Here is a 144,179-nt window from a genome sequence, read left to right on the forward strand (position 1 = left end):
ATGAACAGCTTAAAAATACTTTACTTTGACTATAATTTTGAAAACTTAAAGTTGAGAGAAAGAAAAGAGAATAAAAGTACCACAGAACTTATCTACTAATGGCTGATAATCCAAAAAATTATTTGAAAACTACTCTTGGAGAGCCAAGACCTGCTCTCTCACTAAAGACACACACACACACACAAGCATGTGCACATGCATACACACAAACTGATATTTCCAACAGCAACCATGATTCAAAAAAAATACTTACCACATAAGGTAATGCAAATTCTTCACACATTCCTATCGCAATACTGTCAGTTTTTTGAATTCCAACAACACTATCCACTAACAAAAATGTTCTCATCAAACTATAAGAATGCAGAAACAAAAATTAATGACAATATCAAATATACTCATTCATTTCTCCCCCTGAACCTTACTATGCTGAGAAATTTTCTTTTGAATAATTTTCACTCCAAAATTTTAAAATTTTTTAGGCAAAAGGAATTCTCAGTTCACTAGAAGTTCATCCTACAATCCAATAAATCTCAATGCTATTACTTTCAATAACTAAATTTACTAAATGTTAATTTATTTCAATAGCAAATATTGGACCTAAGATCCTCTGCCTGGGGCTGGACACAAAGATGAGTGAACCCCTTCCTTTAAGAGCTTGAACTCTAGGGATGCCTGGGTGGCTCTGTCAGTTAAACATCTGCTTTTGGCTCAGGTCATGATCTGAGGGTCCTGGGATCAAGTTCCACATAGGGCTCCTTGCTTGGTGGGGAGCCTGCTTCTCCCTCTGCCTGCTCTGCCTACAGTTCCCCATGCTTGTGCTCTCTCTCTCTGACAAATATAAATAAAATCTTAAAAAAAAAAAAGCTTGAACTCGAGGTGGGAGAAAGAGACATGAACCCAATTAACTATAAGTTATCACAAAAATGTCTAAATTTTCAAATATTATTTTGAGAGCAGCAGATAAGAGAAACCAGACATTATGCTTTGTATTTTTTTTGTGTGTAAATATTTCATCTTAGTTTCTGTGTAAAGCTACAACAAACAAGATACTTGTAGATACTTTTTTATACTTCAAAAGTTTGTTTTCTATATGTTGTGCAATGCTTATAACATAGAACTGCCATTTGACTACCTATGGAGACAACAAAAATAACATTCACAGAGGATGTGATATGAGAAGTATTTTTAAAATGTACTGAGGTTTATTTAAAATTAGTAAATACCACATTAACTGATAATTTTTATTTTCAAAATTAGCCACCCACAATTTGACATAAGAAAATTAATGAACTCTGCTGAAATACATTTATAGTCTCAATTTAGAAAAACTCTTGAATTTATTATTAAGCTAACCTACAGGTAAAAAGTAAGCAAGGTGTACGTACCTTGGCCCTAAATATTGATTGTAGAATATTATGAGAAGAAAATGGACTTTCTAAAAGAAGTCACTTGATAATATGGAGTCATAATGTGGAGAATGTTCCATTAATGTAAACACGCTTTTGGATTAACTTTATAAGAAAATATTTTCCTTACTTCCTTCGTTCTTTCAGATAGGTCTCTACCATGTCAACAAAATCTTCAGGAGCTCTATAGCCATAACCTGGCATGTCCACCACTGTAAAATATTTTCCAACTTTGAAAAAATTCATTTTCTTTGTGTGCCCCTGATAAAATAAATGGAAAAATAAAAGCTTTCTTAAAATACATCCTTTATATATTTAATGACTCAAAATATTTTCTATTCAATCAGCAAATATTTATTAAAAGCCTAAATGTTCTGAATATAATCCTAGCTGTGCTGATGATGATACAGGAAAAGATTATAGAAAGGAAGTGGCTAGAGATAAGCTTAGATGATACTACTTCTTCCCTCCAATTCATTTTTAAGAGCATCTATATGACTTAAGAACTTTTGATTAGGAATATGTACCCAAAATACGTCAGAATCTTTTCATTAGCTCTTTCTAAGTGAAAAGTTACCCTATAATGGTGTCACTGCATTAGTCAATATTCTCTGATAAATAATATATCTCCACTTCAGAGAGAAATAATATATGGCACAGACTGATTAAACTAAAAATACTGTCAGTCATAAAGGTTTTCATAAAACCTAGATGCAAAACCTGACAGTCTATTACACCTAGACTACTGCTTCCCTAGAATCAAGTTTTGCATGTTTCATTAGATGGTTTTAGTGCTTTCATTAAACCATTTTTTAAAAGCACGTATAACACTATAAAATATGCGTTAAACTGAAATGATGTAAAGATGATAAAAAGTCATGGTTTTGTGTCCAATGACACTATTAATCAGAAAACAAAAGATTAAGATAAACAACTTAAAAAGTCAATTGTTTGGAACTTAGAACAAATATTTTCGGAGGGAAGATTTTATAAAACAGTGCTTAGGTTCCCAATCAGTTGATATGTCTATCCATAGGAAAATGACAGATCAGGAATGTTAAGAATACATCTCTTCCACTGTCCTCTCACAGCAGGAAGGGAACCCACCCTACCTAGAAATCGGAGTTTAGCTGTGTTGTTTGGTGAGACAAAGTAGGCCTAAAGATAGGAGATTTAATGAATTACAATCATCAGCATCAGCGATGGAGCCAGGGAATCAACTATATGAAGAAATGAGGAGCAACAGAAGACTAGTGAAGCTTCATGGAGGGGTTCCAATGCAAAGAAAGGAGGGCAGTGAGCCGTAGGTTGGTGGGAATGTTTTGCCAAGGATAGATAATAAGGTGAGGGGAACTGGGGGTGAGTTTTAAGGACACCATATCTTAGATATTGGTAGTTTGCATCATTGAGAAAGAGTAGAGGAAATTTAAAAAATGACAGAAAGCTACTGCAGTAGACTGGCTGGGATAATCACATAATGTGGCCCTGGGTAAACTGGGGTCTGCCTAATATATATACATATACGTATGTGTATATATCTATATCTATACATATATATAGAGAGAGAGAAGGGGTAGTAGCAGAAGGGAGGGAGAAAGGAGTTAGCAATGTATACAAGATTATAGGAGGGAAAAACCACTTCAAAGCAGTTTCTTCTAAAATCAGGGTAGGACTAGATGATCATTCTTAAAGAAGCAAATATAGAATGGCAATAGAACACTTTATTTGGCAACCCTTTGGAAAAGATTTGGACAAAAGATTTCCTCAAGAAACTGGCAAGACACCTAAAATAAATCCAGACATACTTCCTTCTTCTTCAGGGATATATACAGGCATCAGTAAAATGTCCTACTTTACTATTCGTTTGAAAGAAATCACTGTTCTAAGAACTTAGCAAGTATGATTTCTTACACCTCTCAACATTAATTAGTCACTTTAGTCAATTCAGAGATAGTTCAGACATATTTTACATTTCAGTATACTGTTTCTTTTATATCCCAACTCCCCAACTCTTTCCTTCAACATACCGGTTTCTTGGAGACTCTGACTTCAACCTCTGGGGCCAGTGAAAATAAGGCTTTTATTAGAGAGGACTTTCCAACATTGCTTCTGCCTATAAAACACACCTTATACAAGGAAAAAGAAGATAATTGAGTACCAGGTTTATATATACATTTTTTTTATACGTTGTATTAGCTGCAAAAATCCGTCAAACTATTGTCTTGCCTAACCATGTAAAAAGGTGGCTTGTGTTTAGTCAAACCTCAAATTCTAACATATATCTACTATCTACTGAATGATTCCCAGTGCCAGGTACTGTTCAAAGCACTTAACATAAATTTTCTTATCTACTTTTTGCAACATCCCTTTAAGGTAGGTAGTATTATTATCCCCATTTTACAAATGATAAAACAGAGAGAGGCTAAATAACTGGCCCCAAATTATAGCGCTAGAAAGGGAAGAAACTAGAATTTAAACTCAGGACATCTATATCCAGAACCTGTGCCTTTAATTACCTTATGCTACTCAAGAATATCTGGGACATTTATTAAGCATTCCATATTTACAAAGCTTTTTGAAGTTAAAAACTAGATGCATTTCAACAAAACGTATTCTAAAGTACAACTACATGTCTGAAACTGCATTTCCCCACAAACTCCCAGGGTAGACTGTAACACCATTGTATTTATGAGGTTATTCCTTCCCCTTGACTTCTGTTGTTCCAATTAAACTTTTCTCCTTTAGACCTCTATAGTGTAGAAAGGAACATAATGTTCCTGATACTAACCATTAATAGACATGACTGCTTTTTAACATGGTATTGAAGGGGGTACAATACCAAATTGGTGGTTCTAGGTGAAGGTGGTATCACCCTCTAGGGGATGTTCTGAAAATTTGTAAGGGCATTTCTACTTATGAATAGGGCTGGGTCGCACTTGGTGGGTGGGGCTAGGGATGCTATATATTTTCCAAGACTGGGATCAATCCTTCAACATGAATTGATCTGAGTCCTGCATAAATTTCAAATGCTCTGCCAGATTAAATCCAATGATAATATATAAATAAAACTAAATTTTAAGAAACAAATTACACAAAAAGTCCAGTAATTCAGAAGCTTCAGTCAAAACACGATGCTAACTCAAAAGTATCAAATGACTTACCTATCCCTTAAGTCTGACTAAACTATCATAGCAGTTCTAATTAGAAGGAAAGTTTCCACCGAAGTGGTGCAGTTGCAAATAATGAGATCTCTAAAACATGCATAAAATGCACACTCGTGGAATTTCACTAAAGTTGTTTTAAAAAACTACATTGTTGCCATGTATACATAATTATTATTTTTGCACGACAGGATATTTAGATTGGGTGAAAATTACGTACAGACAAGGACCACCACATGTGTGTAACTATTTTACTTTTCATATCCTTCACTTTGTCTCATTTGTCTCGGCATGTTTTCCCTACGTTAATTATAAATGAAAAAAATAATAAATGGCCATTTAATCTTTTGAACTGGTTTGGGTTTTACAATCTTTTAATCTTGTACATTCATTACTCAAATAACTAAAACTATATATGCTTATTTCGTTAAAATAATTGTATGCGTCCCCACAAAGCTAGAAAATCTCTCTCGATCGGTGACAAGAATAGGTGAGGGCAAAATGCCCGCCCCAGTCTTCACCACCCGAGGGCAGCGGCGGCTCTCACCTCAGGGTGGGGGAGGTCCGGGGCGTGGTCGAGACGCACAGCGGAGCTGAGGTACTCGATACGGTTGCGGCCGGTGGTCGTGAAGACGCTCTCCGCCTTGGAGATATCCTCCAGGCTCGGGTCGAAGGTCTTCACATGGAGGTGCAACCTCGAGTCTGGTGTGAGCTGCCGCTGGAGTTCCTGTAGTGGGAAGGCGAGCTTCATCATTTGTCTCGTGGGCAGCCTGAGAACTTCCGCGAAGGTTTGGAACGTGCGGCAAGCTCGGTTCAAGCGCCCCAGTGCCGCCGGCAGCTCCAGTAGCTTGCCGGTGGCTAGCCGTAACGCCCGTGCAGTCATTTTCGTCTCCCAGAATCCCGCTCGGGGCCTCGCGCCGAGGTCTGGTCTGCGCCTGGGCACCCCGCTCCCGCTACGCCTGCTGGGAATTGTAGTCTCATCTGGCTTCACACGCTTCCATCTCAGGGCTTCCAATCCGCAGAGCCCGAGGCAGCGGTTTCCTCGCTTTGGGGAGGTGGGGGTGGGGACTCGGGGGCTGATGGTTGACTCACGCTCAGCCCCAGACTGACGGCGGTGCCTTTGACTTTGTATATCACTGTGGGAAGATTGTTTGACAGTTTGCAGAGGTGAAAAGACATACCTGGGCTGTGTGGCCCTTGAGTGTCAAACGAAGGAACAAACGTGTGAAGCTCTGGTGGGTTCCAGGCCTGTTTACTCCTCAGGGTACCTGGTAGTCTCACGGATCATTGAAGTTTGTTGGCGTATACATCATTCGACAAAGCTAATTCCGTTGTATTGCTGCAATGGATATAGAGTGCAAGAGGAACTCTCAAAATCCAGGAAAATAAGACCAAATCAGTATTAAAGGGGATTCAGTCTGGTGGATGGGATGTTGCAACACCATTCTCTGAGTTCTTGTGATATTCTGACTGATGGTTGGCAGCATGTTGGTTCCAGGTGGTCTGGCTGGGTGAAGTAGCACCCTTTCCAAAGGATCTAGCCTCCTGGCTAGGCAGGGTCAGGGCTTAGATTCGGAATAGGATTTAAATCCTAGTGGGGAAAAGGAATGTGGATTAGGAAACCAAGCAGCTGCTTAGTCATGCGGATTGCGCATACATATCAAGGACGTGAGGTAAGGCTTGAATTGATCCAATAGGATCGCTCCTTCCAGAGAACTCTGGAAACTCCACCCTGGGTCTAGTTCCACAGCACTGAGGTTAGGATGTATTTTGCTAAACTGTAGAAGCCTGGGGAGGCCAATAAATGAGGATTGTATTCATGTACTGTACCATTATGTACTCCCCTGTATAATACTGTAGTGTACCTTATCTAACAGAGTGATAAGGCACCCCTGCTAAATTCCATCATTTGTTAATTCATCAAATATGTAATGAGCACCGATTATATGCCAGGCACTATACTAGGTGCTGGAGGTATATCAGTGAGTAAATGCAACAGATAAGAGTTTCTGTCCTCATGTTATTGCCTTGAGACGATAATTAAGTAAAACACGGAATATGTTACATAATAAATGCTTAGGAAAAAGCCAAAGCTGAGTCACTAGGCTGTGTGTGTGTGTGTGTGTGTGTGTATGTGTGTAGAGCTCTAGGGGTGTTGCATTTTAGTGTGATCTTCACTGAATAGATGATATTTGAGTGCAAACTTGAAGGAGGTGAGAGAAGCATTCCAGATATATGTGCAAAGGCTCAGAGGCAGGAGTGTGTATGGCTTTTTGAAAAACAGCAAGGAGGCCAACGTGACCAGAGTGGAGTAAACGAGGATGGATTCTGGCAGTGATTCTAACTATTCCTATCAAATTAGTTTGGATATAAACATTTGAACTGAATGTGTGTTGTTTTTTTGCTGTTTGGCATCCCTTGCATGGAGAGGAACCATCTGCTCCCACCTATGTGGTTCTGTTGAGGCTATTGCCAATAGAACTCTACTGATCACAGGAGGTAGGGTTTGGTCATACATTGTATGTATTATGAGAATAATGAGTAGGTGAATAATGTGCAGGTGACCTCAACCAAGCCAGTCATTATGTTGAAGCTGGATGGACAGCTGGCTCTGCCATTAAGTCACAATGCTAGAATGCGAGTCTAGCACTCAGGATGGCCATTCTTCCCATCTACGTGGAGGACACCTACAGTGCTTTAAGAGGCAATGACGCTAACAGACAAAAACAATATTGGGAGGTAGGGGTCCAGGCAGTGTGATTCCTGATGAACTATGTTGAATATCATGTTTTCTATCCCTCAGCTCTTCGATCACACAACCCATCTTGCTTTGACTGGACCTGATTTGACATGGATTTGACTGCAATCGAGAGTCCTGATTAAGCATTGTAAGATGTTGTGTGGTTCCTCATGTAAATCCAGAGCCATCAGACTAGTGGGAGAGTTGGAGTGTCCTATGTAAATTTCAAATTTATTATAGAATCATGGTAAAGCTTTACATATTAAAGTACCAGTGGCTGCAGCTTAGGCAGGCCACAATGTTATCCTCCCTTAATGTAATGGCTGGACTTCAGAGAATTCAAGTTTCCCTTCCACTCAGGATACTTCCTCATCCACTGGGTATTTATGATGTTTGGTAAAGGTCAGTAATCTAGTTAGATTGTGAAAATTAGCAGAGTTCAAGATGTGTTTATGGTTCATCCTCCTGAGAAAAAGTACCTTCTGTTTGACAGCTTAGGTGGTAGTTCACCACAAAGTTAACAAGATTTTACCATTTAGTATGACTTGGGGAGTTATTACCTACTTTGCATTCATTTCTTAGCATCAGCTTTTATTGCTACCATCTCTCTGGCCTAAAAGCTATAGTTTTACTCTGTTATGTTCATCTAACGAGAACGGGAGGAGCACAGGCAGAACAGTGGCAGGATCTTAGGACAGGGTTATCTCACTTGTTCCATCAGTGATGTCTGTCTCTATGATTGGCCATTAGTTTCAGGGTGATCTCAATTTATGTTCAAATTCTATAGGTGTCTAGTTTAGGGAATCCAATTAAGACATTGAGAAGGCAAACACTGTAGGCTAAATAGAGAGAGTCAGCAAGCATAGCATACATGTAGTTCAACTCTCATCTTAGGCCAAAAATGGTTTGTATGTTCTGGCAGAGGCAAAGGCAGAGATTCTAGGGAAACTCACTTCTAGATACAGAGAAAGGTAATGGACTAGGTCTCAGTGTCCAATTTACACACAGCATTTCTCTACTCTCCCCTTGTATTAGCAATAGTAATTAACATGTATTAACTAAGTGCCTGCTATGCCTCGAACTGATCTGGGTGCCAGGAATAAAAATACAAGAAAAATGTGGTACGACCTAATTGGAACCTCCAACTCTTGTTTTAGGAAGAAAATATTGGGGGAAAGGAAGAAGGAAGAGGCATTTTATGAATGAGAGCAACATTAAATTGCTTAAGTAGTACTAACTACTATTATGTTTTTCTCAAGTTTTCTTGAGAAACTTGTAACTTAAATTGCTTAAGTAGTACTAACTACTATTATGTTTTTCTCAAGTTTTCTGCACAACAGCTAATTTCATTTAAAAAATATACATTAGGGGAACCTGGGTGGCTGAGTTGGTTAAGCATCCAACTCTTGGTTTCCACTCAGGTGGTGATCTCAGGATTGTGAGATGGAGCCCCAAGTTGGACTCCGTGCTCATTGCGGAGTCTGCTAAAGTTTCTTTCTCCCTCTCCCTCTGCTCCGCTCCCCCCACACTCTCTCTCACACTCGCGCTGTCTTTCAAATTAATTAATTAATTAAATTTTAAAAATATACATTAACTATCCCCTAACATGTTGACACAAGTTTATGGCTCACACATCCAACATGATGATGACTTGTTTCTCTGATTTTCTAACTGGATTATAAATTATTCTTAAGATTTATTATTTTGCCATCGTTCAAGAAACAGCAGAGATGTATTTCCTATGATCCTCTTCTTTGGGAACTCATCAAATAATTTAGTTTCACTTTATATTTCATTAATGTACCTTTAGAGACTATCTCTGACTTCAGAGAGGGTTTTTCCTTCACAGAAGTCTTTTGAGCTTTCTTTTAAGGTTGTGCCTGCTGTACTAACAGATTTCTTTAAAGAGATCTGGAGATTAAATATCAGACGGTGCTCATGTGTAGGAGGTGAGTTCTTAGAATGATTTGGGTTTGGAGGAAGGGTAGTGTAGAGCTTCACTTCCTTCAAGGTTGTTTTTCTCAATAGAAAAAAATTGTTTTATGTAGTCAGTTTTTCTCATTTGTAATTGTGTGTTTGATTTCTCTGCCATATTAGTGCTATTAAAATATTTTAGCACACTCTTCAACTTGTGTTTTTATATTATTCAGGTTTGTTTGTTTGCCAGAAAAAGACATGGATTTTGCTGTTCTCACTGATAACCTCATGAACATTTTAATTCTTATTGTCTGGTAGACAAGGTTATTTTAATGGGTAAATTTACCTTGTAGTATATCTCTAATCTATATCTTCATTGCTTTATTTTAAATGAATGGTGTGTTCTCTGGCACCCTGAGTAGATGAGATGACATTCCAGAGGCAGAGATGTTGAGATATATTCAGATTATTTGATTCACTTGCAGATAGATTTTGTCAGGAGTCCCCAAGACTACTCCCCAGATTTGGTGGATCCTTAGGAGGACTCACAGGACTCAGCATATGACTGTACTTTTGGCTATGATTTATCACAGTGAAAGTATACAAAGCAAAACTGGTAAAGGGAAAGCATTCAAGGTAGAGTCTGGAGGTAAATCAGCCACAAGCTTCTATGAGTCTTTTCCCAATGGGGTTGCACAGGATGTACCTGATTCTGCCAGTAATGTGTGAAATGTCTCCCAGGAACACCTGCTTGAGCCTAGACTCCAGCATTTGTATCATGGGCTGGTCAGGTAGGCCCATAGTGCCTGTGTAACTGACTATAGTGACTGAAATTCCAGACTCCCAGAAGGAAAGCAGGTGCTTAGCATAAACCTCATTGTATTGTTCGTACAAACAGTAGAGGTACACTGAGCCACCGTTATCATTTAGGGAACGTTTTCTAATGAAGTTCCCAGATACCAGCCAAGGGCCAATCTATAAACAAGCCTTTCTGGAGACTATAGTCCCAGGCCTGCTATGTTAACTTTTTTCTGTACATAGATTAAAAGGTAAAAAATTTAAAGATTTTATTTATTTGAGAGAGAGAGTGAATGTGAGTAGAGGGAGGAGCAGAGAGGGAGGGAGAGGGTGGGGGAAAGAATCCCAAGCAAACTCCACGCTGAGCACACAGCCTGACCCAGGGCTCAATACCACAACCCTGAGATCACCACGCGAGCTGAAACCAAGAGTTGGAGGCCCAACAGACTGAGCTACCCAAATGCCCCGTAAGATAAAACATTTAAAATAAGAAGTTTCTCATCTGCACTTCTTATGAGATTGTTTAATTGTAGGGAAGTTATATTGCAAGTTCTACTCTAAATACAGATGACTTCTCTGGAGATTTTTGAGAAAAGTGGGATAAACCTGCTCTAGTCTTTTTAGTAGAACATGGCAAAACTAGAACTTTGTGGGAGGTAGCTACATCGGCTACCTGTAACGAAGTACGGGGCCTCTAGAAAGCAGTTTGCACTGAATGATAGTGGTTGAATTGGTATGAACGGCAGATCCTAGGTTGACTAGGTGTACCAGGGGGTATTTGGCTGCTGTTGAGTGCAGCTAGGTCCTTGACCACTCATTCCCTCCAACCTGCTTACTCACCGCTCTCATGGGCTGGATAATACATTACAGAAGAATTTTTTTACGACTACTTTTACAGAGGAGTGATGCCTAGGGTAGAGGTACCGGAAGTTATCCGATAGGCAAGATCTCATTGGTGAAAGGCACAGAAGTGGTTAAGTATAGAATGTAATGTTAGATTGTTTTCATGCTGATCCCAGAGTTCTGGGATCGAGCCCCACATCGGGCTCCTCTGCTGGGAGCCTGCTTCTTCCTCTCCCACTCCCCCTGCTTGTGTTCCCTCTCTTGCTGGCTGTCTCTCTGTCAAATAAATAAATAAATTCTTAAAAAAAAAAAAAAGATTGTTTTCATGCTGTGATGTACCCCTCTACTGCCTAAACCAGTACCAACCAGGGCCTAGACTTTCACTCTTTTCCCTGGATACTCATTATTTGCCAAGGTAGCTAAATGAGTCTACCATGATAAGATGAGCTCACAGACCCACATTATGAACCCAAAAGGGAAAAAAAAAATCATTCTAGAAGTAGTAGGGTGAACAGACCTGGTGCACAAAGAGTTTAAAATAAAAACAGTGAATATCCTCAGAGAGATATGGAAGAATCGAGGAAATATGAAACAGGAGAAGAACCAATCAGAGATGCTTTATATCAATATACTATTGTTGAAGTAAAGATCTCAATGGATGGGTTTCGTAATTGAATAGCAGAATGAATACAGCTAAAGAACAAAATAGTGGTGTGGATGATCAGGTTGGAGAATATCCTAAGAGAGGGGTAAAAGTCTAAGAATTAGGAGACGGTAATAAGATAGAAAATAGAAAAGTTGGGGCACCTAGATGGCTCCGTCAGTGAAGCATGTGACTCTTCGTCTTGTGGTTGTGAGTTCCAGTCCCATGTTGGGTGTAGAGGTTATTTAAAAATAAAATCTTTAAAAATAAATAAACAAAATAGAAAAATTAAAAAGTTAAGAGCTGTTGGGGGATAGGAGAGGAAATGTTAATATCAGTATGACTGGAGTCACTGTAAAATAGATGAAGGGATGTTAATATTTGAAAAATAATTATTGGGGCACCTGGGTGTCGCAGTCAGTTGAGCATCTGACTTTTAGTTTTGGCTCAGGTCATGATCTCCGGGTCATGGGATCAGCTCTGCATTGGGCTCTGTGCTCAGCAGGGAGTCTGCTGGAGATTCTTTGCCCCTCTCTCTCCCTCCCCCCTGCTCCTTCCCCCACTCTCTCTCTCTCTCTCACACAAATAAATAAAATCTTAAAAAAAAAAGGAAAGGAAAAGAAATCACTGAAAGTTTTTGAAATGAAAGATGTAAGACCTCTCAATTTGAAAGAGCTCATTTAACAGAATAGATGAGAAAACTCTATACCTAGATATATTAAATTCACATTTTAGAGCACTAAATTCAAAAAAGCAAGCGCTAAAAGTTTCCAGAGGAAAGATGCAGGTCGACTACAAAGCAATAAAAGTCAGATTGAATTTTCTGAGTAGCAGCACTGAATGCAAGAAAAGAGTAAAGTAGCATTTTTTTAAAGCATTGAAGAAAATAAAAAATCAAGCTTAGTAAATTTTACTGACTAAGCAGCGACACACGAAAACATATTCTAAAATCCAGAGCTAAAACTCTAGCCTAGATCAATGCTACTCAAAGGGCCAATCCAAAAACAGTTGTCCTTATCTCGATGAGATAAGGAACTTCTGTGGGAATATACATCAAATCAATACACTGCTTCATTTATTGAGAAAATCTTGCTTAAAAAAAGAAGTCAGCTGGACTAAACTGTGTGCTTAGTAATAGAGTGATTTACACCAACACAAGGCCTTTTTTTTTTTTTTTTTTTTAATTGCAAACTGATACCCATTTGTGGACAAGTGTTGGTTTGTAGACCATTTTTTCAGCAGCACTGCTCTGGAAGCTCTCAGCACGTGGTGCGTGTGGATGAAGGTGTGCAAGACCCTAGTGAGCTTAGACATTTGTCTTGGTTTTGCGGTGGAAAGAAGACGTAAGTATTGATAAACCTTAACACTTTATGGGGAAAAATAAGCATATATATGAATTTGTTAAGTTGGACTATCCACCATAAGACTAAAACCAGGACATAGATCTTTTAAAATAGAGCAAGGAAATTGCATTTTTTGAACGGAAGAATTAGAAAAAGATAAGTAAATAACCATAAAGAGAATGGTAAATAGATAATTAGAAATAAAATGGCTGAAATAAGACCTAATATCATGGCAACATAATAAATATAAATAATCTAAATCAATAAAATGGTAAGATTCTTATACTGGTAAAAAAAAAACAACAACAACAATAAATAAGACAACAAAATACAAGTTTCAAATCTGCCAAATAATTCTATATGTTGTCCTTGAGTCAAAGTTTAAAATAAAAATATGTAGCCTTTCATCTTCTTCTAAACTAGTTATTGGAAGCAGGAGGCAGCTGAGGGGATTAATATCTAGAATAAAAGGAACTTTAATATATTATACAAATATATATATATTTAAATATATATATATATATTTAACCCAAATAGAGAAAAAGCTGGGCAAAGCAGATGAGTGGTCAATTCATTAAGGGGGAAATTAAATTGTGTAGAAACAAGAAAAGGATTTTTGACACAATTACTCAATGGCTTATGACTCTTCCAAACATAGAGGGACCATTAAGAGAACACGCAGGCTTAATAATAGTAATTAAATTTGGCCATCTTTGATATCTTGCCAGCATTTGTTCTTCTACAAACCACAGGTTTCCATTAAAAAAATTTTGTTCCAAATGTATATTTGTTAAGGTAGGAGGATAGAAAATATTTTATTTAACAATTTGTTACCTTGATTTATAACTTTAAAAATATTTGGATTTACCATATGTGGGCCTGCTGCTGTCCTCTCACCTGGGTCCACAAATATTAAGCGTGGGCCTGATAAAGGAACCGGAATTATAAAAGGGAATCCTAGCAGGCCTTTATACATACTGTGGAAGGTTATACAAGAACTGCGGTGGTTAAATGATGTAGTAAGTACCTATTGCTGCCGTAACAAAGTAATTTAGTGACTTACACCAATACAAATTTATTGCCTTACAGTTCGGGAAGTCAGAAGTCTGAAATGGCTTTAACTGGGCTAAACTCAAGGTGTCAGCAAGGCTGTGTTCTTTCTGGAAGCTCTAGAGGGGAATCTGCTTCCTGGCCTTTGCCAGCTCCTGGAGGCAGCCTGAAATCCTTGGCTCATGGCTCCTTCCTGCATCTTCAATAGCATCTTCTCTCTCTCTCTCTCTCTCTCTCTCTCTCTCTCGTTGACTCTCACTCTCTGCCCTCCCTCTTTCTCTTAGGAGGACCTTTATGCTTATATTGGGCTCAACCAAATAAGACAAAATAATCTCTCCATTTCAAGTCCCTTAACTTAATCACATTTGCAAAATCCCTTTTGTTATGTATGGTTAACATATTCACATATTCTGGGGCATAGGACATGGATCTCTTTCGTGAAGACACCCCTCTCTCTAGCACAATTGGAACACGGTATTGGAAGGCAGGTGGAAATTGGAGACCTTGGAGGAATATTTTCACTTTTTACCTTATATCATTTGTACTACTGTTTAGATTTTTTCTGCCAAAAGATATTACTTTTATAATAATAACTATTAAAAGATTTTAATCCCTCAGTCATTTTTTTTTATAGAAAGTAAATTTTATATCGTGGATCTCTTTGCTTTGTAGAAACATTATTTCTATGGACTCTTAAAGTCATTGGGTTGAAATAATCCCATTAAAAAAAGATTTTATTTATTTATTTGAGAGAGGGAGAAAGTGCACACTTATGCACGCAAGTGGGGAGGAGCAGAGGGGGACAGAGGGGGAAGAGGAAGAGAGAATCTGAAGCAGACTCTGACTTTGAGCACAGAGCCCGAGGAAAATAATCAGAGATCCAAATTGGTGTATATAGAGCATAATCGAATTACCTAATATTTGTACTCTAAGGGGAAAAGAGTGGAATAAAAGACTGTAAGTAAGACATTTGAAAAAAAAAAAAAGATGTTTAGGAAGTATTTCAGCATGTCACTTCCCCCAAACTAGTTCCAATCTGTGTGTTGAATCTTATTCATTAATACTGATATCCCAGGGGACAAGGAGTTATTTGCTTCCCCATGGGCCCAAGAAAAATATTAAGTTAAATACTCAATGACATATTTCTAATGCCATCTTAGACAATTCTGCCCTGAGGACTGCTCTAGGACCTGAACCTTTCTTGGGTATAGGTCTCCCACCACCCACCCCCCATTCTTTCTTTTGTTCAGCCACACCTCTAAGTACACCCTCCAGGCATAACGTCTTTGATCTGCTGTGGAGATATGACCACGACTCACACCAGTTCTTAAACCTTTTCCTGGGTGGTCTCCCAGCAGATGCCCAGCCTCTAAGACAGCAGGTATCTAGGGAGCTCGGGTGGCTGAGCTGTTCTTGTCCTGTGGCACCAGAGACATGCGTCTGCTGTAAGCCCCCTTAATAAACCACTTTCTGTCAGGCGGAACTTGTCAGCCTTTTTCTTTAGACGTGTGGCTCCCTTGGCCCTTGGAGGTCGTTTTGCATACACCTCCCTTTCATGGAACACCGGGAAAACCTAACTCTTCTGCAGTCATAATTGTTTATCTCCCTCTTTTCCTGATCATGTCATATCGGCAAACCAGATTTAAGTGGTCATAAAGCGCATGATCTTACAACAGAAATTATTTAACACATGTACAATGGACAAAGATAAAAGCAGCCTACTCTTCACATCACTGCCTACATCCTTTCTCCCCAAAGTACCTCCCAAAAGTCAGAGGGTGCCGTCCCTCTGGAAGGAGGTGTCTCAAGATAGATATTGTGATAGCGATTGACTTTTGAAGATGGAGGGATGACTGCTGGTGTTTCTGGGGTTCTCATTTTGAAGAATTAGGGTTCATAGATCAACTCGTGGTGCAAGCTCATCCCTGGTTCATTCTCTCCAGGGCTCTTATAACCAGCAGGGGCTTAGTCCGAACCGGTTTGCTCACTTAGGACAAATCGGTTAGAAGCTTCTCATAGGTCTGATTGCTTTATCATGCTCAGCCCAGTAAAATATAGAAACACTAAATCAAAAAAAAAGATCTTATCTACCTTTTCTCAGCACAGAGCATTTAATATCTAAACATTTTCAAGTCTCATAACCTTTTTTCCCCCCAAAGGGGAGATAATCTTAACAGCATTCTTTAGAAAATTCCCCTAGACACACTTGCAAATCATATTAAACCACTCCAAAACTATTGGTAGCATATTAAATAAGAAGAATTTAATAAGAAGAAATGGAGCATTTAAGAAAGAAAGGTCACTGGCAGGAAAGCAGTCAATGGAAAAATAATTTAGATAGATGTTAATGCAGTATAAAGTACTCGAGGAAAAATATCTCAATGTAGGACTTCTGACTTAAAAATTTTTATGATTTGTTATACGGAATATCTGAGCTTTTACATTTCATTAACATAATGCAACAGGTGACTAAAATAGAGAAAGATTTGAATAGAACAGACTTAAGGAAGTTGTGTGAAATGGAGCAGCTGTCAACACAAGGGTTCTTCAGCCTCTGTTGTCTCTTTATGTTTCTGCTGCTGTCCAAAAGTTAAGTGACATAGTGATTTATTTTTAAAAACCATGCTTTTTAATTCATAATTTTATCCTTTTTTTTTTTTCTAACCCAATACAGTGGAGACTGGTAAAATGGCCAAGTTCAGGAAATATTTAAAGGAGGAGTCAGAAAGTCTTGCTGAGGGTTTGTGAGAGATGAGTTATAGTAAAGAATCAAAGGATGAGACTTCTATGTCCGGTAATGGCAGACAGAAATTTATACCAACCTTCCCAATGAAGGAAAGTAGAAAAGTTAGAAATAATAATAATTATTATAACAATTCTGCTGGAACTTACCAGGGAACTTGCAAGGTAACAAAGAAGTACCTGGCCAAGACTGAGAAAAAAATATATGGTTTGGTGAAGCTGGTATTTGGAACTACTTTTACTTTGGATATTTATTAATCTCGATGAGCTGACGAAAAGATTAAGGGTGTTTTGATAGCCTCTTGAGGGCAGGGAGAGGAGGGAAGAAGGGGGAGAAAATAAAAACAGTCCTCACACAGACTGCAATCTAGCTTTGAGGCATCTGGTGGTTTACAAAATCTGTCCTTAAAATTGAATTAAGATGATCCCAGATTGCTAAATTCACGGATTACCGGCAGAACTCAATGAACATTGTCTCTGGAGGAAGATAAAATCATTATAGTTCTACGATTCGAAAAGCAAAACATAATACCTGGCACAGGAGGAAACTAACTTCACAGAAAGAACCAAAAGAAACAATAGATAATATTTACCCACAGCCACTCTAAATATTGGAATTATCAGACAGAGACTTTAAAATAGCCTTTTAATGTTCAAAGAGACAAAAAAAGTAAAATTAAAAGTTTTGGTAGAGAATGAGAGATTATAAAAATAACAGCAGTTTTGAAAAAAGAATAAAATAAACATTCTAGAACAGAAAAAAACCTGATACAGTAACCAAAAACTAAGTAGCAAAACTGACATGTGAATTGGGGAAGTTCAACTTCAGGGACCATAGTCTTAACAGCTATTTCAAAACTAGGAAAAAAAATTCTAACATTTTTAAACCTCCAAATTTAACTCCTTGAAGTTCAATCAACTTAGACTATTTTCTAGTTATTCATTGAAAATGTAACATCTTATAAAAGATAGCATGGTCAAATATGTAATTTGGAAACAATTTTAAGTAGCTGATATATTAAAACCATGATAGTTCAAAAGAATATTTGTTATTCTCCTGGAAAAGGTCCATTGTAAATTAAATGAAATTGCAGACAGATATCAGCTTTTTATGTTTCATATTGTTTTACTAGAAAGTTACACAGAAATAATTTATTATTAATTTAATACTGTCTGAAACATTTAAGGTGATCCTATCTGGCTCATTTTGGAATATCTCTTTTTAAAATTTCCTGTCCCTTCTTCACTCTCTTTTTAGAATAGCTTTCCTAAATGTTAGGTTTTAGCCATGGTATACGACTTGGCTTTTCATCTTTTCAATTCATTTCAGTATTTTTTTGGACTTCCCCGTCCCAGTTGTCATTCATAGATGAAAATAACATAACTGCCTCTAAAGTCCACCCTCCATCCCCCCCTGTGAGAATTGTCCTCTAGTCCCAAAGTGGCCAAAAATCATCTCAGAAGATTCACCAAGGGGTGCCGGGGCGGGGTGGGGAGGAAGGGAACGAAGAGGATCAAACACTTGATTGAGGGGCTGATCAGGAGTTTGCAGAAAGGGGTAATGGGGGGGAACCCCTAGCTATCCCTCCCTTTTCTAATGCCATGGGAAAGGGTCCTCCTCTGGCGAGCACCCCTCGCCATTCCCTCTGTCCCCATCCCTCACGTCTAGTTTCTCATCAGGAAGATGGGATGTGGGGCTGTAGGAAGAAGGTGTAGTGTGAGTAGGCCCCAGGAGGGGGAGAGTCCCAGCATCAGGGTGGGGATTCCTTTCTCCTTTTTCTCTTACACCTTAATGCAGAGATCTCCCTAGGTTCCTTTCTTTTTTTTTCTTCTTCTTTTTTTTTTTTTTTAAGAGAGAGAAAGCTGTGAGGGCGGGTGGGTGTGGGCAGCAGCAGAGGAAGAAGGAGAGAGAATCTTAAGCAGGCTCCACGCTCATTGCCTGATACAGGGCTCCATCTCATGACCCTGAGATCATGACCCAAGCCAAAATCAAGAGTCCTGTACTTAACCCACTGAGACACCCAGGAGCCCCGGTTATATTTTCAAGATTTCTATTTAGTAATTTGGTTTCTTGAAGATGAAAGACAATTGGTTGACTGACATACCACTGTACTTGAGACCAGAATTAGATCAGATTATTTTCCAACACTTATCCACATGGCAGGCATTGTGAGGTAGCACCTGATTCCTTTGGTGAAGGATTTTTTGCTCCGATGTTGATAGTGTTGTCAGTTAAAGTCAGACCCTTCATGGTTTGCCGGACTCAACGTCATGCTCCTTCTTAGAGCTATACCTAATGACTGATAGATGCGGGAGTATAAAATACGGCCATTTTAGCATAACAGAGGACAACTCTAAAGGGCATTCAAACTCCAGAGCTCCTCATGGGGTTAGCTGAACTTGTGGGCCTAACTTAGCATTTTATTTCTGGCTCTGTCCACCCCAGTGTCTGTTCCTTCATTTTCAGAAATGATGAGTTCAAGTTTATTCCTTAATAAACATCTTTCACACTAAACTCCATTTTTTAGTATGCTTTCCAGGATACTCAACGTATGGCAATTTCATCTCAAATTTCCCTGGAATGAGGCATGGAATCTATTTTCCATCTATCCATCCATCCATCCAACCATCCACCAATCCATCCATCTCTTTACACTACTATTTTTATTGAGCCATCTGTGTCTCTGAAGATTATTATTCTTTACAATAGTATTTTTTTAGGTCATAATATCTATACTACCCATCAAGTAGTCATTTGTTATGTTTCACTAGCTTCCAAAAGATGTAAATAAATGTGCAATGTGAGGTAGAAACCAAAATCACATCAAAACATTACCAAAATCTCAAAGTGCTGCTATTACTGAATTTATGAAATAAGTTTATGAAAACATTAGCTTTAGTTTCACCAAATTATCTCCAGGGGGCAGCAGAGAGTAAAACTAAATTGGTAAATCGGAGATTAAGGACAGAGCAGTTTTTTTCCCTCTTTCTTTTCTTCCTTCCTTGCTCCTTTTTCTCGCTGTCTCTTCCCCACTCCCCACTCTTCTCTCTCTCTCTCCCGCTCTCCAAAACAGGAGACTATGAAACTGTAGAAGTGCCCAACTGCGCAAAAGAGCGAGTGATTAGATGAACAGATTTAGGAGAGGTGAGGAGAGTAGGAGATGTATTGGAGACAACGCAGAGAGTTAAAACATAGGTAGTAAGTTAATTAGTCACATAACTAAGGGATAGACATTGGGGTGAGATTTCCTGGGGTCGAATACTGTCTTCATCACTTGTTAGCTTTATGACTGGACAATTAATCTCTCTGGCTTCAGTTTCCTCAACTGTAAAATGGGGATAATAAAATGCATTTCACAGTGTTGTTAAGAGGATTAAATGAGGTCATATTTATGAAGTGTTTAGAATGAGGCCTGGATGTTAAGCTAAGGGTTTGACATATGCTATTTACTATGGACATGAGGCCTAGGTTTAACACTTAGAAAAATATAAAATGTGGTTACTAATTTCTCTGCTCTGGCTTTACTTGTTGCATATATTTTATTTTTCAAAACATTTGCAAATTTTTCTTTTGGTGTAATTTGAATTTTAGTGAAAAATAATGGTTAACTCTCACATGATAGATGTTGTGTCTAACTTTTTAAGAAGAATTCTAGGATGACATAGCATCAACTGGATATTGGAAGTGAAAATTTTCAAGGTAAATATCAGTGTAATAGTAGAATGTAGAAAATACAAATAACAATTTGTGAGGCTCTTTTAAGTTATTTATCAGTACATTTAATGCTTATGCATGGAAGAAGATCAAGGATTTCAGAAGAGCTTGATTCTTCAGAGCTTGAATCGATGAAGATTGCAGAGAGGTGAATTGGAGAATGGGTAATAGGGTTGGGCCAAGAGAGCAACATTTTATGAATTGTACATTGAATTATCATGCCTCAATTAAAGTAACTGATTAGCCTCAAATCTCTAACCATTGTGCCATGAGGGCAGGGTGAAAGTAAAATAAAGACTGGAATGTTGTGAAGTTTGAGGTCCTTGAAATTCTTCCCATTGCTAGGCATTCGTCTTTCATCTCTGAAATTGTTACATTAGTACCTCGTTAGCAGTAGGAGGCCAGGGTCGATTGAGGGATTTGGGACTAAGTGTTTAGTAGTGTGTTTGTGCGAGGGTATGTGTGTATGTGTGTGTGCAGGGTAAACAAGCCATGTGTCTAAGCCAGAGAGTTCACAGAAAGTAAAAATGATTACGCAAGTAGGTATTGGCTCATTTTTGAAAGAACACACATCCGGAAAATTCAGCTAAGAAAGGAGCGGCAAGCAGGTACTTGTGTTCTAGGCAGTCAGCACTCAAATCCAGAGGGCAAAAGGACAGGCCGTGGGGAACAGAGGGTCAGGGGTAAAAGGCCATTGGAGTCTGTGCAGTAAGATTCAAGATCCATGCAAAGCTTCTACATAATGGGCAAGAGAGCAACATCTTCTCACCTGGTTTCAATTGTGGCTAAGTACGAACTTGACATAGGGGCATCTGACTGGGAAAAGTTTACTTCAAAGGCCTTTATAGGCAGGTAAATCAGTTTTTGAGTAAATCAACAGTGCAAATTTGGGGACATTATATCTTAAAGCAGCTCTAACTAATTAAAGCTTACTAAGCCCTTTTGTTTTGGCTACCACCACATTAACCACCACAATGTAGTTCTGCCTCTTATGTGCACTGATTCTCCTTGTTTTTTTAATTTTGATTCCAATATAGTTAATATACAGTGTTATATTTGTTTCAGGTATACAGTATAGTGACTCAACAATTCTATACATTACTCAGTGCTCACCATGATAAGTGTACTCTTTAATCCCCATCACCTGTTTCACCCGCCCTCCCCACCCACCTCCTCTTTGGTAACCAGCAGTTTGTTCTTTATAGTTAAGAGTATGTTTCTTGGTTTGTCTCTCTCTCTTTTTCGCCCATTTGCTCATTTGTTTTGTTTCTTAAATTCCACATATGAGTGAGATCCTATGGTATTTGTCTTTCTCTGACTTATTTCGCTTAGCATTATACTCTCTAACTCTATCCATGTTGTTGCAAATGACAAGATTTCATTCTTTTTTTACAGCTGAATAATATTCCATTGCTTATATATGGACACTTAGGCTGTTTTGCGATGTCTTGGCTATTGTAATCAATGCTGCAAAAAACATAGGGGTGCATGTATCCCTTTGAATGCGTATTTTTGTATTTTTTTGGTAAACACCCAGTAGTGCGGTTACTGGATCGTAGGGTAGTTCTATTTTTAACTTTTTGAGGAACCTCCATACTGTTTTCCACAGTGGCTGCATCTGTTGGCTTTCCCACAAACAGTGCAAGAGGGTTCCTATTTCTCCACAGCCTCACCAACTGTTGTTTTTTGTGTTGTTGATTTTAGCCATTCTGACAGGCGTGAGGTGATGTCTCTTTGTAGTTTTTTTTTTTAATTGTAGTTTTGACCTGCATTTTCCTGATGGTGAGTGATGTTGAGCATCTTTCCCGTGTCTGTTGGCCAGCTGTATGTCTTCTTTGGAGAAGTATTTTTCAGGTCTTCTGCCCATTTTTAAATTGGATTATTTCGTTTTTTTGGTGTTGAGTTGTATCAATTCTTTATATATTTTGGATACTGACCTTTATTGGATATGTCTTTTGCAAATATCTCCTCCCATTCAGTAGGTTGCCTTCTAGCTTCGTTGACTGTTTCTTCAGCTATGTGAAGCTTTTTATTTTGATAGTCCTCATGCACTGATTCTTAAGTGGCAGTATTGAAGAGGAGCTGGAAGACTGAGGGGGTAAAAGGTTTGTGTCTCAGGTTTGAGCTATACCTTTCTCTTGATCCTATCTTGCTCTTCTGCTCTGCTTTTGGGCTCCTGGACCAAGGGGCACAGCTCAGGAGAATCTGGGACCTTTAGATTTTTTCAAGGAGGTGCTTTTACTAGACGAGCACATTTTTCTCTTATTATATTGACTTTCATGACATAGCTTTGGATTGCAAACTCCTGGTGCCTTTACTGTTTTTCCAAGCACTAGCTCTCCATAAGAGGTAAGGGCGAGAGTTAGGAGGTTAGGGATGTACTCCTCTAACCTTTGGATGGAGGAGGTAGAGGAATGGGGAAGAAAGGCTCATCCTCCCAAATCTACTTTGAGAATTCTATGTGTTTCGACACCATTCTGTTGACTCTTAAGCTGCTAATTGTAGATGGGGTCTGACGGAGATGAGAACATGAGAGAGTCTCTGAAAGCTGTTGGCCTGACATTCAAACCAGAGGAGTTGAGTGGAGAGAATGCCAGGCTAGCAAACGTGAAACTCCAGTTTTACACCTGGCTATGTCACCGGTCACTTTGAGATCCTAGGCAGGCCATTTAGTCCTTCTGTGCTTTAGTTTGGGCTGTGGCACTGAACAGGCATTAAAACAGATGATCACCACACTTTTTTTTTTTGAGGATATGAAATGATATGAGAAAATCCTCATGTCAATATAATACTAAGTGGAAAGAACAAGTTAGAGGCTTGAGTAAAAAATTTGCCTCATATCATTGGACTAGTAATTACCCCGTAGAGGCTCAACCCTGGGTCTATCCGTTTTCAAAACCTGAGGTCTTGACCTCTTACCCTTAGCCTCTACATGGTGGAAACCAGAATGCTTAATTTTATTTTATTTTCTTAAAGATTTTATTTGCTTGTTTGAGAGAGAGAATGAGTGAAAGAGAGAGAGTGAGCACGAGGAGGGGGAGAAGCAGACACTCCACTGAGCCGGGAGCCTGATGAGGGGCTTGATCCCAGGATTCCGGGATCATGACCTGAGCCGAAGGCAGACCCTTAACCAACTGAGCCACCCAGGCGCCCCTAGAATGCTTTATTTTAAATGACATTTCATCACTGATTTTCTGACACCTGGTGAAATATTATGCAATGGGGAAGTTGTTTTTGCTATAGTCCACCATTGTTACATAGCCTATATCTTCAAGTACTCCATGCCCTCAAGTGCCTAATTTCACTGTCTCAATCAAATTGGTTCACAGGAAGGAAAGCTTGAGAAGGGGAAGGGGGGAAATATATATATAGTTTAATGTTTGGCAAGAGGGAAGATGAAACTGCTAACCTAAAAGAAAAAAAAATGCATGTTGTTTAATCTTTATCCTGTTTGCAGTGTTTTCTTCCCCTTCCTGGAGAGTTTTCCCTTGGGGTAGAAAATTCGTAGCACATAAAGGATTTCTTTCCTCCCAAACATAGTCTAAATGCATATGAGAGCTAGCCACATTAAGGCAGAATTGTTTTTGGGAAGTCTGAATTCCAGATACGTGACAGCTAAAGATGGGTGTTTATTCATTATTTGGCTCAAATGATCAGTATGTCTCTTTAAAGGTGAAAGTAAATGGAAATAAGTACTAAATTGTGATAGACAGAATAATGTCCCCCCCCCAAATGTCCGTGTCCTTGTCCGAAGCTTGTAAATAGGTAAACTTCCATCAGAAAAAGGACTTTGCAGGTGGGATTAAGTTAAGGATTTTGAGATGTGGAGATTATCCTGGATTATCTGAGCAGTCCAATGTACTCATGAGGGTCTTTTTTTAAATTTTATTTTATTATTTTTTTAAGTAGGCTCCACGCCAACATGGGCCTTGAACTCACAACCCTGAGATCAAGACTTGAGCTGAGATCAAGAGTCAATGCTTAACTGACTGACTGAGCCACCCAGGCACCCCTCGCGAGAGTCTTTATAAGGAGGCAGGAGGGTTTACTATCCAAGGAGATGTGACAACGGAACAGAGGTGGGAATGATGCAGCCACAAGCCAACAAATGCTAGTGGTCCCTAGAAGCTGGAAAAGGCTTCGCTGCATGTGTCCAGAAAGAACACAGCCCTCTGACACCTGGCTTTTAGACCCGTAAGGTCCATTTTGGACTTCTGACCTCTAGAACTGTAAGAAAAACTTGTGTTGTTAAGGCCCTGGGTTTGTGGTAATTAGTTATAGTACCAGTAAGAAACTAATCCCATTACAATTCTTCTAGAGTCGTCGACCTTATAAGGAAGGATATTTTATTCCAAACTTTATTACTGAAGCTATGCACCTCTTCAACTCGGAGAAGCTTCTAAAAGCCGCTGTGACTGGGAAATGGAAAGGGATGGGCCAAGGCCAGATAAATATCCTGTTTTGCTTTGTAATCCAAAGTTTAGACAAATCTGTTTATCTTGGGCACGTTGAGAGCTTTACTGTAAAGTTGGTCTGTGTGCAGCAGAAGTGCGAGGGGGGACCAATGAGCTGAAAGAGAACTCAATCAATCTGCTTCCTCCGTCTTTGCTTCAGTGCTTCATACAGGAAATCTATTGCTGTGTCAAGTTCCAGAGAAGAGTTTCTTCTGTTCCAAGTTACTCATCAGCCTAAAACACGGAGTGGAAGGAAGAGGCTGGTAGAAAGGGAGTGTCCTGCTGCTGACGGGCTAGAAAGATCGGGCACGGAGCCGCTAACCAGAGAGAGCCCCACCATGTCCACAGCTCCCTTCACACCTGTGTGGAGGCAAAGTACCAAGTAAAGGGCAGAAGACGAGAAATCAGAAATGCCCTGCACTTGGAGGACTTCTCAACTACGCCTTCTACCGATTTTGACTGTCTTCTTACTCCCCGGTAAGTCTGAATTCTCTGTGAGAGAGCGACAGGAGAGTGGCCAGAAACGTGGCTCAGGTTTTGTGGAGTTTTCTATGCCTTTCTTGTGGAGCGAGGCAAGATAATGCAATCATAGGGATGGGGGAGGGGGTTACTCTCAGATTGATTTCACTTTTTTCTTCTCACTTTGCTCTTTGTCTTACTTGTTCTACTTTGTGTCCAACGGTGCTTTAGGTATCTCTGTAATTTGCCTCACTGCCCACTTCCTTCTTTCCCCGTTCCCCCCCACCCTTTTTCTGAACAAGGCAGAATAAATCAAGTATTTTCTAGTAACGACCCAAGTCATCTGGGTTCTCTTTGCCCTTCAAAAAATTGAATAATAATCCCACCGCATTCAGGTCCATATGGTTAACAGTATAAATTAGAAAAGTTTATTGCTTTTAATCGCCTTCTATGGCCAGGTGCTTTTGAAAATAGAACGCACTTGCTGTTTAGTGCTGCGTCTGTGAGGTATGTCTGTATTTATCTTTAAGACGTGTAGGCTGTAAAAGACACTTTCTGGATGAGAGGACACTGCAACGTCTAGGTTCTTGTAGGAGTTGTAGGGCACTGGGGGCTCTTGGGGGGGTGTCCTGGTTTCACTACAGAGCGTTGGTAGGAGTTGATGTGGGAGGGAGTTTTCAGGTTTCACTTTTAGTAAATGGGAGCAGCTGCAAGGGAACAGTGTAGTTGGCATTACATTTTATAATTTGATCGTTGAAAAAAGAAAAGACGTATAAAATATTGCCTACCTTCCAGCAAAAAAATCTGTTTTCCACATGACAGTCTTACCGGTGAGCACAATAAAATAACCGTACCCTCTTCCTGTGCCTTTCTATGCAGAATTTTCACATAATTTTTGTCCTTTGATCTGCAAAGCAAACCAGTGAAGTAGGCATGGAAGACAGTTTTCCATTCTATGAAGGTAGAAACTGAGGCCTAGAGAGGTGGACTGATTTGTCCAGCACCCCTTGTCAATGGCAGAGTCACACCCAGTCAGGCCTGCAGCATCACCAGCCATTTGAATAGGCCTATGCTTTTCACTAAACGCACCACTATTTATAACACCACTGGAAAAAAAGTATGCCTGTGCTTGGTTATAAGCTTAATGGACTACTTGCTCACTTAAGAAAAATCAAGTGATCTAAATATTTCAGTAGTTGAGATCTGATTGTGGAAAACAAGGACCCAACTTGGCAGGGAAGCCAGCCAAGCAAGGAGCTATTTATTCATGTCAAGTTGCATTATGACTTTTGCGTAAAGGGAAACAAAAAATCAAGATGAAAACGTAATTGATAATTTTGAATTGTAATGGTTTAAGGGTTTGAATTTTAAAACTATTTCTGAATACAACTAGAAGATACTACGTAAATCAAATCTCGGAGAGCTGTGCTTGTATAATTATAAAATTATCAAAATGTTTAGGATCAGGACACAAAAAAGCAAATTGTATTACATGCAGAGATTTGCATGATAAATTCACCATGAAATAAATTAGAATAATGAGAAGCAAACTACTTAGGGGCATGACTTTATGTCTTTATTACTAATTCTGCTTTGTTATTAATACTCCCAAACAGAAATAACTCACTTTGTGTACAAGATAAATTCACAAAGTCACCTAAGAACTAATGACTTCAGGGCGCCTGGGTGGCTCAGTCAGCCTTCGGCTCAGGGCGTGATCCCAGGGTCCTGGGATTGAGCCCCGTGTTGGGCTCCCTGCTCAGCGGGGAGTTTGCTTCTCCCTCTCCCTCTGCCCCTGCTTGTGTTCTTTCTCTCTCTTTCAAATAAATATATAAAAATCTTTAAAAACAAAAAGAACTAATGACTTGAATGTAAAATATAACATTTAAAAAGTCTATTTACTTTTATGTTAACTTATTTGCCTATAAATTCAAGCAATGTGGTAGTTGGTAGACAAGGTTTATTAAAAAAATATCTGAAGGGAAAAATTAAAACAGCCTAAGTGGTACACTGTCCAGCAGGGCTCTCCAGCTCTGTGTCTGGTCCTCTTCCCTCACATTCTCCTTACTCTAGCCTGTTTGTGTTCTAGATTTTTTTTCTTGCGTTCAAATTATATTTTATATTTTAATCAGTTTGATTCTATTTTACATTCTATTCTATTTTATTTATTTATTCTATTCTATTTTATATTCTAATCAGTTTGATTCTACCTTTTATAAAAGTCACTGATATTAAGATTCTGATTACTAAAAAGGACTCCTCCACTTTTTTTCTTCTTTGGGCTGATTTTGTTCATTTGTCATTATCTTCCACTAGAGGGCAGGCAGTAATAAGAAGAGGAAATAAAAATCAAAACAGGGTTGTTGGTAGCTTGAGCAGGTTTGCAAATGATGGAAAAAAAAGATGAAAAACAATTGCAAAAGAGAAGGGGTTTGTTTTCATTAATTTCAGTCCTGTCTTCCTTTCCTAGTTTGAGAGTTACGAATCTGCATAATGTTTTCCTCTAAACATCTATGCTTAAGCAATTAATAAAGTAATAACAAGTATTAAGAATACGGAGTTATTTATGGTGTGTGTGTGTGTGAATAGTGCCTAAAAGTTATTAGCAATATAAATTAGGGAGATCAAGGTAAGATGAAATAATTGGAGAACATTTTAAATTGGTCAGTCTTGAAATTATCTATGAATTTAGTAAAATCCAAAGATGGGAGATATTACAGTGGGTTGGAGTTGTTGAAGTCTAAATGGAGGAAATGGATCTTGAATGATAAGTTTGGATAGATGGGGAAAGGCAGATATTCAAATTGAAATTGAATGTATTATAGTATTAAATGCCTTTTTGCTTCCAAATTTCATCCACACATTGAATATTTTGGTGCTTTTCATTTTCTCAGTAAAATCTGAATCTCTGGGTGCCTGAGTGGCTCAAATGGTTAAGCCTCTGCCTTTGGCTCAGGTCCTGATTCCAGGGTCCTGCCCCGCATCAGGCTCCCTGCTCAGTGGGGAGCCTGCTTCTTCCTCTCTCTCTGCTGCTCCCCCTGCTTGTGCTCTTTCACACTCCCTCTCTCAAATAAATAAATAAAATCTTCAAAAAAAAAAAATCTCAATCTCCTTTCCCTGAATTTCTAGATTCTTATATATCTCTGTGTTAGGTTTGAAGGTTTGTCATGAGGTATACTTTTAACCACTAGCAGCGTCATCTTCTAGAAATTGTTTACCCTCTTTAGATGATAATTTCCTCATTTGTGGAATGAAGGAGATGTATGACACTTTTGAGAAATAGAGAGTTTTGGGATAGGAAGGGCTTTAGAAACCTTCAAATTAAATCCTTTCATTTTATACTTGGGCAAACAAAGCCCAGCATTGTTCAAGGAATTACTAAAGATATCATCCAACTTTTTAATAAATGAACCGAGCTTGAAACTCATCCGTAGTATCAAACTTATAGCGTAAAAGAGATGTGGCAAGTATGTGCGGGAAAAGAAGAGATTCCTGTCTAGGGAAAGTGAGTCAAAGCTAAAATGTGAGTTAGTTGTTCTGTCAGTTAAGAAGTAAGGGCGTGTCTGTCACGTGTGAGAAACTGCTTCATGTTGGGGGGTACTTGATCAAGACAGACATAAATCACACTCTCACGAAGCTTAGACTCTCAGAGAAGAAGTAAGCATTAAATACATTATTGCACATAATTAAATAACGTGTCAGAAGAAATAGAGGGTGACAATTGTGTAATTGGCAAGTCTGGTCCGGTCTATGAGGGTCAGGGAGGGCTTCCCTTCGGAAGTGATGATTGAGAGGAAGATGAACAGAGAGAGCTAGGCAGGAAGTGTTGAGGGACTTACATTCCAGGCAGGGCAAACAGCCCCTGTGAAGGGCAGAGGGAGCTAAACTATGACTGCTGTGGTTAAAAAAAACAACAACAACAACAAGGAGGAACTGTATAGAGGCCCAGTTGGGGTTCTGGGAGTGGGGGAGAATGATGAGAAAAGGTGCAGAGAGAAAGATGCGCAGATGAGACTTGGGGGACTGTCTGCATAAATGTGCCTGAAGAGAAACACAGGCTTGCAGGGAAAGTGAATGAGACAGACAGGGCAGAGGAGTAACGGTAGAGGCTAAGAAAAGGGGTTTACAAGGAAAGGGAAGTGGTTAATAGCATCAAAATCTTCCAAACAACCCAGGGGCACCGGCCCTGAAGAAAGGCCAAAAGTTTGACTTTCAAGGAGCTGGTGACCTTCAAAACTGTGTACTGAATGGAAGGGTGTAGGAGCCACAAGATTGCTGGTGTTGAAGAGAGGGTGGTTGTGGAGGAAATTGAGGCTGTGGTCACAGACCACTCGTTCTCGATGTTTGGCAGTAACAAAAGGAGAAAGGATCTTAGCTAGGAGGAGAAAGCAGCATTTAACTTCTTTTCTTTCAATCAACATAGGGGAAACCTGAGTGTGTTCAAAGGGTGTCATTTGAGAACATTCTGTGATTCAGTAAAGGTGCTTTTCCAAACTGGGTGTGTGTATATGTAGCTGTTAGTTGTTTAGTGATTTATTTTCTTTTTCCTTGCCATTTTGTTAGTTTGCCATGAAATGCTACCTTTCCCCAAAGGTTGAACTATTGCATAATATGAGGATATCTGGTTATATAATCCTATTTTGTGGTATTGACGATTTTTCAGAAAAAATGTCCAAGTCAAAATAATGAAATCTAGTTATTTTTCTTTTCCAAAAAAATCATTCCATTGGTTGTTCATTGTCTCCCTCCTAGATGTTCCCCCAGGGTTATTCTAAACCAGTAAATAAGCTAGTTGAGAGACGGAGTCACCTGTAGAGCCTCAATCACTAAAGATACTGTGATGCCATCTCAAACCTACTTAATCAGGCTTATCAGGGTACAGAGTCTGAGATCTGGGTTTCATGAACCTTCGCAGGTGCTTTTGATGGGAGCTTGGATTTAAACACTGTGCTAGGTCTTTCTCACCCAAACTATCCATCTTGTCCCCTGTGCTCAGCAAATGGCTGCTCACTTCTAATTTACCTATCATCTAATGTGGACTTCTTTAACTTCCCCAAATGATGACCTTTCTGAGGGTAGAGACCTTACCTCATGCACCCTACCACCCCCAGAGCTCTGCACAGCTACCTGACAGTGAGTAGATATACTCTGAAAACGTTCGTCAACATGAGCTTCCTCAAAATGCCTCTTGTATCTGTAACCTCTCTTGCCCTTTCTGCTTCTCTTTTAGGGACTAAGTATTTTCCCCTTTTTGCTTTTCTTTAAGATTTATTTATTTATTTTAGAGAGAGAGAGAAAGCACAAGTGGGGTAAGGGCAGACGGAGAGAGAGAGAGGGACAGAGATAATCCTCAAGCAGACTCCCCTCTGAGCAGGGAGCCCGACACGGGGCTCGATCCCAGGACCCCAAGATCATGACCCGAGCCTAAATCAAGAGTTGGTTGCTTAAGCGACTGAGCCACCCAGGCGTTTCAAAAGCAAACTTTGCTTTGGCCTCATTTCCTGCCAGTACCTCTAGGATCCTGCTTTACCATCACTGTTGTAAATTCTCGTTCTCCCTCTTTCTATCTACAAATATGCTGTGCTCTCCTCTATTAGATACCTTCTCCCCCTCATAGTTCCAAATATCATCCCATCTCTCTCTCTCAGGTTTGACATGAAAAGGTAAAGCCCTTTGTCATTCTCCCATACTTTCAGGGTTGAAAATCTTGAAAGACTAAGTCTCCATTTGTTGACAATTGCTTCTGCTTGGCTCCTTTCAATGGTGTGCTCATCCCTCTGTCCTAACACTCCTCCCTTACAGCCACTACAGGTCTCTCACCACCTTCTTGCTAGTAAATTATAAAACCTCTCAGTCCTTCCTTTAAGACTTTTCCTATGTGATTTGATTTCGATGATTCCTGTCGTGCAATAAGGCATTGCATTTACTTTCTTCTTTTCCTCATCATTTTTGCTAACTCCTCTTCTTCCAACAGATATCTAAGTATAAATGCTCTGGGGACTCTGGTTTTGGCCTCTTCTCTAATTTCCACACCAGAGACGGCAATTTGGCAACCTGTGGACTAGATCCGGCTTGCAGACACCTTTAGTTGGCTCATGTAATATTTTTAAAAACCTGAATTAGTTGCCAAAACTTTAAAATTGGGAGATTTTACCCAAAACCCCTGACTTAGTGTCTAGGGTTGCTGCAAGGATTAAGTTAAATTGTGCATATAAAGCACTTAACATTGTGTCTGAATTTTACATTCAAAAGATGGTATCTTAATGATTATTTTGCAGTTTTCAAATATCTCTCATGGATATTATTTCAAAGCTTATTTAATCAGTCCTTAGAGATCAACTTTCTTGTTTCCAGTTTTCTGGAATTAAAAACTATGCTGAAATTAATATTCTAGTACATATATCTTTGCATATTGATATGTATGGGTAGTCACTATCCGTTCAACACATTGTCCCTTGTGATCACTGATACCCATTTGTACAACATCTGTCCTGGGCTAGGGAACAAATCTGTCCCTATTAACTAGTTTTGACTATGTGATGGTAACTGCCTGAAAAAAAAATTAACCCCACAATATGGGTTTTATTAGCACTGTGTCCCGACCAACTGATACAGGCTTTGAGGCAATATCATTTTGGAAACTAGGCTCAAATTTGTTATTTAGCATAATTCTTTTTGCTTTCCAAATTTTATTCATCCATGGAATTCATTATTGGATGCTTATGTTTTGGAGTTGTTACTTAAACTTTTCTTATTCTTCCTTTTTATAAACTCTCTGGGTGTTTTATTTTTCTCTCTGTTGTCTCTGAAGAGTATAATTATAGTTACCGTCTAAGTCACCTTTCAACATATTACTTAACCTTATCTCTTGTTGGCCTGTTCGTATCTTTTGCCCTTTTTTTCCCATTGGGTTGTCCACCTCTCACTCTCTTTTTTTAAATTGGTTTATGTGTTTTCTGTGTTTTTTGGGGGGGAAATTAGCCTTTTGTTTATCATAAATGTTCAAAATATTCCACCGGTTTTTGCTTGTCAACATTAGTTTACAGGTTTTTTTTTTTCTTTTTTGCCATACAGAAATTTAAAATTCTTTCTATGGTCATCTTTCTCAATGTTTTCTTTTGTGGTTTCTGTTTTGTACCAGCGTTAGAAAGGTTTCTTTACTCACAGTGACAACTGTCCCAGTTTGCCTCGGACTTTCCTGGTTTTATTTTTATGTATTTATTTTTATTTTTTTTAATTTTTTTTTTAAAGATTTTATTTACTTGAGAGAGAGAACACAAATAGGGTGAGTGGCAGAGGGAAAGGGAGAAATAGGCTCCCCACTGAGCACAGAGTCAGTTGGGGGCCTAGATCCCAGAACCCAAGAATCATGACCTGAGGTGAAGGCAGATGCTTAACTGACTGAGCCACTCAGGCACCCTGACTTTCCTGGTTTTAGCACTAAATATCCTATGTCCCAGGAAAACCTTCATTCCCTGGCAAACTGAGATGTTTCTCACTCCATGTCCCATTTAAGTTAAAAAAAAAATTACCTATGTTTTCTTCCAGTACATACATCTATCATCTATCTATCTATCTATCTATCTATCTATCTATCTATTATCTATCTATCTATCTATCTATCTATCTATCTATTATCTATCTATCTATCTATCTATCTATCTATCATCTATCATTTCAGTCCTTGGTTCATTTTATTTTATTTTTGTGTGAGAAGTGAGATAGGAATCTGTTTTGTTTTTTTCTAAATGACTAGGTAGTTTTCCTAATACCATTTATCAATGATATAAATGATTATTCTTCCCCTTATGAATTCAAATGACCACTGTTATCAGATACTACAATCCTATATGTATAGATTAAGCGACTGAGGTTCAGAGAGTAATGTGTGCCAGATTGCAGAGGTAATAAATGGAAGAGCCAAAATATTAGTCAATTTTTCTTTACTCTAATTTTGATGTTTTTCTGAATTTGTTCTGCTAGAACTTTGGGTTTTCACCCAATATTTTGTTTATTGAACACCTAATTTGGTGTTGTATGCTACTAAATTAATACCTTTGAAAATGTTAATCACTTCTATAAATTAAACCGTAATAACAGCATCACTGATGCTATAATACAAGGATCAATTGCTCACGTTGTTATGTTAAAAAATGTAAGTACTAATCATACTTTGTGTGTTTCTTTGAACTTATTATTTTAATTTTCTTTTATATTAACATAGATATTGCAGAGTATATGACATATGTGCATTTCAAGGACAATTACACAGTGAATGTTTATGAAAGTTTATGTAAGTTCTCCCTCCCAACCCTTGCTGTAAAGGTAGCCATTATCTTTTGGGGTAATCATTCCCTGACTTTTTAAACATTTTACCATGTATGCATCCAGCCCCAAACAATGTTTATTTTGCCCCTTTTTTTTTGATTGCATATAGATGAAATCATCCTGTGTTTGATATTTTATCGCTGCTTTCATTTGCTGAATAGTATGTGCGAGATTTACTCATGTTTAAGTTTATAGTTATAGTACATTAGTATAAATAATTTTTATCCTAAAATTTCAAATGCTTGCAAAGTAGTTTTTTTCCTTGAAGAAGTTCTGGTGCAGAAAAATAACAAATATGATTTAAGATAAGAAATCTCCTATTTCGTATTTCAGTTTCTTCCTTTTTCAGAAGCAAGGATTCATGATAATGGAAATATAAAGCTATAATACATATGAAGGAGAAAGTTTTCATTTTATGGACTATGAGAAACAAACTGGGGGCCTCAGAGGGGAGGGGGTGGGGGAATGGGATAGACCGGTGATGGGTAGTAAGGAGGGCATGTATTGCATGGTGCACTGGGTGTTATACGCAACTAATGAATCATCGAACTTTACATCGGAAACCAGGGATGTACTGTATGGTGACTAACATAATATAATAAAAAAACATTAAAAAAACATGTTATATTTCATATAGCTAAAATGGCAAATGTTTATTTTTCTTTTCTGTTCTTTTCATAGGAAGATACATTTGTCTCAGGGAAAAAAGTTCTGAAATCATTATGTGGACCTAGCATAATAGCAAAAGATGAGATTCTCTTTTTTTTGGCCCTGGTCTTTCTTCCTTCCTTCCTTTCTTTTCTTTTCCTTTTCTTCTTCTCTTCTCTTCTCTTCTCTTCTCTTCTCTTCTCTTCTCTTCTCTTCTCTCTCCTCTCCTCTTCTCTCCTCTCTTCTCTTCTTTTCTTTTTTTTAAGATTTGTTTATTTGAGAGAGAGCACAGAGGGGGGTGGGAAGAGCAGAGAGAGAGGGAGAGAGAAACCTGAGTAGACTCCTCACTGAATGCAGAGCCTGATGATCTCATGACCCTGAGCTCATGACCTGCGCTGAAACCAAGAGTCCAATGCCTAACCAACTACACCAACCAGGTGCCCCAGCCCTGGGTCTTCAAATCCTAGTTTTCTATACTCCCTTCAGGCATATGTCGTCTGCACATCATAGTACTTTTATTTAGAATATTCTTCCTTCTCTGTCTCTGTCTCTCTCTCTCTTATTATTAGCTTCTTGCCTTTTGGATCTTGTATTAATTACCTACTGTTACATAATAAATTACCCCAAACAAATACTTATTTTCTTGCAGTGACCCGAGGGGGAGAGAGAGAGAGAGACAGAAAGAGAGAGAAAGAGCACGTGCGCACACTGGAACAGAAACCGCAGTCTTTTTATAACCGACACTTGGCACTGACATACATCAGTTTTACTATATTCCATTCATTAAGTGAATGAGTGAGTCCAACCCAGTCAAGAGGAGGGAATTCTACAGACATGAATATCAGGAAGAGAGAACACTGGGGCTGTCCACCACCTCAAGACTAGGATAAGTTGCTCAGGATACATTTTTCACACTTTTCATTTACTGCTATTGCAATTTCACTCAATTATTTGATTATTTGGTTAATGTTTATTGTTCCCAGTAGATTAAAACTCTATGCCTATGACAAATAGGCATTTATTAAGTGCCAGGTACTGTAATTGAATAAATGATAATATAACTTCCAGTTGCCCTCCACCGGTCCAAAGGTGGGCACCTGATAGGGGGTCACTCAGGTGCCATTTGAATGAAAACTACTATTGATCATAATCTGATCATAATCTTAGAAAGCAGAAAACATTTCCTTCATTTCCAAAATTTATGCATTAGGCTTCAGGCAGCTTTAGTAGAGAAAAGATTCACATGAGTCTTTTATTTCAAGCATTCCTATTTGCTATTTGTAAATAACAGAGTTTTGGGGAGAATTGGTGACACTTTTAATTGTTCCTACTGGGTGCTGCTGCTTTTTAATTATATATCAGAAATAAAATTATAATTTAGGTTCCTTCCTCCAAAAGTTACAAAGTTCATGGATTTTTTGGTTGGCTACCATAGACTTTCATAATTCCTAGATTGTGATGTGAAAACCACTGCATTAGAGGAAGAAATATATTAGCCTATTTTGGTGACAATTCCTTCTCAATATTGTTGAAAAAGGACACAATTTAATTCCACAACTTCTTGCTTGAATTCATTCATAACTGTTGGGAAATAATACTTTTATGTCTAACCTACATCTGCAAGATGCAGTTTTATAAAATGCCATACAAACATTCACTAACTGGTATCTAAAGCTTTCTGGAGCCAGAAGTAAGGGTTGAGAGTAAAGGTTTCTGTATTGTATTGACTTTACCGTACTGTTGATTAGAAAAAGTTACGTGCTTAGCGTAGCTGCATAAAGGTTGTTCTAGCAGTGTAATTTGAGTTTCCAGGTCTTTGTCTGATTAAGATCTCAGCCTCAAAGTTGCATTTATTTTAAATGAAACCTTGAATCTTTAGGTGAGGTGTACTGCTTCTTAATAACTGGGTTTAATACCTCAGTCTGTAGTGTGCTTTGAATACCTTTCATGAGTTATTCCTCACTCATTAATTTAAGAATGAGAGTCTGCGTTTGTAGAGGGGAAACCTAGAGCATATGGATTCATTTAATTATCTAAAATGATTCAGAAAAGAAGCAGAGTAAAAAGTAAAACTCATATCTCATATTTTGTAGCTGTTGTGTAATCCACGATGGTCCAACACTATATTTGTTCTAATAACTTGTAGAGTTTTGAAGTTTGAAAGCTTGAAACGTCAAATGTAGAATGAAATAATTTCATCACTTGGTTTTCCTTATGAAAACTATCAGGATATTTCCATAGATCTCAATGTATTGAAATACATTTCAGTGTATTCTGTTTTTTTCCTAAATAATAAATTCATTCAATGCTAAATAACAATAAAGATGACAAGTGAAGATGGAAAGACCATAATAAGCAATAAGAATGACTTCTCGTTAATTAGTACTAGCTTAGAGGCCCCAAGTTCTGTAAAGAAATGTCAAAAGAAGCAGAAACATGGAACTATGCCACATGATTCTCTTTTGCAGATATATGGGCATCTTATTAGAGCATAACAAATACTTCAGGCTCCAGTTTCGCTCCCCAGTTAAGCGTTATTTTAGCTTAAAATTCATTGTATTAGCCTCCTTACTGCTTTGTTTGCATTTCCTCAAAGAAACTGCAAATGAATGAAAGGGCAAGAAATCTTTAACTTTTTCGTTTCCCATCCCCGTACACTGGAAATAATACATGAATCTTAGCAACCCTAGTAACTATTGGACGATGGCCTAATTCACATTCTAATTAGGTTACTAGCAGTTACTTGACCAGGGGTTTTTACTGGGAGAGGTGAAATACCAACAATGCTTATCTCTCACTTTTTTAGTCAGGACAGCACAGCAGACCGCAGGATTTTAGAACAGATAAAAACTGTTTAACCTCACAAAAAAACCATGTGCTCTTTCTGAGAGCCCGTCCCCCCCCTCGCTGGAGGAAGCCTTTGGAGAATGGCTTTGCACAGTCATGCCCATACAATGTCTGTTGTGTGGGTGGTGTATGCTTGCTCAGGCATATGACAATGACGATTTGGGAAAGGAAACTTCTGGTGCTCAAAGTGAGTAAGAGGTTTCATTTGTACTAAAATCACAAAACAATCTTACTTCTACTGATGCTTTGACTTGGATGGAAAAGTTTTTTTTTAACATTATTTTCAGTGTCAAGGGTTTTTCCATTTGTATTTTGTTTTGTGTTTATTTGTGTGGATGCCTGTTCTCATGTACGTGTGTTAAAATCTGATGTTTCTGATACTGTATTTAATTCACTTGAGGGGCAATTTATGTACAATTAACTGCATCCATTTAAAAAGTACAGCTGAATGAGTTTGGACATATTCCTATGAATCATCACAAACAAGATACAGGACATTTCCATTTTCCCTAAGTACTCCTCCATGTATATTTGCAGTCATCCTTGCCTTTGTCCCTATCTGCAGGCAACCAGCGATCTGCTGTTTGGCACCACAGACCGATGAGTTAACATTCCTTTTTAGTAGCGTTCTTTCATGTAGTGTACAGTATATACTCTGTGTCTGCTTGTTTCATGCAACAGAATGATTTTGAGAATCACCAAGGTTGCTGTGCGTTCCTTTTGTTGCTGAGTAGTATTCCATCACATGGACAATTTACCCATGTATCTGTTAATTGATATTTAGGTTGTGTCCAGCTTTTGGCTATTGTGAATGAAGCTGCTATGAGCATTCATGCACAAGTCTTTGTGTGGACATATGTTTTCATTTCTCTTGAGTAAATACCGAGGATTGGAATGGTCAGGTTGTATGGTGGGCGCATGTTTGACTTTTCAAAAAAACTGCCAGAAGTTTTCTAGTGTAGGTTCCACTACCACTAACAATATGATTATTGAAAATAGGTGAAGATTTTTTTTGCAATTATTTTTGTCATTAAGTTATGTTCAACTAGAGGCATGTAGTCAAATTGCTGTGTTTTGAAAGTCAGTTGGAATAGCTGCTCTATACGTGGTTATGCAACCAATTCTACATGCAGTTACTTCCATTTGTTTCCCTTTGCTTCATAATTTTAGTGTTTACAAGTAATTTGGTTATGTGTTATAATTATGGAAAATGCTTACATGGTTCCAAAGTCAAATCTATAAAATCGGAGACATATTATTTCTATTCCTATTCCAATTTTATCTGTTCAGTTTTGAAATAATAAGCAAGGAAAGAAAGAACACACACGTACGTGTGCACACACACACACACACACGCGTCTCCGTCCCATCTAGCTTAGATGAACAGTAGTGTACTACATACAATTTTGTGTATCCTGCTTTTTCTACTTAACAATGTGTCTTGGAGATCACTTCATAATAGTTTATAGAGCTATCCCTCATTCTTCTTAAGAGTTTCAATATACTTCATTTCATGGATGTACCATAGTTTAGTAAACTAATCCCCTATGAGTGAGTGGCCATTGGGTTATTTCTCAAAGTCTTGCTATTACAGTGCTGTAATGAATAGCCCTGTGCATATATTCTTTACATACTGTTGCCTGTGTATCTTTAGGATAGATTCTGAGATTTGCTATTGCTGGGTCAGAAGAGAAATGTAAATCTGTAATTATGTAATTTTGCTATATATTGCCAAATTGCCTTCTGTTGAAGTTGTAACGCTCTCCATTCCCACCAGCATTATATCGGCATGCCTGTCACTCCACAGCTCCAAAGTACATTGTCCAATTTTTGCCCTTTGGCAGTCTAATAGGTGAGAAACAGTATTTCTGCATAGTTTTAATTTGCATTTCTTTTGCCTTGAATCATGTATGAGCATCTTCTTACGTGACTGAGACTTTTGTAGTTTTTCTTCTGTAAACTGCCCATATCTTTAGTACAGTTTGCTGTAAGCTTGTGGCTTTATCTTTTTAACCAACTTGAGCCAGCCACATGCCAGGGAGTTGCGCAAATCACTCTTCTAAGCATTGAGGATGTGGAATGAAAAACATGGATGAAAATTCCTGCCTTCATGGAGTTTACAATCTAGTGAGGGAGTGATGAGTTTGGCCCACGAATTCTGGCAAATTGTCTTCAATCCTCCTTAGCTTAACTATTTCCATTCAGATCCAGAATTCATAATGCATGTGTCCGTATGCCATTATAATCCTGATTCTATTGACTTGCCATTTGGTGTACTCTTTCAGACCTTTGTCTCTCAGTGTTTCCCCAAAAACATGGCTTGGACTTGCTTCTCTGACTCTTAATTTAGATTAATTTGGGTAGTGTATTTATCCTAGCACATTTCTTAGGATCCAACCCTTGGTTTCCATTCAGTGTAGTAGGACCTACTTGCACAAGAATAATTGGGCAATCAGAGCAGCTTACAAGCTGGGTGGCCTTGGACAAATTGCTTCATCACTGTGAGTCTACATTTCTTTATCTGTAAAATGACGTTAAAATGACTTGTCAGTGTGGGGAGGCTGAAATAAATAACATATGCTAGTTACCCAAAATTTATTCCTAGCTCAAGTGCTCAAAAATTGTTATTTTAAAAACAATGTTTCATTCAAGTAAATGGTAGCTCAGAGGAGCAGTGCGTTCAAAATTTCTCCAGAAAAACACTGTGCATTAAATATTATGCAAAATGTTTCTCTTTGCCAGTCAGTTACACCCACTCTAGATGCACCAGAAGTGTATCATTTCCTTGCGAACACTTTCTAGGAGTTTTGTGCCTTCCACAGGGAGACCCTGCCAACATCCAGCCTCAACTCTGATCACACACCTGGTTTTTCTCACCTAACGGCAACACTGAACTATTTGCCATTCTTTGGAAGCCCCATGTACCTTCCTATCTTCTAAATGACTTTCTTTCTGTGTGCAAAAAGATTTCCTTCTGTTTCCCTGCAGAACTCTTCTACTGAGATCCAGCTCAAACATCATCTATTGTAGAGAATCTTCCCTAACCTTTTACCCTTGCTCTCTTAGAATTAAACGTTTCTTCTTTTTAACTCCTGGACATTATATTTACTTCTATCATCACTCTGAAAACTTTACCCTCTAATCATATACATAGCTGCTTCCTCACCTGGACCTTAAGCTCTTGGAGACAAGAGGGCATTGTTTATTATGATGTTTCTATGCTTGGTGAGTACTTTGCCAGGAGATGCGGCTCAAAAAAAAAAAAAAAAAAAAAAAAAAAAAAGGTTTGTTAGCAATTCCCGCTTAGAGCTTGCCTTACAGAATTTAAACTTAATAGACTGTTGTCTGTATGATATAGTTTCGACAATGCTTAGGAAAATCCTTTTTTGTTCCATACCAGCACCCAATGAATACATCATTACTAAACTTTCTCGACCTACTCACTGGTGCCCGAAAAGTCTGTAATGAATGGTAAAATCCTTTCTTTCACAACTGGAGGTAAAGTAAATGCACGTAAGCCAGGGATAAGAAATACTTTGACTTGAATATAAAGACAGGAGGGTGCTGACAGACACTCTAGATGTAAAACAGGGGTATGGCAAACAGGTGGGAAGTTCGAGTCAAAAGTTCATTCTCGGGCAAATTGTCCTGAGACTTCTTGCCTGTCATAACTTATGTTTTTATTGGCAACCGCAATCCAAAAATGGCCTGAAGGATGTGAAAAAATTGTGACTTTAACTAGGAGTCAGAAATACTAATGTGTATTCTTCTGATCACCCCATTTGTCTTTTCAGGGTGCATAAGCACAGGAGTGGGAAGTTCTGGGACACCACCAAACTTAACATAGTGGGTAGGGGGTAAGGCCAATTATGGTTTGGGTAATGGTCATGTTTTAATGATAATTCTAGAAGCATGCTTGATGCTGGTAGAGTTTTTATGTTTTGAAGAAATTGAATTGTCTTGTATGTAGTTTTAGACTCTTGTCTAAAATGTCTAAATACAATATTGTTTGTTTTATGAATTCATAAATTTTTCATTCTAAAGTTATTTCTGTGCTTATTTGGTACCCTTTTCAAGAATGTGATCGCTAAGCAAACCAATGGTATGTCAAAATTTTTTCTCATTCAATTTTTGAAATCTAAGTTACATTTTTCATTCAATTTTTGAAACATGGGTTTAAAAAAATGGGTCTTAGCAGATATTAGCAATTTATTGTCCGTGTTCCCCACCCAGCCCTTCTGTCTCCGAAAGTTGCTCTTATAGTTAGCTTTTTCTTTATATTTCAAATTTTTATTTTTGTTATATACCTCACTTCATTGTAAAATAATTCCAGTGACTCCAAAATGTATTCCTGGACTTAAAAATATAGTTTCTAATTTCACACAATTATTCACCATCTAGAAAAATTAGATTCCTCGTCAACTACAGAATAAAATAAGTAAAATAATTATATAAACTATAAATCTAAGGGTTGGAAACAATGCATCAATGCTGTCCCCTCCCCCCTCCTCCCGCCCCAAGAATGGTGGGTTGAATGGTGTCTCCCTCAAAGAAATGTCCAGCTGGAACCTGTGAATGTGGCTGCATTTAGGAAAAGAGTCTTTGAAGATGTAATTAAGTTAAAGTTCCTGAGATGAGATCATCCTGGATGAGACTGGGCCCTAAATCCAATGACAAATGTCCTTAGAAGGGAAGAAAAAGGAGAGGACGCAGGGAGAGGCAACATGAAGATGGAGGCAGAGATTGAAATCAATCATGTATAAGCCGAGGAACCCCAAGGATTGCTAGCTGCCACCAAAAGGTGGAAGAAACAAGGAAGACTTCTTCCCTAGAGCTGTTGGAAGAAACACAGTCCTGCTGACACCTTAGTTTCAGACGCCTGGCTTCCAAAAATATAAGTGAATACATTTCTGTTGTTTAATGTGACCAAGTTGGTCGTTTTATATTAAGGGAGCCCTAGGTGACTAATCTAATGAGTCATTAAGTTACTTTTCTTCTATAAATATGTTTTAAAAAACACAATTCACGTTTGTTTCTGTCTATATATATGTACATTGAGAAAGTGTTAAATTAGACCTCTGATGTTAACAATGTAAAAATATAATCTTTCTGAACTTCAAAGAAAATTTGGTTTCAGATAAATAAAGTAAAGAAAGAAATCACAGGACCATTGATCAGAAGGTTGACACATTTGTTCTACTGCTTTGGTGTACACGGAGCTTTAGACAAGACTGGATAAGAATGCTTTCTATTTTCAATGAAGATACTTGATATGAAATTGACATTCCATGGAAACTAGCTGCAGTCAAGATAGTAAAACTAAAGGACTCACATGTCAACAATTAACAAAGTTTAAAAAGCATTTCCAATATCATAAAAGTAATTAGAGGAATATTTGTGAAAATAAGCATTTTCTTCTCTTCTGAAAACAGTCCTTTTGCACACTTAAGAGTACATTCCAACTTGTGGGTTTTATCTCTGGCAGGAGCAGTCACAGGCATTTTGTCTGAGAATATCGGCAATTTAGTTCTTATCAGATATAACTAAATCTGTGTCTGGATAGTATAGGATTCTGGTAGAAGAGCCTGGTCTGGCATTAAGTGATGTCTTCATAACTGATTTGAATGAGGTTTTCAAACACTATACTTTAAATCAAGAGTCAGTAAACTATGGCCCACGGGCAAAATCCAGCCAGCTCATTTTTGTAATTAAAGTTCTATTGGAAAAAAGCCAAACCTATTTATTTATCTGTTATATACAGCTGCTTTCTTGCGCAATCATAGGATTGAATACTTTCAATGGAGACCATATGGACTGCAAAACCTCAAATGTTTACTATTTGGCCCTTTATGGAAAAAGTTTGCGGTTTTTGATTTTTCTCTTCCAGTACCCCCAGCCCACTTTACTTATACCCCTTATTCCTAATACAACGTAGAAATTTCCTTTTGACACTTCCAAATGGAAACTACAATACCATCACCAAAATTACCCACATCCTAAATTTTCTCTCATTATAAACCCTCAGTCTTGGTTGCTGGTGAATTTGACAAAAGTGGAAACTGTCAGACCTTGAACCTCTGAGAAGCCAGATGTGATAGGATGGGAGAGGTCAGGAAAGGCTAAGTTATATTGTGTTATAACAGAGCTTTAAAACCTAGAATATCTAAGTTATAGCTCGATTTCAGTAAGCCCTCTGAGGTCAGCTTTGACTTATCTGTTTCTGGAATAGATTCTTGAGCCCAATATGAGCTAAAGTTGATCGTTACAACTTCATTTTTTTAAAAAGATTGTATTTATTTATTTGAGAGAGAGAGAGCACAAGCAGGGTGAGGGGCAGAGGGAGAAGCAGGCTCTTTGCTGAGCAGGGAGCCCGATGCGGGACTTGATCTCGGAACTCCAGGATCTTGACCTGAGCTGAAGCAGACGCTTAACCGACTGAGCCACGCAGGTGCCCCACCTCTTCATTCTTTGCCTTCCTTCCAGACCAAGCCAATAAAACTTATTTGCCTAAAAAATTCTAATTATTTTAGAGGCCTGACTATGCTTACCTCTAAGACTTTTATGAATTTCTTTGTTTACTTTTTAATGTAGTAGAATTGGTTACATAATTAGATTGGGTAACAAGAAGTATATTTTTATAAGCACCAGGCTCATAAAATGCTTATTAAATGGTGGTCTTATAAATCCAGAGGAAGAACTGTATTAGGCTCTTAAATCATGGAAGTATTATTTTTTCATTGCTGTTTTTAAAAAACAATACTTAAATGGGAATTCTCAGAAATCAAGTTTGAAGTAGATTCGGACTATTTTGATTGCCAGTAACTCTACAGAACGCAAGGAAAGGAATACATGTGGATCTCAGAAACCATACAACATTTAGAAACTTGAGCTAGGTGAAGAGTCACTTCTCTGTTTCTGCTTCATTCTTCAGAAGGTAGGTGTATTAGTCAGGGTTCCTAAGAGAAACAGAACAATGAGAGATCTATCTATCTACCTATCTATCTCTCATCTATCTACCTACCCATCAATGTATCTAGAGAAATATTTATTTTAGAGAATTGGCTCACATGATTGTGGATGCTTGGCAAATCCAAAATCTGCAGAGTGGGCCAGCAGCTTGAAGACCCAGGAAAGACTTGTAGTTTGAATCTGAAGGCAGTGTGCAGGCAGAATTCCCTTTTTAAGAAGGTCAGTCTTTTTCTACTAAGGTCTTCAACTGATTGGATAAGGCCCACCCACATTTGGAGGGTAATTTATTTTATTCAGAGTCTACTGATTTAAATGTAAATCTCATCTAGAAAATACTTTCACAGACACATCTAGAATAATGTTTAACTAAATACTGAGGAGGCATGGCCTAACCACGTTGACACATAAAATTAGCCATCACAGTAGGAAAAATGGGGGAAAAAGTGGGATGAACTATTCTTTTCAATCTGATTCCAAAATTCTTGAGAAAGTACTCTGATTTGGCAGCTGGGTGAGGTGTCCACAACTGGACCAAGCAACCTTAATCTGAGGGTGTTATCTGGAGAAAGCAGTATGCTCAGGCCAGCTCATGTGAGGTACCCATGATGGACCAGTGCACTGTGACTAGGAAAGAGATGGAGTCAGGTTACCTTGAACAAAACCGTTGTCAAGTATACAGCATGGTGTCCCATAAATGGGGTCATTGATTAAGAGTTTCTAATGTAATCTTCAACTGTTAACATGCTTTTCCACTTGATGGAATAATTTCTAACTTCTGTTTTGCAAAGCTTTTTCTGGAATTCATGTACAGTTAACTGATTTTCTATCATGGTATCTGTTGGATTTGTGGATACGTAGTGGTTTATACTCCATTTAGGCACCTAAAATTGACTTCTTTTACTCTTCTCTGAATATTTTCTAGCTTTACCATATGGTTCACCTGCGGAAGGAAATCAGAGCAAGCTCATACCTCCTGCAGAAGGTAATATGCTTTTTAATGTTTTCTAGAGGCCAGTAGGAAAGGGAGGAAGTGTGGAACTGCCTTAGAAACAGAGCTGAGGGTCTGGTCAGGGGCCAGCCTTGAGGGCAGGTGCAGAGTGTGGTGATCTGAATGCTGTGGTGTGAGGGACCCTGAATGACCCTGGCGCTTCTCCCCCAAGGCAGTTCAATTCCACGTGGAGATTATGGAGCTCTCTCTAGCAGGCTCTGTGCCAGGCTTTGTGGGGACACAGATGAGCCAGGCGAGCTAGACTGCCAGAGCGCCCTCAGGGGCTCAGTTTTGTGGGAGAACCCAGAAATAAGCACGGACCCCACCTAAACTAGAGGAGATGAGCCCTCGCATGGAGCGTGCCGGGAACGTGGAGGGCGGAGAGTGGGCACCAAGGCTCTGGGGAGGCTTCGCGGGGACGCGGCATGTGAATGGCTCTTCAGGGAAGAGGAGCATTTTCATGGACAGAGTGCTGGGCAGGCACCCAGGCTGCAAGAACCGTGCCGGGAGCGCCGAGATAGGCAGTCGTGCCTGCTGGTTCCTTTCTGAAATGTGGGCGCAACAGGGGGTGGTAAGGTTGCCAAGGGGAGTCCATTTGAAAAGGGAGCTTTGGAAGCCAGGACGAAGACATGTCAGCGTTGTCTTCGGGCAGTGAGCGATCTCTGAAGGGGGTCGGAGTGGAGGGGATCACCCCTGTGTGCCAGGCATGCACCTGGCTGCAAGGTAAGGCAGGAACTGAGGAGAGGAGGGTTTTGAGACGGAGCCAGACGGCAGGAGGCTTGTGTAGTAACCCAGGCGTGGTGATGGGTCTCCAACTAGGGTATGGCAGTGAGAGCAGAAGGAAAAGGGGTTTGTCTGCGTGCGCGAGGCTGCAGGAGACCGGAGGGGAGCCAGAGACAGGTGCAGCCGCGCTGGGACGTGACTGCTGGTTCTGGAGCAAACACGGAAATCTACCCGCGCTCCCTCTGTGAAGCAGGAGGGGACATCACCGCAGCTGATCACAGGGGCGCGTGGAGATTGTATGTGGTGGACGGGCGCCAACCCACTGAGGGCTGGGGAGTGACTGGCCGTTGGTAAACGATCGCCACAGGCGTGGGGAGAGAGAGAAGAGGATTAGGGAAGGGTGAGTAACAGCCTTCACATAAGAGGTCTCATCACAGGTGAAGGGGGATCGCTGGAGGGTCAGAGAGCCCAGAGAGGTGAAAGCGCAGAGTCCGCCCTTGGAGCTTGGGAGCCTCCCTGTTGGATCCGCCCTATTAAAATATGTATGTTTGTTTGATCCACGCACAGTTCCTTTAAAGAATAGAGTCAGGTCTTGAGAATAAGTATCAGGCAAAATATTAAAGCCTCGGACGGTTCACAAGCTGAGGTACCAACAGAGAGCACACCCCGTGCTCCTCACCTCTGTCTGGGTTCATCTTCAGCACCCCGCCCTTGGGCACCTGTATGCTCGCCCACACCCACCTCCAGCTGTTCTCTGAGCCCCTGTGCTGCCTCAGGCCGCTAAGCCTTGGCCCAGTCGCAGGTTCCCTGTGAGCAAGGTGGGGAGCCGCCTGCAGTGGGGGAAGGAGCATGGGTGTAACTGGCCCTCAGAGCTGCTCTAACATCTCCCCCTCCTTGCTTCCTGTAGTTGTGGGATCTTGATTTGGCTGTGACGTGCAAGGGCTTGAGTCCATCCCAGAAGAGGCAAATGAACCAAAAGAGGAGAGGAGAGATCTCACATACAGAGTTTTATCACTCGGGAGCTTCACCGGCATAACAACCTAGCCCCACAGCTGGTTCTGCTCACGTTAAAGTGATGAGCTCCCTGCCACTCACCTGGCTTACAGGTATGTGGTAGCTGAGGACCCTAATCCTCTCTCAGCAGCCCCTCCCAGGCATGGATGCATTACGTGTGTTTATGGGAGAGCTTGGGGTATTGGACAGTAAGGGTAGGTTGCAGGGCTTACGTTTTATACTAAAGATGGGCAAAAGCAGTGAACTTCCTCATTTAATCCTCATAATTAGGTGAAAGTACAGAAACAAAATCTGTGAGCAGTTCTCAGTGGGACTGTTTGGCAATGTACGTTTGACTCAGTAGGAAGGAAGGAAGGGAGGAAGGAAAGAAGAAAGGAAGATCTGTTGATTTTACTGACTTTGTGATTCTCCAAATAAAAAAATAGCTTAAGAAAGTCCAGTTTGTTCAACCTGAATGCCATCTTAGGCTTTCCATTTATGTTTGTCCAAAGCGGCACCCTTCGGGATAGGCATTTCGTTCTGATAATACTGATTTATTCTCTCTGATCAAAATTAGGAGGAGAAAACCACATCACCCATTTTTCAACTTTCTATCCTTAGGTGCGAGAGTTACAAGATAAATCTAGTAGTTTCTATGTCCAGAAGATTAGATTTAAATGACTTTCTCCTTTAATTTATATTGTGTTTTCTTGTTTGTTTTATACAAGACTTGTGAAGCAATTTTAAACCCTTAAAATATTTCTCACACATATAATAAATATAGTTTATCTAATAACACAAATATAGGAGAAAAATGGGTTCATCTTTGGATTAGGTTTAATGTGTTAAATACATTTTGTGCATGTTTAATTTTTTATGTAAGCCTAGTAGTTTTGGAATAAGATCACCAGCAAAGTCATGTTCTAGTACACCTTATGCAATATGTTGTGCAAAATTAACACACTAAGTTCTTTATCAAGCTTTTCTTTCATCATTCTCCTTGTGTGTGTGTGTCCAGATAACACTTCTCTGTCTGTACTTGTGGACACAAAGGTTGTGCTCGCTTGTCCTCCTGTCAGCTTGGAAAATGTGCTGATAATAAGGTGGGACATAAACCTCAGAGGCAAGCCTTCCTGCTCGAGAGCCTACAGGAGAGATAACAATGAGACCAGTGAAAGAAACTGTACCGATGAGAGAATCTCCTGGGAGTCCAGACCTGATCTGAATCCTGCCCTTCAGATTGGTCCCGTGGCCACGACCCATGAAGGATATTACAGGTGTGAAGTGGCCGCACAGGAAGGGAATTTCGGTCTTGGATATCACCTCCAAGTGTCAGGTAAGGAGCATCACATCCTGTGGTATGTCAGGGAAGCAGCTCCGGGACTGAACCAAATGTCTCCCCATATTCCATATCCTGTGGTTAAGACCAAAGCCTTTTCCTGTGCGTCTCTGCAGTGCCCCCTAGGGTGACCCTGTTTCGAGGCAGCAATGGAAGTATCGTGTGCAGGGCAGCTGCAGGGAAGCCAGCTGCCCAGATCTCCTGGACCCCACCGGGAGACTGTCACACTGTGGAACAACAGTTGGGCAATGGCGCCGTGACCGTCCAGAGCACGTGCCAGTGGGAGGACGGCCAGGTGTCTAATGTGTCCTGCTCTGTCTCTCATGTGACTGGCAACAAGAGTTTGTCCTTAGAGCTGAAACCAGGTTAGTAATTCCAGTTTTTGCTTGCTGTGTTCATTCTTTCAGAGAATTGAAGGAAGAATGAAAAAGGAGTGTGTGGAGATTTTCACTCAAGCATAATCTCCCCACCCTCTTTTTTATGTCCTTCTCCTCCATCGTTAATAGTTATGTCCAGAAGAATAACACCGAAATTTGTTTTCAGAAGCCATATTTTAGAGTGTAGCTTATTATTTAATAATCAAAATGAAAAATAATTTAATAATTTAATTTCCACTTGTATGCAAGTAGTAAGTTGGCTTGAGTAGTGTGCTTTCAAATTAATACTTACGGTTTTAGGAGAAGTATAAAGCATATTTAAAAAAAAATGTTCATGCTTTTATAAGAAGGATCAATTTACTCACAAGCTTTCTTCACAGATTTTAGTTTGGTACGATTTTCTTCTCCAGGTTCTTCCTAGAATTTCTTAGATATATTACAGTAACCTCTATGATTGATTTAAACTTTACTCTTTAGTTTCCTTAAAAATATTTGTATTTATTGTTAATTATCACTAAGCTCAGTGACAAAATTAGAAAACCCTATTAATCCTACTTTCCACATGGTCAAATTTATTGGGTAATCCATAAGTTCTTTTTTTTTTTTTTCTTGAAGATGCCCCTTCTTGAATTTTACATACTCTTGTTATTATAATCTGACCTGGGAAGTCACTAGACCTGCTACACAAAGATTTTCCTGGGCATTCTCTTTCCCACAGTTCTCTGCTTGATTCCATGTCTATTTAATGTGAGTTCCTTCTGACTTCCAGACATATACTACTTTTAATCTCTGTTTCATGTATCAGGCTTTCCTTTACTCTCTGGGAATCCTTGGCTGGCCATTCATTTCAAAGTGAGCATTCAAGAATGAACTGATTGGATGCTATGTTTTCTGTTTATACAAGTTTAATGTGATTCTGTCACTAGATTCTGTCACCTGTCAGGACCACTGACAGGTGGTCCTGTCAACTCGTTAGCTTCAATAGGCTAAAGTAGGTAAATGAAAAAATTTTTTGAAAAAATATAGATTCTTTAGTTATCTGAAGGACTTTTCTCTGAGACTGCTTACATTCTGCAGAAAATAACTCCAGTCTATTGTGTTAGAGGGATAACCCTGACTATTAGTGTTATGGGAGCAGGGAAGCAGAGGAGAGCACGTGTGTGTGTGTGTGTGTGTGTGTGTGTGTGTGTGTGTGTGTGTCTATGTGTCTGTGTGTGAAAGAGAGAGAGACTGTTCAGAACTCAGACTTTTCTGCAACATGGGCGGGACTGGAGGAGATAATGCTAAGCGAAATAAGTCAAGCAGAGAGACAATTATCATATAGTTTCACTCATTTATGGAACATAAGAAGTAGGAAGATCGGTAGGAGAAGAAAGGGAAGAAGAAAGGGGGGGTAAACAGAAAGGGGAATGAACCATGAGAGACTATGGACTCTGGGAAACAAACTGAGGGCTTCAGAGGGGGAGGGGGAATGGGATAGGCTGGTGATGGGTATTAAGGAGGGCATGTATTGCATGGTGCACTGAGTATTATATGCAAGTAATGAATCATGGAACTTTACATCAAAAACTAGGGATGTACTGTATGGTGACTAACATAACATAATAAAAAAATATTATTATTAAAAAAAAAAGAACTCAGACTTTTCTTTAATACCTCTCCTCAGTCTGGCACTTCCTCTCCACCCTCCATTATGTCTGGATCTTGATTCTGGGATCTCTCCAGTTTACCTTTTCTGGGTCCAACTTCCTGTTTCCTGCTGTTTGAGGAAGTTATAATGACCTGGCTGCACAGGGTGGGAGAGGACTTGGCTGCCTACCTCTTCTTAATACAGACCTTCAAAGAAGCTTCCTAACTTTTAACTCACACTTCACCCCCCACTTGCCCCTTTTTATATATTTAGCCCTTCTTATTCTGGAGTGTTCTTGGTGTTTTGTGGATACTAAGATTCTTACTTATTCTACCTTAAATTATTTGCCTACTTCTGTTCATTTTTTCACCTAAAAACAAGTTGAAATTTTTCATCTGCTTATCTTCATCCAGTTCATTGTCTATATTTAAATAGTCTATACTTAGAAAATTTTCCTACTGATAATTTAGTAAAGTTTAAGAAGGGAGAAGGTGGCTTTAAATCACCATTTTCCAATATCCATTGTTAAACTGATTTTTTTAAAAAAGATTTTAGCATTATTTACTGAGGAGAGTAATTGTGCCCTGCTTATGTATGCAATCTGACCACCCAGTATTACAATATGATGTCATGTTTATGAATGCTCAGAATCGAAGGGACTGTCTTGTCTACTCCCAGCCAGTGCTGGGTCTCCTCCCTGTCTCCTTGCAGGGCAGATCCTCAGCCACTGTGACTATGCTTCCAATGAAAGAGGGGCATTTGTTTGAAAGAGAGGATTTCAAAACAATGTTGTTGATTTTAACTGTAAAAATTTTTTTCTTTTTCAAACAAAAGACAGAGAAATGCAATGTTTAAAAACAAACTGTTGAAGGAATATGGAGGGAGAGGAGACCAGCCTGCTTAGCCTCCATTCACCTCCGTCTGCTGCCCTCAGCCCCATCTAGGGAACAGCAGGAGCAAGGTCTTAGAACCACTGCCTCCCAGAGCTGGCAATTCCTTTGTTGACTTCTCTTGTCAGACTGAGCTTTATATCACTGCCAGAGTTAGTAAATAATTGAAAGTTGCTGCCATGCATTCATGTCAGTTTCAAGGACCAGGAAGAAAGGTGACTTCAGGATTATGTTGTTTTTCCAGTTACCTCCTTTACAACTCTCCATTTATTTCTGAATATTGGAGATGAGAAACACCCTGCTATTACTGTAACTGAGAAATCTAGTCTGCACAGCTCTCCAAATGAATTTACCATTCATGAATCCTGAAAGCCACAAAATCTTGATTTAGGATGATGTCTTGTTAGAAACCCTAGAATCAGAACTGATACAGCAATTTATTATAATAATGATTTGAACTATTAATGAGTCAGAACTGTTTAAATCACAGAAGTGAATTTCATGAACCATGAGACATCCTTGAACTGTATATATGTGTCCAGTATTTTATTTTTGAGATATATATGTATCTGCATATAATAGACTTCATATATATATATATATATATACATACATACACACACACACACACACACACACACACTTGTTTTTAGAGCAGTTTTAGGTTCATAGCAAAATTGAGTGGAGAGTGCAGAGAGTTCCCATATTACCCCTGCCCCGACACATGCACAGTCTCCCCCTCTCTCTACATCACCCATGCCACACTGGTACATTTGTGAGAATTGATGAACCTACATTAACACAACATTATCACTCAAAGTTTGTAGTTTACATTAGGGTTCACTCTAGGTGTACATTCTATGAGTTTTAGCAAATGTAGGGGTGCATATATCCACCACTGTAGTTTCATACAGAGTCGTTTCACTGTCCCAAAGCTCCTCTGTGCTCCACTTACGTCATCCCTCCGTCCACCCTAATCTCTAGCAACCCCTGATCTTTACACCGTCTCCATAGTTTTGCATAGAATGTCATATATTTGGAATCATACAGAATGTAACATTGTCAGCTTGGCTTCTTTCACTGAGTAATATGCATTTAAATTTCCTCCATGTCTTTTCATGGCTTGGTAGCTCATTTCTTTTTCGTGCTAAATAATATTTCATTGTCTGGATGCAGCACAGACAAACCATATATTTTTGTATCTATGTTTACAGGTGACCAATCACCACTAAATTTAACTACTATATATATCATCTCCTGCATTTCGGTTATCGTCTTGGTCATTCTGGGATCCATTTGGCTTTGGAAAATCCGTTGCTGCAGGTATTGAGTGATGCTTTTTCTCCTTCAGCTTTATTGGGCTAGAAGGGGTCGGGTATATGGAATTGACAGGGTAAAATTAATATGTTAACATCAACTCTAAAAGTGTCCTAAATGTGTTAGACTTGGGCTACTCTAAATGACAAGAGGGGTTTTGCTCAGTTACTTAGGCATGCAAGCATAATGAATTAAGCCATTTAGGGCGAGATCTTGGTAGAGACAGATGCTAATTTTCTATTTGGGTAAAGGCACATATTGCATGGAGCTCTGGGTGTTATATGCAAACAACGAATCATGGAATGCTACATCAAAAGCTAATGATGTATCGTATGGTGACTAACATAACATAAAAATAATTAAAAAAGAATTACAGTAATTCATTTTATGTACCAAAAAGGATGTGTCACATTTATTCCATTTGTCAGGCTTCTTTTGCACAAGTTCACTCCTCTCCCCATATCCAGAATTATCTCGTTTAGGTGTATTAACTACAAGTAGCATTCTTATTTCTGGTAATTCCTTTCTATCTTATTATGGCTTCTATAAAAAATGAACCACACTTGTCAATAGTATACTGTTTTGTTCTCCCATTTTTAATTAAATAATGATGTTTTCCGAATTCACTCCAGCTTACTTTTATTTTTGCAGAAAATGCAAATTAAGAAAAACAGAAGCTACTTCAGTTGTTGAAGAGGTAAGATAACATTAAAAAGAATATTTGCAAAACTTTAAGCTTCAGCGTCAAAATATAGCCATGCAATTTGTAATTTGTAATTTGCATCAATATTAATATTTTAATTAAAAAGCAAAAATTCTAATTTCATAATGCTAATTCTCAGATGTACTTATTTTGCTAATTATCTACCTTATACTATTCATACACATTCCGAACCATATTGCCATTTCAAGAACTGTATCTTACAAAACACATAATGCTTGCCAAATTTGGACTGTAATGTTTGGAGAAACTGAATTGGTCTTTTCTCCCCCATGAAACCATTTCCAATTCTTGACTTCTCTTTCTCTACACCATCATCATTTCCCTCCTACCTGTGCTTAAATCATCTCCTGCTACATAGTCTCATAACCAGTAGCTTACCAAGTCTTTGACCCTCTCCTTTGAAATACCTCTCATGTTACTTCATTCTTCTCCATTCCTACTGTCATTCAAACTTTATCATAATCTCATACTGAGACATAAATAATCAATAAAATTTTTCACAAAATAATAGAAAACAGTCTTTCTTTTATGTCCATGTAAGCCCAGAGACACAAACATAAACACTCGTTTACGTGCTGAAGCTGGGGGCAACTGTGAGAAAAATGTAGGTAGTTGATGACTTCTGTCTTTTTAAAATCGATTTTGACTTTGAGTTCTTTCTTAGGAGGAAATGCAGCCCTACGCCAGCTACACAGAGAAGAACAATCCACTCTATGATACTGTGACCAAGTGAAGAGGTCTCAGGTATTACAAAGTGAAGTTGATGGGCTGTGTCTCCATACTTCATAAGTTATTGGAATCTAGCAGCAGAACACATGAATAAAGATACAGCAGAGCTACTATTTTGATTTTCTTAGAGTTGTGGTAGGAAAACCTGTTTGGAATTAGCTTTTCAAGGATTCTGAGAAGATAGTTTTTTAAAGTGTTTGCATGCATATCGTTATATAATTGAAATTTTAGAATGTTAGCTGGTATTAGCTAGTTCTCTGAAGAACTGATGGTATTACAAAGAAAGCAAATGCTCATGATAAAATATTCAAATTGTTCAGTACAGTAGATAATGAAAACTGAGTTTCCTCAAGAAAGAACTCTGCAGAAGGAACAATCTGAAATGTATTTTTTCAGAAAATTTTATGTACATACATCTGTACACCCAAGGTATGGGTGTACATTCGTAAGTCTATTTACATATATATAAATACACACATATGCTTGTCAAGACATAAATGGGAACATATCATGATGCTCTTCTGCACTTATTGAAAGCTAGTAATATGATAGGTCTCGGAGATCTTTTTTATCAATACAAGCAGAGCTACCTCATTCTTTTTAATGGTTATAAAATTCCATTATATGGTTATGTCATAATTTAATTAACTACAGTCCTAGTGATAGACATTTAGATTACTTTAAGTTTTATTTGTTTGTTTTGGTATTATAAACATACCACATAGAATGTTTCTTGTAGATAGATCTTTTTGTATTTAAGTATATTTATAGAATAATTTCCCTGAGTGGAATTTCAGGTCAAAAGGGTTTGTGCATTTTTTTATTGATTGATATGTCAAATTGTATCAGTTTACATTCCCTTCAACCATGTTTGGACGTGCCTTTCCTTATATTGTTATTTTAATATCTGCATGATTCCCACTTCTTGTTTTTAATCAACCAGTTAACTAATGTGTTGTAAGATTATAATAAAAACTACACTATTTGACAAAACTGGATTTATGTTTTTCTGTCATGTTGATGAGAAAGCAGGAATAAGAGAGAGAGAACACATGTGAGGGATTACTTTCTGAACTCATATCTCAATAGAGATTGATAGCTACTGCCTAACAGTTTTTGCAGATGTGATAAATTGAAATTGTGTATTTTTATGATGTACATTTTATTGTGAGGTATTTAGCAAATCACAGATGTTCATTGAGTATATAAGCAGCTAAATATGCGCTATGAGGAACTTGGGTATCCATAAAATATGGTCTCTGTGCTAAGAGAATGGCCAAGGGATGATATGACCCTTCCCCTCAATTTTTCTGTGGAATGCAGTATTAAGAATGTGTATATTAATTGTTTTTAATCTTATGAAAAATATATTTTATTTATAAAAATTTATGAAAAAAGTCTGCTTCTCCATAGCAGGAAAAACATTAAAAATTTTCATCATTGTAGAAATTAAAAGAAAATCCATTCATTCTTCAATTCTATGTAAAACATTTAAGACAGCTCTTTTGTCACTGTTTTCCCTTCTCTGGACATTTTGGCTACACTAGGCTTTATCATTAAAAAGATTCTTAGTTTCTTTTGGAGGTGAACTAATCTAATCACATTTAGCACATAATTTTGACCAAACCATTTCGACACCATTTGGCTACACCGCCAAAACAGTCCATTAAGTTTCCCCATATAAATATTACCAAGCAGTGTGAACAATAGACATCAAACCCTGTCCTTGACCTTTCCTTTGTTCCTCATCCATCCCTGGGTGGGACGAGGCTCACAGTTAACTGGGTTCAAAAATATCTGTTTACAATAAATCGTGGAACACTACATCAAAAACTAATGATGTACTGTATGGTGACTAACATAACATAATAAAAATGTTTTAAAAATATCTGCTTAAATATTACTGAAAAACAAAAAAAGCAAAATTGTGTTTACATCATAACTTGATAATTTACGTCAAAACGGCCATGTAAATGACACCTTAAAGACTTCAAAACAGTTTATAAATGTCAAATGATGATGTACAGGAAATAAATGTATTAAAATCTTCCACTATAGGGGTGCTAACAGGAGAATCATATGGGGAAATAAAAAATTGTATAGATTACCCAAATCCATTTTTGATCTGTTGAATCAGAAAAATCTAGAAACTAAAACAGTTGTGTCAGTTCCTCCAAGAAGCAGAGGCTGAGATGGAGTTAGGAGCAGTAAAGTTTATTTGGGAGAGAGGGGTTATACGTGTGAAAGATTAAAGGGGCAGGAAGTAGGATAGGGGAGGGAAAACCTTTAGACCATGACACTGATCTGAATGAAACCTGTGTAAGGAAAGGGGAGGAAGCAGGATACAAGAGCCTCAGATCCAGACACAGAACTGTCAAAGTCTTGGCCAACCCAATGAGAAACCCCGGAGCAAAGATGGCTTCTAAGGGGACTCTTTCATGAGCAGAAGTGACAAAACCCTAATACCCCTTCATGCTTAGTCATTGTCTGGGAAGAGTACGGTCTCAACTTAAAAGCTGAACTGGATCCTGAAGGCCTTAACAACTGGAGACCATCAGGTGATTGCCCTCCTTGCATGTGAATGGTAAGTTCTCTATTGATGGGACATCTGAACCCCTTACCTCCTTGGCTGCTCAGTCCATCCTTTCACTGGTTAGTATTTGCCTGGTATGTCGTCATCTGTCTGTCTTCAATTCTCCGTGACATTTTATTTCAGGTACACCTTTTACAAAGAAACTACAGCTTTTTAATAGACAAGATATAGCGGATTTTTATGAACTCTGAGAATTTTAACTTTTAGTAGGAGAATTTAAACCATCCACATTTGTTGTGGTTACTTACAAATTTGGTCATATTTTTACAATCTTAATTTTTATATCTTGTTTACTATGCTTACTTTCCATGCCCTGTTTTACTTTTTTCTTTACTCTGCTTTGCTAGATTGGCTAATATTTTTACTCTTTTCTCATAGTTTTATACTCGTGTACCATCAGCGCAATCAAGATAATGAACTTATCCATCACCTCCAAGTTTTCTTATTCTTCTTTAAAATCCTACCCCAAAACTCTTGCTCTCCCTCCACCCCCAGGTAACCACTGATCTGCTCTCTGGAACTATATTTCAGTTTGCATATTCTAGATTTTTATATAAATGTGATTATACAATATGTACTCCCTTTTTTTGGTGGCAGAGAGTCCTGGTTTCTTTTACTGAGCATAATTACTTGAGATAAGTTCACACATTAATCGTTCATTATTTCTATTGTTAAATAGTATTTCATTGTATGAATATACCAGTTTGTATCCATATGGAAACATTTGGTTTGTTTCCAATTTTATGACGTTACAAATAAAGCTGCAAACACTCTTGTGCAAGTATTTTTGTGGACATGAGCTTCTATTTTCCTGGGTAAAAACTTGTGAAGGCTGTAGCTGTATCATATAGTATGTAGTCATTTAACTTTTAAAGAAATTGCTAAGGTGTTTTTTCTAAGTGGTTGTACTATTTTACATTCCTCCCACCAATGTCTGAGATTTCCTGTTCTTTCATGTTTTTTCAATACATGGTATGATCAGTCTTTTTAATTTTAGACATTATAGTATATGTGTATTTCTTATGTTTTTTTAAAAATTATTATTGAAGTACAGTTGACATATAGTGTTATATATTAATTATCTCTCGTTGTGGTTTTAATTGTATCTCCCTAAAGACTAATGATGACTGTCTTATCATATACTTACTTATCACTCATATATTTTCTTTGGTAAGTGTTGAATGTTTTTCTCATTTAGAAAAACTGGGTAGTTTGTTTCTTTATTGAGAATTCTTTGTATATTCTGAATATAAGTTCTATCATTCTCTTTGCAGTGTTCACTGTCTTTTGAAAGGTGTTTTTGGTTTTGGTTGCTTGTTTTGGACATTTTTTTATTTTGATGAATAATTTATTGACATTTTTCTTTTATGGACTATAGTTTTGGTATTGCATCTAAGAAATTTTTTTTATATCCCAAAGGCTTATAGTGTTTTATTCTAGAAGTTTTATAGTTTGGGTTACACATTTAGGTCTATAATCCATTTTGATGGAATTTTTGTATGTGGTATGAGATATAGACTGAAGTTTTTTTCTTTTCTTCTTTCTTTCTTTCTTTCTTTCTTTCTTTCTTTCTTTCTTTCTTTCTTTTTTTTACATACTGATACTCATGTGCATATTCCAGCACACTAAATTACCTTTTATCTGTGTGGAAAATCATTTTGTATGGGCCTATTTATGGACTCTCTGTTCTGTTTTATTGAATTGTCTGTTGTTATGCCAATATCACACAGTCTTGTAGCTTTATAAGTCTTGAAATCGGGTAGTTTTAGCTCTCTGACTTTGTTCTTTTTCAGTTATTCAGCTATACTAGGTATTTTTCATTTCCATATGAATTTTACACTTAGTTTGTCGATTTCTGCAAAAAAAGGCTTTTTTGATTGTAACTGGATTATGTTGAAGTATTTATCAATTTGAGGATAACTGCTATCTTAGCAATGATGATTTTTCCAGTCCATGAGCATTTATTCAGGCCTTTTTCCATTTCTCTCTGCAATGTTTTGTACTTTTTTTGTGTATAGCTTTTATACATCCTGGTCAGGCTTATCCCTAAATACTATATTTCATACTCTTTGATGCTATTACAAATGGTATTATTTTTTAAATTTCAATTTCTAATTGTTCCTTGATATTATATAAAAATTCACTTGAGTTGATGGGGCGCCTGTGTGACTCAGTCCATTAAACATCTGCCTTCGACTCGGGGCATGATCTCAGGGTCCTGAGATAAAGCCCTGTGTTGACTGCCTGCTTAGCAGGGAGTATGCTTCTCCCTCTCCATCTGCCCTTCCTCCTCTTATGTTCTCTCTTCCTCTCCCTCAAATAAATAAATAAAATCTTTAAAAAAAATCAGTTGCGTTTACATGTATTGTGTTGACCTTATGTATTCAGCCAAACTGATAAATGCACTTGGTGGTTCTAATAGTTTTTGAAGATTCTGTCAGATTGACTACGAAGATGATCATGACGTAGGTGAATGAAGACAGTTTCATTTCTTTCTTTCCAATGAGGATGGCTTTTATTTGTGTTACTTACTAAATAACTGTTTCTCTACTCACAACATTTCTAACACCAAGTGTGTGGATTTTCAACACCAAGCAATTCTCCAATTCTCCGTGGACACCAACTGGATGACCTACAATTTCATCCAATTTTGAAATGAATTATCCAGAATTAGCGCAGACCGCGCAGATTAAGGGATGAGTACCAGAGGACAGTTCCTACTTCAGAAGCCAAGTACAAGTGGTGGGTCTCTAAGTTACTCACACTTCCATTCAAGTTGGCTACAAATTGAGGGTTCGCATAAGACCTCTTTCCCCAGGTTTGATAATTTGCTATAATGTCTCACAGTACTCAAGGAAACACTTTATTATTATTTCGGGTTTATTATACTGAATATTATAAAGGATACAAAGAAACAGCCAGATGAAGACGTATATAGGCCAGGTCTGAAAAGTTCCCAAGCATAGGAACTTTGTCCCCATGGAGTTTGGAGTGTGTCACCTTCCTGGCACATGGATGCATTCACCAAAGCAGAAGCCTTCTGAACCCCTTTGTTTAGGGCTTTTACACTGGTTATATTATGTAGGCATGATGGGTAAATCATTGGCCCTGGAGGTCATAGGGTAGGCCTGAAGTTTCCAAACCTGATGTTGATTAGAAGTAGTGAAAGTGGACATTCTTGTCTTACAGTCTTGGGGGAGAGCATGCAGACTTTCACCATGAAATACAATGTTGGCTGCTGGGTTCTGTTTGTTTTGTTTTATTTACAGATGCCCTTTATTGGGTAAAAGAGTGTTTCTTATAGTCCTCATTTCTCAGAGATTTAAACAGGAACAGATGTTTGATGTTGCAAGAAGTTTTTTTGGTGCCAACTGAGATGATCAAAATTTTTTCTTTTTTAGTTTTTAATATGGTAATATTGATTTTTGCAAAATATTAAATCAGCTGGCATTCTTGGGTTAAATTCCACCTGGATATATGTATCATCCTTATTTTATATATTGTTAGATTCTATTCACTAAAATTTTCCTTTGAATTTCTGCCTCTATGGTCACTACTTATCTGTTGTTTTCCAGTAATGTTTTCCCTTGTTTTATCTGGTATCAGGGTAATGCTGGTTTTATAGAAGGAGTTGGCACAGGGTTATGGACTAATGTTTGTATCCCTTCAAAATTCAATCCAATCCCCAATGTGATGTGTCAGGAGTCCACAGTTTTGGGTGGTAATTCGGTTTAGATGAGATTATGAAGGATCCATGATACGATTAGTGTCCTTATAAAAAGAGGAAGAGAGACAAGAGCTCTCTCTCTACCACTAAGGACACAGTGAAAAAGTAGCTGTCTACAAGCCATAAAAGAGATCTTATCAGGAACCAAATTGGTCCATGCCTTGATCTTGGACCTCCCAGCCTCTTCAACTGTGAGGAAAAGATGTCTGTTGCTTAAACCGTCCACTCTATGGTATTTTGTTATAGTAGCCTGAGCTGACTGAGGTAGGAAGTAAACCCCCTTTTAATTACTTTAGAAGAATTTGTGTATATTTGGGAATATCTTTAAAATGCTTGGCTTAAGGGAGTCCAATGTGCTTGGAATCTTCTTTTGTGAAGGTTTTAATTTCCATTTAGTTCAAATACATCATAAATTTTTTTAGATTTCTTCTTGACCTATGGATTATTTAAAAATGTGCTATTCAATTTTCAAATACTTGAGGATTTTTCAGATATCTTTCTATAATTGATTTCTAATATCACTCCTTTGTGGTCAGAGAACATATTTTGTATGGGTTGAGATCTTTCAAATTTATTGAGACATGATATGTGATTGAGATAGAGGACCAACTTGGTAAATGTTCCATGTGTACTTGAAAATAGTGTGTATTCTTCTGTTCTTTGGAGTGTTCAACAAATGTCAACTAGGTTGAGTTGGCTGATAGTGTTGTTCAGATCTTCTATGTACTTGTTGATTGTCTGTGTACTCCTGTTGTAGAGAAGATATAGTAAAATCTCTGACTATCGTAAATTTGTTTCTTTATCCTTGTAGTTCCATCAGTTTTTGCTTCACATATTTTGAAGCTCGGATATAAAGGGCACAAACTTTTAGGAATGCTACACACTTTTTATGAATTCACTCCTTTATCATTATGAAATAAAGTTCTTTATCTCTGGTAATAATTTTTCTCTCAAATTTACCATGTCTGATATTCATACAGTCTCTCCAGATTTCTTTCAATTAGTGTTAGTACCATGTATCTTTCCCCATTATGTTCCTGTTAAATTATTTATCTTTATATTGAAAGTATGTTTCTTATAGGTAACATATAGTTGTATTGCTTTTTTTCCCTCCAGTTTGACCATCTTTGTTTTTAATTTCAAACTGAGACCATTTACATTTGATTATAGATATGCTCAGGTTGAAATCTATCAATATGCTTTTTGTTTTCTACTTTTCTTCATATTTTATTTCTTGTATTCTTTCCCTTTTTCCCTTTTACCACTTGGAGAATTTACTAATTTTTATGATATTATGTTACATCCTTATTAACTACAGCTCTTTGTTGTTGTTATTTTTTGGTTGTTATAAGATCTTTAGTACAGATCCTTTAACTGAATACATTCTATCTTTTTATGGTGCTTCACATATGGTATAAACATCTTGCAATAGTAAACTTCCATTTCTTCCTCCCAGCATTTGTGTTATTGGGTCACGCTCTAACTTCACCTATGGTATTAATGTTATGTTACATAGTAAACGTACCTAACTGAATTTAACTAACCTAATTTTGTGATTTAAACAGTTTTAAAATACTTCTTTATTTTAATTCTGTATTTTATTTTTAAATATTAAATACTCAAAAGATATAACAGTTTTATCAGTCAGTTATCTTTTAAAGGTGTTTAAATACTGAAGAAAATCTTACATATTTGCCATCAAGTTACCACATCCTGTGTCTTCATTCCCTTGTGTAGATCCGTGTTTCTAGCTGGTATCATTTCCCTTCTGCCTGAAGAATTCTCTTGAAAATTTCTTGCAGTGTGGGTCATCAGGTAATCAATTATTTCAGCTTTTCTCTGTTCCCCCAAAGTCTATTTTGCCTCCCTTTTTGAAACTTATATTTGCTGCACATGGCATTCTAGATGACAGGATTTTTACTTTTAGCACTCTGAAATGTTCTCTATTGTCTCCTCATTTGCATTGCTTCTTATGAAAAATCTATGAGCATTCTTAACATTCTTCCTGTGTGTCTTTTTTTCTCTGGCTGCTTTTGAGAATTTTTCTTTACCACTGGTTTTTGAGCGATTTGATTACTGTGTGCTTTGGTGCAGTTTTCTTCATATTTTTTTGTGCCTGGGATTCTTTGAGTTTCTTGGATGTGTAGTTTTGTACTGTTTATCACAAAGTTGTTTTGCTCTTTCCTCAAATTTTTTTTTCTGTCTTTTTTCTCTTCTGTCCTTCGGTGACTGCAAATTCATATATGTAATCAGGCCTCTTGAAATTGGCCCATATTTCACTGATACTCCATTCTTTTTTCTCTCTCTTTAGCATGATTTTTATTTTCAAGGTGAATAATTTGTTTCTTTTGCAAAGTGTCATCTCCTGTTAATTCTATTCAGTGTAATTTTTACCTCACATATTGTAGCATTCATCTTTAGAAATCTGATTTGGGTCTTAATGCCTTCCATATCTTGAATTAACCTTTGGAATATATAGATGATAGTAATATTGTAATGACTTTTAGCGTCCTTGTCCACTATATCTTTCATCTCTGTCAGTTTTGAGTTGGTTTTAAGTGAATGTCTTCTTTCCTCATTGTGGATTCCATTTTCCTGTTTCTTTGAGTGCCTTATAATTCAAAAAATTTTGTAAATATACATAACATAAAGTGACCATTTTAACTACTTTTAAGTATACAGTTTAGTGGTATTAAGTACCTTCTCACTGTTGTGTGTATTTTAGGTAGATCTTTTATTACATATCATATTATCTGGGTTCAAAAATTATGACAGTTTTAATATTTATTGTTATGTTTATATCTTTGATATAATATTTAAATATTTGGTGTAATATTTAAATATTAATATATTATACTTTATTTTTTCCTGATTTTTCTGTGCTTATCCTTTTCCCCCCTTCCCTTTAGACTTTACATAGCGTTAAAAGTTCTATTTTTTATTGTACTGGAAATTACATACTCTGTTTCTATTCTTTTGAGATTCCCCTTCAATATATATGCTTAAAACCTAGAGTTAATCAATATTATCTTACCTAAAGAATTAAAATATCTTAGGACATTTTTACTTCAATGACTTAATCTTCCATTTAGGAGTTATGTTATCTAATTTTGAAATTTTACATTTTTTAAAAAAACATTCTCCAAACTAGATATTACTATAATGGTTTATAAAAGTTTGTTCATGTATTTAACAATTTTGTTTGTTCAGCATTTCTTTCTAAAACTTAGACCTTCTTTTTTTTTTTTTTAAAGATTTTATTTATTTATTCGACAGAGAGAGAGACAGCCAGCGAGAGAGGGAACACAAGCAGGGGGAGTGGGAGAGGAAGAAGCAGGCTCACAGCAGAGGAGCCTGATGTGGGGCTCCATCCCATAATGCCGGGATCACGCCCTGAGCCGAAGGCAGACGCTCAACCGCTGTGCCACCCAGGCGCCCCTAGACCTTCTTTTTGATACCACTTTCCTTCTTCTCTTCCTTAATTTAAAGTTTTTTCCATTGTCTATGTAGTGAGGTCTGTATTTGTTGGTAATAAGCTGTCAGTTTTTGTTTGTCTAGGGAAGAGGTCTTTATTTTCTCCTCATTTGTAAAAAATATGTTTTTCTGGATAAGTAAATCTAAACAGTTATTTTCCTTCAGCACTTTGAGGACATTCGATGGATTTTGGCCTTCATCACTGTCGTTAAGAATTCCGCTGTCAGTACAAGTGTTATTCCCTGGTAAGTAATCTGTCCTTTCTTCCTGATGGCTTTATGGATCATCCCTTTGTCATCAGTGTTTTGTAGTTTCACTGTTGAGCATCTAAATATGGATTTCATTTTGGGTAGTATTTCATTTTATTTTTATTTCATGGCTTAAGTTTTGCTGTGTATCCAAAATTTGAGGATTCTGTTTTAATTTAATACTGCAAAAATTTCAGTTATTATTTCTTTTAAGAGTAGATTTCATCATTTTATCTATTCTCTTCTCGCAGAACTATAATGAAGACATCTCTATCTTCCATGACTCAACATATATTTCAGTGTTTTATATCTTTGTCTCTCTGTGTGGTATTTTCTGTGATTTTTTATTTTTCACTTAGAGACCACAAGTTTTTCCTCACTTGTGTCTAATCTGTTTGGTCTGTTCATGGCATTTTAACTTTTAACAGTATTAAATTTCATTCTGTAAGCTCTATTCAGTTCCTTTAAATCTCTTTTTTGGTTCAAATATCATTTTGAATTTTTATAAACATATAAAAATAATTGTTCTATAAATATGTTAAAATAATTATTCTATAAATATGTCAACTATATATTCTATAAACTTATTTGATTGTTATAACACGTATCTTTTTGTAGATCTCTTTACTTTCTTTTTTATGTCCTTTCCCACTGTGGATATTTGCCTTGATGTTCTTTTTGTTGTAATTTTGGATTGTGAACTCATATTTAAGTAATCTGTGTCTTTGGGTATCATGTAGAATCTGGATTCTTGAGGGAGGGGTTTCTTCCAAATATTTGCTGTTCCTAAGATTGCTACTAAGATAAAGGACACTATATTTTAATTTCTGAGATTAGAGTTTCTTAGATAACACAAGCAATATAAATTCAACCCCTAGACCCATGTGAGGGCAGTGTGTTAACCCATTCATGGTGGAAAACTTTCCATTGTTCTTATTAAATAAGAAATAAGGGTATGATAAGTAATTTCCTCTTCTTTGTTTTCAGATAATAATTTATTTAAACTTTATCCTGGCTTTATTCATTGGAGGGGAATCTCAGTTTCTACTTCCTGCTTTGCCAGTGTCCAATATTCTTTTGTTCCCTAAATGGCTCTTAAAACCCCAGCATCTAGGTTCCTAACACCACTCCTAATAGTTTTTGGTTATCCCAATCTTTCCAGGTCATATTTGGACCTTTCACTTTAGATTCCAGCAGTTCACCTTGATTACTTGTGAGCTCAGTTAAGCATTAAAAATTTATTCATGTTTCAGCCCTAATTTATGGTGTTTTGAACTATAGATTTTTTTCAGAGTACATAATGAACAATATTTCCAGAACTAGAAGTTCTACATAGAGCAAAAATGAGATCCTACATTAGATCCATTTCCTACATTAGATCTAATTTTTCAGCAATCAGTTATTAGTAATATGAAGATATGTAAAAGTATGAAACGCTTTGGCAATGATAAGTATATAGTCAAATTCAGACTACTCTAACACTGGTGTGTAAATCACTTACTTGTAGTATAAAGATGAACAGAAGAAAGCATTAAAAATAACTATAGCTTGACAATATGTTAATGGATATTGCAATATAAAAAGATGTAAATTGTGACAAAAACAAAAAAGGGGAGCAGTAAAAGGGTAGAGTTTTTATGTAAATGAGGTTAAGTTGTCATCAGCTTAAAATAGATTGCTATTTATATCACATCTTCTTTATCCATTCATCTGTCAATGGACATCTGGGCTTTTTCCATATATTGGCTCCTGTAGACATTGCTGCTATAAACATTGGAGTGCATGTGCCCCTTTTTGTGTCTTTTGGATAAATACTTAATAGTGAAATTGCTGGGTTGTAGGGTAGTTCCATTTTTAACTTTTTGAGGAAACTCCACACTGTTTTCCAGAGTGGCTGTACAGTTTCCATTCCCACCAACAGTGTAAGAGAGTTCCCCTTTCTCCTCATCCTCACCAACATCTGTTGTTTCCTTACTTGTTAATTTTAGCCGTTCTGATTGGTGTGAGATGCCATTTGTAGTGACATGGATGGAACTAGAGGGTATTATACTAAGTGAAATAAGTTAGTCACAGAAAGACAAATACCGTATGATTTCATTCATATGTGGAATTTAAGAAGCAAGACAGGTGAACACAGGGGAAGGGAAGGAAAATTAAATAAGATGAAAACAGAGAGAGGCGAAACATAAGAGACTCTTAACTATAGGAAACAAACTGAGGGTTGCTGAAGGGGAGGTGGGGGGATGGGATAATTGAGGGATGGGTATTAAGGAGGGCACTTGATGTAATGAGCACTGGGTGTTATATACAACTGATGAATCACTAAATTGTACCTTTGAAACTAATAATACACTATGTGTTAACTAAATTGACTTTAAATTAAAAAATCTAAAAAAAGGAGACTGCTATAACTATGTGTTATATAAACCTAGTGGTAACCACAAAGGAAAAACCTCTAGTACATATAGAGAAAGTTCACAAAGTATGCCATTATGGAAAGTCATCAAATCACAAAGCAAAACTGCAAGAGAAGAAGAAAGATATGAAGGATCTACAAAACAGCTAGAAAACAATAGAAGTACAGTATTAAGTCCTAACTTTTCAATAATTATTTTAAATATAAATGAATCAAGTTCTCCAAACTAAAGATAGAGAGTGGTTGAGTGGATAAAAAACAAAATCTAACTCTCTGCTGCCTACGAGACTCACTTCAGTTTTCAGGATACACATAGATGTGATGAGATGGGAAAAGGTATTCTACACAAATGGAAACCAAAGGAGGGCAAGGGTAACTATGCTTATATCAAACAAAATAGATTTTAAGTCAACCCTTGTCAAGAGCCAAAGGTGGTCATTATATCATGATAAAGGGGTCAGTTCCTCCAGAGAATATAACATTTATAAATATATATGCCCCCAGTATTGGAAAATCTAAATATATTTAGTCAATAGTAACAGATCTGAAATACAGCAATACAATCATTGTAAGGGACTTTAATACCCTACTTCAGAAATTAAAAAGAAACACTGAATTGTACTAAGGACCGAATGGACCTTACAGAATATACAGAACACTTCATTCAGCAACAGCAGAATGCACATTCTTTTCCACTGCACATAGAATATTATCCAGGATAGATCACAAGTTAAAAACAAGTCTTATCAAATTTAAGAGGTTCATTTATACCAACTATCTTATACCAACTATTTCCAAACACAGTGGTATAAAACTAGAAATTGATAACAAGAGTAAAATTGAAAACTCACAAATATCTGGAAATTAAACACTCCAGAACCACTAACGGGTAAAAGAAGAAATCAAAAGGGAAATCAAAAAGTATCTGAAAGCAAGTGAGAATGGAAACACAACACACCAAAACTCATAAGGTGCAACAAAATAAGTTCCAAGAAGGGAGAGAAAATCAAGAACCATCATATTCTCTGGTGAAAACCTGCAAGCATTCCCCCTAAGATCATGAACAAGACAGGATGTCCACTTTTGCTACTTCTATTCAAAATCGTATCAGAAGTTCTAGCCAGAGCAATTACACAAGGAAAAGAAATGAGAGGTATCCAAATTGCAGAGGAAGACCTAGTACTATCTCTTCACATACGACATGATCTTATATAGAAAATCCTAAGCATACTATCAACTCCCACCCCCAATATAATTAGGGTTAATAAACAAATAGCAAAGTTCTAGGATACAAAATCAAAATCAACATGCAGAAATTAGCAATGAATAACCTGAAAGGGAAATTAAGAAAGCTGTTACATTTACAATAACATCAAAAAGAATAAGATACTGAGGAATAAATTTAACCAAGGAGTAGCAAAACATGCACTGAAACTGTAAAACATTGCTAAAAGAATAAAAAAATATAGATAAATGGAAAGATATCCTATATTCATGAATTAAAGACAGTATTGATAAAATGGCAATATTCCTCAGAGAGATCTCCATATTCAATACATTCCCTATCAAAATCCCAATGGCTTTTTTTGGGGGGCCAAAATAGAAAGTCCTCAAATTCATGTGGAATTTTAAGACACCCTGAATAATCAAAACAACATTGAAAAATAAAGATAAAGTTGGAGAACTAACATTTCTAATTTTAAAACTTCTTACAAAGCTTTAACAACCAAACATATTGGTACTGGCCAAAGCATAGGTATGCAGAGCAGTGCAAAAGAATTTGGAGTCCACAAATAAAACCACACATTTATGGCTCATTAATTTTCAGCAAAAGTGCCAAGACCATTCACTGGGGGTAAGAATTGTCTCTTCAACAAGTGAACAAACTAGATCATCACCTGCCAAAGAAGGTGGGTCTTTATCTGACACCATATTCAAAAACTAACCCCAAATAGATCAAAGTCTTACGTATGATTGGTAAAATGTTCAAACTCTTAGAAATGTCTTCACTGCCATTAGGTTTGACAATGATTTTTAGATATGGCATCAAGAACACAAGCACCAAAGAAAACCTAGAAAAATTAGAGTTCATCAAAATTAACAAATTTTATGTACAAAGTTTTGTGTATCATAGCACATTACCAAGAGTGAAAAACAGCCCATAGAATGTGAAAAAAATAATCACAAATGATATATCTGATAAGATTTAAGTATCTAAAATATATTTAAAAAAATTTACTACCCAAAATCCAACAACCCAATTAAAAATTGGATGAAAGACTTGAACAGGCATTTTCACAAGGAAGATTTACAAATACACATGATAAGATGGTCAATGTTATTTGTTATTAGAAAAATGCAAATCAAAACTACGAGATACCACTTCACACTAACTAGGGTGGCTTATAATAATGAAAATAACACTGTGGGCAAGGATGTGGAGGAGTTGGAACTTTCATGTATTGCTAGTAGAAATGTACAATGGCGTAGTCGTGATGAACAACAATTTGGCAAGTGCATAGTAAATTAAATGTAAAATTACACATAGGTCAGCAATTTCACTTGTAGGTACGTAGCCAAGAGAACTGAAAACAGGTGTTCAAACAAACACTTGTATACTAATGTTCATAGCAGCACTATTCACAATGGCTAAAGTAGGAAACAATGCAAAAGCTCACGAGTTGCTGGATGTACACACAAAGGTGGCATATCCATACAATGGACTATTATTGAGCCATGAAAAGAAAAGAAGTACTGATACATGCCACACCGTGGATAAACCTTTACAACACTATGGTACATGAACAAAGCTAGACACAAAGTACCACGTACGGTATGATTCCATTTATCTGAAGTATCTAGAATAGGCATATACATACAGACAGAAAGCAGATTAGTGATTGCCAGTGGCTACGGGTTGAGTACTTATAGGTACTGAGTTTCCTTTTAGGATGAAAGTCCCCTGGAACTTGGTAGTGGTGATGGCTTCTTTACATTGTTTTTACTGGCACAGTTTTGAAGGCTAGAAGTCCAAGATCATGGGGTCAGCAGGGTTGGTTCTTTCTGAGATCTATTTGACAGAGTTTTTTTAAATGCTGTTTTTATTTAGTTTCAAGGCTTTGGCTAGAAACCAGTTAGTTCCCCTTCTTAAGCACTTGATTAAGCCCACCTCTCAACTACTTCCCTGTTAGGATTCCCACTCTGGGCCACCATGCACCTGCCCTAATTACCCCAGGACCAACACCAGACAACTAGGGACAGCCCCTGTGCCCTGGAGCCCATGAAATTATTCAAATTAGCCAATTCAACAAGATAAAAATCTTTTGCACAGCAAAGGAAACAGTAGACAAAAACAAAAAACAATGTACAGAATAGGAGAAGATATTTGCAAATGTCTTATCAGATAAAGGGCTAGTATCCAAGGTCTATAAAGAACTTATCAAACTCAACACCCAAAAAACAAATAATTCAGTCAAGAAATGGGCAGAAGACATGAACAGATATTTCTCTAAGGAAGACATACAAATGGCCCAAGGACACATGAAAAAATGTTCAACATCACTTGTTATCAAGGAAATACAAATCAAAACCACAAAGAGATACCACCTCACACCAGTCAGGATAGCTAAAATTAGCAAGTCAGGAAATGACAAACGTTGGCCAGGATGTGGCGAAAGGGGAACCCTCTTACAGTGTTGGAGGGAATGCAAGCTGGTGCAGCCACTGTGGAAAACAGTATGGAGTCTTCTCAAAAAGTTGAAAATAGAGCTACCCCATGACGCAGCAACTGCACTACTAGGGATTTACCCAAAGATACAAATAGTGAACTGAAGGGGCACCTGCACCCCAATGTTTATAGCAAAATGTCCACAATAGCTAAAATATGGAAAGAGCCCTGATGTCCATTGAGAGATGAATGGATAAAGAAAGTGTGGTGTATATATACAATGGAATATTACTCACTCCTCAAAGAAAATGAAATCTGGAACTAGGGGATATTATGCTAAGTGAAATAAGTCAATCGGAGAAAGAAAAATTATCACATGATTTCACTCATATGTGGAATTTAAGAAACAAAACAGATGAACATAGGGAAAGAGAGAAAAAAATAAAATAAGATGAAATCAGAGAGGGAGACAAACCATAATGACTCTTAATCATAAGACACAAACTGAGGGCTGCTGGAGGGGAGGTGGGTGGGGTTGGGGTAACTGGGTATGAGCATTAAGGAGGGCACTTGATGTAATGAGCACTGGGTGTTATATGCAATGGATGAGTAACTGAACTCTACCTCTGAAACTAATGATATACTCTATGTTAATTAATTGAATTTAGATAAAATAAAAATTTTTAAAAAGGAGCAAATTAGCCAATGCATGGGAACTCGGGAAATCTAGTGAACTCTGCTCTACCTGCCATACATAAACTTCTCGCTACAGTTCTCACGTTACCCTGAACCCAGTTCATCCTCTGTGTGGCCCTGTATGGCAGCCTTCTTTCATATGGAATTGTCACAGGGAGTCTGCCTTTCACCTATTCTGAGTGTTATTTGTTGTGTCTCACCATCAAAAAAAATCTTTCAATCTTATAAAACGTTCGGCACTGTGAGCAAGAAAGCATGGCCATGACCGCTCACTCTTGCATTGCTTCTTGGGGGTCTGCTCTTGGCTTACTGATTTACTCCAAAGCACCAGGAGAAGAGCTTGGGAAGGAACTGTTGCCTGTTGGGAAGCATGAGCTTTAACCTTGCAGCTTGCTGCTGTGTCTGCTGGTGGTTTCCATGTCTCTCCTTACCCAAATGTCCTCGGCGTTGGAAGATTGAGAAAAAATAAACAACAGTCCTAAATGGCTGACCTCCACTGGCTAAATACTAGCCCAAGTGGGAGTCACCTTAGGGCAATGGGAGCGATAGGCCACTTGAGCCACACTTCCCAGGGTCCAGCCTTAAGTTGCGTTTTCAGTCTTTTGTAGACTGCATATTTGTGTCCCCCTCATCCAAATGTATATATTGAAACCAATTTCTCCAAAAGACGGTAATTGGAGGTGTGGCCTCTGGGAGCTGATTAGGTCACAATGACAGAGCCTTCATGCATGGGATGAATGCCCTTAGATAAGAAACCCCAGAGAGCTAGCTGGTCTCTTCTACCTGTGAGGGTGCAATGCAAAACTGGTCTATGAACTAGAAAGCGGGTCTTCGGCAGGTACCAAATGTGCTGGTACCTTGTTCTTAGCTTTCCCAGCATACAGAACTATGAGAAATAAATTTCTTTTGTTTATATGTCACCCAGTCTAAGGGGTTTTGTAGTACTAGCTGAACAGACTAAAATAGTAGGCATACGCACTTTGACACAATAAGTAATAAAAAATGAATTTAATGAATAAGTCAATTAATTAATTAATTAATTGTGTCATCAATTAAATTTGGCAAAATGGGACCTGGTGACTTTCAATTAAAATAGTTAATATGGCTCAGTGTAAGTTAAACACTCCTGATAGATTGAAACATTCTATAAGACCTAATTAATAAATAGGTGATTATCTCCACTGCTTCTCCATTGGACAGCTCAATTTGCCTGTTTTTAAACCTGGAAAGACTGAATGGTGCTTCATGGTAGATTATTGCAACCTTAATGCCATTGCTGCATCCATTAAAGCCCACATGCCCAAGAGCCAACATTATTACAATTAGTAACAACATCTAATATGTTTCATGCCCTGCTTATCTCAACAGCCTCCCAGTTTGCCTTCATCTCCAAAGGGACACAGTACACCTTTACCGGGCTGCCCGTGGAATACCGCAGCAGCCTGCCATCACGCACAGGCTTTGCAGGAAGGATTTTTTTTTTAAAGATTTATTTATTAATTTGAGAGAGAGACAGAGTGCAGGAGCAGATGGAGAGGGATAAGCAGGCTCCCCACTGATCAAGGAGCCCGACATGGGGCTCTACCCCAGGATCTGGGCATCACGACCTGAGCCAAAGGCAGATGCCCAACTAACTGGGCCACCCAGGCTCCCCTGCCGGCAGGATTTTAAGTGCACCCACCTTTCCCCGTGAACACAGGTAGGGCACTACATTAATAACATTCTCATCCAAGGAATTTTGTTTAACATACTTATTAAATGCAGAAGTAGACCAAAAGATATGTACAAAACAGACATGCTCATAGAAGCTTTATTTGTGTTATTCTTGAACTGAAAAATCCAAGTCCACGGCAAAACGGATTAATAAATTATGGCATGGTCAGACCAGAAAACAACTACACAGTGTTACAAAAACGAACTATGTAAACAGTTTCATGTATATGGAGTTCAAAAACTGGCAAACTGGTGATAGACGGCAGAGTAGTGTTTCTCTCCGCAGAAGGGCTATTGATGGAGAACGAGCAAGAAGGAAACTTTTGATTAGTGGAAATGGCCTTACCTTGGTTTTGGAGGTGATTATCTGGATTCATACATATGTAAAAATTCCTCAAGCTGTACACTAAAGATTTGTCCATTTTGCCATATGTAATTTATGTTCCCAAAATGCTTTCTAAATAAATTGCTATATAATTCATTTTGTCACTTCAGCACTATGGGAGAACCAATGAATCATATGTATGAGCTTTTCTAAGGTTTATTGCTCAACAAAACTCAGTGACATTTCCTGTCCTTGGCTACTCGGTGGCTAACCACTCCAAATGCATACTCTGGGGAGGACTTCAGCTTTGAGGGTACTGATCTCCGTCAATGTCCTGGTGTCTGGTAAGTCTGATGCTGTGACATTTTCAGCAAGACGTAAAGCTGTATTTCAATAGTGCCAAGGTTGTACTTTAGCCACTCATCAAATGTTTTCTAATCTGTTCTAGTGATACATTCGTATATTACCCAGCAAACCTTCATATTTACCTTATGTCAATGGTGCACTGACTGGTTGTCTAGCTGAGTCCAGGGTAATACTGGGGGCTCTGGTATGGAGTGAAACGGAACTTGTGTGACTAGACAAAACGCAGTGTTTCCTCCAGTTTCTTGGTTTGTATTTTTATTGTCTCCTTGAATTCTTATTTTTTGGACCTTATATTTATTGATGTAAAATTGTTTTTTTCTTCTTTGCCATTTCTAATATTTCTAGCACACAGGCTAAAAAAGAAACCCTAAGTTTCTATTTGGGGTTGTTAAATTTTAAAATAGAGGCAAAAAATGAACCAGTAAAAATTGTTTCAGGAAATGAGGCTAAGAGAACATAAGAATATATAAATGATAAACAATTATTCTAAGTCAAGGATTTCATGCTCACATCAGAACACTTCATACAAATCAATCTTAACCCAAAGCGTGAACAGGTAGAACAAATGAGTGGAGTGACTAAAATTAGAGCAGCCTTAGGCAGGAGAAAACAAACCTAAATCCATTCTGTGTTTCCTTGCAATCATCCTGAAGAAGTTCCAAAACATTCTGAGAAACACCGGCTTCCACATTTTCATATTATGTGTAGTGAAGGGAGAAGAGAACCAGTTCTTAGGAGAAAGAAAGCTGGGAATCTAGGGTGAGGAAAAGGTGAAAGAAATTGGGAGGGAGGGGGGAACATTTGGGGAGAACTCAAAAGACAGTGAATAATAGTAGATTTGACTCATGAAAAGTACTAGAGAAACATTTAGATGTGGCAGGAAACAGATGGCAACAAAAAGATGTACTTGAAAAGAGTGTAATTAAAACCGGTTAATGTAATTGACTCCATTTCCTGTTTTAAGGAGGAAACCATAAGATTGCATAGTATATTTGATAAAATTAAACATCCATTTAATATAAAAAGTGTGTTTTTTTTTTAAATTATTTTAAGACCCCTTTTTAGGGCAGTTTTATGTTTACAGCAAACTTGAGAGGGAAGTACAGAGATTTCCCAAATCCCTCTTAACCCCACCTGTGCACAGCCTGTGTGTCATTATCAGCATCCCCGCCAGACTGTTCCATTTGTTGCAAGTGATGAACCTGCACTGACACATAATTACCACCCAAGTGCATGGTTTACACAGGGTTCAATCTTGGTGTTGTGCATTCTATTGGTTTGAAGGAAAGTATAATGACATATACCCACCACTACAGTATCCCAGAGCATAGTTCAGTGCCCTCGAAGTCCTCTGTGTTCCGTGCATTCTCCCTCCCTCTAACTCATGACAACCATTTATCTTTTTGTGTCTCCACAGTTTCTGCCTTTTGCAGAATATCACAGTTGGAATTGCACAATATGTAGCCTTTCGAAGGTTTTTTTCACTTTTGTAATGTGTATTTCAGTTTCCTCTTTCTCTTTTCATGGCTTGATAGCTCATTCTTTTTAGCTCTGAATAATATTCCATTGTCTGGATGTACCTCAATCTGGCCATTCACCTACTCGAAGGCATCTTGATTGCTTCCAAGTGTTGGCAATTATGAATAAAGTTGCTACAAACACCTGGGCGCAGGTTTTTGTGTAGCTGTTTTTAACCCTGTTGGGTAAAACCAAGCAGTGCTAGTGATAGATCATACTGTAAGACTATGTTTAGTATATTAAGAAACTGCCAGCCTGTCTTACAAAGTTGCTGTAGCGTTTTGCATTCCCACTGCTAATCACTGAGTCCATGTTGCTTCACATCCTTGCCAGTGTTTGATGTTATTAGTGGTCTAGATTTTGGCCATCGTTGTACTATTGCTGTCACTCATTTCAACTGTATATAAATATACTCCATCCAATTAAACATATATCAATATTTTTCTATTTTGTATATATATTTTATAATATACTCATGTTAAATATTTATAGAATATATAAAATATGTAAATGCATATTGAAAATACATCATTGCTATTATTATTTTGAAGACACTTATCTGTTAAATCCATTAAGAATAAGAAAAAGAAAGAAAGTAAGAAGAAAAATAAAAGCTTTTATTTTATCTTCACTTATTCATTCTGTAATGTTCTTCCTTCCTTTATGTAGATCTGAGTTTCTGACTGACATTATTTCTTTCCCTGAAGAAGTGTTCACATTTCTTTCAAGGCAGGTCCACTGGGACCAACTGACCTCAATTTTTGTTTGTTTGAGGAAGACTTTCATTTCTCCATCCCCCTTGAAGGGGAAGGTAATTTTAACAGTACAGAATTCTAGTGTGGTGGGGTCTTTTTCTATTAACACTTCAGATATTTTACTTCATTCTCTTTTTTTCTTGCCTGATTTCCTAGGAGAAGTTGGATATAATTTTCATCTTTTTTTTCCTATAAGATGTTTTGTTTTTCTGGCTTTTTTCAGAATTTCTTCTTTATCTTTGATTTTCCGTAGTTTCAACTAATATGATAGGTCTAAGTTTTTTTGGCATTTATTCTGCTTGGTGTTCTCCAAGCTTTCTAGAACTTTGGTTTGGTATCTGAGAGTGACTTGGGGGAAATTCACAGTTATTGATTCAGATATTTCTTCTGTTCCTTTCTTTCTTTTCCTTCTGATTTGTCCATTACATGTATTTTCATGTTTTCCTAGTTGTCTGATAGTCCTTGGATATGCTGGTTTTTTTTTTTTTCTTAAGTGTTTGTTCTCTTTGCTTTTCATTTTTGGAGGTTTCTATTGATATATTCTCTAGCTTAGAGATTCTTTCCCCAGCCATATCCCATCTATTAATAAGCTCATCAAAGACATTCTTCATCTTTGCTCATGTATTTTGAAGCTCTTATTAGGCATATGGGCATATCTTGCTTTATTGTGTTTCACTCTATTGCACTTTACAGATATTGTGGTTTATGGTAAGTGACGGTCTGTGGCAACCTTCCGTGGAGTAAGACTATCAGAACCATTTTTTCAACAGCATTTGCTCACTTTGCAGCTCTGTGCTACAGTTTGGTAATTCTTGCAATATTTGAAACTTTGTAATTATATTATATTTGTTGTGGTGATCTGTGATCAGTGATCTTTGATGTTACTATTGTAATTGTTTCACAGTGTCACTCACCATGCCCATAGAAGATGGTGACTTAAGTCTGTGTGTGTTCTGGTTCTTCCAGTGACTGGCTATTCCCCCACCTCTCTCTCCCTGTCCCCTGGCATCCCTCTTCCCTGGGACGCAACAATTTTGAAATTAGGCCAATTAACAACATAGAAGTACAAGATGAAGCAGCAAATGCCAATGTAGAAGTTATAGCAAGTTATTCAGAAGATCTAGCTAAGATAATTCATGAAGGCAACTGCACTAAACAACAGATTTTTTGTGGAGATGAAACTGCTTTATACTGGAAGAAGATGTCATCTAGGACTTTCTGAAATTCTCCCTTTCTCATATCCTGTATGTTTGTGTTTTTCTAGCTTTCCAGGTTGAATAAGCAGACAATGAGTAAATTGAGTTCTGTTGTGTTCTTCTAATCTGGCTAGGTTTTTTGGGAGGACAGGTGATATATGTATTTTTTAAATTGTCCATTTCCTTAAACATCCACAACACATTTAATTTATACCTTATATTTAATAATTCCAAATTCTGAAGTTCTGAATCTTATTCTTTAGGAATAAGAGAGGGCATCCAGTAAAATGTGCATTATGCAGGGGCATCTGGGTGGCACAGTCAGTTAAGCGTCCGACTCTTGGCTTTGGCTCAGGTTGTGATCTCCCTCTGGTGGATAGAGCCCCATATTGGGATCTGTACTCAGTACGGAGTCTGCTTAGATTCTTTCTCCCTCCTCCTCTGCTCCCCCTCCCCCACTAAATAAGTAAATAAAATCTTTTTAAAAAGTGCATTATCTGATTTTATGGTTTTTTCCCTTATTTTGTAATTTTGGAATGTGAGCTTATAATTGTGCTGGTTTGAGTCTGAGAACTGGTTTGAGTATAAAAACCTGGATCATCATTTTCCATTATGGCAACTAACCCGAGTCTTCTCACTGCTATGGACTGAATATGTCCTCCAAAATTCATATGTTGGAACCTAATCTCCAAGGTGATGGTATCTGGAGAGGGAAACTTTGGGAAGTAATTAGGTCATGCTGGTGGAGCTTTCAGATTAGTACCCTTATATGAAGAGACCCAGGAGATCTTGCTTTCTCTCTTTTTCACTCCCTCTGGCCCTCCCATGTGAGAATACAGTGAGAAGGCTGCTCACTGTCTATAAGCCAGGAAGTGGGCTATTACCGGACACCATATCTACCACTGCTTTCATCTTAGACTTCCTAGTCTCTAGAACTGTGAGAAAAAATGTTTGTCATCTAAGCCACTCTATGGTGTTTTTGCTGCAGCAGGCAAAACTGACTAAGACACCCACTTACCCTTGATTTGGTTATATAGGGCAAACTATACCCATAAATGGCAGGATTTCAGAATTCTATCTGTTTTTGTGGAATTGAGAGAAGACACATAATCCTAAGACTTCCACCCTGAAGGACCCAGGGGAATGGAGAAGGTGTGCATCTTTAAGAAAGGCCTGAGAGACACCCCCCCCCCCCAAATCTCTAGCTGGGTTGACAGGTGAAGATCTTTTTCTGAAGCAGCCAGTCAGTAAAGACTGGGGAAATGACAGATTCTACAAATGTGAAGACACTAGCAATGCAGAACTTCCAAAAGATCAAGGAAACATGACACCATTTAAGGAACAAAATAAAGCTGCAGTGCCAGATCTCAAAGAAATGAAGATCTGCATGTCTGACAAAGAATTACAAAATAGATATTTAAAGAAGCTCAGTGAGCTATAAGAAAAAACAGACAATTGAATAAAATCTAGAAAATAATACATGAACAAAAGGAGAGTTCAAGGAAGAGATAGAAATCATGACAAGGAACCAAACACAAATTCTGGGGCCCAATAATGCAATGACTGCACTGAAAAATTCAATCGAGAGCTTCAACAACAGATTCATCAAGTAGAAGAGAGAATTAGTGAACATAAAGACATAATTTGAGGGCGCCTGGGTGGCTCAGTTGGTTGGCATCTGCCTTCAGCTCAGGTCATGATTCTGGTCCTGGGATTGAGTCCTGCATTGGGTTCCCTGCTCCACAGGAGGCCTGCTTCTTCCATTGCCTCTGCCTCTCTCTCCCTCTCTTTCTCTCATGAATAAATAAATTCTTAAAAAAAGACATAATTTGAAATCATCCAGTAAAAGATGAAAAGCAAACAAACTAAAAGAACAAAAGTGAGTGAAGAAAAGTTTGTGGGTCTTATGAAATAACAACAAACAAAATAAAAAACCATTATGGGGGCCCCAGATAAGCATGAAAGAGAAAGGAGCAGAAAGGTAATTTAAAGTAGTAATGAGAGACAACTTCCCTGTGGGGAATGAACATCCAGATTCATGAAGCCCAAAGAACTCGACTGACCATAAAGAAATCTTTACAGAGGGGCACCTGGGTGGCTCAGTCAGTATCTGCCTTTGGTTCAGGTCATGATCCCATGGTCCTGAGATCGAGCTCCACATCTGGCTCTCTGCTCAGCGGGGAGCCTGCTTCTCCTTCTCCCTCTGCTACTCCCCCTGCTTGTGCTCACTCGCTCTCTGTCTCTCAAATAAATAAATAAATAAATAAATAAATAAATAAATAAATCTTACATTACCCCTTTAAAAAAAATCTTCACTGAGACACATTATACTCAAATGGAAAAGAGAGACTTTTGAAAGCAGGAGGGGAAGGGTGACTGGTCACATATAAAGGAGCCCTATAAAACAAGCACATTTCTCAGCAGAGACTTTGCAGACCAGGAGAGTGGGATGGTAAATTCAGAGTGCTGAAAAAAAATCCTGTCATGGAAGAATACTTGGCAAACCAGACACAAAGGTGAGATGAAGACTTTCCTAGAGAAAACAAAGCAGATGGACTTTGTCAGTACTAGACCTGCTTAAAATTAATTCTAAAGGGAGCTCTTCGGATTGTTGTGAGAGGATGCTAATCAGCATAGTGAAGACATATGGACAATAAACACACTGATAAAGGCAAATATATAATTGAATTCAGAATAGTCTAATACTGTAATGCTGGTATGTAAATCACTTTCAACTCTAGTACAAATGCTAGAAAGAAAAGTATTAAAAATAATGAGAGCTGGGGCGCCTGGGTGGCACAGTCCTTAAGCGTCTGCCTTCGGCTCAGGGCGTGATCCCGGCGTTCTGGGATCGAGCCCCACATCAGGCTCCTCCACTGGGAGCCTGCTTCTTCCTCTCCCACTCCCCCTGCTTGTGTTCCCTCTCTCGCTGGCTGTCTCTCTGTCAAATAAATAAATAAAATATATAAAAAAAAATAATGAGAGCTGTAATACTCTGTTAGTGAATACACAAATTAAAAATATGTAAACATGACATTAATAAAAAACGGGAAAGGAGAAGTAAAAGTATTGAGCATTACATCCCATGCACTAAGTTATAATCTGCTTAAAATAACTCTAAGGTAGGTTTTTAAAAAATTATTTATTTTAGAGAGAGAGAGAGAACATGAGCTGGGAGAGAGGCAGAGGAAGAAGGAGAGAATCTCAAACAGACTCCCCACTTATTGTGGAGCTGGACGCAGGGCTCAATCTCAGGATCCCAAGATCACGACCTGAACTGAATCTAGATGTGGACGCTTGACTGACTGAACCACTCAGGTGCCCTAACTCTAAGGTGTCCTGTGTAAGCCTCATAGTAACCACAAAGAAAAGCATCTGGTAAATACACAGAAGATATAGGAAAACGAATCAAAGCATACCACTACAAAAAAATCATCAGATCACAAAGGAACAAGGAGAGACAAAGAAAGGAATAAAGGTACTTCAAATAAAGAAAACAAACACAGAAAACAATGAACAAAATGGCGATAGTAAGTACACGTCTATCAGTTATCTTAATATAAATGGACTAAATTCTCCAAATGCACTGTGTCTGAACAGATGAAATGACAAGATTCGACAATACGCTCCCTATAAGAGACTGACTTTAGCTTTAGGGATACACATAGGCTGAAAGTGAAGGGATGGAAAAAGGTGTTCAATGCAAATGAAAACCAAAAAAAGGTGGGATAGCTATACTTACATTAGCGAAAAGAGACTTTAAGTAAAAAACTGTAACTTGGGGCGCCTGGGTAGTGCAGTCGTTAAGCGTCTGCCTTCGGCTCAGGGCGTGATCCTGGCGTTCCGGGATCTAGTCCCACATCGGGCTTCTCCGCTGGGAGCCTGCTTCTTCCTCTCCCACTCCCCTGCTTGTGTTCCCTCTCTCGCTGGCTGTCTCTCTGTCACATAAATAAATAAAATCTTAAAAAAAAAAAAAACTGTAACTAACGGCAAAGAATGTCACTATCTAATGGTAAAGGAGTCAATTCATCAAGTGGATATAACACTTGCAAATACTTATGCACCAAATATGCAGAGCAGATATTAACAGAACTGAAGGAGAAATAGAAAACAACACAGCAGTTGTAGGGAACTTTAATACTCCACATTGAAAATGGATAAAGCATTCTGACATAAAATCAGTAAGGAAACAGTACACTTGAACAACACTGTAGACCAAATGGCCTAACAGACAGGTACAGAATATCCCTTCCATCAACAGCAGAACGCATTCTACTCAAGCACACACAGAATATTCCATAGGATAAATCATAATTTCAAAAAAATGCTTTTACAAAATTACTTCAATGCAGAATTTCTTCAGAACCTGGATTTGAAGTGCATTAGGACTACTTGGATTGTCAGAAATTCTGCAGAACCCGTGAAGGAATGCATGTGCATCTCAGGAACTAGGAAATGAGAAATTTCAGCTAGATGAGGAGTATCTTTCTATATCTCTCTGCTTCTGCTTCGTTCTTCCCAAGATGCGTCTATTAATCAGTTCCTTACAGAAACAGAATAACAGAGAGAGGAAGAGAGAGACAGAGAGAAAGAAGGAGGAAAGAGGAATTGAGGGAGAGAGAGAGATTTATTTTTAACAATTGGCCAACATGATTGCAGAGCCTCGGCAAGTCCAGAATATGCAGGGTGGGCCAGAGCTAGAGACGCTGGAAAGCATAGCAGTTTGAGTCTGAAGGCAGTCTGCTATAGAAGTCACTTTCCCAGCAGGTAACTCTTTTTTTTTTTTTCCCCACTAGAGGCCTTCAACAAGGAGGAGGACAAGGAGTAGGACAAGGACAAGGCCCACCCAATTATGGAGGGGAATTTAGTTTACTGAAAGTCTACTCATTTAAATGTTAATCTTACCTAAAAAAAAACAAAAACAAAAAACCTTTACAAAAACATCTGGAATACTGTTTGACTGAATATCTAGGAAACATGTCCAAGCCAGGTTGACACATAAAATTAGCAGTCACAGTAGGAAAAATGGGGGAAAAGAGGGATGAAATATACTTCTCAATTTGGTTCCAAATTCTCCTGAAAGTAAATCATTTGTGTAGCTGGGTGAGGCCCACCACTGGATTAAACAACTTTAATCCTGGGGGTGGCATGTGGAGAAAGCACTACTCAGCCCAGCTCACGGGAGGTACCCATGATGGACCAGTCCACGGTGGCTGGGAAAGAGGTGGAAGTAGGGTTACCTTGGACCAAATGGTTGTCAATTACAGCAAGGTGTCTCATAAATGGGAGATCTTGATTAAGAGCTCAGAATGTAATTTTCAAGTGTTAACGTGTATTTCCCCTTGATGGAATAACTTCTAATTTCTGTTTTGCAAAGGTTTTTGTGGACTTTAGTTACAATTCAGATTTTCTACCATGGTGTCTGCTGGATTTGTGGATACATTGTGGCTTATACTCCATTTAGGCACCTAAAATTGACTTCTTTTACTCTTCTTTGAATATTTTCTAGCTTCACCATATAGTTCACCTGCGGAAGGAAATCAGAGCAAGCTCATACCTCCTGCAGAAGGTAATATGCTTTTTAATGTTTTCTAGAGGCCAGTAGGAAAGGGAGGAAGTGTGGAACTGCCTTAGAAACAGAGCTGAGGGTCTGGTCAGGGGCCAGCCTTGAGGGCAGGTGCAGAGTGTGGTGATCTGAATGCTGTGGTGTGAGGGACCCTGAATGACCCCGGCGCTTCTCCCCCAAGGCAGGTCAATTCCACGTGGAGATTATGGAGCTCTCTCTAGCAGGCTCTGTGCCAGGCTTTGTGGGGACACAGATGAGCGAGGCGAGCTAGACTGCCAGAGCGCCCTCAGGGGCTCAGTTTTGTGGGAGAACCCAGAAATAAGCACGGACCCCACCTAAACTAGAGGAGATGAGCCCTCGCATGGAGCGTGCCGGGAACGTGGAGGGCGGAGAGTGGGCACCAAGGCTCTGGGGAGGCTTCGCGGGGACGCGGCATGTGAATGGCTCTTCAGGGAAGAGGAGCATTTTCATGGACAGAGCGCTGGGCAGGCACCCAGGCTGCAAGAACCGTGCCGGGAGCGCCGAGATAGGCAGTCGTGCCTGCTGGTTCCTTTCTGAAATGTGGGCGCGACAGGGGGTGGTAAGGTTGCCAAGGGGAGTCCATTTGAAAAGGGAGCTTTGGAAGCCAGGACGAAGACATGTCAGCGTTGTCTTCGGGCAGTGAGCGATCTCTGAAGGGGGTCGGAGTGGAGGGGATCACCCCTGTGTGCCAGGCATGCACCTGGCTGCAAGGTAAGGCAGGAACTGAGGAGAGGAGGGTTTTGAGACGGAGCCAGACGGCAGGAGGCTTGTGTAGTAACCCAGGCGTGGTGATGGGTCTCCAACTAGGGTATGGCAGTGAGAGCAGAAGGAAAAGGGGTTTGTCTGTGTGCGCGAGGCTGCAGGAGACCGGAGGGGAGCCAGAGACAGGTGCAGCCGCGCTGGGACGTGACTGCTGGTTCTGGAGCAAACAGGGGAATCTACCCGCGCTCCCTCTGTGAAGCAGGAGGGGACATCACCGCAGCTGATCACAGGGGCGCATGGAGATTGTATGTGGTGGACGGGCGCCAACCCACTGAGGGCTGGGGAGTGACTGGCCGTTGGTAAATGATCGCCACAGGCGTGGGAAGAGAGAGAAGAGGATTAGGGAAGGGTGAGTAACAGCCTTCACATAAGAGGTCTCATCACAGGTGAAGGGGGATCGCTGGAGGGTCAGAGAGCCCAGCGAGGTGAAAGAGGAGAGTCCGCCCTTGGGGCTTGGGAGCCTCCCCTTTGCAGCTACTTCTCTGGAGTCTGTGCCCCTGATACAATGCGTATTTAATTGATCAGCTCATGGGTTCCTTTAAAATAATAGAGTCAGGTCTTGAGAATAAGTATCAGGCAAAATATTAAAGCCTCGGACGGTTCACAAGCTGAGATACAAACAGAGAGCACACCCCGTGCTCCTCACCAGCCCCCCCTCTGTCTGGGTTATCTTCAGCACCCCGCCCTTGGGCACCTGTATGCTCGCCCACACCCACCTCCAGCTGTTCTCCGAGCCCCTGTACTGCCTCAGGCTGCTAAGCCTTGGCCCAGTCTCAGGTTCCCTGCGAGCAAGGTGGGGAGCCGCCTGCAGTGGGGGAAGGAGCATGGGTGTAACTGGCCCTTAGAGCTGCTCTAACATCTCCCCCTCCTTGCTTCCTGTAGTTGTGGGATCTTGATTTGGCTGTGACGTGCAAGGGCTTGAGTCCATCCCAGAAGAGGCAAATGAACCAAAAGAGGAGAGGGGAGGAGAGATCTCACATACAGAGTTTTATCACTCAGGAGCTTCACCGGCATAACAACCTAGCCCCACAGCTGGTTCTGCTCACGTTAAAGTGATGAGCTCCCTGCCACTCACCTGGCTTACGGGTACTGGAGGCCTCTCATTCTCTCTCAGCAGACCTCTCCCAGCCTTGGATGAATAATGTAGGTATGGGCGAGCTGGGGCTTCTCTATTGCTGAGTACTTGTAGGTTCCAGGGATTTTTACTTTAAAAGATGGACAAAAGGAATGAACCTCTTCTGATACTCATATTTACGTAGAACTTACAAAAAAATCTGTGAGCAATGTTCACTGTGGGACTGTTTGGCAGTGTATGTGTGACTCAGTAGGAAGAAAGGAAGACCTGTTGACTTTACAGACTTTATGTTTCTCCAAATAAAAAATAGCTAAGAAAGTCCAGTTTATTCAACCTGAATGCCATCTTAGGCTTTCCATTTATGTTTGTCCAAAGCGGCACCCTTCAGGATAGGCATTTCTTTCTGATATTACTGATTTATTCTCTCTGATCAAAATTAGGAGGAGAAAACCACATCACCCATTTTTCCACTTTCTGTCCTGAGGAGTGAGAGTTACAAGATAAATCTTGTAGTTTCTATGTCCAAAAGATTAGATTTAAATGACTTTCTCCTTTAATTTATATTATGTTTTCTTGTTTGTTTTATACAAGACTTGTGACGCAATTTTAAACCCTTAAAATATTTCTCACACATATAATAAATATAGTTTATCTAATAACACAAATATAGGAGAAAAATGGGTTCATCTTTGGATTAGGTTTAATGTGTTAAATACATTTTGTGCATGTTTAATTTTTTATGTAAGCCTAGTAGTTTTGGAATAAGATCACCAGCAAAGTCATGTTCTAGCACACCTTATGCAATATGTTGTGCAAAATTAACCCACGAAGTTCTTTATCAAGATTTTCTTTCATCATTCTCCTTGTGTGTGTGTGTCCAGATAACACTTCTCTGTCTGTACTTGTGGACACAAAGGTTGTGCTCGCTTGTCCTCCTGTCAGCTTGGAAAATGTGCTGATAATAAGGTGGGACATAAACCTCAGAGGCAAGCCTTCCTGCTCGAGAGCCTACAGGAGAGATAACAATGAGACCAGTGAAAGAAACTGTACCGATGAGAGAATCTCCTGGGAGTCCAGACCTGATCTGAATCCTGCCCTTCAGATTGGTCCCGTGGCCACGACCCATGAAGGATATTACAGGTGTGAAGTGGCCGCACAGGAAGGGAATTTCGGTCTTGGATATCACCTCCAAGTGTCAGGTAAGGAGCATCACATACTGTGGTATGTCAGGGAAGCAGATCTGGGACTGAACCAAATATCTCCCTATATTCCATATCCTGTGGTTAAGACCAAAGCCTTTTCCTGTGCGTCTCTGCAGTGCCCCCTGAGGTGACCCTGTTTCGAGGCAGCAATGGAAGTATCGTGTGCAGGGCAGCTGCAGGGAAGCCAGCTGCCCAGATCTCCTGGACCCCACCGGGAGACTGTCACACTGTGGAACAACAGTTGGGCAATGGCGCCGTGACCGTCCAGAGCACGTGCCAGTGGGAGGATGGCCAGGTGTCTAATGTGTCCTGCTCTGTCTCTCATGTGACTGGCAACAAGAGTTTGTCCTTAGAGCTGAAACCAGGTTAGTAATTCCAGTTTTTGCTCGCTATGTTCATTCTTTCAGAGAATTGAAGGAAGAATGAAAAAGGAGTGTGTGGAGATTTTCACTCAAGCATAATCTCCCCACCCTCTTTTTTATGTCCTTCTCCTCCATCGTTAATAGTTATGTCCAGAAGAATAACACCGAAATTTGTTTTCAGAAGCCATATTTTAGAGTGTCGTTTATTATTTAATAATCAAAATGAAAAATACTTTAATAATTTAATGTCCACTTGTATGCAAGTAGTCGTTGGCTCGAGTAATGTACTTTTAATTAATACTTATGGTTTTAGGAGAAGTATAAACATATTTTTAAACAAATGTTCATGTTTTTATAAGAAGGATCAATTTACTCACAAGTTTTCTTCACAAATTTTTAGTTTGGTAGGATTTTCTTCTCCAGGTTCTTCCTAGAATTTTAGATATATTATAGTAACCTCTATGATTGATTTAAACTTTACTCTTTAGTTTCCTTAAAAATATTTGTATTTATTGTTAATTATCACTAAGCTCATTGACAAAAATTTAAAACACTCTTTTTAAAATTTAAATTCAATTTATTAACATATAGTATATTATTAGTTTCAGAGGTAGAGTTCAGTGATTCATCAGTCTTTTAGAACACAAAGTACTCATTATATAACGTGCCCTCCTTAATGCCCATCACCCAGTTACACCATCCCCCCACCCTCCTCTCCTCCAATAGCCCTCAGTTTGTTTCCTATGATTAAGGGTCCCTTATGGTAGAAAACCCTCTCTTAATCTTACTTTCCATATGGTCAAATTTGTTAAGTCAAATTTATTGGGTAATCAAAGAAGGAAAAGTTTTTTTTTTTCTTTTCTTGAAGTTTTACATACTCTTGTTCTAATCTGACCTGGGTAGTCACTAGACCTGCAGCACAAAGATTGTCCTGGGCATTCTCTTTCCCACAGTCCTCTGCTTGATTCCATGTTTGTTTAATCTGAGTTCCTTCTACCTTCCAGACATTTGCTCGTTTTAACCTCTTTGCTTTATGTATGAGGCTTTTCTTAACTCTCTGGGAATCCTTAGCTATCCATTCATTTCAAAGTGAGCATTCAAAAATGAACTGATTGGATGCTATGTTTTCTGTGGGTGGGCCTGTCAACTAGTTAGCTTCAAGGAGGTAAATAAAAAAAATTTTTTTAAAGATGAATTCTTTAGTTATCTGAAGGACTGTTCTCTGAGACTGCTTAGGTTCTGCAGAAAATAACTCCAGTCTATTGTGTTAGAGGGATAACCCTGACTATTAGTGTTACGGGAGCAGGGAAGAAGAGGAGAGCACGTGTGTGTGTGTGTGTGTGTGTGTGTGTGTGTGTGTAAGAGAGAGAGAGACTGTTCAGAACTCAGACTTTTCTTTAATAACTCTCTTCAGTCTGGCACTTTCTCTCCACCCTCCATTATGTCTGGATCTTGACTCTGGAATCTCTCCAGTTTACCTTTTCTGGATCAACTTTCCTGTTTTCTGCTGTTTGAGGAAGATGCAGTGACCTGGCCGCGAAGGGTGGGAGTGGACTTGGCCGCCTACCTCTTCTTAATACAGACCTTCAAAGAAGCTTCCAACTTTAACTCACACTTCACCCCCCCACACTTGCCCCCTTTTTGTATATTTAGCCCTTCCTATTCTAGAGTCTTCTTGGTATTCTGTGGGCACTAGGATTCCTATTATTCTACCCTAAATTATTTGCCTTCTTCTGTTCATTTTTCACCTAAAAACAAGTTGAAAAAAAATTTTTTTAAATATTTATTTATTTATTTATTAGACAGAGACAGCCAGCGAGAGAGGGAACACAAGCAGGGGGAGTGGGAGAGGAAGAAGCAGGCTCCCAGTGGAGGAGCCTGATGTGGGGCTCGATCCTGAAATGCCAGGATCACACCCTGAGCCGAAGGCAGACGCTCAACAACTGCGCCACCCAGGCGCCCCCAAGTTGAAAATTTTTATCTACTCATCTCATCCGTGTTCTTTGTCTTTGCAAGTCTATATGGAAAAATTTTTCCTACTGATAATTTAGGAAGGTTTAAGAAGGGAAAAGAGAAAAACCCATGTCTTTAAGCCACCATTTTCTAATATCCATTTTTAAAGTGATTTTTTAAAAAAGATTTTAGTATTTACTGAGGAGAGTAATTGTGCCCTGGTTATGTTTGCAATCTGACCACCTGATATTAGAGTATGATGTCATGTTTATGGATGCTCAGACTTGAAGAGACTGTCTCATTCACCTCAGCCAGTGCTGGGTCTCCTCCCTATCTTCCTTGCAGGGCAGATCATCAGCCTCTGTGGCTATACTTCCAACGAAAGAGAGTGCATTAGTTTGCAAGAGAGGGTTTCAAAATAATGTTGTTGGTTTTAAGTGTAAAAAAATTTTTCTTTTTCAAATAAAAGAAAAATGCAATGTTTAAAAACAAACTGCTGAAGGAATGTGGAGGAACAGGATACCGGCCTGCTTAGCCTCCACTCACCTCCATCTGCAGCCCTCAGCCCCATTCAGAATATAGCAGGAGCAAGGTCTTAGAACCATTGCCTCTCAAAATGGACGAAAGACCTAAGTGTGAGACAGGAATCTATTAAAATCCTAGAGCAGAACACATAGGAAACTCTTCGACCTTGGCCACAGCAACTTCTTTCTGGACACGTCTCCAAGGTAAGGGAAACAAAAGCAGATTGAACTATTGGGACTTAATCAGGATAAAATGCTTTTGCACAGCAAAGGAAACAGTCAACAAAACTCGAAGACAACCTATGGAGTGGGAGAAGATATTTGCAAATGATTTATCAGATAAAGGACTAGTATACAAAATCTATAAAGAGCTTATGAATCTCAACACCCAAAAAACAAAAAATCCAGTCAAGAAATGGTTAGAAGACATGAACAAACATTTCCCCAAAAAAGACATACAAATGGCCAACAGACACATGAAAAAATGCTCAACATCACTCGGCATCAGGAAAAACAAATCAAAACTACGAGATACCACCTCATACCAGGTAGAATGGCTAAAATTAACAACACGGGGAACAACAGGTGTTGGTGAGGATGCAGAGAAAGGGGAACCCTCTTACCCTGTTGGTGGGAATGCAAACTGCTGCAGCCACTGTGGAAAACAGTTTGGAGTTTGCTCAAAAAGTTAAAAATACAGCTACTCTATGACCCAGCAATTGCATTACTAGGTATTTATCTAAGGATATAAGCATAGTGATTCAAAAGGACACCTGCATCCCAATGTTTATAGCAGCAATGTCCACAATAGCCAAACTATAGAGGGAGTCCAGATGTCCATTGACATATGAATGGATAAAGAAGCTGTGGTGTGTGTGTGTGTGTGTGTGTGTGTGTGTGTGTGTGTGTGTGTATTGGAATATTACTAAGCCGTCAAAAGAATGAAGTCTTGCCCCTTGCAATGATGTAGATGGAACTAACATAAACTTTGCTTATGCTAAGCGAAGAGTCAGTCAGAGAAAGACAAATACCACATGATTGCATTCACAGTTGGAATTTAAGAAACAAAACAGATGAACACAGGGGAAGGAAAGGAAAAATAAGAAGAAAACAGAGAGGGAGGCAAACCATAAAGACTCTTAATGCTAGGAAACAAACTGAGGGTTCCTGGAGGGGAGGTGGGTGGGCGTATAGGGTATTTGGGTGATGGGCATTAAGGAGAGTACATTCTGTAATGAGCCCTGGGTGTTCATTCAGCATTCATACAGCAACTGATGAATCATTAAATTCTAGCCCTGAAACTAATAATATAGTATATGTTAACTAAACTGAATTTAAACAAACAAACAAACAGCACCTCTCAGGGCTGCAAATCCTTTGCTGACATCTCCTTTTGTCAGACTGACCTTTATATCTCTGCCAGAGTTAAATAACTGAACATTGCTGCCATGCATTCATGTCAGTTTCAAGGACCAGGAAGAAAGGTGACTTCAGGATTATGTTGTTCTTCTAGTTACCTCCTTTACTACTCCCCATTTATTTCTGAATACGGGAGATGAGAAACACCCTGCTATTACTGTAACTGAGAAATCTAGTCTGCACAGCTCTCCTACACAAATTCACCACTCATGAATCCTGAAAGCCACAAAATCTTGATTTAGGATGATGTCTTGTTAGAAACCCTCGAATCAGAATTTTAATAAGTCAATTTTATTATAACAATGATTTGAACTATTAATGAGTCAGAACTGTTTAAAATAAAATCACAGAAGTGAATTTCATGAACCGTGAGACATCCTTGAGCATATATTTTATTTTACAGTTATATACATATTTAATAGACATCCTTGAGCATATATTTTATTTTACAGTTATATATATATTTAACAGACTTGAGTTTTTAGAGCAGTTTTAGGTTCATAGCAAAATTGAGTGGAGAGTGCAGAGAGTTCCCATATTACCCCTGCCCCGACACATGCACAGTCTCCCCCTCTCTCTACATCACCCATGCCACACTGGTACATTGTGAGAATTGATGAACCTACATTAACACAACATTATCACTCAAAGTTTGTAGTTTACATTAGGGTTCACTCTAGGTGTACATTCTATGAGTTTTAGCAAATGTAGGGGTGCATATATCCACCATTGTAGTTTCATACAGAGTCGTTTCACTGTCCCAAAGGTCCTCTGTGCTCCACTTACTCATCCCTCCGTCCACCCTAATCTCTAGCAACCCCTGATCTTTACACCGTCTCCATAGTTTTGCATAGAATGTCATATATTTGGAATCATACAGAATGTAGCATTGTCAGCTTGGTTTTTTTCACTGAATAATATGCATTTAAATTCCCTCCATGTCTTTTCATGGCTTGGTAGCTCATTTCTTTTTCATGCTAAATAATATTCCATTGTTTGGATGCAGCACAGACAAACCATATATTTTTGTATCTATGTTTACAGGTGACCAATCACCACTAAACTTTATTATATGTATCATCTCCTCCATTTTGGTTATCTTGGTCATTGTGGGATCCATTTGGCTTTGGAAAATCAGTTGCTGCAGGTACTGAGTGATGCTTTTTCTCTTTCAGCTTTATTGGGCTAGAAGGGGTCAGGTATATGGAATTGACGGGGTAAAATTAATATGTTAACATCAACTCTCCCATGATCAAGAAGTGTGTCCTAAAGCTACTCTAATGTCCTAATGTCTAATGTCCTAAAGTCTACTCTAATGACAAGAGGGATTTTGCTCAGTTACTTAGGCATGCAAGCATAGTGAATTAAGCCATTTAGAACATCTTGGTAGAGTCAGTGTATGCTAATCTGTATTTGAGAAAATAATTACAATACTTCATTTTATGTACCAAAAAGGATGTGTCACATTTATTCCATATATCAGGCCTCTGTTGTATAATTCCACTTCCTTTTCCCAAATCCAGAATTATCTTGTTTAGGTGTATCAATTATAAGCAGCATTCTTATTTCTGGTAGCCCATCTCTGATTTCTTCTGACTCCTATAAAAAAATGAACCACATTTGTGAATAGTATGCTGTTTTCTTTTCCCATTTTTAATTAAATAATGATATTTTCTACATTCACTCAAGCTTATTTTTCTTTTTTGCAGAAAGTGCTAATTAAAAAAAACAGAAGCTACTTCAGTTGTTTTGGAGGTAAGATAACATTAAAAAAGCATTTTTGCAAACTTTTAAGCCACAAAGTCAAAATATAGCAAAGTGTATGTAATTATAATTTGCATCAATATTAATATTTTAGTTAAAAAGCAAAAATTCTAATTTCATAATGCTAATACTCAAATGTACTTTTTTGTTAATTATCTACCTTATACTATTCATACACATTCCGGACAATATATTCATTTCAAGAACTGTATCTTACAAAACACATATCGTTTGGCAAATTTGAACTGTAATGCTTGGATAAACTGAATTGGTCTTTTCTCCCTCATGAAACCATCTCCAATTCTTGACTTCTCTTTCTCTACACCATCATCATTACCTGAGCTTAAGTCCTCTCCTGCTCCATAATCTCATAACCAATAGCTTACCAAGTCTTTGACCCTCTCCTTTGAAATACCTCTCATGTTACTTCCTTCTTCTCCATTCCAGCTGTCAAACTTTATCATCTCATGCTGGGACACAAATAATCAATAAATTTTTTCACAAAATAATAGAAAAAATTCTTTCACTTACGTCCATGTAAGGCAAGATACACAAGTATAAGCACTCTTGGTAGATACTAAATCTGTGGGCACGTGTGAGAAAAACATAGGCGGTTAATGACTTCTGGCTGTTTTGAACTGATTTTGACTTTGAATTCTTTTTTAGGATGAAATGCAGCCCTATGCCAGCTACACAGAGAACAATCCCTCTATGATACTGTGAGCAAGATGAAGAGGTCTCAGGTGTTAAAAGTGAAGTTGAAGGGCTGTGTCTCCATGCTTCATAAGTTACTGGAATCTAACAGCAGGACAAATGAATAAAGATACAGCACAGCTACTATTTTGATTTTCTTAGAGTTCTAGTAGGAAAACCTATTTTGAGATTAGCTTTTCAAAGATTCTGAGAAGACAGAGACTTTTTAAAGGGTTTGAATTCATATCCTTATACAACTGAAAATTTTTGGAATGTTAGCTAGTTATTGAAATATTGATGTCAGTACAAAGAAAGCAAATGCTCATGATAAAATATTCAAATGGTTCAGTACAGTAGATAATGAAAACTGAGTTTCCTCAAGAAAGAACTCTGCAGAAGGAACAATCATCAACATATTTTATGTATTGTTCCAGAAAATTTTATGTCCATATATCTGTACACCCAAGATATGTGTGTACATTTCTAGGTATATTTACATATGTATATATATGTGTATCCATATGCTTGTCAGGACAAATAGGAACATACCATGATACTGTTCTGTACTTACATAAAGCTAATAATATGATAAGTCTTGGAGATCTTCTATATCAACACAAACAGAATTATTTCATTTATTTTAATGATTACGAAAAATTCCATTGTATGGTTATATAATTATTAGCTAACCATAGACCTATTGATGGACATTTAGATAATATATTTGTTTGTTTTGCTCTTATAAACAATATCACATAGAATGTTTCTTGTGGATATATCTCTTTGTATTTGTTTGAATATATTTGTTAAAAAATTCCCCTGAGTGGAATTACCTGGTCAAAAGGGTTTGTGCATTTTTTTAACTGATATTTCAAATGTATCAATTTTCATTTCTTTTTTTTAAATAATAATTTTTTATTATGTTATGTTACTCACCATACAGTACATCCTTTGTTTTTGATGTAGTGTTCCATGATTCATTAGTTGCGTATAACACCCAGTGCTCCATGCAATATGTGCCCTCCTTAATACCCACCACCAGCCTATCCCAATGCCCCACGTCCCTCCCCTCTGAGTCCCTCAGTTTGTTTCCCAGAGTCCATAGTCTCATGGTTCATTCCCTCTTCTGTTTACCCCCTTCATTCTTCCCTTCCTTCTCCTACCCATCTTCCTGCTGTTTCTTATGTTCCATAAAAGAGTGAAACCATATGATAATCGTCTTTCTCTGCTTGACTTATTTCACTTAGCATAATCTCCTCCAGTCCCGTCCATGTTGCTGCACATGTTGGGTCATCGTTCTTTCTGATGGCTGAGTAATATTCCATTGTATATATGGACCACATCTTCTTTTTTTTTTTTTAACGTAAAGTTTGATCATTCATTAGTTGCGTATAACAGCCAGTGCACCACGCAATACGTGCCTTCCTTACTACCCATCACCAGCCTATCCCATTCCCCTACCCCCCCTCCACATCTTCTTAATCCAGTCATCTGTTGAGGGGCATCTCGGCTCCTTCCACAATTTAGTATTGTGGACAATGCTGCTATGAACATTGGGGTGCATATGGCCCTTCTCTTCACTACCTCTGTATCCTTGAGGGTAAATACGCAATAGTGCAATTGCTGGATCATAGGGTAGCTCAATTTTTAACTTTTTAAGGGACCTCCACACTGTTCTCCAAAGTGGCTGTACCAACTTGCATTCCCACCAGCAGTGTAAGAGGGATCCCCTTTCTCCACATCCTCTTCAACATTTGTTGCTTCTTGTCTTGTCAATTTTTGCCATTCTAACTGGCGTAAGGTGGAATCTCAGTGTGGTTTTGATTTGAATTTCCCTGATGGCTAATGATTTTGAACATTTTTTCATGTGTCTGTTAGCCATTTGTATGTCTTCATTGGAAAAGTGTCTGTTCATATCTTCTTTTTTTAAACAATATTTTTTATTATATTATGTTAGTCACCATACAGTACATCCCTAGTTTTTGATGTAACGTTCCATGATTCATTACTTGTGCAAACACCCAGTGCACCATGCAATACATGCCCTCCTTAATACCCATCACCAGCCTATCCCATTCCCCCAACCCCCTCCCTTCTGAAGCCCTCAGTTTGTTTCCCAGAGTCCATAGTCAGTCATGGTTCATTCCCCCTTCTCTTTATCCCCCCTTTCTTCTTCCCTTTCTTCTCCTACTGATCTTCCTACTTCTTATGCTCCATAAATGAGTGAAACCATATGATAATTGTCTTTCTCTGCTTGACTTATTTCACTTAGCATGTTCATATTGTCTGCCCATTTTTTGATTTGATTATTTGTTTCTCGTGTATTGAGTTTGAGAAGTTCTTTGTAGATCTTGGATACTAGTCTTTTATCTGTAGTGTCATTTGCAAATATCTTCTCCCATTCCGTGGGCTGCCTCTTAGTTTTTTTGACTGTTCCCTTAGCTGTGCAGAAACTTTTTATCTTGATGAAGTCCCCAAAGTTCATTTTTTTCTTTTGTTTCTCTTGCCTTTGGAGATGTGTCATGAAAAAAGTTGCTGTGGCCGATGTCAAAGAGGTTGCAGCCTATGTTCTCCTCTAGGATTTTGATGGACTCCTGTCTCACATCGAGGTCTTTCATCCATTTGGACATTGTGTATGGTGTATGGTGTGAGACAGTGGTCAAGTTTCATTCTTTTGCATATAGCTGTCCAATTTTCCCAGCACCATTTATTGAAGAGACTGTCTTTTTTCCACTGGATGTTTTTTCCTGCTTTGTCAAGGATTAGTAGCCCATAGAGCCAAGGGTCCATTTCTGGGTTCTCTATTCTGTTCCATTGGTCTATGTGTCTATTTTTGTGCCAGTACCATGCTGTCTTTGTGATCGCAGCTTTGAGTATAGCTTGAAATCCAGCAATGTGATGCCCCCAGCTTTGTTTTTCCTTTCCAACAATTCCTTGGTGATTTGGGGCCTTTTCTGATTCCACACAAATTTAAGGGCTGTTTGTTCCAGCTCTTTGAAAAATGTCATTGGTATTTTGATCAGGATGGCATTGAAAGTATAGATTGCTCTGGGTAGCATAGACATTTTAACTATGTTTATTCTTCCAATCCATGAGCATGGAATACTTTTCCATCTTTTTGTGTCTTCTTCAATGTATTTCAAGAGTGATCTGTAGTTTCTAGAATATAGATCCTTTACCTCTCTGGTTAAGTTAATTCCGGGATAATGTATGATTTTTGGTGCTATTGTATATGGAATTGATTCCCTAATTTCTCTTTCTTCAGTCTCATTGTTCATGTATAGAAATGCAACCGATTTCTGAGCACTGATTTTGTATCCCACCACATTACTGAATTGCTCTATAAGTTCCAGTATTTTGGGGGTGGAGTCTTTTGGGTTTTCCATATAGAGTATCATGTCATCTGCGAAGAGAGACAGTTTGACTTCTTCTTTGCCAATTTGAATACATTTTATCCCTTTTTGTTGTCTGATTGCTGTTGCAAGGACTTCTAGTACTATGTTGAATAATAATGGCGAGAGTGGACATCCTTGTCATGTTCCTGATCTTAAGGGAAAGGTTTTCATCTTTTCCCCATTGAGAATGATATTTGCTGTAGGCTTTTCGTAGATGGTTTTTATGAAATTGAGGAATGTATCCTCCATCCCTACACTCTGAAGGATTTTAATCAGGAAAGGATGCTGTATTTTTTTCAAAAGCTTTTTCTGCATCAATTGAGAGGATCATAGGGTCTTGACTCTTTTCTTGTTGATATGATCTATCACACTGATCAATTTGCGAATGTTGAACCACCCTTGCATCCCAGGGATGAATCCCACTTGATCATGATGGATAATCCTTTTAATGTACTTTTGGATCCTATTAGCTAGGATCTTGTTGAGAATTTTGGCATCCATATTCATCAGGGATTTCGGTCTGTAATTCTCCTTTTTGATCGGGTCTTTGCCTGGTTTGGGGATCAAGGTAATACTGGCCTCATAGAATGAGTTTGGTACTTTTCCTTCTGTTTCTGTTTTTGGATGTTTGGTAGAATTCCCCAGGGAATCCATCAGGTCCTGGACTCTTGTTCTCTTGTTTTTGGGGAGGTTTTTGATCACTGCTTCAATCTCTTTATAATTAATCGGTCTGTTTAAATAATCAATTTCTTCCTGTTTCAGTCTTGGTAGTTTATAAGTTCCCAGGAAGGCATCCATTTCTTCCACGTTGTTTAATTTATTGGCATAGAGCTGTTGATCAAAGTTTCTAATGATCCTTCCTATTTCATTGGTGTTGGTTGTGATCTTTCATCTTTCATACATAATTTTATTAATTTGGGTCCTTTCTCTATTCTTCTGAATAAGTCTGGCCAGTGGCTTACCAATCTTATTTATTCTTTCAAAGAACCAGCTTCTAGTTTTGTTGGTCTGCTCTACTGTGCTCCTCGTTTCTAATTCATTGATCTCTGCTCTAATCTTGATCAACTGCCTTCTCGTGTGTGGCTTAGGCCTGTTCTTCTGTTCCAGCTCCAGCTTCTTGAGGTGACAATATAAAAAAATGCATTTTAGATTTTTCTATTCTTTTGAGTGAGGCTTGGATGGCTATGTATTTTCCCCTTAGGACTGCCTTTGCAGTGTCCCGTAGGTTTTGGACAAGTGTGTTTTCATTTTCATTGGCCTCCAAATATTGCTTAATCTCCTTCTTAATTCCCTGGTTTACCCAATCATTCTTGAGCAGGATGGTTCTTAGTTTCCAAGTGTTTGAGTTTCTTCCAAATTTTTCCTTGTGATTGAGCTCCAGTTTCAAAGCATTGTGGTCTGAGAATATGCAGGGAATAATCTCAGTCTTCTGGTATCAGTTGAGACCTGTTTTGTGACCCAGTATATGGTCTATTCTGGAGAAAGTTCCATGTGCATTTGAAAAGAATGAGTATTCTGTTGTTCTGGGGTGTAGTGTTCTGTATATATCTATGAGGTCCATCTGGTCCAGTATGTCATTCAAAGCTCTTGTTTCTTTGTTGATTTTCTGCTTAGATGATCTGTCTATTGCTGAGAGTGGAGTATTGAGGTCCCCTACTATTAACATATTATTATTTATATGTCTCTTTATTCTGATTAAGAGTTGGCTTATGTAGCTGGCTGCTCCCCTGTTGGGGGCATAGATATTTATAATTGTCATATCCACTTGTTGGATACACCCCTTAAGAATAATGTAGTGTCCTTATGTATCTCTACCTACAGTCTTTAGCTTAAAATCTAATCTGTCTGATATAAGAATTGCTACCCCAGCTTTCTTTTGAGGTCCATTGGCATGAAAAATGCCATCCCTTCACTTTCAGTCTGGATGTATCTTTAGGTTCAAAATGAGTCTCTTGTAGACAGCAAAGGGATGGGTCATGTCTTTTTATCCAATTTGCAACCCTGTGGCACTTTATGGGAGCATTTAGGCCATTCATATTGAGAGTGATTATTGAGAGATATGATTTTAATGATGTCATGTTGCCTGTGAAGTCTTTGTTTCTATAGATTGTAAATTTCTGTTCTGTATCACTCTTAGGGTTTTTTTTTTTTACTTTTATAGAACCCCCCCCTTAATATTTCTTGTAGGGCTGGCTTGGTGGTCACATATTCTTTCAGTTTCTGCTGGTCTTGGAAGGTCCTTCTCTTTCCATCAATTCTGAATGACAGCCTTGCTGGATAAAAGATCCTTGTCTGCATGTTCTTCTCAGTTAGAGCTCTTAAAATACCTTGCCAACTTTTTCTGGCTTGCCAGGATTCTGTAGACTGGTCTGACGTTATTCTGATTTTCCTCCCTCTGTACGTGAGGATTCTTTTCCCCCTGGCTGCTTTCAAGACTATATCCTTGGATCTAATATTTGTGAATTGCACTATGATGTGATGTGGTGTAGGTCTGTTCTCATTGATCTTGGGAGGGGTCCTCTCTGCCTCTTAGACACAAATGCTTGTTTCCTTTGCCAGATTTGGGAAGTTCTCAGCTACAATTTGTTCAAATATCTCTTCTAGACCTCTCTCTTTCTCCACCCCCTCGGGGATGCCGATGATTCTGACATCGGGAACATTTCATTGAGTCAGCATTCTCCCGGACATTGGACCATTTCATTGAGTCAGTAATCTCCCGTAATCTACATTCTTGAGATTGGGTTTTTTCGAGCCAAGTTTTTGTTTTTTCCTTCACTTCTACCACCACATCTTCCAATTCACTAATTTGTTCTTCTGCCTCATTTACCCTGGCCATCAGAGCATCTAGTTTAGACTGCATTTGATTCATAGCATTTTTAATTTCTGACAGATTCACTCTCATTTATACCCTTAGAGATTCTATATTCTCGTTAATATTTTTGTTAATATTTTTTTCAGGCCTACATATCATTTTGACCATTGTTACTCTGAACTCCATTTCTGACAATTTGGTTATATCCATATCCACCAGTTCTGTGGCAGAGGCCACAGACTCTGTATCTTTTCTTTGTTGGGGGGGATTTCTCCTCCTTGTCATTCTGATAAGGAGAGGTTGCGGGGATGTACAGAGCCCAAATTATTGACCAGGACCCAGGCCATGCGCACTTGTTTTATAGGGACCTTAGGGACGTGGGCTTCTTGGTTTTTCAGCCTGCCTTCTGGGGGAGGGGCCTGCCGCGGATACTCAGGCAACCCTGTTTGGGTAGAGTCTCCATGTCGCCTGTGAGGGAGGATGAGGATGGGCACAATGTGAGCTGGTATTTCCGGGTTTTTGTTCTCTGGTGGCTTTCCCTGGCAGTTTTCTGTGGCTCTTCTGAGAGTCCGAGCCATAGTGGCTGTATCCTAGCCTCTGTCTCAGAACAGAGAGATTGCAGTCCGCTCTCCACTGAGCTCTCCTGGCCACTTTAACTCTGTTTCCGTAGGTGCTGCTAAAAACCCTGCAGCGTCCTGGGTTGTGCGCCCCACCACCACTCTCCCAGCCCTCACTTCCAGCACCTGCACATCTCTGTCCTTTATGCTTCTAACACCACCAGCTGCCCACGGTTCCCGAGCACGCTCCTGAGCTCCCGGTTTCATTCTAGTTCAACTGTGCGCTCCGGAGCTCCGGTTTTTAGTCTAGTCGCGAATGCTCCCGAGCTCCCGGTTTCAGTCTGGTTCCAGTGAGTGCTCCGGAGCTCCGGTTTTCAGTCTAGTGGCGCACGTTCCCGGGCTAATGGTCTCAGTCTAGTTCGAGTGTGTGCTCTGGGGCTCCAGTTTTCAGTCTGGTCACATGCACATTCCTGAGCTCATGGTCTCAGTCTGCTCTCTCGCAGGTGCCGGTCCGCGAGACTGCCCGCTCCCCAGTGCAGGTGGCTACTGCTTCCCGGCGCCCAAGCGCGGCGGCTCCCTCCCCCTTCCATTTATCTTCCGATATCTGTGAGTGGATTCACGGCTCCCTGCTTCATACCTCAATACTCAGCGCTGGAGTTGTTCATCTGTAGAGATCCAGATGTATCTTCCTACGTCTTGGGCTGACTTCGTGGGAGTTCAGGGTGGTCTGGTAGATATCCAGCTCGACTCAGAGGACCAGCTGAAAAAGGTCCCCTACTCCTCTGCCATTTTTTCCAACCGGAAATCCAATTTTCATTTCTGTCAACTGTGTTTGAATGTGCCTTTCCATATACTGCTATTTTATTTTCTGCAATTTGCCACTTCTTGTTTTTAGTCAGCCAATTAACTAATGTGACGTAAAATTATAATAAGAATTACACTATTTAATAAAACCAGATTTATGATTTTCTGCCATGTTTATGAGAAAGAGCAGGGATAAAAGAGGGAATATGTGAGGAATTAGCTTTCTGAACTCATTATATCTCTATTGAGGTATTGATAGCTACTGCCTAACAGTTTTTGCAGATGTAATCAATTGAAATTGTATATTTTTATGATGTACATTTTTATGAGGAATTTAACAAATAACAGATGTTCATTGACTATTTAAGCAGATGAATATGCATTATGAAGAACTTGGGTATCCATAAAATATGTTCTATGAATAAGAGAATAGGGAAGGGATGCCATGACCTTCCCCCAATTTTTCTGTGGAATACGGTATTAAGAATGTGTATATTAATTATTTTAATCTTATGAAAAATATATTTTATTTATAAAAATTTATGAAAAAAAGTCTGCTTCTCCATAGCAGGAAAAACATTAAAAAGTTTCTTCATGGTAGAAATTAAAAGAAAATCCATTCATTCTTTAATTCTACCATGCGAAACAGTTAAGACAGCACTTTTGTCACTGTTTTTCCCTCTCCAGATATTTTTGGCTACACTAGGCTTTACCATTAAAAAGATTCTTAGTTTCTTTTGGAGGTAAAATAATCTAATCACATTTAGCACATGATTTTGACCAAACCATTTTGACATCATATGGCTACACCCCCAAAACAGTCCATTAAGTTTCCCCATATAAATATTACCAAGCAGTGTGAACAATAGACATCAAACCCTGTCCTTGACCTTTCCTTTGTTCCTCATCCATCCCTGGGTGGGATGAGGCTCACAGTTAACTGGGTTCAAAAATATCTGTTTACAATGAATCATGGAACACTACATCAAAAACTAATGATGTACTGTATGGTGACTAACATAACATAATTAAAATGTTTAAAAAATATCTGCTTAAATATTACTGAAAAACAAGCAAAATTGTGTTTACATCATAATTTGATAATTTACGTCAAAACGGCCATGTAAATGACACCTTAAAGACTTCAAAATAGTTTATAAATGTCAAATGATGATATACAGGAAATAAATGTATTAAAATCTTCCACTGTAGGGGTGCTAAATGCGGTCAAACATGAAAATCATATGGGGAAATAAAAAATTGTATAGATTACCCAAATCCATTTTTGATCTGTTGAATCAGAAAAAATCTAGAAACTAAAACAGGTGTGTCAGGTCCTCCAGGAAGCAGAGGCTGAGATGGAGTTAGGAGCAGTAAAGTTTATTTGGGAGAGAGGGGTTATACGTGTGAAAGATTAAAGGGGCAGGAAGTAGGATATGGAAGGGAAAGCCTTTAGACCATGACACTGATCTGAATGAAACCTGTGTAAGGAAAGGGGAGGACGCAGGATACAAGAGTCTCAGATCCAGACATAGAACTGTCAAAGTCTTGGCCAACCCAATGAGAAACCCTGGAGCAAAGATGGCTTCTAAGGGGACTCTTTCATGAGCAGAAGTGACAAAACCCTAATACCCGTTTGTGCTTAGTCATTGTCTGGGAAGAGTATGGTCTCAACTTAAAAGCTGAACTGGATCCTGAAGGCCTTAACAACTGGAGGCCATCAGGTGATTGCCCTCCTTGCATGCGAATGGTAAGTTCTCTATTGATGGGACATCTGAACCCCTTACCTCCTTGGCTGCCCAGTCCATCCTTTCACTGGTTAGTATTTGCCTGGTATGTCGTCATCTGTCTGTCTTCAATTCTCTGTGACATTTTATTTCAGGTACACCTTTTACAAAGGAACTACAGCTTTTTAATAGACAAGATATAGTGGATTATTAACTCTTTGAGAATTTTAACTTTTAATAGAAGAATTGAAACCATACACATTTGTTGTGGTTACTTACAAATTTGGTCATATTTTTACAATCTTAATTTATATATCTTGTTTTCTATGTTTACTCTCCATGCTCTGTTTTACCTTTTTATTTTACTCTGCTTTGCTAGATTGGGTAGTATTTTTCCTCTTTTCTTTCTCTTACCTCTTCTAGTTTAAAAAATATCCATTGTAATATACATGTATTAGTGGTTATGCTTTATTTCAGAAGACCTAAAAACAGCTTTGTTTTGTTATTATTTCCTCAAAAAATTTTTTCAGTCTCCTTTTCTTTCTTCTGTCCTTTGGTTACTCCAAATTTATATATGTAATCAGGCTTCTCCAAATATATATATGTAATCATTCCTCTTGAAATTGGCCCATAGCTCACTGATACTCCGTTCATATTAACGTAATCTTTATTCTCCATTTATTTTTGAATAATTTCCATTATTGAGGTCAATATTTTTTTCTTTTGCAATGTGTAATCTGCTGTTAATTCTATTCAGTGTATTTTTCACCTCACATATTTTAGTATTCATCTTTAGAAATCTGATTTCAGTCTAGTTAATGCCCTCCATATGTTGAATTAACCTTTGGAATATATGGATGATAGTAATATTATAATGATTTTTAGTGTCCTTGTCCTCTGTACCTTTCATCTGTGTCAGTTTTGAGTTGGTTTAATTGAATGCCTTTTTCCCTCATTGTGGATTGCATTTTCCTGTTTCTTTGAATGCCTTATAATTAAAAATTTTTTAATCATTCATAATGTGAAATTGACCATTTTAACCATTTTTAAATGTACACAGTTCAGTGGTACATTCCTACTGTTGTGTGTATAGGATTTAGGTAAGTCTTTTATTATATATCATATATCTGGGTTAAGAAATTGTAACAATTTTAATATTTATTTTTATGTTTACATATTTGATATAATATTTAAATATTAATATACTATCATTTCTATTTCTCCTAATTTTTCTTATTTGTTTAAAAGATTTTATTTATTTATTTGACAGAGACAGCCAGCAACAGAGGGAACACAGGCAGGGGGAGTGAGAGAGGAAGAAGCAGGCTTCCAGCAGATGAACCTGATGTGGGGCTCGATCCCCGGACTTTGGGATCACGCCCTGAGCCGAAGGCAGACACCCAATGACTGAGCCACCCAGGCACCCCTCTCCTGATTTTTCTGTGGTTATCTGTTTTCCCCTTCCTTTTAGACTTAGCTTGAAAAGTTCTATTTTTATTGTACTCAAAATTACACACTCCATTTCTATTCTTTTGAGATTCCCCTTCAATATTTATGCTTGAAATTTAGAGTTAATCAATATTATTTTACCTAAAGAGTTAAAATATCTTAGTATATTTTAACTCATATTACTTCATCTTCCACTGGTGTTGAGACTTTATGATTTAAAAAAAAACCATTCTCCAAACTAGATATTACTATAATGGTTTATAAGAGTTTATCCCTACATTTATCAATTTTGTTTGTTCAGTATTTCTTCCTGAAACTTAGACCTTCCTCTTGAGATCAGTTTCCTTCTTCCCTTCCTCATTTTTAAGTTTTCTTCAAGAAAACTTCTTCAAGAGTTTATGTAGTGAGGTCTATATTTGTTGGTAATAAGCTCTCAGTTTTTGTTTGTCTAGGAGAAAGGTCTTTAGTTTTTCCTCATTTGTAAAAAATGTTTTTCTGGATAAGTAAATCTAAACAGTTATTTTCCTTCAGCACTTTGAAGATATTCCATGAATTTTGGCCTTCATCACTGTTGTTAAGAATTCTATTGTCAGTACAAGTGTTATTCCCTGGTAAGTAATCTGCCTTTTCTTCCTGATTGCTTTTAAGATCATCCCTTTGTCATCAGTGTTTTGTAATTTCACTGTTGTACATCTAAATATGGATTTCTTTTTATTATTCTGGCTTAGGATTGCCTGTGTATCCTGAATTTGAAAATTCTGTCTTTTTAAAATTAATTCAATACTGGAAAACTCTTAGTTATTATCTATTTTGACATTAGGTTTCATTATTTTTTTTCCTAAGATTTTATTTATTTGTCAGAGAGAGAGAGAGCACAAGCAGGGGCAGTGGCAGGCAGAGCAGGCATAGGGAGAAGCAGGCTCCCTGCTGACCAATGAGGTTGATGTGGGATTTGATCCCAGGGCCCTAGGTTTCATTATTTGTATCTGTTCTCTTCTTTTGGAAATCTAATGAAGTCTTCTCTATCTTCCATCAAGCAACATGTTTCATATTTTCTATATCTTTTTCTAGCTGTGTAGTATTTTCTGTGATTTTTTTCAGATTTCTCTCACAGACCACAAATTTTTCTTCACTTCTGTCTAATCTACTGTTTGGGCTGTTCTTGGTATGTCAACTTTTAACAACATTAAATTTCATTCTTTAAATTCTATTCAGTTCCTTTAAATCTCTTTTTTTGTTTGAGTTTCATTCTGAATTTTTATAAACATGTTAAAATAATCATTTTATAAGTATTTTAAATATATATTCTATAAATCTATTTGAAGGTTATAATACTTATATCTTTTTGTAGATTTGTTTACTTTATTTTTATTTGTCATCTCCTGCTATGAATATTTGCCTTGATGTTCTTTTTGTTGTAAGTTTGGATTGTGTACTCATATTTCACTAATCTATATCTGTGGGTATCATGTTGAACCTGGAATCTTGGGGCAGGGATTTCTTCCAAAGAGGATTTTCTGTTCTTGGGATTGCTACTAAGATGGGGATAGTGTATTTTGATTTCTGAGGTTAGAGTTGCTTAGATATAACCAATATAAATTCAACCCTTAGACCCATGTGAGGGCAGAGTGGTAACACATTCAAGGTGGAAAACTTTCCATTGTTCTTATAAAAATAAGAAATAAGGATATGACAAGTAATTTCCTCTTCTTTCTTTTCAAATAATAACTTACTTAAACCATATCCTGGTCTTTATTTAGGGGAGCAGAATCTCAGTTTCTACTTTCTGCTTTGCCTAGGTCCAATGTTCTTCTGTTCCCTAAATGGGTCTTAAAATCCTAGTGTCTATGTTCCTAATACCACTCTTGATAGTTTTTGGGTTAAGTCAATCTTTCCACTCCATGTTTGCTGCTTTTCACTTTTGATTCCAGAAGTTCTCCTTAATTACTTGTGAGCTTAGTTAAGCATTAAAAATTTATACAAACTTAAGGCCTCATTTTTGGTTTTTTGAACTATAGATTTCTTTCAGAGTACATAATGAATAATATTTCCAGAAATAGAAGTCCTAAACAGAACTAAAATCAGATCCTATATTAGATCTAAATTTTGGCAATCAGTTGTTAGTAATATGAAGATATGTAAAAGTATAAAACACACTGACAATGATAAGTATATAGCCAAATTCAGACAACTCTAACACTGTAATGCTGGTGTGTAAATCACATAATTCTAGTACAAAGATGAACAGACAGAAGCATTAAAAATAAGTACAGCTATGACAATATGTTAATGGATACACAATATAAAAAGATGTAAATTGTGGCATCAAAAACATAAAATGAGGAGCAATAAAAGAGTAGAGTTTTTATGTAAGTGTAGTTAAGCTGTCAGCAACTTAAAATAGACTGCTATAACTATAAGATGTTTTGTATAAACCTCATGGTAACCACAAAGGAAGAACCTCTAGTAGATTCATGAAACATAAAGAGAAAGTAACCAAAGCATACCAATACGGAAAGTTGTCAAATCACAAAGCAATACTGCAAGAGACAAAGAAAAGTACGAGGAATCTACAAAAGAGCTAGAAAACAATAAAAGTACAGTACTGAGTCCTGATTTTTCAGTAATTACTTTAAATGTAAATGGACCAAGTTCTGTAATCTAAAGACAGAGAATGGCCAAATGGATAAAAAACAAAGATCCACTCTATGCTGCCTATGAGACTCACTTCAGCTTTCAGGACACACATAGGCTGAATGCTATGAGATGGGAAAAGATAATTCCACACAAAGGGAAACCAAAGGAGAGCAGGGGTAATTATGCTTATATCAAACACAGATTTCAAATCAGAACCTTAACAAGAGACAAAGAAAGTCATTATATCACGATAAAGGGATAGGTTCCTCAAGAGGATATGACAATTTTTATTTAAAGAATTTAACTTACTTATTTGAGAGAAAGAGCATGAGAGATAGCACAAGGGAGATAGAGCATGAGAGAGGGGAGGGGCAGAGGGAGAGGGAGAAGCAGATTCCCTTGAGCAGGGACCCAGATGTGAGGCTTGATCCCAGGACCCTGAGCTCATGATCAGAACCAAAGGCAGATGCTTAACTGACTGAGCCACCCAGGCACACCAAAGTTATGACAATCGTAAATATATATGCCCCCAATATTGGAAACCTAACTATATTAAGCCAATACTAACAGATCTGAAATACAGCAATAAAATCAATGTAAGAGACTTCAATACCTCACTTAGGAAATTAAAAGGAAAATTGAACCTGAATTATACCATAGACTAAATGGGCCTTATAGACATATACAGAACATTTCATCCAGCAGCAGCAGAATACACATTCTTTTCAAGTGTACACAGAATATTATCCAGGATGGATAACAAAGTTAAGGCAAAAACAAGTCTTATCAAATTTAAGAAGTTTGATTATACCAACTATATTTTCCAAACCAGTGGTATGAAACTAGAAATTGATAACAAGTGGAAAATTGGAAAACTCACAAATACCTGGAAATTAAACACTCCCGAACCACTAACGGGTAAAAGAAGAAATCAAAAGGGAAATAAAAAAATATCTGGAAGCAAGTGAGAATGGAAGCACAATACACCAAAACTCATAAGGTGAAACAAAATAAGTTCCAAGAAAGAAGAGAGAAAATCAAGAACCATCATATTCACTGGTGAAAACCTGAAAGCTTTCCCCCTAAGATCATGAACAAGACAGGATGCCCACTTTTGCTACTTCTATTTAACATCGTATCAGAAGTTCTAGCCAGAGCAATTACACAAGGAAAAGAAATGAGAGGTATCCAAATTGCAGAGGAAGACCTAGTACTATCTCTTCACATACGACATGATCTTATATATAGAAAATCTTAAGCATACTACCAACCTCCACCCCCAATACAATTAGAGCTAATAAACAAATTCAGCGAAGTTCTAGGATGCAAAATCAAAATCAGCATGGAGAAATTTGTTGTATTTCTCTACATTAGCAATGAATAACCTGGAAAGGAAATTAAGGAAACTATTTCATTTACAATAGCATCAAAAAGAAAAAGATACTGAAGAGTAAATTTAACCAAGGAGTGGCAAGACTTATACACTGAAAACTGTAAAATGTGGCTAACAGAAAGTAAAAAATATATATAAATAAATGGGAAGACATCTTATATTCATGGATTAGAGACAATATTGATAAAATAGCAATACTCCTCAAAGAGATCGATATATTCAATGCAATTATTATCAAAATCAGAAATGGCCTTTTTTGGCAGAAACAGAAAGTCATCTAATTCATATGGAATTTCAAGAGACCCCAAATAAGAGAAATAATGTTGAAATATAAGAATAAGTTTGGAGAACTGACATTCCCAATTTTAAAACTTCTACAAAGCTATGATAATCAAAACAGTTTGGTACTGACCAAAACATAGACATGCAGACCAATGGGAAAGAATTTAGAGTCCACAAATAAAACTGTACTTTCCTGGCTCATTAATTTTCAGCAAAAGTGCCAAGACCATTCCCTGGGGGTGAGAGTTGTCTCTTCAACAGGTGAACAAACTAGATCATCACCTACAAAAGAACGAAGGTGGGTCTTTATCTGACACCATATTCAAAAACTAACCCCAAGTAGGTCGAAGTCCAAATATGATTGCTAAAATGATCAAACTCATGGAAGAGAAAGGTCTTCACTACTTTTAGATTTGGCAATCATTTTTAGGTGTGGCATTGAGGGGACAAACATCCAAGGAAAACAGAGAAATTAGAGTTCATCGATATTAACAACTTTAATGTACAAAGTTTTGTGTATCAAAGTAGACTATCAAGAGTGGAAAACAACCCATAGAATGTGGAAATATAATTACTAATGATCTATTTAATAAGATTCAAATATCCAGAATATACACAATTTTTTTACTACTCAAAAATCAAACAACCAAATCAAAAAATGAATGAAAGACTTAAAAAGGCACTTTCCCAAGGAAGATTAACAATTAGCCAATAAACACATGATAAGATGGTCAATGTTATTTGTATTAGGAAAATGCAATGAAACTACAATGAGATACCACTTCACACCCACTAGGGTGGCTAATAATAATGAAAATAACAAGTGTGGGCAAGGATGTGGAGGAATTGGAACTCTCATATATTGCTAGTAGAAATGTACAATGGTGTAGCCATGACGAGCAACAATTTGTTGAATACATAATAAGTTAAATGTAGAATTACACATGGTTCAGCAATTCCACTTATAGGTACATAGCCAAGAGAATTGAAAACATGTGTTCAAGCAAAAACTTGTACTTAATGCACCGTTCACAATAGCCAAAGTAGGAACCAATCTAAAAACTCATCACTTGTTGGATGTACACACCAAGTGGTATATCCATACAATGGACTATTATTGAGCCATGAAAAGAAATGAAGTACTGATACATGCCACACCGTGGATAAACCTTTACAACACTATGGTACATGAATGAAGCCGGATACAACATGCTACATATTAGGATTCCATTTATCTGAAATATCTAGAATGGGCAAATCCATAGAGACAGAAAGAAGATTAGTGATTGCCAGGGACTCTGGCGTTAGTACTGACGACTACAGAGTTTCCTTTAGGGTGATGGAAATCCTCTGCAATTTGGTAGTGGTGGTGGTTTATTTTACCCTGTGAATGTACTAAGTGCTACTGAATTGTTCACTTTAAAATGCGAAAACAGGTGAAATTTAAGTTAGGCATATTTGCCACAACAAAAAAAGTGCATTTTAGTTACTTGTTAACAACTGAGGGAAAATTGTTTAGGCAATTTTACATATAAGAGAATGGAATCTTTTTAAAATTTTCCCGTTTAAATTAAATTTTTTATTTTGAGATAATTGCAGATTCACAAGCAGTTGTAAGAAAAAATTTAGAGATCCTATGTGCCTTTAACCCAGTTTTCTCCAATAGTAACATTTTGCAAAACTATAATTTTTACAACTAGGTATTTACAACAGTAACAACTAGGATATTGATATTGATCAAGATACAAAACTGTTCTCATGTCATCTTCAAATAGGAGCAGTTTTCTTTCTTTCTTTCTCATCTGTGTTCCCTTTCCTGCCTTATTGCCCTGGCTAGAACTTACAACACTGTGCTGAATAAGAGAACTGAGCAGAGGCATCCTTGCCTCATTCACTCTTTGAGGTGGAAAACATTCGGTCTTCCATAATTATTTATAATGTGAGCTGTAGGTTTTTGTAGATGCTCCTTATCAAAATGGGGAAGCTTCCTTTATTGCTATTTTTTTAGAGTTTTTTTTCACAAATTTGTATTATGCCAATAGATATGTTGAAGCCCTATCCCCAATGTGACTGTATTAGAAAGTAGGGCCTTTAATGAAGTCATAAGGATGGGGTCCTAACCTAATATACCTGTTATTCTTTATTTTTTTTAAAAGATTTTATTTATTTGCTTTACAGAGAGAGAGTGAGAGAGAGAGCAGAAGTGGGGGGAAGGGGCAGAGAGAGAGGGATAAGCAGGGATAAGCAGAAAACCCACTGAGCAGAGAGCCCGATGTGGGGCTCTATCAGGACTCTGGGATCTGCATGAAGGCAGAGGCTTAACTGACTGAGCTACCCCGGTGTCCTTGTAACTGTTATTCTTAAAGGAATAAACTATTATTCTTAAAGGAATAAACTGTTATTCTTGAGGAAGAAAAGAGATGAGAGGCATCTCTCACACATACACAGAAAGTCATCTGAAAACATGATGAGAAGGTAGATTTCTGTTAGTCAGGAAGAGAAGCCTTATCAGATCCCTGCTGGTTCTTTGATCTTGGACATCTATCCTCCAGAGTTCTGAGATAATAAATTCCTCTGAAGTCACTAGGTTGTGATATTTTGCCTAGTAGCCCTACTGGACAAAGACAATTGGTTGTTGAATGTTGTCAAGAGATTTTCTGTTATTGATAAATGCACTTTGTTTACCTGTACTAAAACAAAACAAAACAAAAAACAAAACAAAGAACAAAAAACAAACCAAAACCAAAAAACCCCCCAAAAAACCCCTTTCAGGAAACTTAAAGAGAATGGAATTTTCTTTTTTTCCTTCCTCCTCTTCTTCCTCCTCCTCCTCCTTCTTCTTCTGCCTTTTTTTTTTTTTTTTTTTTTTGCTATGTTGCTGCCAAAGTCATGTATCAACTCATTTAAGTTCTACTGCAAAATTTGATTAAATAATTTCAGGAGAATTCAAAATTTATGTATCTTTTGATGGCTGTATTATAAACTGCATCTCTACCATTTAAAATTGTATGTTGAAGAATAGTTCAGAATAATTTTTTGGCAATGTTTTCTAGTTCTGAGAAAGGTTTAAGTATATTTGTTCCTTTAAGAAATAATTTTATCAGAAAACTTTAGAGCACCATAATGACCATAAAAACAAATAATGCTCTAGAATGATGGTGTCCAATATGTTAGTTGGCAACTACAAGGACTGTTAACCACTTGAATTGTGGCTAATCTCAGCTGCGATGCAAGATGTAGCAAGTTGTCTTGGGAGATGTTGAGGATGTGTGTAACTGACTAGGCAATGGTAGGAATGAAAATGGCACTATTAATTTGGAAGTGTATTAGTTTTCTAGGGCTGCCTTAACAAAGTACCACAAACTTAGTGGCTGGAACAACAGAAAATACTGTGTCATGGTTCTGAAAGGTAGACGTCCAAGATCATGGCCTCAGCAGGGTCGGTTCTTTCTGAGAAATATTTGATACAGTTTTTTGTAAAGCTGTTTTTCTTTGGTTTGAGGTCCTGGCTAGAGGCCAGTCAGTTCTTCTTCTTGAACACTTGATTACATCCAGCTCTCAACCACTTCCTTATTAAGGCTCCCATTCTGGGACACCATGCACCAGCCCTGATTGCCCCAGGACCCAACACCAGACAACTAGGGACCACCCTTGTGCTCTGATCCCATTAAATTATTCAAATTAGCCAATGCATGGGAACTCGGGAAATCTAGTGAACTCTGCTCTACCTGCTGTACATAAACTTCTCGCTACAGTTCTCACGTTACCCTGAACCCAGTTCATCCTCTGTGTGGCCCTGTATGGCAGTCTTCTTTCATATGGAATTGTCACAGGGAGTCTGCCTTTCATCTATTCTGAGTGTTATTTGTTGTGTCTCACCATCAAAAAAAATCTTTCAATCTTATAAAACGTTTGGCACTGTGAGCAAGAAAGCATGGCCATGACCGCTCACTCTTGCATTGCTTCTTGGGGGTCTGCTCTTGGCTTACTGATTTACTCCAAAGCACCAGGAGAAGAGCTTGGGAAGGAACTGTTGCCTGTTGGGAAGCATGAGCTTTAACCTTGCAGCTTGCTGCTGTGTCTGCTGGTGGTTTCCATGTCTCTCCTTACCCAAATGTCCTCGGCGTTGGAAGATTAAGAAAAAACAAACAACAGTCCTAAATGGTTGACATCCACTGGCTAAATACTAGCCCAAGTGGGAGTCACCTTAGGGCAATGGGAGCGATAGGCCACTTGAGCCACACTTCCCAGGGTCCAGCCTTAAGTTGCGTTTTCAGTCTTTTGTAGACTGCATATTTGTGTCCCCCTCATCCAAATGTATATATTGAAACCAATTTCTCCAAAAGACGGTAATTGGAGGTGTGGCCTCTGGGAGCTGATTAGGTCATAATGACAGAGCCTTCATGCATGGGATGAATGCCCTTAGATAAGAAACCCCAGAGAGCTAGCTGGTCTCTTCTACCTGTGAGGATGCAATGCAAAACTGGTCTATGAACTAGAAAGCGGGTCTTCGGCAGGTACCAAATGTGCTGGTGCTTTGCTCTTAGACTTCCCAGCCTCTAAAACTGTGAGAAATACATTTCTGTCATTAATAAGTCATTCAGTCTATGGTGTTTTGTGGTAGTAACCTGAACAAACTAAAATAATAGACATATACATTGTAACACAATTAATATTAAATTAAAAATAAATTTCAACTGATGAATGGATAAAGAAGTGACACACACACACACAATGGAATATTACTCAGCTATCAAAAAGAATTAAGTCTTGCCATTTGCAATGACATGGTTGGACCTAGAGGGTATTATGCTAAGCAAAATAAGTCAGAGAAAGACAAATATCATATGATTTCACTCATACGTGGAATTTAAAAAACAAAAGATGAACATAAGGGAAAGGAAGGAAAAATAGGATGAAAACAGAGAGGCAGATAAATCGTAAGCAACTCTTAACTATAGGAAGTAAACTGAGGGTTGCTGGAGGGAAGTTAGGTGGGGGTTGGGGTAACTCAGTGATGTGCATTAAGGAGGGCACTTGATGTAAGGAGCACTGGGTGTTATATGCAACTGAGGAATCACTAAATTCTACCTCTGAAACTAATAATACACTATATGTTAATTAAACTGAATTTAAATTTAACAATAAATAAAAATTAAAAATATTAAAATTGAAACAATAATTAAATACATAAATTAGTTATGTCATATTTAAATTTGACAAAATGGGACCTGGTGACCTTCAGTTAGAATAGTTAATATGGCGCAATATAAATTAAAACAGGTCCCTGAACGATTGAAACACTCTGTAAGACCTAATCAATTAAATAGGTGATTATCTCCACTGCTTCTCCATTGGACAGCTCAATTTTGCCTGTTCTTAAACCTGGAAAGACTGAATGGTGCTTCATGGTAGATTATTGCAACCTTAAAGTCATTGCTGCATCCATTAAAGCCCACATGCCCAAGAGCCAACATTATTACAATTAGTAACATCATCTAATATGTTTCATGCCCTGCTTATCTCAACAGCCTCCCAGTTTGCCTTCATCTCCAAAGGGACACAGTACACCTTTACCGGGCTGCCCGTGGAATACCGCAGCAGCCTGCCATCACACACAGGCTTTGCAGGAAGGATTTTAAGTGCATCCACTTTTCCCCGTGAACACAAGTAGGGCATTACATTAATAACATTTTCATCCAAGGAATTTTGTTTAACAGAAATATCAAGGACATATAAGTCTAACATCTTTCAATCCCCTTTTGGGTTCTAGAGGCAATATATTACTCATTTACTAATTTTACTTAATCTCCTTGATGCTGCTACCTACACATGAGCTCGTGTTAAATGACACCCATCCCCAACAAAAGGCTCTACAATGTATCCAATTAAAATCAATAGGCCTTCCTACTAGTGCTCACAAAAGCTCATTCACTGTACCAGCATTAGCAAAATCCTCTCATACCTTCTGGGATCTCTGGACTGGCTATAATGGCCATAAATAGCCCATGAGTCTCTGATACAAAAACCTGCCCCTCATTGTTTGCTTAGTCCATAATCTTAATATACTCTTTGTTTTTTGCCAAAACGTACATCCCTACACTCCCATGTCTAAAGGGAAATCCTGGTAGAGGATACTACCATCTGTGCCATTCTAAAAAGTAATGGATATTGTTAGTCTCTGCAGGAGACAACTGCCTTATATACACCCAGCCCCCTGGGGAGCGGACCTCCCAATCCCGAGCCATCTCCTGCTTCACACTTCCAGTTTGCCACCACAACCTCCCACCCTGCATCTCTGACCACGACCAGTATACCTTGCCCTTCCCCTTGGTTACAAATGTTACTAATCATTACCTCTTCCTTACTGAACTATAGTTCATACCAGTGTAACTGCTGGAACTGCCACCTTGAACCAAGGAACACACCAAGATATTATTGTCATAAAAAAATACAACTCATACTTGTAACATACTTTACAACTCAACCAGGGTATTGTTACAGATCCTGGAAATTCCGGATCTGTGGTCTAGGCTAATGCCGTATAATGGTGAACTTGACTATGGACTGGCCTACAAGGATTCTCCTTGTTTTCCCCTCATAATAAAATGATTTTTATGCTGTTTAGGGTAATGTATGTATTCAAATACCCCATATAATGAAGCTCAAAGCTGATGAGAAAATCAATTTTAATATAGTTTTTCGCTTTTACAAAATGCTGGCTAGACCCATTTTTGAGGCCCTTACTAGACTTGAGGTCAGTTCCCCTTCTTGAGACCTGATTAAATCCACACCCCACCTACTTTGCTTACCTGGGTTTTCACACTCTACGCCCCTGGGCCAAGCACCAGACAACTAAGAATAAACCCATACACAACTATGCATAGGAGTTGGGAAATTATTCAAATTAGCCTGTCTGGGACAGGCTAAACCTAAATTCACTCTACTTGCCATACATACCCTACATTCTACAGTTCCAGCTTGGTGTTATCCTGTCTACAAGGGTAAGCTCTGTGTGGCCCTATTCGGCAGCCTGCTCTCTTTTGGAGCTATAAGTAACAAAGTCCTGTTTTCATCTATTCAAATGTCCTGTGTTGTGTCCCACCATTGAAAGAGTCTTGGAATCTCCTAAATCAGGAAGGAAGAATCTGTTCCTTGTTTCTTTCCCAGCTTCTGGTGGTTTGCTGGAAATGTTTTTTTTTTTTTTTTTTAAGATTTTATTTATTTGACAGAGATAGAGACAGCCAGCGAGAGAGGGAACACAAGCAGGGGGAGTGGGAGAGGAAGAAGCAGGCTCATAGCGGAAGAGCCTGATGTGGGGCTCGATCCCAGAACGCCGGGATCACGCCCTGAGCCGAAGGCAGACGCTTAACCGCTGTGCCACCCAGGCGCCCCCTGCTGGAAATCTTTGTAGTTCACTGGATTGCAGAGGGTCTGCCTTGCTCTCTGCCCTCAACTTTGTATGGCATTCTCCCCGTGTATGTATCTGTGTCCGATTCCCTCTTTTTATAATGATACCAGTCATTGGAGGAGGGCGCACCCTACTCTAGTGTGACCTCACTGTAACTAATTGTATCTGCAATGACCCTGTTCCAAAGAAGGTAACATTCTGAGGTACTGAGGGTTAGAACTTCAACATATGAATTTTGAAAGGACACACATCAATTCATAACAGGAAGTATTTATCAAAGTCACACATTATGCCTGTCATGTGATCCATTGAGTTTATTTGTTGGTATATACGCCAGAAAACAAATGCAGAAGTGGACCAAAAGATATGTACAAAACAAAAATGTTCATAGAAGATTTATTAGTGTTAGTCCTGAACTGGAAAATCCAAGTACAGAGCAAAATGGTTGAAAAAACTATGGCATGGTCAGATTGGAAAACCACTACATAGTATTACAAAAATGAACTATGTAAATACTTTCATGTATATGGAGTTCGAAAACTGGCAAATTGGTGATAGACATCAGAGTAGTGTTTCTCTCTGGAGAAGGGCTATTGACAGAGAAGGAGAATGAAGGAAACTTCTTGAATAGTGGAAATGGTCTTACCTAGGTTTTGAAGGTCATTATATGAGTTCATATACATACATATATCAATCTGTACACTAACGATTTGTGCGTTTTGCCATATGTAATTGATGCTTCCCCAAAATGCTGCTAGATTTCTAAATAAATTGCTATGTGATTTATTTTGTCACTTCAGTACTGTGGGAGAACCAGTGATCTTAAGTATTGGGTTTTTTGCTTTATTGCTGAACAAAACTCAGTGACATTTCCTGTGCTTGGCTACTCGGTGGCTAACCACTCCAAATGCATACCCTGGGGAGGACTTCAGCTTTGAGTCTACTGATCTCTGTCTATATCCTGGTGTCTGGTGAGTCTGATGCTGTGACATTTTTAGCAAAATGTAAAGCAGTATTTCAATAGTGCCAAGGTTCTTCTTTAGCCACTCGTAAAATGTTTTCTAATTTGTTCTAGTAGCAGTGATACATTTGTATATTATCCAACAAACCTTCATATTTACCTTAGGTCAATGGTGCACTGACTAGTTGTCTAGCTGAGTCCAGGGTAATACTGGGGGCCCCGGTATGCAGTGAAACCGAACTTGTGTGACTAGACAAAATGCAGTGTTTCCTCCAGTTTCTTGGTTTGTATTTTTATTGTCTCCTTGAATTCTTATTTTTTGGACCTTATGTTTATTGATATGTAATTGTTTTTTTCTTCTTTGATATTTCTTTTTTTTAAATAATAATTTTTATTATGTTATGTTAGTCACCATACAGTATATCCTTAGTTTTTGATGTAATGTTCCATGATTCATAGTTTGCGTATAACACCCAGCGCTCCATGCAATACATGCCCTCCTTAATAGCCATCAGCGGCCTATACCAATCCCCCACCCCTCTCCCCTCTGAAGCTGATATTTCTAATATTTCTAGCACACAGACTAAGAAAGAAACCCTGTTTCTATTTGGGGTTGTTAAGTTTTAAAATAGAGGCAAAAAATGAACCAGTAAAAATTGTTTCAGGAAATGAGGCTAAGAGAACATAAGAATATATAAATGATAAACAATTATTCTAAGTCAAGGATTTCATGCTCACATCAGAACACTTCATACAAATCGATCTTAACCCAAAGCGTGAACAGGTAGAACAAATGAGTGGAGTGACTAAAATTAGAGCAGCCTTAGGCAGGAGAAAACAAACCTAATTCCATTCTGTGTTTCCTTGCAATCATCCTGAAGAAGTTCCAAAACATTCTGAGAAACACCGGCTTCCACATTTTCATATTATGTGTAGTGAAGGGAGAAGAAAACCAGTTCTTAGGAGAAAGAAAGGTGGGAATCTAGGGTGAGGAAAAGGTGAAAGAAATTGGGAGGGAGGGGGGAACATTTGGGGAGAACTCAAAAGACAGTGAATAGTGATAGATTTGACTCATGAAAAGTACTAGAGAAACATTTAGATGTGGCAGGAAACAGATGGCAACAAAAAGATGTACTTGAAAAGAGTGTAATTAAAACCGGTTAATGTAATTGACTCCATTTCCTGTTTTAAGGAGGAAACCATAAGATTGCATAGTATATTTGATAAAATTAAACATCCATTTAATATAAAAAGCGTGGGTTTTTTATTATTTTAAGACCCCTTTTTAGGGCAGTTTTATGTTTACAGCAAACTTGAGAGGCAAGTACAGAGATTTCCCAAATCCCTCTTAACCCCACCTGTGCACAGCCTGTGTGTCATTATCAGCATCCCCGCCAGACTGTTCCATTTGTTGCAAGTGATGAACCTGCACTGACACATAATTACCACCCAAGTGCATGGTTTACACAGGGTTCAATCTTGGTGTTGCGCATTCTATTGGTTTGAAGGAAAGTATAATGACGTATACCCACCACTACAGTATCCCAGAGCATAGTTCAGTGCCCTCGAAGTCCTCCGTGTTCTGTGCATTCTCCCTCCCTCTAACTCATGACAACCATTTATCTTTTTGTGTCTCACAGTTTCTGCCTTTTGCAGAATATCACAGTTGGAATTGCACAATATGTAGGCTTTCGAAGGTTTTTTTCACTTTGTAATGTGTATTTCAGTTTCCTCTTTGTCTTTTCATGGCTTGATAGATCATTCTTTTTAGCTCTGAATAATATTCCATTGTCTGGATGTACCTCAATCTGGCCATTCACCTACTCGAGGGCATCTTGATTGCTTCCAAGTGTTGGCAATTATGAATAAAGTTGTTACAAACACCTGGGTGCAAGTTTTCATGTAGAAAGCAGCTTTCAACCCCAAGCAGTGCTAGTGATAGATCATACTGTAAGACTATGTTTAGTATATTAAGAAACTGCCAGCCTGTCTTACAAAGTTGCTGTAGCGTTTTGCATTCCCACTGCTAATCACTGAGTCCATGTTGCTTCACATCCTGGCCAGTATTTGGTGTTACTAGTGACCATTAATAGATTTTGGCCATCGTTGTACTATTGCTGTCATTCATTTCAATTGCATATAAATATACTCTATCTAATTAAACATATATAAATATTTTTCCCTATTGTACATGTTTTATAATATATTTATGTTAAACATTTATATAATATATAAAACATAATATATATCTAAAGAATATATCGTTTTATTATTTTGAACAAAATGTTATCTGTTATATCAATTAAGAATAAGAAAAATAAAAGCTTTTTTTTCCTTCACTTATTCATTCTTTAATACTCTTTCTTCCTTCATGTAGATCTGAGTTTCTCACTTATGTTATGATGAACTCTTAACACTTCTTACAAGGCATGTCCACTGGAATTAATTGACTCAATTTTTGTTTGTTTGAGAATGTCTTTTATTTCTCTTTCACTTTTAAAGGGTAATTTTTTTGTTGTTGTAGGATACAGAATTCTAGATTGGTGGTTTTTTTTCTCTTAACATTTAAAACATTTTACTTCATTTTCTTTTTCTTGCCTGGCTTCCTAGGAGAAATTGGATATAATTCTCATCTTTGTTCCTCTGTAAGATTTTGTTTTTCTGTCTTTTTTTCAGAATTTTTTCTTTATCTTTGATTTTCCGTACTTTGAATATAATATACCAGGCCTTGTTTTTTGTTTTGTTTTGTATGTTTTTGAGGTTTTATTGTTGTTGATTTTTTTTTTACATTTTGCCTGCTTGGTGTTCTCCAAGTTTCCTAGAACTTTGGTTTGGTATCTGAGAGTAACTTGGAAATTTTTCAGTTATTCTTTCAAAGATTTCTTGTGTTCCTTTCTCTCCTTCTTCTCGTTCTGATTTTTCCATTACAAGTGTTTACATGTTTTCGTGTTGGAAATCCTGTTCTTTTTTTTTTTTTAATTGTTTGTTCTCTTTGCTTTTCAGTTTTGGAGGTTTCTATTGATATATTCTGTAGCTTAGAGATTCTGTCTTCATCCATATCCCATCTATTAATAAGCTCATGAAAGACATTCTTCATTTCTGTTACAGTGTTTTTGATTTTATTTTGTCAACTTTGCCTCATGTATTTTGAAGCTCTTATTAGGTATATGGGCATATCTTGTTTTACTGTGTTTCACTTTACTGCATTTTACAGATACTGTGCTTTTGACAAATTAAAGGTCTATGGAAACCTTGCATGGAGTAAGACCATTAGCACCATTTTTCCGACAGCATTTGCTCACTTTGCATCTCTGTGTCTCCTTTTGGTAATTCTTGCAATATTTGAAACTTTGTTATTACTTCATATTTATTGTGGTGATCTGCGGTCAGTGATCTTTGATATTACTATTGTAATTGTTTTGTGGTATCACTAACCATGCCCATAGAAGATGGTGAATCAAGTGACACGTACGTGTGTGTGCTCTAGCTCTACCATCACGTGGCCATTCCCCATGTCTCTCTCCCTCTCCCCAAGCCTCTTTCTTGCCTGAGACACAACAATATTGAAATTAGGGCAATTAATAATCTCACGATGACGTCTAAATGTTCGTGTAGAAGGAGGAGTAACATATTTCTCACTTGAAATTAGAAAGGTTTAAGCTTAGTGAGGAAGGCGTCTTGAACACTGAGATAGAGCAAAAGCTAGTCCTCTTGTGCCAAGCAGTAGCCAAGTTGTGAACGTGAAGGAAAAATTCTTGAAGAAAATTAGAAGTGCTACTCTAATGAGCACACAAATGATAAGAAAGGAAAACAGCCTTATTGCTAACATGGACAAAGCTTGAGTGATCTGGACAAAATATCAAACCAGCTACATTCCCTTAAACCAAAGCCTAATCCAGAACAAGGCCTTACTCTTCAATTCTATGGATGTTAAGATAGAAGAGGAAGTTGCAGAAGAAAAGCCTGAAGCTAGAAGAGGTTGGTTCATGAGGTTTAAGGCAAGAAGCCATCTCCAAAACATAAAAGTGCCAGGTGAAGCAGCAGGTGCAGATGTAGAAGCTACAGCAAGTTCTCCAGAAGACGATTCATGAAGGTGCTACAATAAACAATAGATTTTTAATGGAGATGAAACCATCTGATATTGGAAGATGCCATAAAGTACTTTCTAAATTTCTATTGCCTTTCTCCTTTCATGTACATTTGTGTTGTTCTCTATCATTTTCCAGGTTGGGTAAGTAGAGAATCAATGAGTAAATTGAACTCTGTTGTATTCTCCTAATCCGTATAGCTTTTTGAGCGGGGGAGGGTGGGGAGAGCATATATTTCTCCTCCTCCTCCTCCTCCTCCTCCTCCTCCTCCTCCTCCTCCTCCTCCTCCTCCTCTTCCTTCTTCTTCTTCTTCTTCTTCTTCTTCTTCTTCTTCTTTTAAATTCTGCTTTTATTTCTTTAAACATCCTCCATACATTTATTTTATACCCTACATTCAATAATTCCAAACTCTGAAATTCTGAATCTTTATTCTTCTGTTAAGGAATAAAAGACGGCAGCCAATAAAAAGTACATTATCTCATTTTGTGGTTGCATTTTCCCCCTGTGTTTTGTAATTTTGGAATACGAACTCATAATTATGTGGCTTTGAGCCTGAGAACTGGTTTGAGTATAGAAACCTGGTGAAGGATCATTATTTTCCATTATGGCAACTAACCCGAGTCTTTACTGACTGCTATGGACTGATTGTATCCTCCAAAATTCATATGTTGGAATCTAATCTCCAAAGTGATCATAGTTGGAGATGGAGAGGAGGCGATGGGAGGGAATTTTGTCATGAGGATGGAGCTCTTATAAGAGGAGACACAAGAGAGCCTGCTTTCTCTTTTTCTCTCCTTCTCTGTCCCTCCCATGTGAGAATACAGTGAGAAGGCAGCTGTCTACAAGCCAGGAAGTGGGCTTTCACTGGACAGCATATCTGCTGGTGCTTTGATATTAGACTTCCCAGCCACTAGAGCTGTGAGAAAAAACAATTTGTTATCTAAGCCACTCTCCGGTACTTTTGTTGCAACAGGCACAACTGACTAAGACACTCGCTTATCCTTGATTTAGTTATATATAACCACACCCTCTTTGGCTGCCTTTTTATCTCACCCCTAAGAACACTGAGGTTTACTTAGCTTTTGCCAGAATCTTTCAGATAAAAGTCTCTTGGTTGCCATTCTGGCTTTGCTAGTGTTTATGATTATCTACTTTGCCCATGACAGTTAAGCGCTGTCACTTTGTCTTGGTACTACAGAACTGTATCACCCTTTCCGTGGCCAGCACCACTATACCCCAGATGATGTGCACCTCCTTAGACAGTGTGCCTGGGTAACAGCAGTAACTTTATTTTGCTGAATTGGAAGATGGCACAAAACCCTGAACACGTCAGGGCACTTCCCTAACGTAAATGGCAGACTTTCAGAATTTTGTCTGGTTTGTAGGTTTGAGAGAAAACACACAATCCTAAGACTTCCACCCCAAGAAGGAGTCAGGGGAATGGAGAAGGAATGTATCTTTAGGAAAGGTCTGAGATACCTCCCAGAATCTCTAGCTGGGCTGACAGGTCAAGATCTTTTCCTGAAGCCAGTCAGTAAAGACTGGGGGAAGTGGTAGCTTCTTCAAATGTGAAGGCACTAGCAATGCAAAATTCCAAAAAATTAAGGAAGCATGACACCATCAAAGGAACAAAATAAAGCTCCAGTGGCTAACCTTAAAGAAATGGAGATCTGCGTGCCTGACAAAGAAATCAAAAATAGTCTACGTAAGGAAGCTCAGTGAGCTACAAGAAAACACAGATAGACAAGTAAAAAAAATCTGGAAAACAATACATAAAAAAAAGGAAGCTTCAAGAAAAGATAGAAGTCATGAAAAGAAACAAACACAAATTCTGGGGCTGAATAATGCAATGACTGAACTGAAAAATTCAACAGAGAGATTCAAGCGGAAGAATTAATTAGTGAACACAAAGACATAATTTGGAATTATCTAGAGAGAGATAAAAAGCAAGAAAAAAAAATGAGTGAGTGATGAAAGTCTATGAGTCTTGTAAAACACCAGAAAACAAAATAATATAAGCATTATGGGAGCCCCAGACAGACACAAAAGATAAAGGAGCAGGAAACTGATTTAAAGTAATTGTGAGAGACAACTTCCTAAAACTTTGAGGGCAGTGAGTGAGGGGAATGGACGTCAAAATCTAGAAGCCCAAATAATTCGACTGACCATGAAAAAATCTTAAGTGAGACACATTATAATCAAATGGAAAAGAGAGACTTTTGAAAGCAGCAGGAGAAAGGTGACTCATCACATATAAAGGAGCCCCATAAAACTAGCATATTTCACAGCAGAGACCTTGCAGACCAGAAGAGTGGGATGATATATTCAAAGTGTTGGAAGAAAAAGCCTACCATGGAAGAATACTTTACTTGATAAACCAGAAATAAAGGTGAGATAATCACTTTCCTTAAAAAAACAAAAGCTGATGAAATTTGTCAGTATAGACCTGCTTACAAGAAATTCTAAAGGGAGCTCTTCAAATTTAATGGCAGAATGCTAATCAGCAACATGAAGACATATGAAAAATAAAACATACTGGTAAAGGCAAATATATAATTAAATTCAGAACAGCCTAATACTGTAATGGTGTTGTGTAAATCACTTTTAACTCCAGAACAAGTGCTAAAAAGAAGAGTACGAAAAATAATTATAGCTATAATAATCTGTTAGTGAACAAATTAAAAATATGTAAATTTGACATCAATAAAGTAAAATGGGGGAGGAGATGTAAAAGTATGAGTATTGAGTATTGTATGCAATGCACTAAGTTGTAACCAGCTTACAATAACTAGAAGGTGGGATGCCTGGGTGACACAGCGGTTAAGCATCTGTCTTCGGCTCAGGGTGTGATCCTGGCGTTCTGGGATCGAGCCCCACATCAGGCTCCTCTGCTAGGAGCCTGCTTCTTCCTCTCCCACTCCCCCTGCTTGTGTTCCCTCTCTCGCTGGCTGTCTCTCTCTGTCGAATAAATAAATAAAATCTTAAAAAAAAAAATAACTAGAAGGTGTTTTATGTAAGCCTCCTAGTAACCACAAAGAAAAACATCTGATAAATACACAAAAGATATAGAAAAAGGAATGAGAGCATACCACTACAAAAAAATCATCAAATCACAAAGGAACAGCGAGACAGGAAGAAAGGAACTTCAAATAGTCAGAAAACAATGAGCAAAATGACAACAAAATGGCAATAGTAAGTAATTACCTATTAGTTATCCTAATATAAATGGACTAAATTCTCCAATCAAAGGTACATAGTGTCTGAATGGATGAAGTAATAAGATTCAACAATATGCTACCTACAGGAGACTGACTTTACCTTCAAGGATACATACAGGTTTCAGGTGAAGGGATGGATAAAGATGTTCTATGCCAATGAAAACCAGAAAAAGTAGGGATAGCTATGCTTATATTAGAGAAAATAGGCTTTAAGTAAAAATCTTTAACTTTAAAAGAATGTCACTATCTAATGGTAAAGGAGTCAATTCATCAAGAGGATATAACACTTGCAAATATTTACGCATCCAACATCGGAGCACCTAAATATGCAGAGTAGATATTAACGGAAGTGAAGGAGAGGTAGAAAACAACACAGCAGTTGTAGGGAACTGTCATACCCCACCCTGAAAAATGGGTAGAGCGTTCTGACATAAAATCAATAAGGAAACAGTGCACTTGAACAACACTGTAGACCAAATGGCCTAACAGACATGTGCAGAACATTCCTTCCAACAAAACACGTTCTTCTCAAGCACACAGAGAATATTCCATAGGATAATTCATAATTTTTTAAAAATGCTAGTTTTACAAAAATTACCTCAATACAGAATTTCTTCAGAAACTGGATTTGAAGTAAATTAGGATTCCTTTGTCAGAAACTCTGCAGAACCCACGGGAAGGAATGCATGTACCTCTCAGGAACTATGGTGTTAGAAACTTGAACTAGGTGAGGAGTATAATTCTCTCTCTTTCTCCCTCTGCTTCTGCCTCATTCTTTCCAAGATGGGTGCATTAGTCAGCGTTCCTCAGAGAAACAGGGAGAGAGAGAGAGTAGGGAGGAGAAAGGGGGTGGGAGAGAGAGAGATTTAAAGAATTGGCTTACGTGTTTGCAGAGGCTTGGCGAGTCCAGATTCTGCAGGGTGGGCAAGCCCTAGAGACCCAGAGAAGAGTAGCAGTTTGCTGAAGATAGTTTGCTATAGAACTCACTTTCCCAGGTCACTCTTTTTCAATCAAGGCCTTCAAATGATTTGACAAGGCCCAACCACAGATGGAGGGTAATTTACTTTACTGAAGGTCTACTCATTTAAATGTTAATCTTTTCTAAAAAAAATATCTGTACAGAAATATCTACAGTAATATTTAACTGAATACCTGGGAATGATGTCCAAATCAAGTTGATACATAAAATTAGCAGTCACAGTAGGAAAAATGGGGGAAAAGAGGGACGAAATATACTTCTCAATTTGGTTCCGAATTCTCATGAAAGTAAATCATTTGTGTAGCTGGGTGAGGCCCACCACTGGATTAAACAACTTTAATCCTGGGGGTGTCATCTGGAGAAAGCACTACTCAGCCCAGCTCACGGGAGGTACCCATGATGGACCAGTCCACGGTGGCTGGGAAAGAGGTGGAAGTAGGGTTACCTTGGACCAAATGGTTGTCAATTACAGCAAGGTGTCTCATAAATGGGAGATCTTGATTAAGAGCTCAGAATGTAATTTTCAAGTGTTAACGTGTATTTCCCCTTGATGGAATAACTTCTAATTTCTGTTTTGCAAAGGTTTTTGTGGACTTTAGTTACAATTCAGATTTTCTATCATGGTGTCTGTTGGATTTGTGGATACATAGTGGTTTATACTCCATTTAGGCACCTAAAATTGACTTCTTTTACTCTTCTCTGAATATTTTCTAGCTTCACCATATGGTTCACCTGTGGAAGGAAATCAGAGCAGGCTCATACCTCCTGCAGAAGGTAATATGCTTTTTAACGTTTTCTAGAGGCCAGTAGGAAAGGGAGGATATGTGGAACTGCCTTAGAAACAGAGCTGAGGGTCTGGTCAGGGGCCAGCCTTGAGGGCAGGTGCAGAGTGTGGTGATCTGAATGCTGTGGTGTGAGGGACCCTGAGTGACCCGGCGCTTCTCCCCCAAGGCAGTTCAATTCCACGTGGAGATTATGGAGCTCTCTCTAGCAGGCTCTGTGCCAGGCTTTGTGGGGACACAGATGAGCGAGGCGAGCTAGACTGCCAGAGCGCCCTCAGGGGCTCAGTTTTGTGGGAGAACCCAGAAATAAGCACGGACCCCACCTAAACTAGAGGAGATGAGCCCTCGCATGGAGCGTGCCGGGAACGTGGAGGACGGAGAGTGGGCACCAAGGCTCTGGGGAGGCTTCGCGGGGACGCGGCATGTGAATGGCTCTTCAGGGAAGAGGAGTATTTTCATGGACAGAGCGCTGGGCAGGCACCCAGGCTGCAAGAACCGTGCTGGGAGCGCCGAGATAGGCGGTCGTGCCTGCTGGTTCCTTTCTGAAATGTGGGCGCGACAGGGGGTGGTAAGGTTGCCAAGGGGAGTCCATTTGAAAAGGGAGCTTTGGAAGCCAGGACGAAGACATGTCAGCGTTGTCTTCGGGCAGTGAGCGATCTCTGAAGGGGGTCGGAGTGGAGGGGATCACCCCTGTGTGCCAGGCATGCACCTGGCTGCAAGGTAAGGCAGGAACTGAGGAGAGGAGGGTTTTGAGACGGAGCCAGACAGCAGGAGGCTTGTGTAGTAACCCAGGCGTGGTGATGGGTCTCCAACTAGGGTATGGCAGTGAGAGCAGAAGGAAAAGGGGTTTGTCTGCGTGCGCGAGGCTGCAGGAGACCGGAGGGGAGCCAGAGACAGGTGCAGCCGCGCTGGGACGTGACTGCTGGTTCTGGAGCAAACACGGAAATCTACCCGCGCTCCCTCTGTGAAGCAGGAGGGGACATCACCGCAGCTGATCACAGGGGCGCGTGGAGATTGTATGTGGTGGACGGGCGCCAACCCACTGAGGGCTGGGGAGTGACTGGTTGGTAAACGATCGCCACAGGCGTGGGGAGAGAGAGAAGAGGATTAGGGAAGGGTGAGTAACAGCCTTCACATAAGAGGTCTCATCACAGGTGAAGGGGCATCGCTGGAGGGTCAGAGAGCCCAGCGAGGTGAAAGAGCAGAGTCCGCCCTTGGGGCTTGGGAGCCTCCCTATTGGATCCGCCCTTATTAAAATGTGTATGTTTATTTGATCCACCCACAGTTCCTTTAAAGAATAGAGTCAGGTCTTGAGAATAAGTATCAGGCAAAATATTAAAGCCTCGGACGGTTCACAAGCTGAGGTACCAACAGAGAGCACACCCCGTGCTCCTCACCTCTGTCTGGGTTCATCTTCAGCACCCCGCCCTTGGGCACCTGTATGCTCGCCCACACCCACCTCCAGCAGTTCTCCGAGCTCCTGTGCTGCCTCAGGCGGCTAAGCCTTGGCCCAGTCGCAGGTTCCCTGTGAGCAAGGTGGGGAGCCACCTGCAGTGGGGGAAGGAGCATGGGTGTAACTGCCCCTCAGAGCTGCTCTAACATCTCCCCCTCCTTGCTTCCTGTAGTTGTGGGATCTTGATTTGGTTGTGACGTGCAAGGGCTTGAGTCCATCCCAGAAGAGGCAAATGAACCAAAAGAGGAGAGGGGAGGAGAGATCTCACATACAGAGTTTTATCACTCAGGAGCTTCACCGGCATAACAACCTAGCCCCACAGCTGGTTCTGCTCATGTTAAAGTGATGAGCTCCCTGCCACTCACCTGGCTTACAGGTATGTGGTAGCTGACGACCCTAATCCTCTCTCAGCAGCCCCTCCCAGGCATGGATGCATTACGTGTGTTTATGGGAGAGCTGGGGCTTCTGTATTGGACAGTAATTGTAGGTTGCAGGGCTTACGTTTTATACTAAAGATGGGCAAAAGCAGTGAACTTCCTCATTTAATCCTCATAATTAGGTGAAAGTACAGAAACAAAATCTGTGAGCAGTTCACAGTGGGACTGTTTGGCAATGTACGTTTGACTCAGTAGGAAAGAAGGAAGGAAGGCAGAAGGAAGGAAGGGAGGGAGGGAGGGAGGGAGGGAGGAAGGAAGGAAGGAAAGAAGAAAGGAAGGAAGATCTGTTGATTTTACTGACTTTGTGATTCTCCAAATAAAAAATAGCTTAAGAAAGTCCAGTTTGTTCAACCTGAATGCCATCTTAGGCTTTCTATTTATGTTTGTCCGAAGCGGCACCTTTCAGGATAGGCATTTCGTTCTGATAATACTGATTTATTCTCTCTAATCCAAAATTAGGAGGAGAAAACCACATCACCCATTTTTCCACTTCCTGTCCTGAGGAGCGAGAGTTACAAGATAAATCTAGTAGTTTCTATGACCAAAAGATTAGATTTAGATGACTTTGTCCTTTATATTCTGTTTTCTTGTTTGTTTTATACAAAACTTGTGAAGCAATTTTAAACCTTTAAAATATTTTCATACATATAATGACTATAGTTTATCTAGTAACACAGAATATAGGAGACAGATGTTTTCATCTTTAGATTAGGTTTATCAGGTTATATGCATTTGTTCATGTTTAATTTTTCAGTAAGCCTAATATTTTTGGAATAAGATCACCAGCAAAGTCATGTTCTAGTACACCTTATGCAATATGTTGTGGAAAAATTAACACATGACGTTCCTTATCAAGCTTTTCTTTCATCGTTCTCCTTGTGTGTGTGTCCAGATAACACTTCTCTGTCTGTACTTGTGGACACAAAGGTTGTGCTCGCTTGTCCTCCTGTCAGCTTGGAAAATGTGCTGATAATAAGGTGGGACATAAACCTCAGAGGCAAGCCTTCCTGCGCCAGAGCCTACAGGAGAGATAACAATGAGACCAGTGAAAGAAACTGTACTGATGAGAGAATCTCCTGGGAGTCCAGACCTGATCTGAATCCTGCCCTTCAGATTGGTCCCGTGGCCACGACCCATGAAGGATATTACAGGTGTGAAGTGGCCACACAGGAAGGGAATTTCGGTCTTGGATATCACCTCCAAGTGTCAGGTAAGGAGCATCACATCCTGTGGTATGTCAGGGAAGCAGCTCCGGGACTGAACCAAATGTCTCCCTATATTCCATATCCTGTGGGTAAGACCAAAGCCTTTTCCTGTGCGTCTCTGCAGTGCCCCCTGAGGTGACCCTGTTTCGAGGCAGCAATGGAAGTATCGTGTGCAGGGCAGCTGCAGGGAAGCCAGCTGCCCAGATCTCCTGGTCCCCACTGGGAGACTGTCACACTGTGGAACAACAGTTGGGCAATGGCGCCGTGACCGTCCAGAGCACATGCCAGTGGGAGGATGGCCAGGTGTCTAATGTGTCCTGCTCTGTCTCCCATGTGACTGGCAACAAGAGTTTGTCCTTAGACTTGAATCAAGGTAATTACCTGTTTCTGTTTTTGTTTTTTGAGTACTGAACTTGATGCTCAACATTTTATTCCATAGATTATGAGTAACCAAGAACAAAGTAAGGAAGCTTGTGCTACCAATTTGAAAACATTCTCTAAAACTTAGCTGGGTAATACTTTAATATGCTAGGGAATTAATTCCTATTCCTTTATCAAATAGAAGGAATAAACTTAATAACTTCTTACCAGTACATTCTCTAAATATCTTGTATTCTGGAAGACACAAAAATTTTGTTAACTTTTACCTTGAGATTAATAGTCATATAAAATAACAATACTTTTATATAATAGAACAAAGCTGATTCAGTAGATAGACAAGAGCAATAATTATGTAGCAGTCACCTCTTTTTGTTACTCCGAGTAAGAGACAAGTTTCCTTCCTCTCTCCCTTATCATCTGAAACCTATATATCAATTCATTTGCCAAAGATTTATTGAATGTTATAATGTGTTTGTTGCTGTCATGTAAAGATGAAAAGACAAGGTCCATGTCTTCATATCATTGCAGGCAGTATAACCTGGTGGTTAGAAGCAAAGTCTTTGGAATAATATGGCTTCTCCTTCACCAGCTGTGTGACTTGGAACAATATTTAATTTCTCTGTCTCATGGCTTTTTTAAAAAATTGAGATATAATTGACATATAATACTAAATTAGTTTCAGGTGTACAATATAATGATTTGATATTTGTATATATTGAAAAAGGATCACTACAATTAGTTTAATGTCTCATGGCTTCTTCATTTGTTAATGGGATGTTAGAACCCACCCCACAGACGTTATCATGATAATTAAAAGAATAACATATTTACTTAGCCTAGTGGCCATCACATAGTTGGTATTCAATAAACTTTAGCTACTATATTTACTATACTAACAAATGTTACCTTTTATATTAATAAATATTAGCTATTATGTTGATCATATTAATACATATGAGCTATTACATTCATTATTACATTATTAAGATCATCATATCCTATTAATTATTCTTCATAACATCTCTTACAGTAAATTTTTTTTGCAACAGCTTTATTGAAATCTGATTTATATGCCATACAATTCACCCATTTAAAGTGTAGCCCTTAGTGGTCTTTGGGACATTCGGAGTTGTGCAACCATCACCACAATCAATTTTAGAACATATTCAGCACTCCACAAAGAGACCTCTATCCTTTAGTTATCACTCTCTAATCCCAGAATTCCTCCAGCTTTAGGTAGCCACTAATCTACTTTCTGTATATAGATTTTCCTACTTTGGACATTTCACATAAATGGAACCGTATAATATGTGCCTTTTGTTACTCCCTTCTTTCACTTGGGGTAATAACTTCAAGCATCATCCATGCTGTAGCATGTACTAATACATTCACTTCTAGGCGTTATTTTCCATTATCAATCTCCCACCAACTCTAGGCTCTTATTTTATACTTCTTGTCTTTAGACATATGCATTTATCTGCAGTCCCACTTGACTTTCCCTTCCATAGACCAAATATTCAACCTATACTCTATACTTGTTTTTCCCTTCCCATGTCCCGAGGCTTTGCTTCAGTAACTACCCTTGCTCTCTCCACGTCTTTTTTATTCCACAAATCCTTCCCCTAAGGCCGATTATATGAACACGACTCTTCCTTCTGAGCATAAAAGTAGAGGCTATGACTTCTTTAAACTCTTAGCTCTTGCCTTTCACTCATCCAAGATTTTTTAAAAAGAAGAATCTATATTCATTGTCTCTTCGATGTCACCTCACATCTACTCCTTAACTCTCTTGCATCTTTCCGCACAGGAAGCGTTCTAATGAAAAGCTGAAGATCTCTCAAATGCCAAACAAAATACAAAATTTTAATTTGTAGTTACTAATTATCTTCTTTGTGGTATTTGGTACGGTTTTTCCTCTTTTCTCACCTATTTTCCTCCCATAATCATTTAGTTCTCTTCTCAACCTTCAGTAAACTTAGTCTTCTTAATAGTTTTCCGTCTATTCATTCCATGAAGGAAGGCATTTCTCTGAGTTTCATAATTGACTGTTTTCTTTTCACCTTGACCCCTATTCCTTGAAGGATCTCATCCATACATATGGCTCCAACCACCGCCTAATGCTTGACCCTCAAATCTGTATTTTTAGCCCAGATTTCTCTCCTTGGCTATGCCATGATCAAAACCAATTTCCAACTGAATGGCTTCACATGCACATGAATCATCAAGGGCACCTCAACTTGCATATTCCTAAAAAGGAATTCCTCTTCTCTACCCCTTCAAATCTCCATACTTATATTTTGTCTTGATAAATGACTCAAGCCAGAAAATTAAAGCTATCCTACAATATCACTCTTTCTTATTTCCCATATTCAAAATCAGTCACTATGTTCTGTTGATTTTATCTTAATTTTTTCCCTTAAATCTAGACCTTTATCTTTCCTTTGCATTAGTTGAGCACATGGTCATCTCTCACCAGAATTATTGCAATTTTCTTGTAACAGGTCTTCTGGCTCCTAACTTACTTCCTTCCAATTTATCACCTACACTGTTACCGTAGTGACTTTTCTAAAATGAAAAATACACCCCTCCCTACTTAAATGCCCCCAGTCACTTCTCTGTGTCCCTTGGAGATCTAAACCCCTTTAATCTGCCACTCTCCTTAGTCTCATGTCTTGCTGATCTTCAGCCTGTACCCCATGCATGTGGGCCTCTTTGGGCTCCTCAAAAGTGTTATTCTTTCTTTCTTTTTTTTTTTTTTTAAGAATAGGGATTTTATTTACTTCTTTTTTTTTTTAAATTTTATTTATTTAAGTGACAGAGAGATAGCCAGCGAGAGAGGGAACACAGCAGGGGAGTGGGAGAGGAAGAAGCAAGCTCCCAGCGGAGGAGCCCGATGCGGGACTCGATCCCGGAACACCGGGATCACGCCCTGGGCCGAAGGCAGACGCTTAACGACTGCGCTACCCAGGCGCCCCAAAAGTGTTATTCTTTCTTATTCTTCTGTACATGCAATTGTACATTGTACATGCAATTTCCACCTCTCTACAATTTACTTCTTTCCTCATACTCTCTTATTCCATTTGCTCAATTCCTATTGAATTTTTTAAAAAGATTTATTTATTTATTTGAGATAGAGAGAGAGCTAGAACGAGTAAGGTTGGGGGGAAAGGCAGAGGGAGAGAGAGAATCCCTGCTGAGCACAGAGCCTGCTGCAGGGCTAGATCTCATGACCCTGAGATCAGAACCTGAGCTGAAATCAAGAGTTGCACGCTTAACTGACAGCCACCCATGCATCCCTCCTATTGAAGTTTTAAGGCTTAGAAACTGGGATAATTTTCTTTCACCCTGCAGTTTGGTTAGCTGTTCCTACTCTGTGCTCATGTAATGCCTCACATATGCCTCTGAGTTCTTTATAGTCCTGTAATTGACTGTAACTTCTCTGACTCCCAGTGCGAGGTAAACTCCTTGAGAGTAAGAACCATAGTCCTCATTTGTATATCCAGGGCCTGACACAGTGCCTGACATACACAAAAAGCTACAGAACTAGGTTCAGATCATCAGATCATCACAGACTTCATCTCTATGTACCCCACTCTATGCTTTATCACATTTGATTTAAGTTAATGGGTTCTTCAAATTTTTGTTCAAATTGTTTCTTTCCCTTGGGAAGTTCTTCCTTCTTTTCTTAACCTACTTAATCCTGTTATTGGCAAGGCTCAATTCAAATCCCACTTCACCCTAACCTCCCAGTTGGAGTTGATTCAGTTTTCTTATTCCTGAGATGATTTACAATCTGTAATGCTCACTAGCACTGATTGCTCTCTTATAAGCGATCTTTTCATTTGTATGGATCTGATGTCTCCAATTGGATTGTGAGTCTTTTGAGCTCAGGCTGAGACCATGTCTTCTTCTTCCCTGACAGTGCATACGAAGGAGGTCGTCTGACATTCTTCTAGTTTAGTATTTGAGCTGTTTATTGAACAGGATGACATGACTTTTGGGGCCAAAAGTCAGAATAGTACTTAAAGTTTACTCTTGGTTGCCATTTTCATAGCAGAAATAAACTTCAGAATGATAGTCTTACTTAGTCTCATTTTATCTTTTCAACAATTCTTGGGGCCATTTTACAGATGAATAAATGAAAGTAAGACGACATAAAATACCCTACTAAAGGGGTGACAACAACTCAGTGACAAAATTACTTCACTATGTGGAAAATATCAGATGGTGCTCAAAATATGAATACTACCCTAGAACACTAACATTTGCACAGGAAGTTAGACAGCCTATTTCCTTTTTTTTTTCTTATAAAACTGGGAAGTGTTAGCAATGTTTACTTTGCATTTATTCATTTAGAAAATATTGAAAATCTACCATGTTATAAACGCACAGTTCCTAAACTCTGTCATGAAAGAATATCTTAACAGCATTTGAATTGCATCTAGAAGGTGTTTTGATTATGATAGTCGGTGAACTTTTAAGAATATTTTAAAGGCCTCTTTTAAACAACCGACCTACTTTGCTCATTGGAAGAATCCTTGAAATGGCTCTTTACCTCTGCCTGTGTTGCCTGTATTTAAAGGTGTCATAACTCTGGAATTTCCAGCATCAGCTTTACTGATCATTCTCTATGTGAAATTCTCTCTATTCTGGGTTATCCTGGTCATCGTGGGATGCAGCTACTTCCAGAGAATAAATGATTGCAGGTAGGAAATGAAGTCTAAAAATATATAGACTCATTAGAAAGAAAACATCACTGTAAGGCTTTAAGTTTACAATGTCCTGGGAACAGCCTGATGCATTTTTTGGCACATTGTTTGTTCCCCTAGCCCTTGCTTTGATGTATAAGCTTTGTTAACACCTGGGAGCCCAGGAAGAGATGCCTTCAGCACTGGGGGCAAAAGCTTCTGTTTCATTACAGTACTTTCCTGAGAGATAGCTTGTCCTGAGCCACCCTTCAAGAATTCTGTGGGGGAAATGAAGTTCAACTGGTGCTTCTTACGTGTATACTCCCTAGTGTCTATGCCTTGGAAGGTTTGTATTCATTGCACTAATTATATATTTTATGGTTTTTTTTATAGACCATGAATATTGAAAAATCTGGAAGTCAATTTAGATTTGATGAAACATCATGAAGATCAGCCTTTGGGTTCAGCATCTAACTCAGCTGCTCCTATTACTATTTGATACCTTTGTGTTTATGTGAATCACTGTGATAGTTGGCAAATCCTGTTTCAAACTCTTAGCATATGTGTATTTATACACATGCCAAAGCTTGCTGCCTGCCATCATAAATGCCTGGGATGACTCATCTACTTTCCTCTTTGCCTTACTGAGTTCAGATTTGCAAACAAGAAGTAGCCCTGCTTCTCAGCCTAAAGAGGAAGATGGCTCAGCAAATGGCAAATTACAATGCTTTGCAGTTTTTCTACACCCTTTTGGGTTCTTTGGATAGTGCTTTCATACTTGCTTCTTATTTCCTCTGCCCTTTAAAGATGCTAAGTAATGTTGCAATGTCAGAAGTCACTGCAAACACTGCCTTCCGGTTGACCTGTAGCCAACCTCCCATCCCTTTCTTGCTTGCTAGAAATTAATACACGTTTGGCTTGATCATTGAATAAATGGCTAGAAGTCATTTTTAGCAGTACCTTTATTTTTGAAGAAATTATAAGCTGATCCCAAATAAGGAGCTCTTAGAGTTCCTGTGCTGAATGTCACCTCAACTTTTAGAGCTCTACTGTCTCAATTCTCTCTTGTCTGTACTCCAGGTTGGAATGGATTAATGGTGATGAAAACCCAACATCTTCTAGGGCCACTGTAAACTGGAACCCTGTCTTCATTGGTACATATGGTAATCCTGTAGGAAAAAGTATCCTTCAATTTAAAGGAAAAATTTCTTCTGTAAGGTGGCAGGTGATTCAGGCTATTATTTTTAGCAAGGCTCAAAGGAAGAAAATGAATGCATATCACTATCCCAAAGACAATATATAAGTAGGATAGTCTAATTGTTGAAACAAACAACCTCCCAATCTCAGTGTATTCAGACCACAAAAGTTTAATTCTTGCTCACTTCATATCCCAGGGCAGGTTGGTAGATCTAGGACAGGGAACAAGAGCGGTTCTACTCCAAGGTAGCACGTTATCCTATAACTCTGCCCTTCTCAGAGTATTCTCCATTCAGCTGGTAAATGGGAAGGAGAGAGAGAGAGAGAGAGAGAGAGAGAGAGAGAGAGAGAATGAGGGATTTTATGTAGGAGGTTTTTATGAGCCAGGCCTGGAGTAGTAACATGACATCTGCTCATGTTCTATTGGCTATATTTGTCACATGGCCACACTGACTTCTGTGGAAGTTGGGGAATGTAGTGTAGTGGCCTCAGCAGAAATAGAGTCAGGGTTTGGGTACAGATAGCTAGTTTCTGCCTATAGTAAAGGACAGGACAAGTGCTAAGATTAATACCTATTTTATTAGTAACTGAACATGAGCCAAGAAATAAACTAGTAAATAATTTCATATATAACTTACATTGACTCTTTTCTCTCTTTGTTTCTTTATTATAACTCCCTCATGTTTAAAACAGGACATAGAATGGAAAAAGTACCGTAGTTCTGTCACAGGCTCAAAAACACTGTGACACTGATTGCTAGTTGCCTGAGCCAATGCTCATCTTCCCCTTTCTCTTTGTGGTAGAAGATTGTATTCACGACTCCAGATCTTTCTCCCTCCCTCTGTCTATGTAATTTGTCAGTGATTTTTGAGTTGGAAACATAAAGCAAGTGCATGTTTCTCTAACTCATGTAATTTGCTCTAGCCAATCAAACGAGGCAGAAATGGTAGTGTACCAGTTTTGAGCTCACATCTCAAGAAGTCCTGTGTGTTTCTGTTGCCTGTCCATGAGAACATGCCTGGGCTAGTCTGCTGGAGGTTGAGAGCAGAGCTGGGTCATCCTAGTCCCATTCATCACCTCACTGTTGAGGCCAGCCTAGATAATGCAACAGTTAGTAACTCCTAGACAAGGGAGAAGCTCAATCAAGGTTGGAAGAGCTGCCTACCTGACCCTCAGATGATTCTAGACATTTGAGCAATTGTTGCTACAAAGGTTTTGTAATTATTACACAGCATTATTATGGTATTATATCTCTGATACAGTGCTTAATAACATGACTCCCATTTTATTTTGTATGGAGACACACTTAACTAAAAGACATTTCTCAGTTTCCCTTGCAACAAAGTGTGACTACGTGTTAAAATTTTTGCAAATAAGGTGTAAGCATATATCTTGTGTGATATTTTTAGGATATCTCTTTAAAGACAAAGAAGAGATCCTCTTTTGTTTTTCTTCCTTATCTCCTGGACTGCAATACTGGTGTAATGACTGGAGGTCTAGCAGCCAACTTGGGCCATGGATGACATTGAGGATGGAAGTCACTCACTAAGATGACGGAAAAGAAAGACAGAGGATCCTGGGCCGTAATGACCATGGAGTTGCCATACTAAACCCTAGAATACCTATTGTAAAATTCTTTCGTGTGAGAGAAAATATACTATTGTGTTCATGCCACTGTTATTTTGAGTTTTACTCCATACGCAGTTGAACTTAATCCTAGTTAACACAAGTACCTATTTTGCCAGTTTCAAGGTTTGCTGTTAATCTTGCAACACAAGTTATACTCTATTCATGTGCATTTTTCATGTTCTGTTTTCATTCTTCCCATGGAGATTATGAAACAGGTGTAACTTCGGAAGATATTAACCATATGTATAAGAACCAACTCTATGATAGTTCCAGAAGAATTCCTGGTTATGTAAAGCTGAAGGATACTCTGGCCTTGTGATAGAAAAGGGCTTGGGAATCTGGAGATGTGCAAAGATCATCTAATAGTCAGCCAATCCCTACACATGTGAGGACATGTCTGCATTACAGGCTTGGGAAGATAAAGACACTGTTGTAGGCTCTTAGAGAGGATCTGATCAGGAGAAACAGAGGAACTGAAATCTGTGGGGCTTTATTGTGTTAATCCTTTTTTCTGCCATCATTGACATAAAAGGACTCCATTATTCCTGGAAGAGATTTATCTGAATTCATGCTTCTTCACTGCCATGATTTTCTATGTGATGTCAGATTGGAAGAATAAAAAGCTATAGCTACTGTCTCTCAATCTCTTAGCCTTGCATAAAGATAAAAAAACATTTTTTCCCTAAATACATATATGCATACATATATACATGTACAACAAATTAATTGTGGTCCTAAATTGAGGAAAATGGGGAGCAACCTTTAGCAAAACATAGATAGCCACTAGATGGTGCTTCAACTTAATTCTTTTAACATTTGAAGCAAGCTAAAATCTAGCCTCAGGTAGTAATCCTGCATTTTTTTTCCTTTAATTTTCCCATTCAACTGCCTCTACATTGATTAATTCTTTACGTTTTCTTGGGTAATTTTAGGACAATTACAGAAGGAAGAAAACAATTGTTAAAATTAAAAAGAAAAAATGTCTGGTTCCTAAACTTGAATTGCACTACTCCTGCCACTTAATTTTGGTAGAAACATTTAGTTTATCAAACAAGATAAGGATGGATATTAATAGTCTAGTTTCAGGGAAAGAGGAAATATGAGAATCTCTTGGTGGTTAAACCAAGATCAGTATTCACTTATTTCTTAAACGGAGTGTCGAGATCTTCGATCACTAAAGAGCAAATAGCTGCTTGTTAGTGTTACCAGCAGCAGATGGTTTGAGCTACAAATAAAACTCACTGGCCTTCTCTATTGTTGGGTCCAACCCCATTTCTCTTGGCCCATGACTTTTATTTATTTATTTATTTATTTATTTATTTATTTATTTATTTTAAATTTTATTTATTTATTTGACAGAGATAGAGACAGCCAGCGAGAGAGGGAACACAAGCAGGGGGAGTCGGAGAGGAAGAAGCAGGCTCATAGCGGAGGAGCCTGATGTGGGGCTCGATCCCAGATCGCCAGGATCACGCCCTGAGCCGAAGGCAGACGCCCAACCGCTGTGCCACCCAGGCGCCCCTGGCCCATGACTTTTAGAGGCCTATGTGGTATTTTAAAGCTGGAAGGAAGCTACAGATAAGTAGGCCAACTTCCTTGTTTTACAAAAAAGGAAACTAAGACACTCAGAGTTAAGTGTTACTAAGAAGCCAGCTGGAGTGTGGACCTGCCTTGTTTACTGATGAGAGCACTCACAAAGTGGACCTTACAGTTTGTTTTGTTTGGAGAGAGAGTTGGGGTTCAAGAGGGAATTTATGGGAGTCTTCAAAAAGATGACAAAATGAAAAAGTGAAATAACACATGAAATATTTGTGAGATTAATTACTATCTTCAGGGAAGGACTAGATATTATTATTAAAAATTGAGTGTCACCACATGTCAAGGATATCACATTTAAGCTTTTTTTTTTTTTTTAAGATTTATTTATTTATTTGAGAGAGGGGGGAGGGGCAAAGAGAGAGGAAGAGAATCTCCAGCAGACTCCTGGCCAAGCATGAAGCCTGACTCAGGGCTCGATTTCATGACCGAGTCATGAGCTGAAGGCTCATGAGCTGAAATCAAGTGTTGGACACTTAACCAAATGAGCCACCCAGGTGCCCCCACATTTAAGCTTTGAGAATTCAAATGCAATGGAGAGATTTTAAAAATTGCTTCTTTAAATCTTACTTCAGTCCTTTCTACAATTTGGAAGCAGGAGGAGATGGAAGAGGACATTTTGTCTGGTAGGGAAATACACCAACTGTTTAGAGAGGAAAGGTAAAGCTCAGGTCATAGAATGCATTGGGAATACCAAAATAAAGGGAACTAAAATGGTCAGCATAATTTTTTTTTAAAGTGTTATCTCTGGACTCCAATGATGGGAATTTGGGGACCCTTGAGGAATCAGGTAGAAGAAGTAGACTAGGCCTTAGCTACAAAAAGAAAGTTGGGTGGTTGTCAATTCTCCATGACGGGATAGCTAAAGAATTCTCGAATTAAGGATGCCTTTCTGTTAGCATTTCGTTAAAGTCTGTTATATACAACAGCCTTCATGTGATTGATGGTGATTTAGAAATGAAGGAAGAAGGAACCCTACCCACATCCTGGGGAAAACAGTACACAGAAGGCAGCAGTTGGCAGCTCGGGTATGAGAAACCAAGGGTGACCAAGAAACTGGTCTGGGATTTGAAGTTTATAGTAAGAGATAACAAGAAGCCAGCAAAGAAAGGCAGACCATGAAAACCCAGTACTGATGCTGTAATGGAGGTAGGTACACAGTGCCAGAGCGATCAAAGGCAGGAACACGCAATTCTGGGTGAATGTGTGGGTTGAAGGTCAGGAAAAGCTTTGGATGAACTAGGAAGCTTTCAGCTGCAATAAACAGAAAGTAGGGTTCTGATTTAACAACAAAAACATTTATTATCTTACATAAGAAGGCATCCAGAAGGGGCGCCTTGATGGCTCAGTTGGTTAAGCATCTGCCTTCGGCTCAGGTTCTAATCTCAGGGTCCTGGCATTGAGTCCCGTCTCGGGCTCTCTACTCAGCAGGCAGTCCACTTCTTCTCCTCCCTCTGCTCCTTCCCCTCGCTCATGCTCTCTCTCTCTCTCTTGCTCTTTCTTTCTCAAATAAATAAAAACTTTAAAGAAAAAAAAGAAGGCATCCAGAAGTAGAACCAACTTTAAGTCTGGTTGTTTCAATGGCTCTACAACATCTTGAAGGGCCTGGATTTCATCCTCATCTTTGCTCTGCCATTTTCAGTGTTCGCTTCATTCTCAGGCTGGAAGTGAGAAGGCGGTGGCCATCCCAAGGCCATACGGCATGTTCGGAGGAAGAGGGTTGACCATGTATTTCTCAAATCCCATCTTACTTGTGAGGACTGACAGCCCCACATTCGTTTCTTCTCTTGCCTAATTGGCCAAGGCCACGGGACAATTCTTTATCTAATCTCTGGCAGAGACCAAGATGTTCTTTGTGTTGATTAGGACTTCTGTGGAGCTGGGCTAAATAAAGTCAGCACCTTTCACCAGGCACCTATCCTCGTGGGAGAAGAATGAAGAGAGACCTGAATAAAAACTGGAGCTTCAGTGAGGAGAATGCCTGAGAACGCTTAGTGAAGAAGATGGTAACAGTCGAGCTGAGTTCTAAAAGGCACACAGGAATGCTGCAGGTGCACCAGGGCAGGGAAGAAAGGGGAGAGGCAGTATGGGTAAAGACAGGGGACTGTAACAGAGCATGTCTCTTTCCAGGCAATGGAGAAACTATATCGTCCCACACAAGTCCTGCATTTCAGGAAGTCATCTGGGGACACAAGACTGCTATTCTATTGAGAATGCCAGAAGAGTTTTGCAGATCGAGCAAATCTTGACGAATTTATAACATTTTCTGAACAGAATGTCCAAATCTTCTGACTGATTCACCCAACACTGACTTTAAGATCAAATAAGGAGCCAAGAACATTGGCTTACACACAGTGGACAACCAAAGAAAGGCAGGGGAGCTCGACCTAGAGAGGCAGTGGGTTGGCGGGATGATGTCACTCATCTCCGAAGGGCGGGACTCAGTTTCTGAGTAGGGTAAAGCTGGCAGAGTTGAGATGCTTTGCTTTATCCTGGTTTCCTCTAATGAAATACGAAAATAATTCTTGCTCTTAACCCAGCTGAAGAGAAAGTTTTGAGGATAATCTTTACAAACTAATAAATGTCCTTGGGGAAAATGCTATAGAAACACAAAGTCTTATTATTTGTCCCTGCTTTCAAATGTCTTTTATGCACACAAAGAAAAGTAAATTTTAAAAAAAGGCAATGTGTTCTGCCCTAAAACATCTCTCCTACCTAAAACACAGAGACCCCCCCCCCCCAACAGACAACCACAGACATAGATTTCCGTTTCCAGCTGTGCTGTCTACCTTGATGTTCCCACACATTGAGGAGAGAGCCCTGCAGAGGTACGACAATCACAAGAGAGGGAAGAAGTGATCATCTCTGCACAGGTAGGAGGAGGCCACGTGACTGATCAAGGCAATTTAAAAATTAACAAGAGAGAGAGAGAAAAAACATACACATGCTCAAAATCAGAAAAAAAAAAAACAAATTTAAACAAGATACACTACAACAAAAAGATTTGTGAAGTCCCATGAAATGTTAAGACTTTTTGGAGAAATGAATCACTTTCCAAATTGCTGTCATGATTTGCTGTTAATAAGAATGTGCTCCTCTTGGGAAAGTGAAGTTGTTTATGAGATTGATTATTTACTCTTGTGCCTTAACACGAAAACGCTTGAGTACATCACATCCTGTTAGTTTCTCTTTTATCTCATTACCTTTATGAAACTCACTGTCTTTATGAAAAGAGAGAGCAGCAGAGAGCAGGGTGGTTTGTGCTAACATATGAGTTTTACTATGTTTCTTCTACTGAGCAGCTTTCTGGGGTTCCATGGGGGCCACAGAACCCAGAGAGAAAGCAGTTCTCCTCCTTTGTGGGTACTATGAAAACAGGTCACGCTAGTGGAAAGATGCTTTTTCATACTGTTAGCGACCCTTGAAATGAAAACAAGCAGCTCTGTGCACCCAGCTGATGTTCTGTAGGAGATGAGGCCAGGCCAGGTTATGTATTTTGTGTCTTGACTACAACAGTGTACAGTTTATTTACAATTTATACACACCCAATTTAAGGCTTTTAGCCTGAGGACACCGTCTATGACATAACACCTTTCAAAAAAACCTCCCCTACAGATATTCCTATATTCCACATAATGGAAAATCACAACACAACACCATTTACAAGACATTGAAAACCAAGGAGTGGCCCAAGATGTCTGCTCCAAGAAACTACAGTAACTGTCTTGGGACTAGAAAGAAAGATTAAACAATTCGCATTCCAACAAGAAGCATCTGTCTTTTGTCATTCTCCCCAAAGCAACATAAAATGTGCAGAGAAAGGCAGCCATTTCAGCGAGGGCAAAGGAGGTCGGCTGTTTGTAACATTTTCCACCATTCCCTTGCAACTAAAACCCAAATCCCATTACTTTCCAACTGCCTATCAAAGGAGGGTGTTTGCTGATGCAGCCCAAGGAGGCCTAATCACTATCCGTGGCAGCCTCTGTGTCCTGGAGGATGATTAAATGGCAGAGCCTAGGGAGGAGCTGGATGTGAAACCTTATCCCTATGCCAAACTCCTCTCGGGTATTTCAAATTTTTATTTCTTTTTCTTTTTACTTTTTTTCAGATTCCTATCCAAAACATGCTTTCTTTGGCAGCTTCCCCAGAGGACTGTGAAGTCATAGTGCATAAGCTATCCAACTCCTACCTCTGCAGGATGGTAAAACAGACTCAAGACTTGCCAACCGCAGCTGTTCTCAGGCGAGGGCTCTCTCTGGCCGGCGGAAGTCAGCAGATTCAGCACAGGCAGTGCGCATGCGCGCACTGAGGGCCGCAGGGCGTCCATCTTCAGGCTGTTGTCAAGCTTGCGGGAGAGGCCATGTATGCGCTCCCAGTCACTCCAAATCTTTACTTAACATCTCCTAGTCAACAATGTTCTTCTTTTCGTTAATGACTACCTTTCAGGGAGACTATGAATTGTAGAAGTTATCACTTATTCCTTTTTTATAGATAGAAGATTAAGATAGTTCCACCCGACCTTTTCAGTCTGGTCTTCCACTGACTGGACTCCTCTTATTCCTACCTAGACAGCCACTATCCAGCTTTCCCAGAAATTTCTCTCAACCCTTCCTGGCTGCGTTTTCTGCCTGGCTTGTGCTGTTCCCCCTGCGATGAAGACTTTTACCTGTCCCTGCCTTTCAAAAGACCACCGTCTCTTCAATGCTACTGCATCGGCGAAAATTTTCCATGTGCCATGGTCTGAGATAATGTCCCACTGTAGTACTTCTTTTTATAGTACTTTGTGGATTATTAAGACCCTTGGTTTTATAGATATTTGTGTACACGTGCCCAACACTGGATTGTGAGGTACGTAAGGGCAGATGTCAGGTCTCAACTATTATTATATTTTCCAAAGGGCCTAGCAGCGTCTTATATGTAGTGAGTACTCGATAAATGTATGGTGAATTTGAATTTTAAAATTCAAAATAATAAAGACTGATGAAGGTATGATTATTAAAGGGATGAATAAAATGAGAGAAAGTATTTACAACATATGGAAGACAATCTTTATTAGCTTGAGTACATTAGCTCCAACAAATCAAAAGGGAAAGACAAAAAAAATCCCATAGAAATATGGGCAAAGGATATGTATAGCTATTTTTACAAGATAGGAAATATAAATGTCTAATAAACATAATGCACCATATTCAACCTAAGTAGTAAAGGGAAGTGCCAATTACAAAAAAAATCCAAGATGCCATTTTTTGGATGCATCAGATTGGTAAAATCAATAATTTTGATAGTGGTAACTAAGAGTTATGGGGAACAAACAGTTTCTGATGGGAGTAAAAATCACTGTAGCCATTTCAGAGAGCAGTTTGCAGGGATGACTCAATATTTCTGTTTTTCAGGATCTACGCAAAGTACTATTCTTCATGTGCACAAGGAGGTAATATTACAGCATGGTTTGTAATGGGAAACCAATCTTGCTGTCCTTCTGCAGGGATGTCGTGCTAGCCTGTGTAGGAGCTATAAAGAATGAGGTTGCCCCTGCAAAGGGGCCCTCTCTGACTCTGAAACACCACCTTTGTCTCTGCCCTTTTATGCCACTTTCTTTCTCCTCGTATCCATCACTTGGTGTTATATTACTCATGCACATGCATATTCGACTATTATCCTTCTTCTTCTCTAACATGTAAACTGACAAGAATAGATTCTTGGTCTACTTTTCCAGTGCTATACATGCAGCCTCTGGTACATAATAGGGACTCGATAAGTAGTTATTAATGACGAATGTGGGGTTATATGTAGCAGCATGGAAATACCTTCAAGGCATACTGAACGAGAAAAAGTAAGTCACAGAATAATACATCTAGGTTGATATAATTTATGTATAGTAAGTATAAAGCCAACGTTTTTTCAGTGTCTTTTTAATAATTCCAGGCTCTCTGTATCCCCTTTCATTTCAAGCTTGGCCACCTTAGGCTCAGCACCTTAGCAGAAGTTAAGAATGTCACATACATGCTTCTTCCTAACTCTGGTTGTCAATAGTGTAAACTCTCTTAGGGAAACAGAGAGAATTCTGAATCCTTTTCCTCCATCCTCCCCAGAATCTAAACAACAGAGACAACCAACCTTGAGCTGACAGGAGAAGGGAAAATGGGGTAAGTGATGAGCCCCCCCACCTCCTTTGGGGGGCTCTCTCACCCAGGCAGAGCTCAGAAGGTGAAAGGCAGAGGGAGTTTTGGTGGAAGAGAACTTGGATGGGGGTGCCTGGGTGGCTCAGTCATTAAGCGTCTGCCTTCGGCTCAGGGCATGATCCTGGGGTCCTGGGATGGAGCCCCACATCGGGCTCCCTGCTTCCCTGGGAGCCTGCTTCTTCCTCTCCCACTCCCCCTGCTTGTGTTCCCTCTCTTGCTGGCTGTCTATCTGTCAAATAAATAAATAAAATCTAAAAAAAAAAAAAAAAAAAAAAAAAGAGAACCTGGATGGCTTTGCAGGGATTTTCTTGTTTTAACAGGCAGTAGACTGATTCCTACTCTTCCAATCTTGACGTGGCAAAGGCAGGCTCCAGTTCTAAGGAGCCAGGCAGAGGGAAACAAGGGTTTTCTCCACAAATGCCTGTGAGACAGATGACTTAGAGGACCAGATGCTTCCCTAATTGCTACCAAATGTACCTTATTTTTATTCTATTTTATTTTAATTAACCTTTTTATTTGAGTATAATTGACACATGATATTACATTAGTTTCAGGTGCACAATATAGTGATTCAACAAGTGCAAACATTATGCTATGCTTGCCACAAGTGTAGCTACCATCTGTCACCATACAACACCATTACAAGAGCATTGACTATGTTCCTTGTGCTGTGCCTTTCATCCCTGTGACGTATTCATTCCATAACTGGAAGCCTGTAATCCTCACCGCCCTTCACCCTTTTTGCCCATCCCCCCACACCTCTCCTGTCTGACAACCCTCAGTGTGTTCTCTGCATTTACAGGTCTGATTCTGCTTTTCGTTTGTTTAATCTTTTTTTTTTTTTTTTTAGATTCTATGTAAGAGTGAAATCATGTGGTATTTGTCTTTCTCAGTCTGACTCATTTCACTTAGTGTAATACCCTCTAGGTCCACCCATGTTGTCACAAGTGGAATACTTGTGTACTATGGGTGGCAATGTAAATTGGTAAGTCAACTGTGGAAAACAGTATGGTGGTTTCTCAAAAAATTAAAGATCGGATTACTGTATGATGTAATAATTCCACTACTGGGTATTTACCCAAAGAAAACAAAAACATGAATTCAA

General features: G+C 38.6%; 4 protein-coding genes across 8 annotated transcripts in view; 3 read left to right on the forward strand and 1 right to left on the reverse strand.

Annotated features, from left to right (window-relative positions):
- The window catches only part of GTPBP8 (GTP binding protein 8 (putative)), a 101,421-nt gene extending 95,864 nt beyond the window's left edge, over positions 1-5,557 (reverse strand). Inside the window, exons 1-4 of one of the 5 annotated variants that reach the window (XM_044381989.3) lie at positions 5,118-5,551; positions 3,437-3,535; positions 1,540-1,670; positions 254-353 (exon numbers count right to left, since the gene is read on the reverse strand). In XM_044381989.3, the coding sequence (XP_044237924.1) occupies positions 254-353; positions 1,540-1,670; positions 3,437-3,535; positions 5,118-5,453 (666 nt within the window). In that variant the 5' untranslated portion in view covers positions 5,454-5,551. Of the gene's footprint in view, positions 1-253; positions 354-1,539; positions 1,671-3,436; positions 3,536-5,117 lie in introns of all 5 variants that reach the window. The other 4 variants (XM_057306753.1, XM_026493386.4, XM_026493383.4 and 1 more) reach the window with 4 other exon arrangements.
- A 19,231-nt stretch (positions 5,558-24,788) lies between these two features.
- Positions 24,789-54,769, forward strand: CD200R1 (CD200 receptor 1). The gene is given in 8 exon segments (XM_026493297.4): positions 24,789-25,292; positions 44,989-45,048; positions 47,789-48,106; positions 48,226-48,474; positions 52,221-52,329; positions 52,975-53,020; positions 53,712-53,766; positions 53,769-54,769. Coding segments are annotated over 8 exon segments (972 nt in total). The 5' UTR covers positions 24,789-25,225; the 3' UTR covers positions 53,837-54,769.
- An 18,140-nt stretch (positions 54,770-72,909) lies between these two features.
- Positions 72,910-91,940, forward strand: LOC113249464 (cell surface glycoprotein CD200 receptor 1-like). The gene is made up of 7 exons (XM_048215020.2): positions 72,910-72,979; positions 81,980-82,039; positions 84,776-85,093; positions 85,213-85,461; positions 90,399-90,501; positions 91,064-91,109; positions 91,785-91,940. The coding sequence occupies exons 1-6, from the start codon at positions 72,916-72,918 to the stop codon at positions 91,071-91,073; spliced, it is 804 nt and encodes a 267-aa protein (XP_048070977.1). The 5' UTR covers positions 72,910-72,915; the 3' UTR covers positions 91,074-91,109; positions 91,785-91,940.
- An 11,102-nt stretch (positions 91,941-103,042) lies between these two features.
- LOC125281480 (cell surface glycoprotein CD200 receptor 2-like) lies at positions 103,043-141,201 on the forward strand. Its single transcript, XM_057306668.1, has 8 exons — positions 103,043-103,166; positions 124,239-124,298; positions 127,089-127,406; positions 127,526-127,774; positions 132,365-132,488; positions 133,551-133,641; positions 138,553-138,645; positions 141,001-141,201. Exons 1-8 carry the CDS (start codon positions 103,043-103,045, stop codon positions 141,199-141,201), a joined length of 1,260 nt encoding a protein of 419 aa, XP_057162651.1.
- The last annotated feature ends 2,978 nt before the right edge of the window (positions 141,202-144,179 follow it).

This window comes from Ursus arctos, unplaced genomic scaffold (genome assembly GCF_023065955.2).
Source record: "Ursus arctos isolate Adak ecotype North America unplaced genomic scaffold, UrsArc2.0 scaffold_4, whole genome shotgun sequence".
Taxonomy (NCBI): domain Eukaryota; kingdom Metazoa; phylum Chordata; class Mammalia; order Carnivora; family Ursidae; genus Ursus; species Ursus arctos.

What these genes read in the sequence shown, in the direction of transcription:
- LOC113249464 (XM_048215020.2), top strand. Translation starts at nt 72,916, where the DNA reads ATGCATACTCTGGGGAGGACTTCAGCTTTGAGGGTACTGATCTCCGTC. An exon ending in CGTCAATGTCCTGGTGTCTG is followed by an intron (nt 72,980 to 81,979) that starts GTAAGTCTGATG and finishes AATATTTTCTAG; the next exon opens with CTTCACCATATAGTTCACCT. An exon ending in GCTCATACCTCCTGCAGAAG is followed by an intron (nt 82,040 to 84,775) that starts GTAATATGCTTT and finishes GTGTGTGTCCAG; the next exon opens with ATAACACTTCTCTGTCTGTA.
- LOC125281480 (XM_057306668.1), top strand. Translation starts at nt 103,043, where the DNA reads ATGTTTTTCTGGATAAGTAAATCTAAACAGTTATTTTCCTTCAGCACT. An exon ending in GCTCATACCTCCTGCAGAAG is followed by an intron (nt 124,299 to 127,088) that starts GTAATATGCTTT and finishes GTGTGTGTCCAG; the next exon opens with ATAACACTTCTCTGTCTGTA. An exon ending in CAGAGAATAAATGATTGCAG is followed by an intron (nt 132,489 to 133,550) that starts GTAGGAAATGAA and finishes TCTGTACTCCAG; the next exon opens with GTTGGAATGGATTAATGGTG.